The sequence below is a fragment of the Adiantum capillus-veneris genome, chromosome 18, assembly GCF_014529385.1.
Source record: "Adiantum capillus-veneris isolate H3 chromosome 18, ASM1452938v2, whole genome shotgun sequence".
Lineage (NCBI taxonomy): Eukaryota > Viridiplantae > Streptophyta > Polypodiopsida > Polypodiales > Pteridaceae > Adiantum > Adiantum capillus-veneris.
Genome location: NC_140948.1, coordinates 47,082,354 through 47,226,532, shown reverse-complemented (window position 1 = coordinate 47,226,532; position 144,179 = coordinate 47,082,354). Strand labels below are relative to the sequence as shown.

Below are 144,179 nucleotides of genomic sequence, written 5' to 3'. Positions count from 1 at the left end.
GTAACAATAATGTAGCCACTTCTCATGGTTCTTCTACGAGTGGTAAATCACCTATTCCTAATGCTTTTGCTGGTAGCAATTTGTCCGAGAATTCTGGTGAAAAGTGCAGAAAGAAGATCTGTTGGCAATATTGTAAAGCTAATGATCATTTGATCAAGCAATGTCCTAAGTTGAAGGCCAAAGAGGCTAAGAAGAAAGAGGCTGGCTCCACTCCTAATGCTGGTTCCACTACAAATGCATCTATTGTTGAGTCTTCTGTGAAAGGAGATTGTGATGCTAATGTTGATGCAGAATGGGCTTTTAGTGCTTTGTGTACCTATAATCTTGTTGTCCATGATGCATGCATGTCAGTTGTTGCAGATTCACATGTGTGGTATTTTGGCAGTGGTGCTACAAAGCACATTACCTCACATCGTGATTTGTTCACCTCTCTTGAGTATGTCCCTCATTGGAATTAAGTTACTTGTGCCAACAATGCCTCTTATCCGGTTCAAGGAGTTGGAAAGATTGTGCTTACTATTGTAAATGCCAGTTCTTTCACACTTGTTGATGCATTGTATGTACTTGGAATCAAGAAGAATCTTTTGTTTGTATCTGCACTTGCTAAACTTGAACTTGTAGTCAAATTTGTGGATGACAGATGTATTGTACCTGATCTCAGTTTCATTGATGAAATTGTTTGCATCTAGCATTTTATGATGTGGGCTGTATAAGATCACTTTGTATGACAAGTGTGGGTAGAATTTTGCAAATGCAGTTGTCTACTCAAAGGCTATTTCAGATGCAAAACTTTGCTATGCACGTTTGGACATCTGAATTTTCTGATATGGTTGCTTCTTTGCCACTTCTTGAAGCACCTGTCAAACATGTTTGTGAAGGCTTTATTTTGGGTAAGATGCAGCATTCAAAGTTTCCAAAGGATCGTTCAGTTAGGGCCACATGCAAGTTGCAGCTTGTGCATAGTGATGTTTGTGGACCCATGCAAACCCTGTCCTTGGGCAATTACCTTTACTTTGTGACTTTCATTGATAATTATTCCAGGCATGCAGGGGTATATCTGCTTGATGCGAAGTTCAAAGTGTTTATGTGCTCCAAACAATTTTTGGCTATGGCTGAAAATGCCTCAAAATGTACTATGGGCACCCTCTGTTCCGATCAAGGGGGGGAATATATGTCTCATAAATTTAATGCATTTCTGGCTAGTCATGGGATAAAACACCAATGTATAGTGCCTTATACACCTCAGCAAAATGGTGTTGCTCAGAGGAAAAATAGGTCACTTACAAAAATCGCACGATGTATTGTCAAGAGTCAAGCTTTTCCGCATTCGTTTTGGCTTGAGGCCATCATGTGTGCCACCTATGTACTAAACAGGTGTCCTACAAAATCTTTGCAGTCTATGACTCCATATGAAGCATGGTGCTACAAACATAGCACATATTCAATGTCATACACAAACATAGAGAGATAGAGAGAGCAAGAAAGAGTAAGTGAGAACGTGCAGACGCATCTCCTAGAGTGGAGTGCTAAGGCGACACAACGAGAGAGGAGGGAGGAGAGGAGAGAAGAAAGACGTAGACACTGGGTGCAATCTCCCCCCGTGCAAGAGTGACCATTTCCCTCTTGCATGTATTTACTTTATAGATTTCTTGAATGGTCAAAGTGAGTAAAAACTGGTCGGCCGGTCATATATGGCCAAAGCTCATAAAAGAGCACTTGAATAATGAATGCACATAAAAAGTATATCCATTCGCATAGGCCTAGTTCGGTCAATTCTTTTCCACCTGTCAGCTGCAATAAAAATCAAAATATCAATTCCATTACACATGGCATGATAGAAAGCCTTCTATTGTGCACATGCGTGTTTTTGGCTATTTGGCACATTCTTTGGTGCCACAAACACAACACAAAGAATTAAATGATAAGGTTGTCAAATTTATTTTTGTTGGTTATAGTGTTGAAAGCAAAGGTTACAGGTTGTATCATCCACAAATAGAGCGTATCTTGGTCTCACGGGATGTTGTGTTTGTGGAAGATTCTGTCTAGTCCTTGTTGTCATGTACTAGAGATAGTAATGTAAGCTCACATGACATTTATGACACTTTGTTGCCTCTTTTTAGTGGTGGAAGTTCGAATGTGAATTCCAATGAGGCAAATGTACACCCTATGGGGGTTTCTAAAAATGTTATAGATCAGCCTATTACCGATGCAAATGTACATGCTGTACTTCATAAGGAAAGGGCTGAGAATGAGGGCTGAGAATGAGCAGGCTAGAGGTATGTGTAAATGGCTGGTGCATACTTGCATGACAGTAAATTGGATGCATCTTTGTCTAGTCGTACTCATTGAGGTTCTTGCCATGCATCTTATGCATTAGATTGTTATGCTTTGGCTGTGTCTAGCTTACATGATGTTGAGGAATCTTTGTCTTTTGATGAAGCATAGAATTCAAAAAATTGGATGGCTACCATTCACAATATAATGCATTTCTAATGACACATAGACTTTGTGTGATTTGCCTCCTGGAAAAAAGGCCATCAGTACAAAGTGGGTAAGTACATTGTATGTAAAGCGTGAGGGTGATGTACTTCTCATTGTGGTTCTCTATGTAGATGATTTGCGGATCACTGGACCAAATGAAAGACATATTGTTGAATTTAAGGCTGATTTGAATGCTACTTTCAAGATGAAATATTTAGGATTGTTGCATCATTACTTGGGTATACAGGTTGAGCAGTGTGATGGTGGTATTGCCTTGTGTCAGAAAAGTTACATAGAGACACGGTTATGTAAGTTTGGACTTGAGGATTGCAAACCTATTGCCACTTCCATGAAACAGGTTTGAAATTGAGTCTTCATGATGTTGGATGATCGTTCATATGTCACTTTTTACCAAATTGTTGTTGGATGCCTCATTTATGTATGCAACACGAGATCGGATATTCAGTTTGCACTCTCACAGGAGCAGATTTATGCATCGCCCAGGGTCTATGCATTGGTAGGCTGTCAAGAGGATTTTTCGCTACTTGAGTGGTACTTTACATTTGGATTGTTTTATCCCAAGGGGGGATCATTACCGCCAGATTTACATGCTTTTTTGGACTCAAATTGGGTTGGTTGTTTTGACACACAAGTGTCCACAAGTGGTTTTTGTTTCATGCTTGGCAGCTCATGCATATCATGGCTCAGCATGAAGCAACCTACTGTGGACACTTCCAGTTGTGAGGCTAAGTACAGGGCAGTCTTCACAGCTACGGTTGAGTGTGTATGGCTCAAACGCCTTATGGGGCTGATTTGGGTGTTGGACAGGACAAGGCCAACACTATCTACACTGACAGTCAGAGCGCATTGGCAATTGCGAGAAACCCAATTTTTCATGGTCGCACAAAGTGTTATGGAATTGATATTTTACTATTTATTGCAGCTGACAGGTGGATAAAGCTTGACCGAGCTAGGCTACTGCAAAAGGATATCATATTTTATATACATTTTATTATTCAAGTGCTCTTTTATGAGCTTTGGCCATTTATGACCGGTCGGCCAGTTTGTAACCAATTTGACCATTCAAGAAATCTATAAAAATCAAATACGTGCAAGAGGGAAATGGTCACTCTTGCACGGGGGGAGAATGCACCCAGTGTCCATCTCATTCTTCTTCCTCTCTTCTCTCCTCTCTCGCCATGCCAGGCGTAGCACTCCGCTCTAGGAGGTGCGCTCGCGCATGTTCTCTTCCTCTCTCTCGCTCACTATCTCTCTCTGTTCGTGTTGAGATGGATCATGTGCGTCTACGATGATTCATGTATGCCGATTTATCATTTTATGGTATGTATTGTGCTATTATGAGTATTTTGCAGGGCAACCGCGCATTTTGTTGTAGCAGTGGTATCAGAGCTGTGGCTATGCTCTTGGACTTGCAACGATGATGACTATGGAGATTATGGTGAACAAAGATAAGTCATGCTTAATTACACTTAATTTCTCTTGTTTAAAATTAGAGGTACGTGATTATTACAAACCTCCTCACATTGCAAGTATTTCAAATTTTTTAAAGATATTGGATTTTTTTTTGTGATTAACCGAATATCTATATAGATAGGATAAAAAAGGATAGTCTAGAGCATAATATTCATTAATATGATGCATACGTTCGAATTTAAGTACGAAAAGAAAGACATTAGGCTATCATATTGTTTATATATGTTAAGCCTAGGATGGTCGATTTATAAGTACTAGAAGGTTGATTAGTTTCCTGCGGGCTACGAGAAGAAGAAGAATTCACTAGCTTGTTGTAGGAATACACGCGAGAGACCTTGGGAGTGTCCGAGTGAAGAAGAAAATGTTGGCATTAGGGTTGCAGAGAAACACACACAGCTTGGAGAAGACGAAGGAAGCTCAAGGCACACAATAGAGAGTGTGTTACTTAGTGTGCAATGGAAAGATCGATAGCCCTAGAGTGATGGGCGTATATACAATGCACGGGGGAAAAACCTCCTAAAGAGGGAAAAAATGCCCCGGTGGTCCTAGTGTGTTCACACACATCACTACCACATGTATATGGTAACAAATCCCCCCTGGAGTGATGCGGTGAACGAGAGCTGGCACATGAGTAAAGGGAAGTGCCATGCCCTAAGGACATGATCAATCCACAAAGGGGAGTAAGCCCAAAGCTTTGCGGAAAGCTTCAAGCTTCTCACGAGACAATGCCTTTGTGAAAAGATCTGCAAGGTTGTCCTGTGTTGGCACATAAGCCAAGCTGATCTCTCCTGCTAAGAGCCTCTCCCTCACATAGTGGTAATGCACCTCAATGTGCTTTGTGCGAGCATGAAAAACTGGGTTCCTCGCAACTGCCAATGCGCTCTAACTATCAGTGTAGATAGTGTTGGCAGTGTCCTGTCCAACACCCAAATCAACCATAAGGCATCTGAGCCATACACACTCAACCGTAGCTGTGAAGACTGCCCTGTACTCAGCCTCACAACTCGAAGTGGCCACAGTAGGTTTCTTCTTGCTCAACCATGATATACATGAACTGCCAAGCATGAAACAAAAACCACTTGTGGACACTCTCGTGTCAAAACAACCAGCCCAATCTAAGTCCGAAAAAGCATGTAAATCTGGCAGCAATGATCCCCCCTTGGGATAAAACAAGCCAAGATCTAAAGTGCCACTAAGGTAGCGGAAAATCCTCTTGACAGCCTGCCAATGCTTAGACCCTGGGCTATGCATAAATCTGCTGACCTGTGAGATTGCAAACTGAATATCCGGCCTCGTGTTGCATACATAAATGAGGCAACCAACAGCAGTTTGGTAAAGAGTGACATCAGCAGGATCGCCAGCATCATGTAGACTCAACTTCAAACTTGTTTCCATGGGAGTGGCAATAGGTTTGCAATCCTCAAGTCCAAACTTATATAGCAATGTCTCTATGTAACTTTTCTGACACGAGGCAATACCACCATCACACTGCTTAAACTGTATACCCAAGTAATGATGCAACAACCCCAAATCTTTCATCTTGAAAGTAGCATTCAAATCAACCTTAAATTCAGCAATATGACTCTCATTTGGTCCAATGATCAGCAAATCATCAACATAAGGAACCACAATGAGAAGTACATCACCCTCATTCTTTACATACAATGTGCTTTCTGTTGGACTGTTACGAAAGCCTTGTTTGACCAAATGAGTGTCAGCTTTCTCATACCAAGCACGAGGAGATTGCTTCAGCCCATACAAAGCCTTGTTACATTTGCACACTTTGTCCTCTTGTCCTTTTATGAAAAAACCGCGAGGCTGCATTACATAAACTTCCTCAAATATGTCACCATTCAAGAAAGCAGTAACAATGTCTGATTGATGTACATCCCAACCAAAATGAGCTGCCAATGCACATAGAAAACGTTCAGTAGTCATACGACAAGTGGGAGCAAAAGTCTCTACATAATCTATGCCTTTTTGTTATGCATAACCTTTTGCAACAAGTCGAGCCTTATGGCGATCGATCTCACCATCCGGCTTGCGTTTCAACTTGTAAACCCACTTCGTGCCAATGGCCTTTTTGCCAGGAGGCAAATCACATAAAGTCCATGTGTCATTTTCTATAAGTGCATCATAATCTGATTGCATGGCAGCCATCCAATTTTCTGAATTTTGTGCTTCATCAAAAGACAGAGGCTTGGAAACATCATGTAAGCTAGACGCAGCCAAAGCATAACAATCTGATGCATAAGATGCATGGCGAGAGCCTGAACGAGTACGACTAGACAAAGGTGCATCCAATTTACTGTCACACAAAGTGTGCACCAGCCATTTTGGCATACCTCTAGCCTGCTCATTTTCAGCCCTTTCCTCATCAAGTACATCATGTACATCTGCATCAGTAATAGGTTGATCTAAAACATTTTCAGAAACCCCCATAGGCTGTACATTTGCCTCATTGGAACTTAGATTTGTATTTCCACCACTGAAAAGAGGCAACAAAGTGTCATAAATGTCCTGTGAGCTTACATTACTGTCTCTAGTACATGACAGCAAGGGCTGAACAGAATCTTCCACAAACACTACATCCGGAGAAACCAGAATACGTTTTGTTTGCGGATGATACAACTTGTAACCTTTGCTTTCACCACTATAACCAACAAAAATTTATTTGACAACCTTATCATCCAATTTTCTGCATTGCACTTGTGGCACCAAAGCATATGCCAAACAGCCAAAAACACGCATGTGCTCAATAGAAGGCTTTCTATCATGCCATGCTTCATATGGAGTAATAGACTGCAAAGCTTTCGTAGGACACCTGTTAAGAACATAAGTGGCACACATGATGGCCTCAAGCCAAAAAGAATGCGGCAAAGCTTGACTTTTGACCATACATCGTGCCATTTCCATCAGTGACCTGTTTTTCCTCTCAGCAACACCATTTTGTTGAGGTGTATAAGGCACTGTACATTGGTGTATCCCACGACTAGCCAGAAATACATTAAATTCATGAGACATATACTCCCCCCCTCGATCGGAACGGAGAGTGCCCATAGTACATTTCTAGACATTTTCAGCCATAGCCAAAAATTGTTTGAAGCACATAAAAACTTCGAACTTCGCTTTAAGCAGAAATACCCATGCATGCCTGGAGTAATCATCAATGAAGGTCACGAAGTACATGTAATTGCCCAAGGACGGAGTTTGCATGGGCCCACAAACATCACTATGCACAAGCTGCAACCTGCATGTGGCCCGAACTGAACCATCCTTTGGAAACTTAGAACGCTGCATCTTACCCAAAAGATAGCCTTCACAAACATGTTTGACAGGTGCTTCAAGAGGCGGCAAAGAAGCAACCATATCAGATTTCTGCAAACGCAGCAAACTGGCAAAATTCAGATGACCAAAACGTGCATGCCAAAGTTTTGCATCTGAAATAGCCCTTGAATCTGCAACAGCATTTGCAAATTTTTGTCCACACTTGTCATACAAAGTGAGCTTATACAACCCACGGCACAAAAGGCCCGATGCAACAATTTCATCACCAAAACTGAGATCATGAATTATACATCTATCATCCACAAATTTGACTACAAGTCCAAGTCTAGCAAGTGCGGATACAGACAAAAGATTCTTCTTGATCCCAGGTACATAAGTGCATCAACAAGTGTGAAGGAGCTGCCATTAGCAGCAGTGAGCACAATCTTTCCAACTCCCTGAACTCGATAAGAGGCATTGTTGGCACAAGTGACTGAATTCACATGAGGGACAGACTTGAGAGAGGTAAACAATTCACGATGTGAGGTAATGTGCTTTGTAGCACCACTGTCAAAATACCACACATGTGAATTTGCAGCAACAACTGACAAGCATGCATCATGGACAGTAGGATTGTAAGTGCACTCTCCGCTAAAAGCCCATTCTGCATCAACATCAGCATCATAGTCTCCTTTCACAGAAGACTCAACAATGGCTGCATCTGCAGTGGAACGAGCATTTGCAGTGGAACCACCCTCTTTCTTCTTAGCCTCTTTGGCCTTCAACTTAGGACACGACTTGATCAAGTGATCATTGGCTTTACAATAATGGCAACACATCTTCTTATTGCCCTTATCACCAGAATTTCCAGACGAATTGCTGCCAGCAAAAGCATTAGGAACAGAATTTTTGCCACTCGCAACAGAACCATAAGAAGTGGCTGCATTACTGTTACCACCCTTTCTTTGAGAAGCAATAAAATCCTGTTCAACTGCACGCTGCCTAGTCCTGTTTTTTCTAGAAAGTGACTCTTGCAACAGCAATGTGCATAATGCATCAAACTTGACAACTTCAGGATTTCCTTGGGTCATCAGTCTCCAAGTACTAGCAAAAGTCTCGTAGGAATCTGGTAAGGCATCAAGAACAGTCTGCACAAGGGAGCTATCTGAAATGACTTCACCTGTAGAAATAAGTTTCTCATTGATATCCTTGACACTAGCAAGGAAAGTGTCCATATCATCTTCCTCATGCATAATCTTCGACTCCAGCTCTTTACGCAGCAAAGAAATTTTAGCCTCATTGCGGCTTGCATAATGACCTGCTAGAATATCCCAAGCCTGTTTTGCAGATTTTGCTGAACGGATGTGAGGAACAATGGTGCGCTTAACAGACAACGCAATCAATGCATGAGCCTGCGCATCCTTAACATCCCAACGAGGTTGTTCTGCCGTAGGCAAAACAACTCTGACAGCTGCAATCCTTGCAGCAAGACCTGCAACATCCTCAACATTGCCTATATCCTCAGAACCAGGACGTACATCAATGCCCTGCACAATGTTCCAGACACCCTTTGACACAATAATATGTTGCATCATATAAGCCCATATAGGGTAGTTGTCCCCATCCAACCTGTCCTCAGTAGCAAACATCTTGAACACATTTGTGTTGTTGTTGTCAGCCATGGTAAATGTTGCACCTGATGTGAAAACTGCTCGAAAATAGGAGAAACGGAGCAGAAATAACCTATGCTATATAGCACAAACCGTAGAAGACTATAAGGCACGTGTTACGCAAAAAACGGCACTGACAGAAATTCTGCACAAAATGACGAAATAGCCTCTATAGGACTGCCTGTAGTGGAAACGGAGGCCGAAATGAGCCCAAATCAAAATTCTGACCAGACCATGCTCTACGAGCTCTCCCAAAATATTGGTCGACCTGCAAACGCTTGCCAAAGCTCACTGAAATCGAAGAAAGTGAGCAGGCGTGTGTTGGAGCAGTTGGCGACTAAGCCCGAGAAGACGTGACCTGCTCTGATACCAATTGTTGGATTTAGGGTTGCAGAGAAACACACACAGCTTGGAGAAGATGAAGGAAGCTCAAGGCACACAATAGAGAGTGTGTTACTTAGTGTGCAATGGAAAGATCGATAGCCCTAGAGTGATGGGCGTATATACAATGCACGGGGGGAAAAACCTCCTAAAGAGGGAAAAAAATGCCTCGGCAGTCCTAGTGTGTTCACACACATCACTACTACATGTATATGGTAACAGAAAAAGGGAGGAGACCACCATCTCTTAGCTTAGTGGGAACGACCCTCAACTTGTTTTTGTGAGGCTCAGAGGCAAGCAACGTGAGCTCCTTCGTAGCCTAGTCCAGGCAAGCCAATTCGATCATCAAGAGATTAACGGAGTACCCATTTACCACAGATCTCTCTCTCTCTCTCTCTCTCTCTCTCTCTCTCTCCACTTCATCAGTTGGCATGCAGTTGAAGCCGCCAGAGCAATGTCTCACCCCCACTCCCTTGCGGCTGTAGCAGTTTTGCTTTGCCAACCCACCCACACACACCCTTCTCTTTTCTCTTGGTTGATCAAGTTTGGCTCTCTGATATGAGCTATCAACTCTCTCTCTCTACATGTGCTCGCATACAGCCATCCATCTTTCTCCCTCTCATCTTCAACCATCCCCACCCCGTTTCTCACCCCGTGGGCGCATTTGACTGCTGCGTTTGATTCAACTCCACCTCCTGCAAGTCTCAATCCAGTAGCCTCTCGGCTCTCGCACTCTCTCTCCTTGGCCTACTAGCAGCTACACACACACACACACACACACACACACACACACGCACACACACACACACAAACACCATGAAAAAGACGATAAGATCTATTATGCACATAGTTGACACCACTGTACAAAGACCATCAGAAATTTGAAGAAGGAACAACTGCATAATGCATATCCATTAATAAGGGAGCTGGCAGCTTCGAACACAGTTGAAGCAGTCACGCAAGCAGGGATAGACGCAGCAGAGAATCATGAATAGGATGAAGGCCATGATCACAACCACGACAATGATGACGACATGGGGAACTGCAATGGCTAGTAGGGCTTCTTCCATAGGTGCAGAGGCTTGAAGGTCGGGAGGGCTTCCTGTAAGATCTATAGGGCAAAAGAATGAAGGCTACGTCTACGAGTGTGTATGGGGTTCTTGGTTGCATCACTTTCCTACCAGGTTGTCGACGGGGCTATGAGCGTGAAGTCAATCGCTCCACCTTTTGAAATCAGTCGTAGATACTTCGTCCTCAATTCAGTATGTCCCGTCATCCTTGCCCCTTGTGTTGTACCCGCATATTGCCTTCTCCTGCCCCCATGGAAAAGAAGCAGCTTCTTGATGAGGCCAGTGATTGACTTTTGATAGTGCAGGGTACCCTAGAGCACCGGCCTTTGCCCGGTCGGCTATTGCATCGCAATGTTGGCCACTAGCTTAATTTTGCGTGCAATGATTGGAGCAATGATTGGCTACATTGAAATTGACTGCAATGTAACTGACTGGCCGATAGAATAGCAATGATAATTGTTGGCAAGTCGAAGGACGTTGTCTGCAACCAAGTTAAGCATTTATTTTATTTCTATTGTTAAAAAGATTTTTTTTTTAAATACTAATAACAAGATCGATGGTGAAATTATGATCAAATGGTTAGACGTTGCATCGCAGCAATGCGTGCAAAATGCACTCAAATATTAAAAGGTGCCGAGCTGATTTTAATGCCCCTTGCTTGCATGCATGGTTCACACGATTCGGGGAGTTTTTCGTGGGGGTGCCGTGATAACACTCCCCTGCAATCCTTATTGTAATTTTTGGCATTTAAGCCCCCCAAAATTGTGTTATTATAATTCTACTAACAGTTCTGCTCTCTTAAGAGTCCCGAACTTAGCATGATCAATCCTGACCCCTCATGCACTGGGGATTCTCCTTTAAGAACTTATTATTCTTGGTGCACATATGTTGTCATTCTTACCGATCTTTCTTCCTATCAACTATAGTTTGCAATCGAGCAGAGTAAATTTATAACCAACTCTAGGCTAACATGCCGCAAAACCTTCCATGTACATTACTATAGGTAGTTTTTTTAACATATTTTGTCCATTTCTTTTTTTATTACGAAATAACACTGTGGCGTCCTTTGCCCACATTGACTTGATTATGCGAATATGTCAAATCTCTCACATTTGACAAGCACATACCTCTCTTTCAGTTCCTTCTCACGTATGATCTATCAAGGCAAATGTCTCTGGTGCCAACTAGTCCGCAGCACAGTGCGCTTCACCTCTCCAATCTATGGCACTCTTAGCAGTCCATTAGAGACTTTTAAAATTTGAGTCCCACTTTCCATGGGGCAATATTAATGTCTAGTGAGAAAAGTAAACAATTCTCTACTCTCTCCGATAGCCTCTGTAGCATTTCTGGCAGGCTCTTATTGATCTTTTCTATTCTCATTTTCATTACGATTTTATCCCATGCTTTTCATGCTGTTTTTTTCATTGAGCATGCAGTTGTGTGTGACTTCTCGGCATCTACACAAGATACATTTTGTACATTTCAGTAGTAATGTGTAGTTTTACTTGACTTTCGGCAAGAGTAAAGTTTCTAATTACAAACTTCTCATGTACATTGTGTCTTTGCGAACTCATTTCATATCTTCATCCCATGCATAAGGGATTTCAGGAGGATGTGCTTCCATAGACAAAAGTTCCTTTTCGTTTGCTCAAACCCTACTCTAAGTCAAGTATAATTAGAATATGTGCAACTCTACTCACATTAATTAGAATCAATTTCTAAGTAGTTTTTCAACTAACATACTCAGCTTACATTTATGTTGGACCTCTTTGACATAACTACCTTTGAGAGCATACTTTAAATGACCTTGGCATTGTTGTTTCACAGGTATTTGCATTTTATTTCCATGTTCATATTCATCATTGTTGGCATTTTAACTAATCAACAAGGTACATAAGGGTCATGCTCTGTATTAATCGCTAGCAACCTATTGTCATTTAACCTCTAGAATCTACGTACGACTCCATAAATTAATGTTCGTTGATCAATTGTTGTTATTAACTGATATACACACATATACATAGTTGAAAACTGCATAAAGTATAAATTTTTGGGGATTTTTTTATTCAAGTTGCCCTCTTTAATGGGATCATTGTTATATTCTCCGCTTACAGTATGAAATTTTATTGACATGATTATCCAGTAGCTATGCAGCTCCTCATATGAGCTAGGGTGCTTTTGGATATCAAGCCACAGTTTGTAAGTGCCTTGTTAGTGAAACATACTCTAAATTGGTGTCAAATAGGTGGAAAATGTTTTCTTTTTATGTCTTGCTTGGTCCATTGGTCACATGCACATAGATTCACCGATTTAAGCAGTGTGTCAATGCTCATCTAGTGCAGATTCGCTGATTTAGGCAACACAACAACAAACTATAGATTCACGCTTTTTGAACTTATATCAAATGCAGATTCGTCGATGTAGGCAGCACATCGGGTGTAAATTTTCCGATTTAGGCAACACCGATCACAAAATCATGTTGCAGTGACTGGCCACCACTGTAACTGGTATGATTTTGTTACTCGGGTATATACTGAAAGTGATTTGGATTTGGACTTATCTTGTGGAATTGGAATTCGATTTGGAATTGGTATATGATGATCTCCTATCGTGATTTTATTTATGTAAGTGAACTTGAGATTGATGAAAATTGACTTATTGAATGATGAGTGTGACCAATGATATCCTGATTCATCAGGGTATGACATATACTGCTTATTCTAGTGGTATGGGACACTAGAATAGGTAGTATGTGGATGACGGCAAGCATAAGCAATGTTATCTCGTTTCATAAATTTTTCATTTTTCAACGTGCTATTTCTGACATAGAATACTAATCACTATTTTTGACAAGTATGGTTTGCAGTTTTTTTTATCTTCGCAACTAAGGACAGTTGCTTTCCAACAGAGAGGTATGTTATGGAATTGATATTTTACTATTTATTGCAGCTGACAGGTGGAAAAAGCTTGACCTAGCTAGGCTACTGCAAAAGGATATCATATTTTATGTACATGTTATTATTCAAGTGTCCTTTGATGAGTTTTGGCCATTTATGACCGGCCGGCCAGTTTGTAACCAATTGACCATTCAAGAAATCTATAAATCAAATACGTGCAAGAGGGAAATGGTCACTCTTGTACGGGGGGAGATTGCACCCAGTGTCCATCTCATTCTTCTTCCTCTCTTCTCTCCTCTCTCGCCGTGCAAGAGCATTCCGCTCTAGGAGGTGCGCCTGCGCATGTTCTCTTCCTCTCTCTCGCTTGCTATCTCTCTCTGTTCGTGTTGAGATCGATCATGTGCATGTGCGATGATTCAGGCATGCCGATATATCATTTTATGATATGTATTGTGCTATTATGAGTATTTTGCAGGGCAACGAGCACATTGAGATATATTACCACTATGTCAGGGCGAGGCTCTCAACAAGAGAGATCAGCTTGGCTTATGTGCCAACACTGGACAACCTTGCAGATCTTTCCACAAAGGCATTGTCACGTGAGAAGTTCGAAGCTTTCCACAAAGCTTTGGGCTTACTCCCCTTTGTGGACTGATCATGTCCTTACTTCAAAAAACCTGCAGATTATAGAGCTACTAGCAGTAACAGACATGCTCAAACCTGCACATTATAGAGCTTAACAGATCTAACAAAACCTGCACAAAGCTGCACATTGCAGCACTAACAAATCTAATCAAAACTATTAAAAAAAACCAAAAGGACAAACATGAATGGCTTCACGAGGCAGCACAGAGAGCTCCTCGAGCTTGGTGCGGGGCAATCCCCGGTAACAGCGCCAAAAATTTGCGCTTCTATCGCATGTGTCAGCGGCTAGGGACTTGTCAAACACTATGTGCTAGCCATGAATGGCTACAAGTACACAACCAGACTATCCTAGTAAGCTCAAAGTGGGCAATGGTGTGTGTCACTCACCGCTCTATGCTTGCCATCGTGAAGGATTTTGTGCCACGAAGAAGAGGGATCCGCCTCCACCGTGCTCAACCGCCTCACTGCCGCCGCAATGCTCTCTCTCTCTCTCTCTCTCTCTCTCTCTCTCTCTCTCTCTCTCTCTCAAGCATACACACACACACACACACACACACTCATGAGCACACGATGGAGAAGAAGGTAGAGGTAGAGCAAGAGCACTTCTTTAGCATGCACCTCAAGAATGAGAATTTTAGGTCAAAATGTACCTTCTATATGAATCTGACCCATTCACACATGGGCGCCCACAGTGGCCCGTTATAGCAAAAATAATGTAAAAATGAGATAAGTGGTGCGCTTCTCTTCGGTGATCACCTACGCATCTATAGGATCGACAAGCCCGGTCCATGACTCAAATAAAGTGATAAGGCATCTGACAACGGTGATAGGGTGTCTGTAAGTGGTTAACACCTTGTCCGCATCTTCGCAAACCCACCAAATTTAGCAGTTATTTTGAATCAAGTACTTGTCATAACCGGTTGTGACGGTTGAGTAAGCGCAATTTCTTGGACGGAGTGCCAATTATTGTCGATTGAATTTTGATTTGCAAATCCGGTGTTGCCGATTCAAACTTCCTCGTTATAACTTGAAATTAGTCGATGATTACCTTGAACCAGAAGCTTTGATACCACTATTGGGAGTCCGCATGAACGAAAGCTTAAACTATTCAAATTTTCCTTACTAACATAACCATCAACCTCTCACCATCTCTCTCAGCACCCTAGTACACATCAATCTCACTATTAGTTTCAATAAAAAAGATAGTACTATAATTAACCATTACATGCAAGCTATCCCAATTGTAATTTCAACCACACACAATAGGAGGGTGCAGGGTGCCCAAACTTGTAACACAACCACAAAAGAGTATAAAGTGCATGTTTTGCAAGAATTGCAATAACAAAAATCTTGCATAAAAGAACTAAACTACTTGCACGATATTGTGAGTAGGATGAAATTGCTTGTATGGTACTACTAGTATTGGGACATAGTCCAAGATGAGGCTGGATCAATATGAATGCTAACCAAAACTTGCCTCAATATGAGAATGTGAACCAGGAGGGTGCTAGAAACATTGGGGGAGCTACAAAGCCTACTCGGTAGATATCAATTGTTGGAAGTATGGCTCCAAGATTTCACATGAAGATCGAGAAGATGAAGGAGAATCCTAGGAGCACACAACATGGGAAGTCGTATTATTGAGTGTGTTAATAGAAAGGTAAGGCTTTGCTTGTTAGTGATGGGCATTTATACAAGCCAATAGTATTAAAAAAACTCTTAATGAGTGTAAAAAGTGCCCCTGTTGTCCTAAGTATGTTCACATGCATACAACCATAATATGGTAGCATGCACTACTTATATGCCACATGAAAGCACACTATCTTTCCAAACATGATCAGAAACAGAAACCATATTATGCCTTGTAGTCACATGCATGGAAATCAAGTACAAATAACAAACCTTACAATTTTACAACTTAGGTATTGCACTTGTTTTCATTGACTTCATTGCTAATACGCCTCTAGCAACCTTTGAAAATCAAATGCAGACTCATCAAAATTCTTGAAAGCCACGCTAGCCTCAAACTTTTGTTGTCTCCAAGGTTCACTCCTTCTTACATTATTCCACCTTTTCCATGGTTCATAGCACAATGTCATTCTTCGTTCAATGTTTGATTTCTTTATTTTTATTTTACAAAACTCACAATTGTGAGTGATTGTATTATAAAGTCACCAATAGGTTACAAATCAGCCTCAAGCTCAAGCTGAGCCTTGAGGGATAGAGGGTTACATCCGAGCTTCGCTACAAGTACCTACTATTGCAAACATCCCAATCCTTTACAACGCATCACTCGATCGGATGACGAGGGTTTCCCTAAGCCAATTATCCGAGTTATGCCTTTTACTTACTACATATATTTTTGCCTTGCTTTCTTAAACAATCTCTGAGAAGCTAGCCACAAATAGGTTGCTATCAAAGACAACACTTCCTGGCCTTCCAGATATTTTTGAAAAAATAGTATCTAAAAATTTCAGTACAAATTAGAAGTGTAGAGCTTCAAAACTATTTGCCACCAAGGCACTATGTTTGATATTCTTGAGTAAACAATTTTGTGACATTATAAAAGGAGCACAACAAATAAGGGGTATAAAGGCATACAAGACCTACGAGAAGCAAGGTTGAGTTTTGCTCACGTGCTTGTCCATCTTTGAGTTTTATGGACATTGTTAAGGATGTTTTAGTCCAAGGTCCAGTATTGAGATTTATGGACATTGCTGAATATGTTTGAGACCCTCGTATAGGAGAAATGAACTCTGAAACCTCAATTGGACTTTTATGGAGGTAAACAAGCCAACCATATATAAATTTTCCACCATACTTAATAGATGCTTGTTTCATTTTCTTAAATCTTTTTTAAGGTATTCCTAATGGCTTCAAAAAAATTAAAAGGTATTCCTAATTCAAAGATTCTCTCAACAATAACAAAAACAATGCACTAGTCTATAGCATGTAGCAACTGGCAATGACGAAGCATGTAGATTTGCAACAGTATTTGTTGGGAAGGACGAATACAATATTGAGAGAGAGAGAGAGAGAGAGAGAGAGAGAGGACACTTTGAAGAGAAGAAAACACTAAAGGAAGAATAAAAGAGAAGAAAACCTCTTTCTATGGAGAGACAAAGTCTTTTGACTTTCCACCTTCATATGTCTTTTGATTTTTCACCTTCATATGTCTTTTGACTTCCCACTTTCATCTGGCTTTTCATTTCCTAAACTCACCCTTCACTTATGCACTTAATATGTTTTGAAAGAATTTTTATTTTTTGAGATTGGGGAGACCTAATTGCTTGATCTTTTACTCAATGAACCCTTGAGTTTTTGCATTCGTGGAGTTCAACTATAAGAACTTGCTTTGATCATGTTCAACTATCCAATCTATCTTGGGTTGAAAGGGCAACGATTCAACTAGCCTTGTGAGGCCAATTCATCCAAACGTGTGTGAATTTAAATTGCCAATGTTGATGATTAGAGCAAGGATCACTTGCAGTTGGAAGAAACACCAAGGTCACTTGCAGTAGTGGTGCCTTTGTAAGAGATGGTTAAGGATTCACTCTTGATCTTCATGATGGTGGTTGTTGCAACAAGGGGTAACTCATTCTCAATAAAATCATAGGCTACCACCTCCTGATTGACTTCCCCGTGCAGAAGGGAACTTGCACATGTTCATTGAGGTTGTAGTTTTCACACGTGTACTTTGTATCCTTGTAGCAACAAGAGGAGCCCTCTATCTTGTGGTCATGGAAGTCTTTGTTGGTATGATGCCCGCCCGGATGCCCGATGCCATGTATCCATTGCCTTCCTAGGCTACAAGCTATTCACACTGAATTTGCATGCAATTACTGTGTAAAGTCCTCCTCCCTTGAGGACTACATGTGCTAGCAATCACAAAGATGAAATGAGAGCAATGCAAATACAATGAGTTCTCAAACTCTCCGAGTGGTGAGTGCTTTTGAAAAGGTCATAATTTTTGGTGCTATCATGAGCACGGCTTTGTAAGGTGATGATCACTTTACTTCAAGGCCTTTGATTTTACTATGTGGCCCTCTCTCCTTTGAGCATTCCGAAAAACGGTGCTTGTCTAACCAAGTAATAGCCTTAATGTCAAGATAGTATGATTTAAAACTAGTGTACCTTCTATACTATATATAATTGAGCTTAAAATTTTTAAGAAAAAAGAGGACATCCATGTGTTACTCCCTCCTTCATTTCAAGAACCTTAAGAAACATTTGGTTTAAAATGTAAAAGTGAAGGGTAAATAGCAAGTCATTTGGTTTGAAATGTAAAAGTGAATGGTAAGTAGCAAGTACTCTGATTGTAGAAAATGAGAAGACTTAGTTTTGACTTCTCATTTATGTCAAAAAGTCACAATATTTAGTACTATATCTATATTTATATTCTATACTATATATAATTGAGGTTAAAATTTTTAAGAAAGGAGGACATCCATGTGTTACTCTCTCCTTCATTTCAAGAACCTTAAGAAACATTTGGTGTGAAATGTAAAAGTGAAGGATAAATAGCAAGTCATTTGGTTTGAAATGTAAAAGTGAATGGTAAGTAGCAAGTACTCGTACTGTACTCTACTCTATATTTATATTCTATACTATATATAATTGAGCTTAAAATTTTTAAGAAAGGAGAACATCCATGTGTTACTCTCTCCTTCATTTCAAGAACCTTAAGAAACATTTGGTGTGAAATGTAAAAGTGAAGGGTAAATAGCAAGTCATTTGGTTTGAAATGTAAAAGTGAATGGTAAGTAGCAAGTACGAGTACTCTTACTGTACTCTACTCTAATTGTAGAGATTGTAGAAAATGAAAGCCTTAGTTTTGAATTCTCAATTTTGTCAAAAAGTTACAATACTTAGTACTATATCTATATTTATTTAAACTCTTTAGCAAGGCCATGGAGTTTCACTCCATCCTTCAATTTTAAAGGGTGATTACTTTTGTTTTTGTAAAGTGTGGCTCTACTTCTCATTTTGAAAGATGTGGTTAAATGGGATCAAGGTAGAGGTGACAGATCATGACACACATACATCATAGACCATTCGATCGGCACCCAAATTTACAAATCAGCCTGCACGTACAATGTAATACATAGGAGTACTATGATCTTTAGTGAAAACATGTGAGTGTTGTGGTTAGAGCCCATGCCTTGAATAGGGCACATCGTGGCTTTGACGTGCAAGTTGCAAGACAATCTTGACTACCTCAAATTTACTTGCTAGCCTGAATTTACTTTTTCACCCTGAATTTACTCGGCAATCTAAATTTGACGGTCCGAATGACCCCCAATGTCAATCCCATTGGAATGTGCTCGGCTAGATTGTGTGGAGCATAAAGAGATCATGTTTCCTTTCTAGCCTTGAAATTTATACTTGAGCTTCAAAAAATGTAGGACTTTCAAAGATTTCACGCATTGTATAATGTTGAGCTAAAATCTTGCACTTGGCACCTTCATGTATAATTTTTCTTCTAGCCCCAAAATGTGCACATTGCATGCTGTAGCTTTGCACAAAGGGTCAAAGACAAATGATCTCGGAGTCGATTGGCGCTACCTACACCTTATGTGGGACAACATGAGCATACACACACACACACACACACACACACACACACACACAGAGATGGGGGGAGGGAGGGGGGGTTTCTTGAATAGGACCCACCAAAAAAAAAATTATAATCAAAGAAATCTTAAAATAAAAAATTGCACAATAAAACAGTCTTTTGAATTCTAAATTGAATTTGAAAAATTGATAGCAGTATTGACACTAAAACTTGCAAAACTTTGTCAATTCTCTTCATTGGCAAGCTTGAAATCTAGCCAAAAATTTGCAGTTTTAGTGGCAAAAATACATTAAACTTGGCTTATTGCAAACATTGGGAATTTCAAATAACCCCAAAATAGAATATCATGATAGACGTAGAAAAGTTGAATACCCAGTACATCCAGGATCACTCTCTCACCACCCCGAGCACACCTATTGAAAATCTGCTACACCCTTGCATGGGACACTGGTGTTTGTTAGAGAGAGAGAGAGAGAGAGAGGAGCCCTAGAGGCATCCATGTGTCACTTAAAGGGATACTCTACTTTTCCTTTTGAAGGCCATAAAGGAACTCCAACCCTCAAATTTAATACTTTGATATTTATACTACTTCTTTATTGAGCTTCAAGCATTGAAGCCTTACATGCATCAAAAAGTGCTCTCTCTCTCTCTCTCTCTCTCTCTCTCTCTCTCTCTCTCTCTCTCTCTCTCTCTCTCTCTCGCACGAGTGCACGCCACAGGCATCGGCAATCGAGATGGATGTCTCCGCTATTCCCATGCCACTACTGATTAGGGAGCATGAAGTTAGCAAATTGGCTTGCGAGAGAAGTTAGAACTACAACACCACAAGTCTAGGGCTCTTGGTCCTAACTTGGTGGCCACATCTCTCGTGTGTGTATGTGTGTGTGTGTGTGTGTGTGTGTGTGTGTGTGTGTGTGTGTGTGTGTGTGTGTGTGTGTGTGTGTGTGTGTGTGAGACACACATACAAAGAGAGACAGAGAGAGAGAGAGAGAGAGAGAGAGATAGTTCTATTATCATCCTCGGAGGTCAAATTATATGACCTATGGGACCAAATAAACATGTCACATGGTGTGAGTGGAGGTCATAAGTGACTCTCGATGCTCAAAAATGGATGAAATGAGCGTCGTAATAGAGAGTCTACATCGTGATTGGGAGAGGAAGGTATGTAGGGAGAGCTCATGGCTGAATATATGGAGAAAAGAGGACCTAATGTGGTCAAAAGCTGAGCACTCAAGTAGTGTGTGGTACTCACTCTCTCGCACTTGACGAGGGCATAAGGTGCAAAGTCAATGAGACTCCTCGCCAGTGCCCCAACATCCTGTCTCGCAGCGTAGAGAATGTGAGCTAAGACGAATGGAGGCAATGGTGCAAATCGCACTCAACGGGATGGGCTCAAGGATGTAGAGATGGGTTCGGTTACCTTGTTCGGAGAAGAAGAGAGATTCATAGTTTGGGGCAATGTGTGTGGTGTAATGGCTGAAGCGAGAACCTCCGGATTTCTCCCAAGCCGTGATACATTGGCGTTGTAAGAAGGCCTCATTAACTTGGGAGTTGAACAACGCATCCTTGACCAAGTGACATGCATCCCATCTTCCAAACCATTTCTTGATGTCAAGCATCCACCCTGAACTTAGTATATTGCTCTTGCATGTCTTTTGGACCTTTTGACTTGCTTCATAAGAGAGAGAGAGAGAGAGAGAGAGAGAGAGAGAGCACTCACGTCCAGCCCCCATGGCAGCTGTGTTAGTTTCAACGCTTCTCCTCTGCATGCGACGAGATTGGCCTTGAGACTATGCTTTTTGACCTTTCATTTCTCAGCTCCCTACCACAAAAGTGTTGTCATCAGTGGCTACTCTTCTTACGCCTTGCTCAGCTATGCGATGTACGTTAAGAGCGGAGGAGGTCCTTCCTACACACTCACAACTATCTTCCATTGGAATGCGTAAGCTCAAGGTTTTGAAATATAGAAATATTGCGGGAACTATTTACTTTGCAAGGAAAAATGTTACCTTTCAAAGCAAATAGACACCTGCTTAGAAGTGGAAGCAAGATGTGCAGGTGTCTATGTGTTACCATGATAGAAAGATCAGGACCTGTTGGTATAGAAAGCCCTAAAAGAAAAAACTCATGTAATGAAGTGAGTTTAGACTCTATTGGGATCTAAGGTGTCTTTGAAGAACTTGGAATTGTTTACAAAGTAAGTTTAGACTATGAGCTCAATATTCAAGTGAAAAACCAAGTTTGGTGCCTATACGTAGATACCATCTCAAGAAAGGGGAAGTTAAGATAATAGTAAGCTCGTGTATGTATAAAAGGGAACTGAGTAAAAGGGATAGGGGATTAGGTAAGGTACGGAGCTAACCAAAAAGATACCTCATATGGCACTATGTCAATCCGTGAAAGAACAAGAATGATGTCGCTATCGGTTATGACAATATGTAAGGGGTCCATGTGAGGCATGGTGGCATATTCAAGCCAATAGAGAGGCCAATGCATTTTGATGCAGGCATAAGAGGAAAAACGTACGGCAAAGTAGGTTTATGGTAGTTTAATTTATAATCAAAATGGACTAAATTGTAGCAAAGAGTGGATGTGCATGTTCATGTAGCCATAAAGATTGAGTACAATCCATCAAATGGATGATGTCAAAGACAAATTCACAAAGGAGAAACTTGGTGGCAAGCTAATAAATTTTGTGTTTGTTGCTTATCAGAACTATTATATTGAGATCAAGATATACATAGTGGGAGGAAGGTTTAGAATATTCTTGGAATTGCGACAACATTCGTGAATCAGATAAGCTAGTGGGAATCTGGGATCTGGATGTTTCATGAAGGATCATAGGTTGTGACTTATTGCATGCTTAAAAAAAGTAGAATGTTAAACTCTACCATTGAGATATGAATCATATAAAACATGTTATTCATAGATATTGACAATATTAGTAAGAGCATGAACCCTCTCAAAATACATTTTTCTCTTGCACATCTTCTTTCTTTTACTATTAAACATCATAGTTGGTAGGTTTCATAGTGGTTCTTATAAAATACGGAGACATATTTTTCTTTTTTTTGCATTGAACTTATTGCAACCGTGTAAAGTGAGAGCATAGGGAAATATCATGCATTAGCCCCTTGCCATTGACATGATACACACCATTAAAAGCTTACTTCGATACCAAATGGCCCCTTTATCACAAATGTGGTGACCGCCCATGCCAAGCAAGGTGCTCACATTGAAGCAATGACTGCAACACTTTTGGTGTGTGTGTGTGTGTGTGTGTGTGTGTGTGTGTGTGTGTGTGTGTGTGTGTGTGTGTGTGTGTGTGTGTGTGTGAGAGAGAGAGAGAGAGAGAGAGAGAGAGAGAGATTTGTTTTTCTCTCTTTCAAAGAAATTTAAATTAATGCTCATAATTTGTTATTCTATTCTCTCTTTCAAAGAGATTTAACGTTCATAAGTTGTTATTTGCTATTCTTTCTCTCTTAGAGATTTACACTCTCATAATCTGTTATTTGCTACTCTCTCTCTCTCTCTCTCTCTCTCTCTCTCTCTCTCTCACACACACACACACACACACACAGAGAGAATGTGGTCAACATACAAAACACTCCTTGCATGGTCCAACCTCATTGTACACACGACATAAGCAACATTACATAGAGCAAGCCACACCTTTAAGGTGGTGGTCACGCGAGGCACAATTATTTTGCTTTATTTTGAGAACTCCATGGTCGCGCAAAAAGACTGAGCCAAAACTGAACCTGTTTGCTGCCACCTGGCAATTGAGCTCTAACCACGAACCGGTAGTTGGCCTTACATGTGCCTCACGATAAAATCTATGCTCTGCATGCGCAACAGCAACCATGGCCATGTAACCATCTCTCTCTCTCTCTCTCTCTCTCTCTCTCTCTCTCTCTCTCTCTCTCTCTCTCTCTCTCTCTCTCTCTCTCTCTCTCTCTCTCTCTCTCAAAGAGGTATAGAAAATGTCGTCATTATGCGCACGCTTTAAAAAAGCCCAAAAAAAAGGTACAGGCGATAGGCCTTTGCAACTATGCTAATTTTGGCATACTTACAAGAGCCTTGGCATAGTAGAACTAAGCTACTTCACTCAGGAGGCTTAGTTATCCGCTGAACTTACTTATAACTGAGCATCGTGTGACCACACCCTAAAGTCGGCTTTCTATAGTTGTTGTCAATCCACGATGTTAGGGACACGTAGGCCGTGGGGCCTTGCCTTTGCTTTTAGAACCACAAAGCCCTTGGAGAAACCACAGTTTTGTTACTCTTCTTTTAAAATTTTATCACCGCAGCAATGCACGGGTCACATACTAGTTTACTTTATGTGATACTATTCGCAAGATTTTATATCATCTCTCTTTGAAGCTTTTCCCAAAGCTCTATGACCTCGCCACAAGATTGGAAGTTGGAGTTAGCCACTCTGTTGACAATAATTTGCAAAGTATAATCTTTAAAGATACAAACATGCCTTTTGTGCTTAGGGGTGCTTGTGCCCACCATCAAAAAAGAAATGACCATATGTACATATGTATGGCAACGGGTTGGCACCATTCTCCACTTTGTCAATAAGACCATAGGGAACGTGCCTTTCTTCTCCATGTCACTTCGTGCTATTGCTTTTGACTGGAGATAGTAGGTCAAAACCCTTGAGTTGGAAATTGCCTCAACGCTCGCAAGTTTCTCCACAGACAATTGTTGGTCACATGGATAAAAAGCAAGTAATTAATGCCCGGGTAGAGTGCTTGATGTATTTGCTCTGCAGCACCTGCAACCTCTTGGCAAGACGAGGATCTAAGGTCGAGTGGAGATGAGTCGGCAACAATATTGCTCGAAGGAGCGTGCACATAGATAGGGTGCAAGCATGGGAGGAAAACGAGGTAGGGATTTTTGCATCCACCACAAGGATGGGCGAACTCCCCGAAAGAGAATGTTTTTCACCTGATGTTAATAGGGGGAGCTCTTGATGCTACTAAGATGGCTCCCCCATAGACCCTCTAAAGGTGCTATTAAGGGGCCCTTGAAAAATTTTATCCGTGCCTCATAGGCCTCCCAAAAAGTGAAGGGCCCGTCACCTAAAATGTCTCACAAAAAATGCAAGGGGTCCTTCAACCTCCTACACTTGAGAAACTCTTTTATAACTTGGTATAGGAGGTGAACAAGTCAAAAAGAGAGAGTGTACTCCCAATCTCTTAGTGCAGTTCACTCTACTCGAAACTTGTGGCGTATGGGCACACAAAGGGATTTTATCATTTAAGGGATGGGTTGCACTCAGGGGGAGTAGGGGAAGCAATACTCTAGAAAAAGTAGAGTTTTCAGCAGTTCCCACATGAAAATAGAAACCCCACTAGTCCAAGTGAAAATGCAGGGAATAAATTTTTGTACGGTTACTCTTTTCTCTCCTTAACTCATGGAATGAGAGAACCAATAGTCTTCTCACCTTTTCTCCATGTTTTTCTCACAACTCAACCTTTCCTTTTTAATTCAAAGAGTGTGACTTGCAGCCTTACTTTCTTCCCACTCACCCCATTATCCCTGGCGTGACTTAGCTCTAAGAGGGCCTTTTCTTAAAGTTTGATTTCGAGTGCCTATGAAAGCGTGTGCACATGGACCAAAAAACTAGCCGCAGCGGCAAGTGCAACGGATGTGGCATCAATATTTTTTCGCAACATCAGAACACTTGACAGTAGGTTTATCAATGTAGTTAGCCACACCGACTATGATTATCACTCACTTGTACCATATACATGTGGTAGTGATGTGTGTGAACACACTAGGACCGTCGGGGCATTTTTTCCCTCTTTTCCCCCGTGCATTGTATATACGCCCATCACTCTAGGGCTATCTATCTTTACATTGCACACTAAGTAACACACTCTCTATTGTGTGCCTTGAGCTTCCTTCGTCTTCTCCAAGCCGTGTGTGTTTTTCTACAACCCTAATTCCAACAATTGGTATCAGAGCAGGTTGCGTCCTCCCGGGCTTAGTCTCCAGCAGCTCCAGCACACCCCTGCTCACTTTCTCTGATTTCTGTGAGCTTTGGCGAGCGTTCGCTCAAATTTCTGATTTGGGCTCATGTCGGCCTCCTTTTCTACTACAGCCAGGTCTGCGCCCGCCGCGCAGGCAATTTTGTCATTTTGTGCAGATTTCTTGTCAGTGCCAAATACTACATAACAGGCCCCATATAGTCTACTACAGGTTGTGTTATATAGCACATGCTGGTCTCACTCGGTTTCTCCTCATTTTAGACAGTTTTCACATCACGTGTAGGCATTTTCCATGGCTGACAACAACACAGATGTGCTCAAGATGTTTGCTGCTGGAGGACAGATTGGATGGGGACAATTAACCTATGTGGGCTTACATGATGCAACATGTTCTTGTGTCAAAGGGCGTCTGGAATATTGTGCAAGGCATTGATGTACGTCCTGGTTTCGAGGACGTAGGCGATGTTGAGGATGTTGCAGGTCTTTCCGCAAGGATTGTTGCAATTAGAGTTATTTTGCCTACGATAGAACAAGCTCGTTGGGATGTAAAGGATGTGCAGTCTCATGTGTTGATTGAGTTGTCTGTGAAGTGCACCATTACTCCTCACATTCGTTCAACGAAAGCTACCAACAGGCTTGGGATATTCTAGCCGGTCTTTATGCAAGCCGCAATGAGGCTAAACTTGCTTTGCTGCGTAAAGAGCTGCAATCAAAGATTATGCACGAGGAAGATGATATGGACACTTTCCTTGCTGGTGTCAAGGGTATCAATAAGCAACTTATTTCTGCAGGTGAAGTCATTTCAAAGAGTTTCCTTGTGCATACTGTTCTTGATGCCTCACCAGATTCTTACCAGACTTTTGCTAGTACTTGGAGACTTATGACCCAAGGAAATCCTAAAGTTGTCAAGTTTGATGCATTATGCACATTGCTGTTGCAAGAGTCACTTTCCAAAAAAAACAAGACTAGGCAGCGTGCAGTTGAACATGCTTTTATTGCTTCTCAAAGAAAGGGTGGTAGCAGCAATGCAGCCACTTCTTATGGTTTTGCTGCGAGTGGAAAAACTTCTGTTCCTAATGCTTCTGCTGGCAGCAATTCGTCTGGAAATTCTGGTGATAAGAGCAAAAAGAATATGCGTTGCCATTATTGTAAAGCTAATGATCACTTAATCAAGTAGTGTCCTAAGTTGAAGGCCAAAGAGGCGAAGAAGAAAGAGGGTGGTTCCATTGCAAATGATGGTTCCACTACAAATGCTGGTTCCACTACAAATGCAGCCATTGTTGAGTCTTTAGGGAAAGGAGACTATGATGCTGATGTTGATGCAAAATGGGCTTTTACTGCATAGTGCACTTACAATCCTGCTGTCCATGATGCATGCATGTCAATTGCTGCAGATTCACATGTGTGGTATTTCGACATTGGTGCTACAAATCACATTACCTCACATCGTGAATTGTTCACCTCTCTCGAGTCTGTCCCTCATGGAATTCAGTCACTTTTGTCAACATTGCCTCTTATCCGGTTCATGGAGTTGGAAAGATTGTGCTTACTGTGCTACAAATGGCAGTTCCTTCACACTTGTTGATGCACTTTATGTACCTGGGATCAAGATGACTCTTTTCTCTGTATCCGCACTTGCTAGACTTGGACTTGTAGTTAAATTTGTGGATGATAGATGTATAGTTCATGATCTCGGTTTTGGTGATGAAATTGCTGCATCTGGCCTTTTGTGTCGTGGGCTATATAAGCTCACTTTGTATGACAAGTGTGGAAAAAATTTTGCAAATGCAGTTGCAGATCCAAGGACTGTTTCAGATGCAAAACTGTGGCATGCACGTTTTGGACATCTTAATTTTGCCAGTTTGCTGCGTTTGCAAAAATCTGATATGGTTTCTTCTTTGCCTCCTCTTGAAGTACCTATCAAACATGTTTGTGAAGGCTGTATTTTGGGTAAAATGCAGCATTGTAAGTTTCAAAAGGATGGTTCAGTTAGGGCCACATTGCATAGTGATGTTTGTGGGCCTATGCAAACTCTGTCCTTGGGCAATTACATGTACTTCATGACTTCCATTAATGATTACTCCAGGCATGCATGGGTATTTCCGCTTAAAGTGAAGTCCGAAGTTTTTATGTGCTTCAAACAATTTATGGCTATTGGCTGAAAATGTATCGAAATGTACTATGGGCACCCTTCGTTCCGATTGAGGGGGGGAGTATATGTCTCATGAATTTAATGCATTTCTGGCTAGTCGTGGGATAAAACACCAATGTACAATGCCTTATACACCTCAACAAAATGGTGTAGCTGAGAGGAAAAACATGTCACTTACAGAAATGGTACGATGTATGGTCAAAAGTCAAGCTTTGCCGCATTCTTTTTGGATTGAGGCCATCATGTGTGCCACTTATGTACTTAACAGGTGTCCTACGAAAGCTTTGCAGTCTATCACTCCATATGAAGCATGACATGATAGAAAGCCTTCTATTAAGCACATGAGTGTTTTTGGCTGTTTCGCATATGCTTTGGTGCCACAAACACAAGGCAGAAAATTGGATGATAAGGTTGTCAAATGTATTTTTGTTGGTTATAGTGCTGAAAGCAAAGGTTACAGATTGTATCATCCGCAAACAAAGCGTATTTTGGTTTTACGAGATGTAGTGTTTGTGGAAGATTCTGTTCAACCCTTGCTGTTCATCTGCACACAAAGTGTATTTTGGTTTCACGGGATGTAGTGTTTGTGGAAGATTCTATTCAACCCTTGCTATCATGTACTAGAGATAGTAATGTAAGCTCACAGGACATTTATGACACTTTGTTGCCTCTTTTCAGTGGTGGAAGTTCATATGTAAATTCCAATGACGCAAATGTACAACCTATCGGGGTTTCCGAAAATGTTACAGATCAGCCTATTACTGATGCAGATGTACATGATGTACTTGATGAGGAAAGGGCTGAAAATGGGCAAGCTAGAGGTATGCCAAAATAGTTGGTGCATACATTGCGTGACAGTAAATTGGATGCACCTTTGTCTAATCGTACTTGTTTAGGCTCTGGCCATGCATCTTATGCATCATATTGTTATGCTTTGGCTGTGTCTAGCTTACATGATGTTGACGAGCCTCTGTCTTTTGATGAAGCACAAAATTTAGAAAATTGGATGGCTGCCATGCAATCAGAATATGATGCACTTATAGAAAATGACACATGGACTTTATGTGATTTGCCTCTTGGCAATAAGGCCATTGGTAGAAAGTGGGTTTACAAGTTGAAACGCAAGCCGAATGGTGAGGGTTGATCGCCATAAGGCTCGACTTGTTGCAAAAGGCTATGCGTAGCAAAAAGGCATAGATTATGAAGAAACTTTTGCTCCCACTTGTCGTAAGACTATTATGCGTTTTCTATGTGCATTGGCAGCTCATATTGCTTGGGATGTACATCAATCAGACATTGTTACTGATTTCTTGAATGGTGACATATTCGAGGAAGTTTATGTAATGTAGCCTAGCGGTTTTATCATGAAAGGACAAGAGGACAAAGTGTGCATATGTAAGAAGGCTTTGTATGGGTTGAAGCTATCTCCTCGTGCTTGGTATGAGAAAGCTGACACTCATTTGGTCAAACGAGGCTTTCATAACAGTCCAACAAAAAGCACGTTGTATGTAAAGCGTGAGGGTGATGTACTTCTCATTGTGGTTCTTCATGTAGATGATTTGCTGATCATTAAACCAAATAAAGACATATTGCTGAATTTAAGGCTGATTTGAATGCTACTTTCGAGATGAAAGATTTGGGACTGCTGCATCATTACTTGGGTATACAGTTTAAGCAGTGTGATGGTGGTATTGCCTTGTCTCAGAAAAGTTACATAGAGACATTGCTATGTAAGTTTCGACTTAAGGATTGTAAACCTATTGCCACTCCCATGGAAACAGTTTTGAAATTGAGTCTGCATGACGTTGGTGATCCAGCTAATGTCAGCAGATTTATGCATAGCCCAAGGTCTAAGCATTGGCAGACTGTCAAGAGGATTTTTCGCTACCTTAGTGGCACTTTACATCTTGTCTTGTTTTATCCCAAGGTGGGATCATTACCGCCAAACCTACATGCTTTTTCGGACTCAGATTGGGCAGGTTGTTTTGACACACGAGTGTCCACAAGTGGTTTTTGTTTCATGCTTGGCAGTTCATGTATATCATGGTTGAGCAGAATCAACCTACTATGGCCACTTCTAGTTGTGAGGCTGAGTACAAGGCATTCTTCACAGCTATGGTTGAGTGTGTATGGCTCAGATGCCTTATGGCTGATTTGGGTGTTGGGCAGGACACTGCCAACACTATCTACATTGACAGTCAGAGCGCATTGGCAGTTGCTAGGAACCCAGTCTTTCATGCTCGCACAAAGCACCTTGAGGTGCATTACCACTATGTTAGGGAGAGGCTTTCAGCAGGAGAGATCAACTTGGCTTATGTGCCAACACATGACAACCTTGCAGATCTTTTCACAAAGGCATTGTCTCGTGAGAAGCTCAAAGTTTTCCTCAAAGCTTTGGGCTTACTCCCCTTTGTGGACTGATCATGTCCTCAGGGCATGGCACTTCCCTTTACTCATGTGCCAGCTCTTGTTCACCGCATCACTTCAGGGGGGGTTTGTTACCATATACATGTGGTAGTGATGTGTGTGAACACACTAGTACTGCCGGGGCATTTTTTCCTTCTTTAGGAGGTTCCCCCCCCCCCCCCCCCCCCCCCCCCCCCCCCATGCATTGTATATACGCCCATCACTCTAGGGCTATTTATCTTTCCATTGCACACTAAGTAACACACTCTCTATTGTGTGCCTTGAGCTTCCTTCATCTTCTCCAAGCTGTGTGCGTTTCTCTGCAAGCCTAATTCCAACATCACTAAGGCCAAATTACTCTTTAAAAAGTGCTCGCATGTGTGGGAGAACTTATCAACGACATGCACCTTGCTTTTTGGTTGTGGGAACTACAGGGAAGTTCACTCTTCATGTGCATACCCTTTGAGGGAGCCCTCTTGTAGTGCACACATGAGCGCTGTTCGCTCAATTTTCCGCTCAAAAAGGTAATGGACCCACCTGTATTTTGTTCTCATCCCCATCATGAACGATTGCAACGATCGAATCGTTAGAGAAGCTTGGAAAGCATTTAATCCAAACGCCTCCATTTGAAATGGTAGGGATGTGTTTGACTGGTTGAAATCCTTCACGCCCTTGTTGAGCCAGCAGAGGATCACACCCACATTTTTGCTCACACTCATCATTTTGTAATCATTGATTGTAATAAATGTCTTTCCGACATTAATTTTGATTTGAGCCATTCATTAAGTAACGGGACTCAATTGAGTTTCCAGCTTGTAATCCCGAAGTAATTTCACTTGCTGATGTAATTAGTTAGAGATGTTCTCACCTCCAAGGTTGAGATATATAAGCCAAGGTTTTTGTAACCTAAAGGACTCAGATTATTAATCAAAGTGAGTTTTTGAGCGCCGTGACTGTGTCAGAGAGAGAGAGAGAGAGAGAGAGAGAGAGAGAGAGAGTCTTATCTACTTTCTACGCGAGCTACGGAGCCGCCATTGGAGAAGCGACACCGCCATTGTGTTAGCAACAGCGAGAGCTACGCACAGATACCAAGAGTGCGCGCTATCGGCTTCTATGAGTGGTAAGTTCCTACGAGCTTCGGTGTGAGTTTTCTTCCAACTCGTGTGTCGGAATGGAGCATGCAGCATCTCTATAGAACCACAACGAGTAGAGCTACACATTGGTACCATCGGGGTCAAGTTTCGATCACCTGTATTTTTCGGCCTGTCTTCATACGCGTTTACCGCACGGAGTGGTTATAGGTTGATTTTGCAGTTCAAGTCTTTAGGGTGTTGTTCTTACCTAGTGAATAGACTTCCCCTTGAGTTTGAGATTGATTCAATGATTCTAGATCCTGTTTCGTATAGCATTCGTTCGTAGTACGGATTTCAGTCACTTGCATATTTTAGAACTTAGATTTGATTTCCTTAGTAGTGATTGTCATTAGAAGGTCGAGTAGGTGATTTGACACCCACCTAGTTGTTTCCATGCGCCTGCGGGTCAAGCTCCGTCCTCATCTGACAAATTCTGTTGTTGGTTGAGTTCTCGCTATTTAGCTTCCGCTAGCGGCGTAACCGCCTTCACATTTGGCGCCGTTTCCGGGGACGAGAGCCCTAAGTAGGTGACCTTAGACTAATCCTACGAGGTGAGTCGTATAAACTACTTTGTATACTTTAGTTAGAAAAGATCTAGGAGTGGTGGACTCCGAAGATCTAGAGAGATACTAGGAAGTGGGGTATTCCTGGGTCTTCCGTGTTGACAGTATTTTTAGTTTAGCTTAGATTTGTTTGTTGTTTTGTTGGTGTTGAGTAGTTGTTGATAGAAGAAGAATTTGCTAGTCCGTGAGTGACAGTGGATATCTTTAAAATCACAATTACCAAACCCATTTTATGATTAGGAATAGCTTAGGTAGGACTTCATTTGATCCTGATCTAGAGCTAGTAATCATTGGAGTATTTGCTTGATATGGTTGATTGCATGTTAGATCACTAAACCGTCGAGTTAGTAGTGAAACTTGCAATAAACAAAAGTCAGAGAAATTTTCTGTGTATCTGGGAGCTGCTGAGCACTTGAGAAAGCTTTAGGAAGGATTCTGTGCCAAAAAACTGGAAATCTGCAACTTTAGACATCTTACGTGTATGATGTCTAAATGACCAAACAGAGACCAAAACAAAAATTTTGACTTTACCAAAGTGTTCAAAAGGGGGGTTATACCCTAATTTCAACTTAAAACAAGAGCATTAACACTCAAAGAAACCCAAAAAGACAAGTCGGAGTCCAAGAAACGCAAAGAATAGGAAATTTTGGATTCAGATCTTGTTTTAACATTCAAACCTGACAAAAACACTTGAAACTCAATTATAAACATTAGAGAAGGCTTAAAACCAAAAATAGTCAAAATCTGGGACAAAAGACATCATACGCGTATAATGTCTTTTAGCACATCCACTGCTTATTTTTTATATCTGACCTGACAAGATTGTTACAAACACTGTAGAAAGCATAAATATCAAGTCTTGACCCAAATTGATGAATAAGACATCATACGCGTATGATGTCTTTGACCTAATTTTGGACATATTTTGATACTTTGCCAACACAGATCCATTGTAATAGCTGTCTAGAGGTTATATTTCAAGTTTCATCCCATTTGGATCATAATTGACCCAAAACAAGTCAAAAGCGGAAAATTGCCAAGAAAAGCCTAAATTAGCCATAACTTGCTCAAACTGAGTTCAAACTGAATTTTGTGAGTGGACAGAGCATAAGGGGGCTACTGAGAGTGAGCATAACCAAAATAGTCCAAATCTGTGAAAAAAGACATCATACACGTATAATGTCTTTTTCAGCATAACTGCAACAAAATTTTCACTTGATGAAACAGAAGTTGTCCAACTGACAAGATTAAACAATTGACCGAGTATCAATCAGATTGGATCAATTCTGACCACAAAAACTTGGGAAAACAAATTGCCGAGACGGAAAAGTTAAAGTCCTTTAGGGGAATTGATGAATTTGAGATCGGGCAGGAATCTCCAGAATAACCAACCAAAACAAGGGAAACAAGCAAGTGTCATATCAACCGAGGGAAGTGTAAACCAAAGTTGGGTGCAACCATTAGAGCCGATCTTTGAAGGAAGTGTTTCTGATACTTCTTCGGAGATATCTTACGAGATTTTCACCGAACACTTGGAACACTTGAACCTGAACAACAGAGAAAATATGGCAGCAGGATCATCAAACCCTTCCGCCACAATGAAGCTATTGTTCATAAAATATCAGTACGACAATGAGCAAGGTGCCAAGATCTACAAAGATGGAATGGACCGCTATTGTGTAAAGATAGAAGATAGACCTAGTGAGTTCAAGGACTTAGTGCCTGTGAGCTATAACGGAGATAGATATCTAGATGACGAGGGTACCATGTACTTGGTAGTCCTAAACCCTAACATTGTGGACAAGTGGGGATTGATGGGCACCAAAGCCAAAGTAGATGAAGAACTTGAGGAGAAAGCACCAATAATGAACTTCCCTGATGCGAGGTTAAGAAGAGAGAATGAAACTACAAGGATCAACACTGATAACATCTATGTGGGGCTATATAAATATAATAATGGGGAGCAAGATCTCTATTATAGATGTGAAGAACCCTACACCGGAGAGTTGACAGACCAAAAAAGACTTTATGTCTTTACCTACACAGAGGGATCGGAAGTGAAAATTGCCGCTTACGACAAGTATGGGAGGCAATACTCAACAATGGGCAAGAAAGAATTAGAAGGATATACATACTTTGGGGGACCACTACATCAGTATTATGTTACTTCTAGCTCACAAAGACCAGCACCAACAAATGGAGTGCAAAACCCAATGACGACAGGAGGACAAAGAACTCAGGCTGCTGACTCTTTCAGTCAACCTCAGTACTCGAAGCCCGGACCAATGGGATCATTACATTCCAGAGAGTCAATGGATACAAATCAAGGTAGCGCAGTTCGAATCCCCATGTATACCACTCCAGGTCCAAGGTTCGAAGCGGAACCATCACATTTACCTCCTAGTAGAAGATTCAGAGCAGGGGAACCAACAAGGGTAACCCATGAAGTCCATGATGCTAGAGAAAGCTTTAGCCGAGACACAGGAGCAATGAGATTGGTAGTAGACCATAGACATATGAGACCATCTCAGGTAGCCAAGTGTATGCCAAAGAAGTATGGTGGTTCAGGAGATCCGTATGCACATGTGTCACTCTTTAAGCAAGTCTTAAGAGCTGAGCAGATAACCGATTTCCATACACAATACGAGGGATTTGGTCTTACTCTAGAAGGTGCGGCATTGACATGGTTTCAACCACTGAACATAGGGGGATTCCATGACATTGACCATTTGCTAAGAGAGTTTGTTGAGGAATTCTCAAAACGAGGGATTAAGCACAATACGGTCTCACAAATATATGCTTTTAAACAGAGAGAACACGAAAAAGTGAAGGAAGCTTCACTTCGCTTCAAACAATACATTGAGAGATGTCCAGTACGTGAACGACCACAAGATGACAGACTATCTGTTCTCTTTATTGAGGGATTGAGAAACGACACTCTCAAGAAGGACTTGCACTTGAAAGCTTGTACAAGTTTCGAGCAAGTAACGAGAGAAGCATTGTACTTAGTGGATAACTGTACGGTTTATGGAGAGGTGTCAGGGATACAGATTTTGCATCCAGTAGCTCTTCCTCCGTAGCGAGCGAGACTACCACTAAAAAGAATGTTCAAACAACAACCATGCCAAATGTAGAGCAAATGATAGAAGAGGCTCTAAAAAGGATGGCACCATACCAAAAACCATTGCCAAAACCACTGAAATGGTGTGCTATTGAACAAAAATGGACAAACCATCCAACAGAGGAGTGCTATTACAACAAAGGGTATGTAAGGGAGCGTCAGTATGCACCTCCTGCTCAATTAGCACCACCTCAGGTACATCCAGTACCTCGATACCCAACGGGAAATGTACCAGGACCTATGGGGATAGAAAGACCGCAACCGGTATTGGGACAACAACCACCTTTACCAGGAGCAAGACCAGTGGGCATTAGATATGCACCAACCTTAGAGAATCAGGAAGAACAAGCCTTAGTGCCTGTTCAAGCCTATTATGAAGAATCTGGTGCACACATGTCTCCAACTGTGTATTACCCACCAGAAGAACCCAAACAACCAGAACCATGGGGCATGATTGGGAATGTTGGAATACCAACAGTTACAAGTGCTTCTGATGAAGAGAGATACAATTTGGACGCAAGAACATTGATGTTCATAGCTCATGGAGGGTTAACAGGACAAAGACCATCCTATCCACAAAGGACGAATCAAATGGGACCAAGACCAGCACTAGGACCCTGTTACAAGTGTGGAGGTGACCATCTGATGAATGTTTGTCCACATACGGAAATCATTAGAATTAACGCTTATTGCACTGAGTGTGGGGTTACTCACTTCATTGAGGATTGTTCAAAGAATCCAAACAAAGTGCAAAAGACGACATTGAATATGCTAGAAACTATTCCTACCAGCAGTGGGTCTGAAAATGAAACTCTGATACCAACGCAAGTTGTTACTAGAGCTCAAGCTAAGAAAACCACTAGAGAACCTGAGAATGGAAAGTTAGCGACTGAAGTGGTTAGTCAAGGACCGCGGAGTCAGAGAAACACATGGAAAGCTAGAAAAGCACGCATGAAGTTGAGAAAAGAACGTGAAGACGCTATTCTAGCTGAGGAACTAAAGCAAACTAAAGATAGATTAGAAAAACTTGAGAGTCAAAACGGGAAACGAGAGATGAGCCCGGAAAGAACGAAACAAAAGAGTATCAAAGAAACAACGAGCTTAAGCTCAGGGGGATCAGTGCTAGTCGACAAAGTACACGAACCATTGGACGCACTGATGAGAGCTTACGAAGCTAGGTTAAAGAACAACCAAACACAAGAACAGAGGTGGATGACATACCCAAACGCGGAATTGGAAAAGCAGAGACTTGAAATGTGCCAGAGAATGATCGAGACTGCACAAGCCTTATTAGAACCACCAAGAGAAACAATGAATTGTGGAACGGAAAACCCAATTCAGCAAGAGACTATCATTTCACGGGTAGCTGAAAAGACTCCCAGTGCACAAAAGCCTGAAAATACACACAAGGATGACCGCATAGTGTTGAACACAACCGATCAGGAGATAGAGAGTTTTCATCCAGTCATACAGAGGTCTTACGGAAGAGATGAGGATTACAATGAATTTTGGAAACAAGTGAGAGAGGCAAACTTTGCAAACGAGCTAAGTTGCCAAGCTAATCAGACAAATTGGGAAAAGGACATCAGGAATCCTCCCATAGTGGAATTTGAGGCAGGATCTCAAGTGGACTTGGATCTGCAATCTTACTGGGGAGATGGGGGCTCTGTTAGAACAATGGAGAGCAAACCTCATTCACTGAATACCTTACCTTCATACTTAGGAGAGTATGAAGCAAAATCCGAGATTAGAGCACTTCCCTCACGAAGAATCTCATCAGAAAAAGTCATGGACTCGCAAGGATTGATAGAGATCTTGTCAACACCAGTGACATGCACTATCACTCTAGCTGAGCTTTTGAGGCTAAGACCACATATGTGGACCACTGTAGGAAAATGCTTGGAGAAATTTGGGATAAAAGACCCAACATCGAGACTGCAAGAGGGTATACAAGAGCTGAGCAAACCACAAAAGAACGCTAAGCCTGTACCCTTAAACAAGGTCGGAGAGTATTGCGAAGGTGAAGAGGGGAATACAACCTTACCAGTTGAATTCCAAGGAGTGAACACATGGCAATACTAGACAGCGGAGCTGGGGTAGCCATTGCTACAAAAGAAATCTGGAAAAAATGGGGAAACCAGCAATAAGGAAGACTAGGTTGAAACTCCAATTAGCAGATGGACACATGGAGAAACCTATGGGGTTATTAGAGAAAGTCGTAGTGACTTCTTGCGGCATTGAATACGAACATACTTTTGCTATTGTCGATTTTGGCAAGGAGAATAACTATGATATCATACTGGGAAGACCATTCATGAGACAGTTGAAAATGGTCCAGGATTGGGGCTACGATCACATATACCTGAGAAATATGGAAACCACTACACGTGTGAACCTGAAAGACCATAGCTACAAAGATGTGAACCGAACACCGGTAGAGGAGTTTGATTTAGCTACTTTGGCGGGATCCGAATTTCCAGCCTGGTTAGGTAAGCCCAAGGAGTTATGGATGTGTGGGGCCTCGAAATGTGGAAGTCTGAGGCGAGAAGAATATGTTTTAGAAAGGGCTATCGAAGACAAAACTTATATAGGAGAACCCTTTCCAGAGGACACGCTTGAACCATTAGAATGGACACACATTCTAGCAACCCTAGATGTTTGTGCAATCCCGGATGGTCCCACAACGAAATTTTGCGACAAGGACAGGTACGACGTTCCGTACTTCATGCTGAGAACTATACTCGAAAAAGAAACTGAAAAGAACGATACACTGGAAAAGGAAAATAAAGAAGAGGTGTTCCACGACATTCCCGATCATCCAGAGTGGGGAAATGAAGCAGACAACGAGTCAACGGACAATTCAAGCGGAAACGAAGAAACTATAACGGATGTCTGATTTTATGATTTTCCGAACCAAACTATAGAGCAAAGAAAAAAACAAAGGGGGTTAGAACCAATCCGATGCCTAGAATAAGGGGAAAAAATCAATTCCTAATGCTAGTAAAGGCAGAAGATTGTGTTAAGGACAAGATTTCTAGAAGAATGAGAGGCAATGATCAAAAGAGCTTACGAAAAGACAAAAGAGGCTCAAGAAATCAAATTCAAAGGAATGAAACGAAAACTGAAACAGAAAAATCAGAAAAGAACAAGCGCAACAGAGAACACACGGAGTCCAAGTTAGAATGTAGAAACAAGTACAGAGAGCTCAAGAAAACTCTGAAAGAAGTTTGGACGACAGAAATTGAGAGTGGAGAGGACGAAAACGCCAAAATCAAGGAAAACATGGATGTTCCCTCCGACTACAAGAAATTCACAATAGAGGATAGGAAGGTGGTATTAACCCAACCTATTCGAGAGAGAAAGGAGAACGAATCTTATGACGGACCGGAGGATGCAAAAAAAGTTGATTTAGCAGCTCCAGGTGAGACACCTAGACCGGTATACATAGCCACAGATTTGTCTCCAGGCGAGGAAGAGAGACTTTTGAGTCTTCTCAGAGAGTACAGGGATGTGTTTGCATGGTCTTATAAGGACTTAAAGGGAGTTGACCCATCGATATGCCAACACACAATCCCACTAAAACAATACGCAAAGCCTAGCAGACAGAGACCATACACATATAATGATACGTTTGCTAAACGAATCAAAGAAGAGATAGATAAGCTAATGGAAGCTGAATTCATATACGAGATTGAACACACCGATTGGGTATCTCCGGTTGTGGTGGTACCCAAGAAGAACGGAAAACTCCGAGTGTGTGTCAACTTAACGAAAATGAATGCTGCAACAATCAGGGACAATTATCCCCTGCCAATAACTGATCATGTTCTAGAGCGTGTATCAGGGAAAACAGCATACTCCTTTCTTGATGGTTTTTCAGGATATAACCAGCTAGCCATAGCACCAGAAGATCAACATAAAACAGCTTTTGCAACGGAGTGGGGAATTTATGCTTATCGGGTTATGCCTTTTTATCTAACCAATGCTCCCGCAACCTTCCAGAGGCTGATGACGCATGCTTTCAAAGAATACTTAAGGTTGTTTCTAGAAATATATATGGATGACTTATGCGTACATTCTCTTCTGAGAGATAAGCATCTAGAACACCTAAGAAAAGTATTTGAGAAATGTAGGACATATCGCATTTGTCTCAATCCTGAGAAATGTGTGTTTATGGTCCGACAGGGTAGAATTTTGGGACATATTGTCTCACAAAACGGAATATCCACGGATTTAGAGAAGATAAAAGTTATAGTGGATATGCCTAGACCAACCAATGCGAAACAAGTACAGAGCTTTATGGGACATTGCGGATATTATAGACGATTCATTTACATGTACGCTATAATAGGCCAACCACTTTACAGGCTAATAGTGAACTTTGAATGGACAGAGGAGTGTGAGGAATCATTCAAGAAATTGAAAGAGGCACTCATTACTGCTCCAGTCTTGAAATCACCAGATTGGGAGAAGATATTCCATGTGCATATAGATGCTTCGGCATATGCAATAGGATGCATTCTGGCTCAGCCAAAGAAGGAAACATGGATTTTCCTATCTGTTACGCCAGTCGACAGCTCAACAATGCAGAGAAGAATTACACCACAACAGAGCGAGAAGGATTAGGAATGATATATGCTGTGAAGAAATTTCGGCATTATCTTCTAGCCAACAAGTTTGTGTTTTTTACGGATCACCAAGCCTTGCTCTACCTAGTGAATAAACCATGCAATACCGGGAGAATAGTGAGATGGTTCATTATCTTACTGGAATTCGACTTCACGGTAGTAGTAAAGAAAGGAAAAACACATCTTAGAGCTGATCATCTTTCGCGATTGACGAATGGAGAAGACCCTATAGGAGTAGATGACGACATGCCAGACGCGTACTTGTTCAACATAGAAATGATACCGAAGTGGTCTCAAAATGTCGTTAGCTTATTAACCTATGGAGGAGAGTTTGATAGAAGAGAATACAACCAGAAACATATTGCTATTCAGCAATCCAAGAATCTTCAATTGGTTGCAGGAAGGTTGTATCAATTGGGAAATGATCATGTTTTACGACTATGCATCAATCCTGAGGAATATAATATATATCTGCGCGAAGCACATGTTCAGGAATGTGCATTTCATTGTTCAAGAAGGAACACATATAGGAATTTGTTACAATTGGGAGTCTATTGGCCAGGAATGAAAGAAAGCGTACATGAATATGTCACTGTATGTATTGTATGTTCATCAAAACCGCCAGCAGAGTATTCGACATTATATCAGATGATGATCGCTCCGGAATGGAGTCAGTATATTGTTGAATATCTCACAAATAGAACTTTCCCAGAAGGAACGTCAAAAGCTCGTCAGAAATCTGTAGAGACAGAAGCTAGAGATTACGCTTTAATAGGAGATCAACTCTATAAGAGAGGTAAAGACAACCAGCTTAGGATTTGCGCATATGAATACGTCTTTGTACGATATGGATTGCCAATAGAAATTGTGAGTGATCGAAGCACACATTTTATAAATGAAGTGATAGAGATCCTTCTAGATGAATTCATGGTAATCCATAGGAAATCAGCCCCGTATCATCCACAAGCAAACGGACAAGCTGAAGCAACAAACAAAACCATATGCACGGTCCTTACGAAGATTGTACTTCTGAGTGGAGAACTGACTGGGACTAGAAGTTGCATTCAACATTATGGGCATATAGGGTAGCATATAAAACATCAATAGGAACGACCCCATATAACATGGTTTTTGGGCTAAATGCTATCTTACCAATAGAATTCTTGATTTCAACCTTAAGGGTGGCTAAGGATCTAGAGTGGATAGGACACGAGCTTTCTAATAGAATAGATGACCTGGAAAAGCTAGACGAGCTTCGCCTAAAAGCAGTAGCTTCTATCTACGCTCAAAAAAGGCGACAAAAGGAATTTTTTGATAAGCATGTGCGGACTAAAGAGTTTAAGGTTGGGGACTATGTCCTAGTTTACACTCTGAAACAGCATGCTAAGAAGCTTAAAAAGCGAGGGATGGGACCTCTGGTGATCAAAGATCTATCACCAAGTGGAACCGTCAAGCTTGCTACATTAGACAGAGAAGAAATGCCCAATTGGATAAGTGGATGCAGAGTGAAAAAGTATCTTTTGCCGCTAACCCAAGACATGCTTCTCAAAATACATCAAGAAAAGCTGCGTGTCCAGAAAAAGAAAAAGATTGTGGAGGAAGCGCAAGCCGAAGCGAAGGAAAGAATGGAGAAAAGAAGACTATTGCGTCAGAAACACCACAATGAAGGAGCAATACGAATAAACGTAGTCAGTATAACAGAAATGGATAATGACAAAGAAGAACCCATCATTGAATGCAAAGTAGGAACCAACCAAATCAAAGCCAGAGCACTATTGGATTCAGGAGCTCAAACTAACCTACTTTCACTCAGTTTATATAGACAATTGACAAATGACACTAAATTACAAACTGCCAAGCAAGAGTTAAAGAGTTACTCTGAGAATTCAATCAAAACTGTCGGATGCACAGTTTTACATATACAGATTAACCAGTATGTGTATCCTCATATGTTTTACGTGGTTGAAGACCAAGCTACACAACATACATTATTGCTAGGACAACCATGGCAGAAGCAATACAATGCAATGATTGACTGGAGTTCTAAATCAGTGCTTATCAAATACGAAGGTGAAAGCCAATCAGTTAAGTTCACCAAAGAAGCAGAGCCAACTCCAAAGGAAGAATCCAAGAACAAAGGTAAATAACAACCAGAGAAAAAGAAGAAGCAATGGCAACCAAAAGTTTCTATACAACTGGATTGCTCTTCGACGAGGAACTCTCAACAGTGGATAAGGAAGACAAGCAATAATATAACAGCTCAACCTTGGGAAAAAATGGAGTCAAAGTTGGTATGGAGACAAAAAAAGGTTGTGACAGAGGAAACAAAGGTGGAAAACAGAGTCTTCAATACCAGACAACAGAGTGATTCCAGACAATCAAGGACAGTGAAACAAATCTGGATTCCAAAGAATTTCATGACGGCACAAAGCTATAGCAAGCAAATTTGGATCCCAAAGATTTGTAAACAGGAACTCCCTTCAGTACAATCAACGGAAACTCCTAGGTATTTCAAGGCGAGGAAATCAACACAAAGAACAAAACAGGTTTGGGTCGCAAAGAGTTTGTGGCAAGCACAAGCGAAGCGGAAGCAGATTTGGATTGTGAAAAAGAACAACAAGGTAAAGAAGAATCCGTCTACTGATTCTACTACCGAAGTGCCAAAACCAACCCAAAACCCGACCACCAATCCTTCAATCAAACAAAGAGCAGCTTTATTGGAAAGACTGTTGTATCATCGCTCTACAATTGCATTGGGAACTTATGACCAAAACAACTACAATGCTTCGCCCACAGACAATTCATAGTCGTCCGGGAGGACTCAGACTAGGAGGGGGGGAGGTATACAGGTATACAGGAGCTACAAAGCAGCTATAAGCGACAAAAACAAAGAAAAAAAAAATTATTATATTACAAGGGCAGTGTCTTACATGATTTTGCAATTTTTATGTTTGATTGCGGATATTGATAATATTTATGCCCTTATATACCTTGTTTTGTAACAAAAAGAGATCAAATGATGAATTTGGGTCTCTAGACGTGTAAATATCACTAAATAAGAGTGTTTTTGGAGCTAAAAAGTGGAAAAGTGGTAATCCAAGTCCAGAAATCACAAATAAGTGTATATTCATATACACAGGGTTACCAGCTATTTATTGTGTATGTTTGGAATTTTTTGGCTTCAATTTGTTATTTTCCTTTAATTTTTTATGATTTTCTTAATAAAAATAAAAGAAAAATAAAAAAGCAGGTGAAACGAGATCAGAAAAAAGAAAAGAATAGATGGTGATGATCCTAATGACAAGGGCAACCCATAGTAAAAATTGAGTACAATTCGGGAAAAGTTGCGGAAAGCCGGAAATGACAGAATTTTGGCAAAGTGGACAGATTTCTCAGAAACAGGTCAAAACGGAGTCCAAATTGAGAAATTTCAAATCCTAAAGTGCATTTCACGACGAGATAGGAGCACATGTCAAATTTGGTAACAAGTGATCCGGGAAGTCCGAAGTTAAGTATTTTTCACTTCACTTTCAAGCTCATTTCCACTATTACCTTCTTGGAGAGAGCAAAGAGCACACAGGAGCATCCAACCTTCTACAGCCTTCTACGACTGCTATGAGAGATCAGAGGACACCAGACATGAGAGGTAGACTCGTTGCCATAAGCTTTTGATGCTTATCATTAACTTTTGTCGCGAAAACTGACCAAAACCAAGAAACAAGAGCAGACGGGAAATACGGTAGAATGCTAGGTAGTGGCACAACCACCTAACCAAACCTTGCAAGAACTTATAGGTGGGTTACCCTAGTATAGAAGATGGGTTTCTAACACTCAAAGCTCGAGAAAGAACGACTGGAAAAACCCTAGGTCAACAGAGCTTGCAAGAGGCAAACAGGAAAAAGTTGTCGAAACGACACAAAACTCCTCAGAAAGCTTAACAACATCGAGGGCAATGCAACCATGGAGTATCTCCAGGTTTGGACCACCAAAAGTGGGTCAAAACAACCGATTCGACGACAGACACACAAAGCGTCATTTTGGCATAACGGCTGAAATTGACGACCGAATGAAATGAAACTTCACAAGCAGCTTCAAATATACATGGATGACTTATGTTTGCAAGCAAAACCCAAAAGAAAGCTGATTCACTTACCGATGGTGAAAAAGACGCTTTCGGGCAACCAAATGGAGAAAGATGGAGAACGGGGAGCCAAAGTCAAGTTCAACCAAATAGATGGATACACAACATATCCAATGAGCTGGAAATGCAACTCTCGAGAAGAAAAGTTGGAGAAATTCAACTCCAAGGCAAAAAGACGACTTCGGAGACTGAAATGCCTATAAGGGGGCTTTTTAGCTAAACTGATGACTTTTTAAGTTGAAAACTAGTTAGCAGAGCTTAGGGCACTAGCACAAAGCATTCTTTGCACAAAAAGATCAACATTTCAAGAAAAGACATCATACGCGTATGATGTCTTACAGCATGAATTTCACATCCATTTCAACATTTGAGTGCATAGCCTCATTCCACATGTTAATCACATCCTATGAACCAAGTATCATGAGAATTGGAGTTAGAAAACCCAAGGAAAACCAAAAAAATACAAAGTAGGCCATAAAATTGATTTTTGGTCCTAATTTTGTCAAAATAACTCCAAACTCATTGAAACTTTGTAGGATTGTTGTTAAACACATCTACAAGCTATTTGGAACCAAAAAGCACCATTTTGACACAAAAAACATCATACGCGTATAATGTCTATTTGCACTTACAGAGCCAAAACTGCTCATTTGTCATCATACATCCATTATATATATCTAATACATGCTACATATGAAATTTGGAACCATTTGGTCAAGAGGATCACCCCATTAGCCCAATTGAGGAAAAATCCTTCACCTAAAGCCTATTTTTGGCCCAAATCCAACATACTCAAGTCCAAACCAAGAATTGAGTAGAGACAATCCTTCACTAGTATATGGGGAGTCCACAGAACCAATCCCATGCAAAATTGATGAAAAAGACATCATACGTGTATGATGTCTCCAGAGCCATTTTTAGCCCAAAATCTATCCAAACTTCATAAATCCACTGAATAAGCCTATCTAAAGCCAAATCCAAGCTTATAGAGAAATTTGGTCCAAAAATACACTAAAAGCATCATATGCGTATGATGTCTCACTATGTGATTTTGGCACCTCAGGGCTTCAACCACCAAACAGAAGTGATCTACATGCCATTTGAAAGTGAACCACCAAGTTTTATCCAATTTGGATCATAAAATCCAATTCCCTTTCAAAATTTTGCCAAGAGCCAGAACTGGACTAAATTGGCCAAAACTTGACCAAATGGTATCCAAACTCAAATCCAAACATATGATAATCATGTATACACTATCAGCTACAAGCACAACCAATATGAAGTCATTTTGACACAAAAGACATCATACGCGTATGATGTCTCCAGCATGATTTTGAGCCCATTTTGCATATTTTTTCACCTACCTTGCATCCTTAGGCCCTGAATAGCTCATGTTTCAATTTTCAAGTCATTTGAATAGTTAAAAGCTTCATTTCGGCTTTCAGTACTAAAAAGACGCTAACTTCTGAAATTGGAGTTACAGGATCCATGGATTTCGCCAAGTCATCGGCAACGAAGAGAAAAAGACCGACAATCAAAGATGCTCTTGCAGAAGCGAAACCCTTTGACATTCCAGCAGAAACCCTCAAGCCAACCAAAACTTGGGTGGAGGAAGCAGTATTGGAGAAAGAGGGAATAAAGATCTACCAGGGGACTTTCAGAGATCCTCAAGGGCAAGCGGTGGATGTACCGATGATCCCACAGGAATTGGTAGATTATAGCAGGTCAGAAGACATCAGCAGGTACCTAGAAAGGGCAGACTTGCACAGTTTCTTCACCTCGAGACCATCAGGTGTGGATACAAGAAGAGTGTACAAGTTGGCAACATCCATTCAAAAGGATGGAAAAGCCACATTGACAGCCATGGATGGAGAGAAAGTAGAAGTACAGATCACTCCACAGCTCATTGCAGACGCATTGAAGCTGCACAACAAAGGGAGCTTGGTCAGGGAAAGAAGGGAGGCCATAGAGGTCTATGGGCCCAAGAAGCAAAATGCAACCTATGGAGATATGGCGGACCCAAGAGCGGCAACCCTTTGCCGACTGTACAACCAGTTTCTCCATGTTTGCAGTAAGAGACCGCAAAAGTATACGACACCACCCCATGCCATTGCGACCACCATCACATGGGCATTAAAGAGCAATATGCCAAAAGAGGTGAATTACGCTCAACACATCCACGAGCAAGTAATTGCCATGCACAACGAGAAGCCAAAGTACATGGGAGGAGCGGAAATTCTGACAAGAATAGCTTATGAAGCTATTGGAGCTAGAGATCAGTGGCCAAAGGTTCCCTCCCAGAATGAGTGGCTTAGAGAAGCCGACGAGGAGGAAGAACAGCCCGAAGTATCCAAGAGGGCATCCACAAGAGCACGTCGGAAACTGGAAGTAGTTTCAGAACCTGCAGAGGATGTGGACGAGCCGCTTAAGAAGAAAGTAACGAAGAAGGTTGCTCCCAAGCAAACCAAAAGTCAGAAAGCGGCAAGAATGGAAAGACTAGTGGAGCAGTTTAGAGCGAAAAGAGCTCTAAAGGGTGACTTTGAAGAAAAGTGGGTGCCAGACCCCACTAAAGTCGGAACTTGCTCAGCCAGGCCACATATTGATCAATACGATCAATATATTAAAGCTTATGAGGAGTCAGAGGCTATTCTAGAGCAGCAACCTGTCGAGCCATACACTGAAGAGGAGGTACAGCAATTAAAAGCTGAGCTGAAAAAAGACGACAAGGAGAAAAAGAAAGTAGATGAGTCTACTAAGCCTCAAGAGAAAGATGGGCAAGCCGACAAAGGGAAAGCCAAGGAAGCTGAGGACAGATATCCCTCTATGAAGGATGTACCAAGCCCTAAGAAGACGGAAAAAATTATGGAGGAGACCACGGTAGAGGTGGACACGGATGATTTGGATAAGCCAGAGGCCGAGACCAAAGAAAAGAAGATAGATCCAGTTCAGCAAAAGAGAAATGATTATGAGGATTTGGTAGCGATAGGATACACTGAAGAAGAGGCCCTTGAGGCAGTTTATGGGATCACCCTACAAAAACAAGATGAACGGAGAGGGACGGAGAAAAAAACAAAGAGTACAAAAGAAAGTGAAGAGAAACTGGACGAACCGAAAGTACTAGAAGAGCCAAATCCAGTGGAGGTGGTGGCAGAAAGAGCTTTAGAGTTGACAGATGATGATGAAAAAGACATGCACATGGTGCATGAATTGCTCAGCAAAATAAAAGAAAGGTCCAAGGCAAAGGAAGTAGAGATTGAGACAGCCAAACAAAGGGAAGCGGAGTTGCAGAGAAAATTAGAGAATGCTATGACTGAATCTGAAAGTCATAAAGCATCACTCTATGACGCGGAAAACGAGAGAGACAGCTTGATACTCCAGCTAGCCGAGGCTTCAAGAGAAGTAACAAGTGCATAGGAAGCAAGGGAGCGGATAGAGGATGAGTTGGAGGCGGCCAAGGATGAGCTCATTGAGCTAAGGGAGAGAGTCGAGCTCCAAGAAAGAACAATCACTAGACTCAGGACTACCCCTAGAGCTAGCAGAGCAGGAACCGAACAAGAGGGAGTTATCATACCAGCTTTGGAAGACCAGGTCCAAAGCTTACAAAGAGAGCTGAGATTAGAGCAAGTGCAAAGGTTGCACATTGCGGAGGGATCATTGGCCGCAGAGGAGAGGCTCACATTAGAAAATCAAACACTACGGACAGAGAATGAGGCCCTCCGCAAACAGCTCCAAGATCTATAAGAGCAACAAAGAAGAGAGACAGAGACACCACACGAAGAATCAGGTGGAGCAGCCATAGAGCTACCAGAAACTGGAGAGGCAACCATAATTGAAGATCCAGCCCCAGCTCAAGAGGTGGTCTCGACTTCAGGAATCTCTGAAGAAGAAGAACAGAGGCTCCATGACCAAATAGAAAAGTCAGCAGAGGAGAGTGCCAAGGCGGAAATGGAATGGGAGAGGAGACTCCTAATCTCCATTAGACTTCAAGGACTAGACACAAAAGTGCTCCATGAACAGTGGATGCAACCCAGCCTGCCTTTCCCTTTGATGAAATTTGAAGTGCTAAAGACGAAAAAGAGAATAGAGCAGGAGCAGTATGTCACTCTTTACGAAGGCGACATCACAAAGGAGGAACAATCAAAGAAGATAGTAGATTCACAACCTAAATGGAGGAAAGGTTGGTTGAACAAATACCCAGCCTACCTCATCTACTTGGTGGAGGCACCAAAGGAGATTCGGGAGGATGCAACCTTCTGCCCGGTGCCAAGAGTCAGAAACTGGAAAGAGCATGGCAGGATTGCAGAAAAGAAGCCAAATTGGCTTAATTATCCCAGGATGCCAGGACCAAAGATAAGAGAGAGAATAGGTAAAGCCTACATGGTGAAAACCCTAACGGGCACCATCAAGCTCTTTACTGGCTCTCCTGACCTTTCATGTCAGATGCTCAAGAAAATCTGCAGGACTCTCTTAGCTTGCATTGAAGTGTTCGCGCCAAATAAAGCCACGACCTCGAGTCTACTATCGACGGCCGACACGGTGACTGATATGATGTACGATCTTTCATTGCAGCCTTCTCCAAAAGTGTTACACCTACTATACCAAAGGATTATGTTTTTGCTTAGCTTCCACATGCAAACATTCGAAGAAGCTTTCTACACCGGCTTTTTCACCCACGAAAGCAAAATATTCGGCCCAACCTTGACCATCGGCAACCTACGATACGAATCACATTTGCAGATGCTCAAGACGACAGGACTTTATTGACCAAGCATAAAAGTCATGTCAGGGACGACATGAACGCGGAGGGGGGGAGTGTTGAGCCAGCAGAGGATCACACCCACATTTTTGCTCACACTCATCATTTTGTAATCATTGATTGTAATAAATGTCTTTCCGACATTAATTTTGATTTGAGCCATTCATTAAGTAACGGGACTCAATTGAGTTTCCAGCTTGTAATCCCGAAGTAATTTCACTTGCTGATGTAATTAGTTAGAGATGTTCTCACCTCCAAGGCTGAGGTATATAAGCCAAGGTTTTTGTAACCTAAAGGACTCAGATTATTAATCAAAGTGAGTTTTTGAGCGCCGTGACTGTGTCAGAGAGAGAGAGAGAGAGAGAGAGAGAGAGAGAGAGAGAGAGAGTCTTATCTACTTGCTACGCGAGCTACGGAGCCGCCATTGGAGAAGCGACACCGCCATTGTGTTAGCAACGGCGAGAGCTACGCATAGATACCAAGAGTGCGCGCTATCGGCTTCTATGTGTGGTAAGTTCCTACGAGCTTCGGTGTGAGTTTTCTTCCAACTCGTGTGTCGGAATGGAGCATGCAGCATATCTATAGAACCACAACGAGTAGAGCTACACATTGGTACCATCGGGGTCAAGTTTCGATCACCTGTATTTTTCGGCCTGTCTTCATACACGTTTACCGCACGGAGTGGTTATAGGTTGATTTTGCAGTTCAAGTCTTTAGGGTGTTGTTCTTACCTAGTGAATAGACTTCCCCTTGAGTTTGAGATTGATTCAATGATTCTAGATCCTGTTTCGTATAGCATTCGTTCGTAGTATGGATTTCAGTCACTTGCGTATTTTAGAACTTAGATTTGATTTCCTTAGTAGTGATTGTCATTAGAAGGTCGAGTAGGTGATTTGACACCCACCTAGTTGTTTCCATGCGCCTGCGGGTCAAGCTCCGTCCTCGTCTGACAAATTCTGTTGTTGGTTGAGTTCTCGCTATTTAGCTTCCGCTAGCGGCGTAACCGCCTTCACAGCCCTCTACAAATGTTGCCATGTCAGCTTGACAATGTTGGCATCTAAACGACATCACGTGCGTCACTTCGGCATTCGCTCATAGTCGTTCAACATTGGTGTACGATCAGATCGATCGCCTCTCATGTGCAAACTGTGTCTAACACGACTACTGATGACATTGTTTTCTACCGATGCCTCTGTGAACTTCACAGGTGGATGCAGTGTACACTATAAACCGCACGGGGTAGCCACCTTGTTTTGAACCCACCGTAAGCCTGGGTTCAGACGAGACGGAGGCAGAGAAAGCCGCAGGGGTGTGCATCATCCATGCGCTGCAGCGATTGGTTGAAGGTCACGCTCTTCTTTACCGGAGCCACCATTAGTTGTCCTCCCGTTTATAAATGACACGAGTGAGAGACGAGGGATCGACGACGACAGGGGCTATTGATCAACGATGCGTGCATTTTGGAGTATCAGATCGACGCAACGGGGGGGGGGGGGGGGGCAAGCTTTTAGACACGTGCCCTTGCCATGTGTGCAATGATGCGTGATAGGTGGGTACGGAGGGGGGTTCGGGGTTCGAGAGCCTCGAGCCTCGAGCGGAGGGATGGTGGGGAGCTTATTGTTTTTATCCCATGGAGATGAGATCAACCGTGGATTAAACCCCCACCGTAGATCCCTCTACTTTGGAATGTGTCTTTTATACACGCCCAACACCGATAAATTGCAAGCTTCCACCCTCCGTTCGAGCGGGATTTGCGGTCTACACAGTGACAGGGAGCGCTGGCACCTTCCATTCGCTAGCTGCGTGGTCTTCACCCATTACCACTGGCTGTCTTCTGAACTGGAGAAGCTGCGTGGTCTTCACCCATTACCACTGGCTGTCTTGTGAACTAGAGAGGCGCAGGAAGACTGCTTTGCCGCCACCTTCGTCTGAACCCGAGCGGCGATGGCGCCCACATGGAGGGGCGCCATTCGGACGGCCGGTCAGTGGCCAGACGGCGTCAAAAGTGACGGCCACGTCAGCCAGGTGGCTCGTTGAGTCGTTGCTACGAACTGCCGTAGAAGACGATGTCCTAAATCCTTAAACCCTCGTTCCTGATGTGCTACCTCCTTCCTTTGAAGCTCGTCTGCTGCAATCGGAAATGGAGGGCAGCGTCTTGAAGGCGGGGGAAGTCTCTTTTTCTTTTAGAGCAGTAGGAAAGACGAGGAAGGAGGGGAAATGGAGCAGAGGGCGCGAGAGAGCTGGTCACCGGAATTCACCCGGCGAATTTGTGGCTTCGGAAGAAGAAGCAAGCATCTGGGAGGGGCAGGTTTGCTCCAGGCAGGCAGCTCCGTTCTTGAGCAGATTGACTGTATATGTGCCATTATTACCAGCAGGGCCTGGGGATCACAAACAGAGGAAGCGCTCTCTCTTCTTCGTCTTCGCCTCACCCCTTATCACGTTTCTTGTGTCCTCAAGCAGCTGGGCCCTTCCTCTTTGTTCTCCGCCCTCAACTTCTTTACTTGGGCTGGCAAACAACGTGGCTACAGGCACAAAGTCACCACCTACAACCTCATGATTGATCTCCTTGGCCAGAGTTTTGAATTTGTGGCCATTCAGCATCTTATCAAACTCATGCGGAAGTCGGGCATTGCTTTTACAGATGTCACTTTCAACACGGTCATTTCAAGCTATGGTCGTGCAGGTATGTTGCAGGAAGCTCGGACAACCTTCGACCAAATGGCATTCTTGAAGTGCGCACCCAGCACCTTTACATACAATCTAATCCTTCACCTGCTTTTGGAAGCAAAGATGGTTGCGACTGCAAGAGAAACTTTTGCTGTTATGATACAGTCAGGTTGCTGCCCAAACAGTGCGACCCTTTCTATTGTCACACATGGCCTGTGCAAAGCGCGGCGCTACACTGCTGCCTTGACGTACTTCTCTTCCATGACTGCTGAAGGTTGCAGGCCAGATGCCATTGCTTACACTTGTCTGATTAACACCCTCTGCAAAGTTGGCAATCTTGTGGAAGCTTTTCAGCAAAAGGAAGAGATGTTGCGGCAAGGCTTCCAGCCTAACAGATATACATACAATTGTCTTCTTGCTGGATTGTGCAAGATGCAAATGATGAATCAAACAGGCAACCTTCTGCTGGAGATGGTTAATGCAGGAGACAGTCCCGACACATGGACATATAACATTCTGCTCGATGGTTTCTGTAGGCTTCGGAATGTTGATGCTGCTAAGCAGTGCTTGCGAGCTATGGTCAAGAAGGGCTGCCTGCCTGACATTGTTACCTACAATACCATGATGTCAGGTCTTTGTTCTGCAGGGCAGGATAACAGTGCATTCGAACTTAAGGCTATTATGCAGGACAAGGGCATCCCTCCTAATATCATCACTTACAATACCTTGATAAGGTATCTGTGTAAAATGAATTGCATCGACAAAGCATGGACCTTACTAGGTGAGATGTTGGACAAGGGTTGCAAGCCTTCTTCAGCAACATTCAGTTCTCTTACTGACGGCATGTGCAAAGCAGGGAGATTGCGCGAGGCCTTTGGCCTATTTTGTATTCAGCGAAACAAAGGTTTAAGAAGCTATACTTCTGTGTACAATATGCTAATGGGTGAGCTGTTCTACACGGGGGAGAACAGGAAAGCTTTGGAAGTTTGGGAAGAAATGTTAAGGAGGAACTCTCGTCCGAATCAGAACACTTACAACATTATAATAGACGGCCTCTGTATGATGGGAAAGTTTCAGCACGCTTGTACAATTTTCGTACAGTCGATAAATGCTGGTTATGCATGTGATGAGCACTTATTTAATGCTGTTGTCGACGGTCTCAGGAAGGAAGGACTTTTGCACGACCTTATCACTCTGGTCAATTGCATGGTTAGGAAGAGGATGTGCTCATGACATAGGACTTTTATCGACTTTTATACACGGTGATTCCAACAAGGAACCAATAGCAGCATGCAATATCCTGAATGAGGTATCTCCGTTTACATTATAGATATCAAAGGGGTGAAAGAATTAACAGAGTTTAATGAAATGTGAACATTGAGTAATTCCTAAGCCACCTGTTGTATGCAGATTATTCATGTAACGTGGGATGTTAGGAACAAAGTCAGCCTTTGAAAATAGATATGCAGCAGTGGTAGGCTCTCACAAGTGCGCAAGCTCATTGAAATATATATTTAGGTGAATCTTGATTAATCTTCACTAAGTTACAGGTTAATTTAAGGTGCTTTTTTTGGGTCGAAGTCAATTGTGTACTTTAGGGTGGGAAAATAACATCTTATGGAGTTTAGCAGATGAATGCATGCATTGGCTTAGGATTGCTTCTTAGGTTGTGTGAACCCCAGGATGAGTAGTGAGAGAAAGTCTTGGAGTTTGTGATTTTTGTGAAAACTATGGCAGGTTTGCCTCTTCCTGTCTCAAAGGAGCTAGATCTTGTTTACCCAATGCTTAGTAGGCTGTTTTGTACCTTTGAACTACTTTATAGGCTTGCTAGGAGGACATTCTGGTCAACATCATAATTAGCATCTGTAAGTCTGTAAAGCAGTTTGTAGAAGTATTACCAGTGCTATATTCCTTGTCTTTTTGCGCAAAGAATCTGGAAGATATGCTTAGTGCATGTCTTGAATGTTGTGTTTCCTTTTTCGAACTGCAGCAAGTTGAGAATGCTCCCTTAACTTAGCTACAATCTCAGGCTGTTTAATAAATATTAGCTGGCTTATCATATCTTGAGAGTTCATTGAAGATCCCACAATGCACCCCCCCCCCCCCCCCTCGGCCGCTTTCCCGTCCCAACACACACACACACACACACACACACACACACACACACACACACACACGAGTACTTACTTATCCAGCAGTTAAACCATATAAATAAAACTGAATTTTTCACGAGGTTACCTTTTTACCTTGATCAAAACACCTAGGTTTACCTTAAACCATCATATGGGTCGGTTTTTTTTATTAAAAAAAGGGGGGGGTGGGGGGGGGCAACCCTCCTCCTTTTCTTCTCAAGGTACCCACCCCTTAAGTAAAGATCGTGGCATTCATTTCTTTGATATCTACCCTACCCTTCTGAAACGAAGGGAATGGATCTCCCGGCTACACGGACCGCCTACAGACACGCGTCGGACGAACCACCCGATCATAGCCACCATCCGACAGCTCCCCCGTGTTGGGGCCAGCGTTCGAAGACGTAGGCGTGCACCTGTAAGTCCGAGCGTCCCATACCACCCGACCTCACCTCCTCGAGGTGACCTCGCGCACTCCTAGCCGCGCGGGCTAACCATTGGCACTCTGCCAGTGGGGGTCGATAATTGCAAATGAGGCCTTGGCCTCCCTTTTATAATAATGGCCGGCCACACTGGTCGGGATCACACTACGTCCGCCCGGACACTGGATGCCCATCCCGATGGCGTCTGGGCTAGATCTCCTCTCCTATGAGCGGGACATAACATACTTTCCCCCTTAAGAACCATTGATGTCCTCATCAATGAAGTGGGGATACTGAGCTTTCAGAGCTCTAACTGGTTTCCAAGTAGCAAACCTTTCAGATTGACCCTTCCATTTAATTAAGTAGTCGTCATAAGCCTTTTGGCGCGAATGACGGGTACAATGATCTAAAACTGCCTTTGGTTCTCGAGGAATATACTCAGTTTGCATATCTTGCCATACGTTTTCCTCGATAGGCACAACGTCTGCTTCGCCCAATTTTACTCTAAGGCGGTTGACATGAAACACTGGATGTACACTAACATCCGAAGGAAGAGCCAGTTCGTAGGTAACTTGGCCAATTTTCTTTGTGATCAAGAATCCTAAATTTTAGGAGATGCTGCCATTGTATCTTTCTAGGTCATTTGACCCCCTTTGTGCACTGCAGCCACACCCAAAACTGAAATGTAGCCTCTGTAGCAAAGGATTCCACTTTGGCTAGTCAATGACCCCACTTTGGCTAACCATAGTCTTTGTCCAACCTTAGTGCTCTTTTGCCCTCAGGCCTGGACTCCCTCTGGACAGTTCCACACTAGCTATGCAATGCAGGGCAATTAGTTTTCCCTAGGGGTGTTTCCAAAAAGTGAAAGTAAATAAATAACAAGAAAGAAATCAACAAAAAGGATACATAGTAGTCACACGCTGGTGACATACCTCCCTCTTGAAATCTCAAACGTCCTCGTTTGCATCTATGTCGTACATGCTCACAGTCAACACTGATGTATTCAACACCTGTCGACACATGTACTACACATACATGCTCATTGTCAACCCTGGTGTATTCAACACCTCGTCGACACATGTATTGCCTGCGTGTGAACCCTGTCCCAATGACATAGTGGTAGCTTCGCACTCTGCCATTGTTGCTAATTGGACTATTTTTCTTATTTTTAATGATTAATCTCTTTTTTAGGATATTTTATTATGTGCACTAAGAACTGTTAAAAGATTGTAGCTACAGGAATTGCCATCAAGAACGGATAAACTCTGATGTGTCATTTGATGGGTGACGGTAAACATCGCGAAGGAGTTTCCGTAAGTTCGGTGGAAAGGGCCGGGTTACGAGTGTCCCTGATGCGTCACATGATGGGTGCGGGTGCATCAGTAAGGAGGCATCCCGTAGGCTAAGGAGGAAATCCGAACTGAGTAAGAAAATACGCGTAAGAACGCAAGCACAAGAATAAAGATGGGTTCAATGAAGCTTTTTACGAAAAGCAGGAACAATCGCGGGAGGGCAGATGCTTTTCCGCGAGGAGTCTGTGTCTGCATTGCATCTGTGTCGTGTCCTGCACTCGGGGACGCTTGGAATGTGTTCGTGTAGCATTGTTTTCACTAACTGAGTGAGTTTTTAAAGTTTGAACAGGTTCACACTTTATTTTATAAAGTGGCCGGTCACTTTTAAGTGACCAACCCTTTTATTAATAAAATAAAGCAAGCAAGGCTCTTAAAAAGAAGCCAGCGCAGGGGGCTGAAATTGCGATCTCTCTCCTCTCTCTAGGAGCGCTAGGCTCTGCTTTTTGGGCCTCTATTCCTGCCGGGTGCAAGACCCTATAAAAGGGTAAGCCAGTGTTCCAGTTTTCAACATGCCGGAAGCAGCAAGAAGTGCTAGCGCTGAGATTCTGGAGTAGAGGCTGGCGACCGAAATTGCAAGTGCTCGCGTGACGATTGAGTACGGGGGTTGATTCTTTGAGCAAGGAGCGACAGGTATAAGGTGTTGATACGCATTGAGAATTGTTGCTTTGTGTGGTTTGTTTTGTAGGAATCTCCCGTCTTACGGGAAGGCCCTTAACGGGAAGTACGACTTCACGCCTATGTCCCTTACGGGAAAGTACGGCTTCGTGCCTAAGTCCCTTACGGGAAGGAACGGCCTTGTGCCCAAGCCCTTTACAGGAAAGCACGACCTTCGGGTCTAAGATTACAGAACGGAGGGGTTTCCTCGGGTTCTCGTGCTTGTATAAGAATTCTCCCTGAATAAAAGAATACTCTTAACGGGGGGGGTGGACCAGCCCATCTTCTGGTCCGCAATACTGTGTCGATCTTCTCCCTTCTCTCATGTTTGCAAAGTATTATAATTTTCAGATTTTCTAAGTGCTTGTGTACGCTCCCGTTTTGTGACAGTGGTATCAGAGCTCGGACTCCTCTCTTTTTGTGCAAAGAAGGACGATTCCGGGAAGAACGGGAAGAACCATGTCGGGCCAAGGGAGAAGCGTTGAAGAGGAGCTTCAACAAGTGCAAGCTCAGCTTGCGGATGTGCAACAAATCTTACTGTTGCCAGACGTCCAAAAGCTCTTGGGCGGAATGAAGAAAACGTATGGAACTGATGTAGCCAAGCATCGAGACAACACTGCTTGCGTGAGACCACAGGAGGCAAGAGAAGAAGAACGTGCCGAGGTGCACAAAGGATCTTCGGATCGGAATGAATGGCCTATTTCACGGAAAGGCCAGGAAAAAGCGCTCTCGCTGCTAGACGAGAGCAAGGACATCTCTATCTCATCTCCATCCTACTCTCCTGATTATACTTCTACTTCTAGATCATCTCGTCAGAAGAAGGAAGCCGCTACTACTGCCACTACCCTACATCAACCTAAAGATAAGCCTCGATTCAAGAAGCATGGTCGCAAGTCTCAACATCGCATGAGAGTCTTCAAATCGGGCGACAAGGACATCAAGTTCGAAACTTACAATGGACGGAGAGACATCTCCAAAGTACTGTCCTTCATCAGACAGTTTGAAGTCGCCTTTACCAATGGGCACTTCACAGAAAGATCCAAATTACACCATGTGGGGATGCACCTCTAGGAAACGGCAAGTAATTGGTGGTTAGCCAAGATTTTGGAAGGTTCTCAGGCCAGAACTTGGGAGAGCTTCAAATCTGAATTTTATGAACAATTTCTTCCACATGACTTCGAGCAGGACATACGGAAGGAATGGGACTGGCTTGCCCAGAAGGAACATGAAAGAGTAACGACTTATGTAGACAAGTATTGGTCGGTTTTTTTGAAGGTCACTCCCTTCATGAAGATTGCCGACGAGGAAAAGAAAAGAAAGTTCGAAGCGGGTCTCCAACCGCAGCTTCGAAAGAGCATGAAGGTGTATCCGCATGATACTCTTCAAAGGATGATGGAGTCAGCAATCGTTGCTGAGGATTTGCATTCAACTGGGACGCCCAAAAAAATGGAGCAAAGCACTTATCGTGCAAGACAAAGAGGGGTCTACGATGACCATGGGAGCCAAGGAAGAAAACGTCCTCCACCTAGGGACGATGATCACCCTAAGAAGGCAGAGGGCAATGGCAAGTGAACTAAGTATCTTTCTCCTACTCAACTTCAAACTTTCAGAGAGGAAGGAAGATGCTTCTACTGTGGCGAGAAAGGACATATGGAACCGGATTGCCCGCTAAAGCAACAACGGCAAGAGCAAGCCTCTACGAGGCAAGAGAAAGCAAGGAAGGAACCCGCACCACCAAGCTCGAACTCAATTCCAGATGTTCAAGGAAACACAGAAATGGAGAAAGGGAAGTGTCAACTTCTGAAGGGCTGGGGGTCTTTGAACAACGAGCGAGTACTGATTCTTTATGATCCAGGATCCACGGATAACTTCATCTCCCTGGATACTGCAGAACGTTTGTGCCTCACACCGGCTCAGCTTGGCACACCGGTTACATTTGGATCGGCATTCGAGGGGTTGACAACCAATGCAACTCCCTTGCAAGGACAGCTCAATCTTCGGATCGGCGAGTACAAGGACCGCGAATCATTTTTGATGGCACCCATCAAGGGATGTGATATCATCTCGGGTATGCCATGGCACTTCCACACGACACCTATTCCCGATTATGTGGAAAAGACCCTCACTTTTGATCATGGGGGTAAGAAAATAAAGATTCATGCTGATGCAAGAGATTGGCAGTTCCCAATTGTAAGCCATATCTCCATTAAGAAAGAAATGAAGAAGTGTGTTTCTGCTTACTTGATTTTTGCACGTGAAAAGGATAAAACTAGTAGGGACTCTCTTTGTAGTCAAGAAATTAAGCGTCTTCAATTTATTGAAAAGTACAAAGATTGTTTCATGGAAACACTCCCTGATGAACTCCCTCCGGTATGCTCGGAAGATCACCGCATAGATCTCATACCGGGTAGCTCGCCTCCCAATCAACCCCCTTATCGGGTAAGTCTTGCTCAGCAAGAGGAAATTTTGAAGCAAGTCAACGAGCTTCTAGAGAAAGGGTTAGTACGGCCAAGTGCTTCACCCTACTGCTCTCCAGTTCTACTGGTGCAGAAGAAAGATGGCACGTTTCGAATGTGCATAGACTATAGGTCTTTAAACAAGATCACGATCAAGAATCGCTTTCCGATCCCTCGGATTGATGATATACTTGATAAGTTGCAGGGTGCAAGTGTCTTTAGTCGCATAGACTTAAAGAGTGGGTATCATCAGATACGGATCGCCCCTGAGGATGTCCATAAGACTGCTTTCCGCACAACCTTTGGACTATATGAATTTTTGGTAATGCCTTTCGGCTTGACCAATGCTCCTGCGACCTTCAATCGCATGATGGACTGCATTTTCAGCCCGTATCGAGCTTTTACGGGAGTATTCTTTGACGACATACTCATCTTCTCTAAGTCAGAAGAGGAACATCGGAAGCACTTGGACTTAGTGTTTCAAGAATTGCGAAAGCATGAGTTTCATGTGAATGCAAAGAAGAGCGAGTTCTTTCTCTCAGAGATGCACTATCTCGGCCATATAGTCTCTCACAATCAAGTGAGTATGGATCCTGCCAAGATCCGAGTGGTAGAAGATTGGCCTATTCCCACTACGATACATGATGTACGTAGCTTTCTAGGATTATGTTCATATTATCGAAGGTTTGTCCGAGGATTTGCTCATGTAGCAGGACCACTTCATGATTTGACAAAGAAGAAGATTCCTTTCAGATGGGGATCGAGACAACAAGGAGCTTTTGATCGGCTCAAGTACTTGCTAAGCCATGGACCTATTTTGATAGTGCCTGACTTAAGGAAACCATTTGAGGTTCACTGCGATGCTTCAGGCGATTGCATTGGAGCAGTGTTAAACCAAGAAGGCCATGCAGTGGCTTATGAAAGCAGACGGCTTAAGGATGCAGAGTTGCATGCATCAATCTACGAAAAGAAACTCACGGCTGTGATTCACGCCTTATCCAACTGGAAGCACTATCTTCTAGGAGCGGATTTTGTGATCAAGACTGATCACCAGAGTTTGCGGTATTTTCTTACGCAAAGGAAACTATCTGAGAAGCAGATGAGATGGTCAAACTTTTTGTGTATGTTTCACTTCCAGATCCTTCACACGGCTGGGAGCAAGAATGTGGTCGCAGACGCATTGTCTAGGTGGCCAAGGGTGAACACTATCACTTCGGTGTATCACCAAGAATTAGAAGCACTACCGGATTTGTATCCAAATGATCCAGACTTCTCCACCATTTAGGGAAAGCTACATCGTGGAGAGAATGAGTTTCCCTATTCCATTTGGGACGGTTATCTCTACCACCATCAGGCCATATGTGTAGCGGAACCATTAAGAAAGAAGATCATGGATGAAGCACACGCTTCGCCTTATGCGGGTCATCGGGGTATTCTCCCTACGACCTTAGCAATGGAAATATATTTCTTTTGGCCTAGCCTTAAAGCAAACATTGATAAGTATGTCAGGGAATGCTTGGTTTGCCAAAAAGTGAAGTATGATCGGCATAAGACGCTTGGGTTGCTACAACCTTTGCCTGTGCCTAATGAACCTTGGGAAAGTATTGCCATGGACTTTATCATGGACCTCCCTAGAACTCAGACTGGAAATGACGTGATCTGGACCATTGTGGACAGGTTTAGCAAGCAAGCACACTTTATACCAGTCAAGAAAACGATCAAAGCAGTTCATATGGCTAGGGTCTTTCTAGCACAGATCTTTAAGCATCATGGAATGCCTAAGTCTATTGTGAGTGATCGAGATCCTCGCATGACAGGAAATTTTTGGCGTGCCTTGATGGATTATCTTGGTACGAAGCTGAATTTTTCATCTGCCTACCATCCTCAAACGGACGGGCAAAGTGAGATAGCCAATTCCACAGTATTGGATATGTTAAAAGCTTATGTGTCAGACCGGCAATCTGACTGGGAGAAATATTTGCCTCTTGTCGAGTATGCGTATAACAATACCATACACTCATCGACGGGGAAAGCACCTTTTGAGATTCTCTACGGTAAGCCTTTGCTTCCACCCATCCTTTTAACTAAGGATAAGATCTTTGCATCAGATGAATTTGTCCGGGATTTGGACACAGCCTACGGGCAAGTTAGGAGAGCTATTCTACGCTCTCAGGAAAAGCATAAGAAGCTGCAGACAAGCATAGAAGGAATCTAGACTTAACAATCGGACAGTTAGTCTTACTCAAGTTTGAGAAGGCAAGACTTAAGAAACAAGCGTCTCATAAGGGGAAGGTGGTAAAACTTTCTACCCGCTACTATGGGCCGTTTAAGATCACTGAGCGAGTGAATGATGTCACTTTCAGATTAGAGCTACCGCCTAATTGGAAGATCCATAATGCTTTCCATGTCAGTTTACTCCGGCCGTATGTGGGACCGCCTCCAAGCCAGCCTAGTGCTGAGGAACCTCCTGAGGTTGAGGAAACAAAAGAAATACTCCATCTGGAGTAGATAGTAAGTCATCAGGAGCGGTCTCTCAAATCCGGAAAGATAACACGAAAGTATTTGGTTAAGTTTAAGAACTATTCGAATCTAGATGCTCAGTGGATGACGCAGGAGGAATTAGCAGCTTATCCCGAGATACTGGAGGTATATGTCCAAGCACTACAGTTGAGGACAACTGTTTAGAAGCCAGAGGGATGTTGCTAATTGGACTATTTTTCTTATTTTTAATGATTAATCTCTTTTTTAGGATATTTTATTATGTGCACTAAGAACTGTTAAAAGATTGTAGCTATAGGAACTGCCATCAAGAACGGATAAACTCTGATGTGTCATTTGATGGGTGACGGTAAACATCGCAAAGGAGTTTCCGTAAGTTCGGTAGAAAGGGCCGGGTTACGAGTGCCCCTGATGCGTCACATGATGGGTGACGGGTGCATCAGTAAGGGGGCATCCCGTAGGCTAAGGAGGAAATCCGAACTGAGTAAGAAAATACGCGTAAGAACGCAAGCACAAGAATAAAGATGGGTTCAATGAAGCTTTTTACGAAAAGCAGGAACAGTCGCTTTTCCGCGAGGAGTCTGTGTCTACATTGCATCTGTGTCGTGTCCTGCACCCGGGGACGCCTGGAATGTGTTCGTGTAGCATTGTTTTCACTAACTGAGTGTAAAGTTTGAACAGGTTCACACTTTATTTTATAAAGTGGCCAGTCACTTTTAAGTGACCAACCCTTTTATTAATAAAATAAAGCAAGCAAGGCTCTTAAAAAAAAGCCAGCGCTAAAAGCTAACGCAGGGGGCTGAAATTGCGATCTCTCTCTCTCTCTCTCTCTCTCTCTCTCTCTCTCTCTCTCTCTCTCTCTCTCCTTAGGAGCGCCAGGCTCTGCTTTTTGGGCCTCTATTCCCGTCGGGTGCCAGACCCTATAAAAGGGTAAGCCAGCGTTCCAGTTTTCAACATGCCGGAAGCAGCAAGAAGTGCTAGCGCTGAGATTCTGGAGTAGAGGCTGGCGACGGAAATTGCAAGTGCTCGCGTGACGATCGAGTACGGGGGTTGATTCTCCGAGCAAGGAGCGACAGGTATAAGGTACAGCTCTAACATTCATGTAACAGGTATTTCATTTGAGCTCACTTTAAATACCATGTACATCATTTCTTTCAGAAGCCATTGTGACACTGACAATGCATGTAGCTTTGAAACTCAAGGGGTCAAGGTAGGTTGCAAATCGAAGGCTTCAAGGTAAAGTGATAACACAGCTGGTGACTCTTGCAAGTTCACCTTCTTCCATCCACTTAGCATCCATTGGTGGATAGTTTCTGAACTTTACCAAGTAACGCCTAGCAACCTTGCCTTTCACTTTCCTTTCTTTGTGTTCCAAAATCTGTTCCGGGACCAAGATCTCGTCAAGTTCCTCGACTTCCGGCTGTTCTTCAGTTGGCATATCTTCTGGCACATCACCCACATAGGGTTTGAGAAGACTCACATGAAACACTTTGTGAATCTTCCAATTGTCCGGCAATTTCAGCCTATCTGCAACATCACTGATTATGTCGCACACTTGAAAAGGTCCATAGTAACGCATGCTGAGCTTTGGAAATAGTCTTTCCTTGCCCTTCATCTTCTTTAACCTTGCCTTTTCAAAGCGTAGAAGCACCCAATCACCAAGTGAAAATACCACTTCACGACGGTGATGATCAGCTGCTTTCTTTTGCTTTGCCCGAGTCTTTTCCAAGGCCACTTTGACCTTCTTGTACATTTCATCCATGTCCTGAACATACTTATCTGCTTCAAATATCTTGTCCTTTGTATGCAGTATGGGAGGAACTTTCTTGCCACCTTCAACTATCTCGAAAGGTGCCTTGCCAGTTGATGAATGCACTGTATTATTGTATGCATACTCCACCAATGGCAAGTATTGCTCCCACTTTCCTTTATGCTCTGACACATAGCACTGCAGCAGATCTAGGACAGTAGAATTTGCCTCTTCTGACTGCCCATCTGTTTGAGGATGAAATGACGAAGAGAATTTGAGCGTTGTGCCCATATTCTCAAACAAGCCTCTCCAGAATAAACTTGTCATGCGTGGATCGCGGTCGCTAACAATCGACTATGGCATGCCATGATGCTTGAAAATATTGCTCATAAACAAGCGTGCCATCTGATTTGGCTTTATCTTCTTCCTGACAGGAATAAAATGAGCCTGCTTGCTAAATCTGCAAATGATGGTCCAAATACCATCGTTTCCTGTCTGCATTCTCGGAAGATCAAAGATAAAATCCATAGCAATACTTTCCCATGGTTTATTTGGAATAGGTAGTGGTTGCAATAACCTTGGTGCCTTTTGCCTGTCAAACTTGACCTTCTGGCAAATTAGGCATTCTCGCACAAAGGCATCCACATCTCTTCTCAATGTAGGCCAATAGAAGAATGTCTCAACCGCTTTAACTGTAGCATCGATACCACGATGCCCTGCATACGGTGGGACATGACTCTCTTCCATAACTTTGCGTCGCAATGGCTTTGTGACACACAATCTGCCATGCATCATCATGAACTAGTCTTTGAGAAGATAGTGTACATGACGGTGTCCATGCATTAGCTGCTTGAAGACCCTTGCAAAATCTTCATCATTTTCATACTGTTCCCTCATATCATCAAGTGCATGATGATAAGGAATGGACACAGCTGAAATTTGTGGCTTCCTTGACAAGGCATCAGCCACAATGTTCTTCTTGCCTTCCACATGCACAATCTGAAAATGGAACATGGACAAAATATTTGCCCATCGCATATGCTTCTCATATAACTTTGTCTGTGTCAAGAAGTATCGCAAGGTCTGATGGTCCGTTTGGACAACGAAATCTGCACCTAGTAGGTAGTGTTTCCAACTTAAGAGCGCATGAATACAACCAGTAACTCTTTCTCATAGACCTGCATGGTCATCTCTGGCCCTTGCAAAATTCTGCTCTCATAGGCTACTACCCTGCCATCTTGCATTAGCACTGCACCAATGCTATTACCACAGGCGTCACACTGGACCACAAATCATAGTTGCTCGGAACGGGAACGGGGAACGGGAAAGGGAGGGTCCGGAACGGGACGGGAACGTGGAGGAGGAGGGGACGTCGGAACGGGAATGGGGCTGGAACGGTCCACCTAAAGTAAGGATTGAATTACCTCCATTCAACTTAGTCTCAAATAAACTCCTAAACAACCCCAAAACTGCCCCCAAATTTGCTTCCTAACCTGCCCTCAAATTGCACCAAATATGTTCCCGGAACAACCCTAAATCTGCCCACTTTTTTCCCCCCAAATGCCTACTTTTACCCGTTTCTCCCCGCGTTTCGCCGTTCCACCTCATGTTTCGCCCATTCCGGAACACCGTTCCGGTTACACCCCGTTCCGGAACGACATTCCGTTCCCATCTCCGTTTCGGGAACGGGACTTGTCCGGAATGCTGTTTCGGAACGTTTGGGCTGTGTTCCGCCCGTTCCCTGTTATAGTGCCACAAATGACTTCCTAAGATCTGGCAACACAATGACTGGATCTGAAGTCATCTTTTCCTTTAAGAGATTAAAAGATGAAATCTCTTTCTGTGTCCATCTAAAGGTGACTGCCTTCTTTTGAAGAGCATGTAAAGGTGAAGCAATCTCAACGAAATTTTGGATAAACCTTCTATAATAGGAGCATAGTCCCAAGAAACTTCGGACATCGTGCACTGTCTTCAAATCTGGCCATGACTTGATCGCTTCAACTTTTGCAGGATCCATTCTGACACTATCCTTTGAGACAATGTGTCCCAGAAAGTGGATCTCTTCCAGAAAAAATTCACTTTTCTTTGTATTGATGAGCAACCTATGATTGCGTAGCTCTTTGAACACAATGGCCAAGTGATGCCTATGCTCCTCTTCATTCTTTGAGTAGACTATCATGTCATCAAAGAATGTACCAACAAACTGTTGGTGTGGACGGAAAATTTTGTCCATCATCCTATTGAACGTAGTAGGAGCATTTGTGAGACCAAAGGGCATTACTAAAAATTCGTAAAGGCCAAACGTCGTTCTAAAAGCAGTCTTGTGCACATCCTCTGATCTAATGCGGATCTGATGGTACCCACTCTTTAGATCTATCTTGCTAAACATAGCTGCTCCTTCTAATTTGTCCAGAATATCATCAATTCTAGGTATAGGGAACCTATTCTTGACGGTATTCTTGTTCAGTGCACGGTAGTCGATGCACATACGCCATGAGCCATCCTTTTTCTGCACCAACAACACTGGAGAACAGAATGGGGATGAACTGGGCTGAATCAGCCCCTTTTCTAACAGCTCCTGTACTTGGCCCATTATCTCTTTCTGTTGAGCCGCACTAACCTTGTACGGAGGCTTTTTTGGTGGGCTACTACCTGGCACCAAATCTATCACATGGTCCTCGGGTCTCTCTGGCGGTAATTGAGACGGTAATGAATCGGAAAAACAGTCACTATATTGTTGTAAAAACATTGACCTTTCTTTATCTAGCACAGATAAATTTGATTCATCACAATTTGACACTTCACGTGCAAAAACCAAGTACGCAGAAAGATGCTTTTTCATTACAGAAGTAATAGCAGAAGCTGATACAGTGGGAATAGACCCCCCTTTAAGCTTTACATCCAGAATGTGAGTCTTTCCTCTGCTCTGTAGAGTGATCTTTTTGTTGTAGGCATCCATGATTCCCTGTACACGAAATAACCAAGGAATACCTAACAACACATCACATCCGTCTTGTGGCATGATGTAAAATTCTTCAGCATCTACATAGGATTGGATATGTAGGCGCAACTTTCCAATGATGGGTGTCATAGCCTTTGTATGGCCAGGACATGCCAAACCTGCCTCTACTGTATACCCCATCTCTTCAAGTTTGATTCCCAACTTTGAAGCCAATTCTGGGGAAATGAAGTTGGCTTTGGCACTTGGATCAAAGAAGATACGCGCTGTTTGATCTCTGACCTTTCCCCATGCTCTGCAAAGCTTACATGCATCTGAATTTGGCTTGTCGCCCACCATATCTAGCACTAGACCAGCCATGGGATTCTTTCCTTTCCTGTGCTCCTTGTCTTCAGAATCAGCTGGCGTTTTCTTTGTAGGGCAATTGTAAGCAATGTGGCCAGGCTGCTCACAGATGAAGCATTTGTTTTCTGACCTCAGGACCTTCTTTTACTCTTCCGACTTGTGAGGAAAACGTCTTTTCCATTTCTTCGCTGGCCCCTTTTTTGATTCAGTCGTAGCTTTGTCTTTCCCTGCGTTGGCTGGCTCCTGAGTCACTTTAGGAACCTCCTTGGGAATATACTTCTTCGCTGAAATTTTCTTGGCTGATCCTTCCTTGACGCCAGTATTAAATTCACAATCTTCTCCCTTGAGCAAACCATTGCCAGTGTTTGCTACCTCGATGAGCTGCGTCAAAGTAGTGACTTTGGTCTTCGTGCAGTATTTTCTCAATCCTTTGGGTAGGCCACAACAGTATTTTTCAATCTGTTCTGTCAATGGCACAAACCTATAGGAAGTTACTGGAAGTAGAGCTTTCCAAAACTTCCGATTGTAGTTATCCAGATTCTTGCAAGTGGCATCATTAAGCTGGTGCCATTCTGTCATGACATCTGCTTCAAATTCATAAGATAACCATGCTGCTGCAAAAATCTGCTTGAAGTAAGTCCATGTGGACGGAGCTTGCCCTTGCAGCAATAAAGTTGTCCACCATTGTCCCGCGTTCCCTGTCAAGAAAGTGGCTGCCTTGCGGACCTTTGAAGCCTCTGTAAAGTTTCCCCCTGCATAGGCCTTGTCAAACTGCTGGAGGAATGAGAGAGCCTTCTTCCTGTCATCAAACCCTGTAAAGGTTGTGAATGTCACACCTTTGCCACCTTCTTTGTACGGAGTTGGCCTCTCCAGCGGCGTTAAGTTGTCATATGGAAGTGACTGAAACATGGGAACACCGTTAGGGTTCATTTGTGTTCCCTGATCGCAATTAAGTTGACTTGGAAATGCCATATTTGGCTGCTGATTTGTAATTCCAGCCATACCAAAATTTGCCTGTGGCATCCCAAATTGGCCCTGAGTGCTTTGAAACCCTGGTAGCATGCCCGTGATACCATACATGGGGTTAGGCATCATCGTTTGAGCACCCCCGAACACTGTTCTTGGCGTGTAAAACTGATTTCCAGGTGCATGACCAGCCATGCTCTGGAATACCGATCCACCTCCAAAATAGCCAGGGTGTACTGAAGGTGGTGGGAAGACCTGTTGCATAGCCTGTAGGTTGCTTCCCTGCCCATTAGAACTAGCTATAGGTTGCTGAAAAGTGGCTGGCTGAACTGGTACAGCTTGAAAGACTGGCATCTCAGCCACCTGTTCTTGCACCTTAGGCATAGGTTGTGGAGACTGTATGTTCTCCGTCAAGTGTACATGTGTTTCCATTGACTGTGCAGTATGAATCACCTGTGCTCGAGCCTTAACAGGCTTCTGAATACGATCCATTGACCCAACTAGTTGAGACGGAAGAGGAGGTTGCAGAAAGGCTAAAAACCTCGGGTTCTGCATTACTTGTGTGAACATAGCCACAACAGTAGCCAACTGGGTCCTGAATATATCATCATCCGTCTGTGGTGGTCTCGAAGACTCACCCACTTCATGTGTCTGTTGACCCTGTGAAGAGGAAAGCTCTTCAGTCACATCATCTGGTCTCTCAGCCATAATTGCAATTCCCTGTGTCTGGTCTATGATCCCCTGTGTCTTCAAGCCCAAACTGACCAAGGCTCACTTCTATGGGAAAAAGTGATTTAATCCCGTCGATGGAACCATGGAACCGGCCTGTTCAATCCAAAAAGGGCGGTAAACTCTAGACTTAAACCTTATTTGCTTTCACCCATTTAATTTGTCGTCCACTTTACCTGTACTTTCAAGACACAACAAAGGGGAGAGGGATACAGGTTGCTAGATTGCACGTGTATGAGTAGACCGACACCAGATTGGCCCCTAATTTAGGCACCCCTTTCGGTATTTCTTTATTGTTAACAAGAGGGAATAAACGCTGTGGTTCCCTACAAGCTGCCCCGCACAAGCTCGGTTGAATTTCAACTGTTCCAGCCCGATTTCGGCAGCATAACTGTACTAGGATCCTTCACAGTCAGTATTCCCACGCATTGAATGACTTTCCCGACGCATACGGGCACTTTGCAAAACCTGGCAAGAATCTGCAGCACGCTGAATTCTCTGTTTTCAGCCCTGAAAATGCGCTAGATCACCTGTACAGCGGTCCCCTCGCGTCCCCGAACCTCCTGGGGGTATTAGGGACCGTTTAGGGCCAAAACCCTAAACCTGCAAAAATACACAGCAGTCTGTAATTTACTGTTTCTGGCTCCGTTTCGCGTGCCGGTCATATCCGTAGCAAGTCCTCGAGCTCCCGCACCTGTAGGGCTACTTGCCCTTTGAATCGGACGAGATTTCTGGCGTGAAACCTCTCCGAATTCACCTGTACCTGCGGGGGATTAGCCGCTAGCTAATCCAGTACCTGTGCATGAGGCTCTTGCCTCGGCAATCGCGCATGAACCCACACAACTGTACATTGGTCAAATGAAAAGCCCACTAGAGGGGCATAACATACTGCCATAGGGGGGAGAGAGGGCAGTGCGTAGCGTGCAGGGCATCACTCCTGGCGCCGCACTGTACATAGGAGGGAAAGCAAGCACTCCATAGCTCTTAACCTGTGACAAAACTGAAAAATGAGCCTTCTTCCTCCTAAATTCATCGCCACTTCTTGTTGCATGAGGAAAGTGCATCAGAAGGTGCCACTTGGCGCATTTACAAGCATTTTCCCGTTTCAGGGTTGCCGCCTAAAAATCTCCCAACCGGTTGCCCAATTGACTTCACGGCAGAGTAAGAAAATGTTCTCCTTGTCATTCCGGAGGTAATGACGCAAACACATTTTCAGGTCCCAAAATAGCAGTTCCCTAAATTTTAGGAGATGTTGCCATTGTATCTTTCTAGGTCATCTGACCCCCTTTGTACACTGTAGCCACACCCAAAACTGAAATGTAGCCTATGTAGCAAAGGATTTGGCTAGTCAATGACCCCACTTTGGCTAACCATAGTCTTTGTTCAACCTTAGTGCTCTCTTGCCCTCAGGCCTGGACTCCCTCTGGACAGTTCCACACTAGCTATGCAATGTAGGGCAGTTAGATTTCCCGAGGGGTGTTTCCAAAAAGTGAAAGTAAATAAATAACAAGAAAGAAATCAACAAAAAGGATAGATAGTAGTCACACACTGGTGACACTACCAGACCAGCGTTTTCAGTAGTACTTCAGCGAACAAAACACCATCAAGATCAGCGTTTTTCCAAGCAATTACAGTCAGCCAATCAACGTTTTCTGTAAACAGCCATTAGCGTTTTTGGAACTAGCAAGCAGTCAAGCGTTTTCAGCCTTCAAGGCCACAACAGAGATAGAGGTCGTCGTCATCGGCACCACCGTTTTCGAAGCATTCAATCTCCCGCATGTGCCACTTAGCTTCGCATCTACAGTTGTACTAGATTTGTGCAATCAATAGCGTAGACCTCTCTCGCCATCAAGAGAGGGGCCCTTGGAGGATTGTTTTACAAACGCACAGTGTCTATTCACTTTGTTCGAGATCACTTGCACTCTCTCATTAAAGAACGGAAGGCTCTCCCTTCCCTAAGAAAAGGAACCTTGAGCACAGTTCGGAGCACTCATCTTGAGCAAAGTTCAACATTCATTCCGTTGCACCTTACATTGGTATCAGAGCTTTGGCAGTGTTCTGTATCACTCAAGGAAAGAATCACAAGAACCACATAATTTTTTTGCTTGTTGCGGTCGCACGTGACCCAAGTCCTCTTGGGTATGTCGATTCCTAGTCGTGTTTTTAAAAAGTGACAGGAAACCCAAGAAAGAAGGGCTTGTCCAGCCTCCCCTTGTGCCTCTTTTCACTCATTGAGAGCGGACCGTGCACTTAGCGGCCGGCCACTCGACATGAGGTGGGAAAAAGCAACCTTGGTGTGAGCGCAAGGCCCCCAAGGGGTGCACCCGCAGGAATGAGAAGAGCTTGGGTAAAGAGAAGATCCTTCTCTAACACAGATTGCAAGAAAAAGCAGAACCGCAAGAACCTCAAGAACCGCAAGACCCTCAAGAACCCCAAGACCCTCAAGAACCCCAAGAACCAAGACCCCCAAGAACCCAAGTTCCTCATGAACTTAAGAACCCAAGACCTCAAGTGTATGGTCATCACCCGAAGCGGAATGGATACTTCGCATGAGAGTGATGAGCATGAAAGTGGCGAAGAAGTATTTTCCCTACCAGGAGGTTTTTCTGACCCTCTGTAAGGTGCAGTGGAAGTGAATGTTGAACTTTGCTCAAGATGAGTGCTCCGAACTGTGCTCAAGGGTTCCTTTTACTTATGGAAGGGAGAGCCTTCCGTTCCTTTAGTGAGAGAGTGCAATGGACACAAACAAAGTGGATGAACACTGTGAATGAAGGTGCTGAGACTGAGAGATTGAAACGAACTAAGAGAAAGGATCTCCCGGCCGCACGAACCGCCTACAGATACGCATCGGACGAACCATCCGACCATAGCCACCATCCGGCAGCTCCCCCGTGCTGGGGCCAGCGTCTGAGGACGTAGTCGTGCACCTGTAAGACCGAGCGTCCCATACCACCTGGCCTCACCTCCTCGAGGTGACCTAGCGCACTCCTAGCCTCACGGGCTAACCACTGGCACTCTGCCAGTGGGGGTCGATAATTGTAAATGAGGCCTTGGCCTCCCTTTTATAATAATGGCCGACCACACTGGCCGTGTTCACACTACGTCCGCCCGGACATTGGACGCCCATCCCAACGGCATCTGGGCTAGATCCCCTCTCCTATGAGCGGGACATAACATACTTCCCCCCTTAAGAACCATTGATGTCCTCATCAATGAAGTGGGGATACTGAGCTTTCAAAGCTCTAACAGGTTCCCAAGTAGCAAACCTTTCAGATTGACCCTTCCATTTAATTAAGTACTTGTCATAAGCCTTTTGGCAAGAATGATGGGTACGATGATCCAAAACTGCTTCTGGTTCTCGAGGAATATACTCAGTTTGCATATCTTGCCATACATTTTCCTCGATAGGCACGACAACATCAGCTTCGCCCAATTTCATTTTTTAAGGCGGCTGACATGAAACACTGGATGTACAGTAACATCCGAAGGAAGAGCCAGTTTATAGGCAACTTGGCCAATTTTCTTTGTGATCAAGAACGGACCACAATATCTAGCTGAAAGTTTATAACGCTTTCCTGTTGGCATAGTCTTGGAATCCTTGGGTATCTTCAGATAAACCCATTGTCCCACATCTAGAGTCCTTGGAGATCTCTTTTGATTAGCATAAGTAGTAACTCGGTCACGAGCCGTTCTTATACTATCCTTAGCCAATTCGAGCATTTCTTGCATGTCATACAAGAAATCACGAGCTTGGTGTTCCTTGACTTTCTCTAAGCCAATAGCAATCGGGAATTTAGGCTCAAATCCATACATCAGCATGAATGGGCTAAATCCAGTAGCAGAATGCTTGCTACTATTATAGGCAAACTCTAACTGTGGAAGATACCTCTCCCAGTCAGATTGCCTATGAGAGACATAGGCTCTCAACATGTCCTCTAACGTCTGATTCATCCTCTTAGTTTGTCCGTCGGACTCAGGATGGTCAGAAGATGACATACTCAACTTCGTCTGAAGGTGAGCAAAAACATCTCGCCAAAATCGGCCAGTGAACTTAGTATCTCGATCACTGATGATATCTTCTGGGAGACCATACAGCTTATAAAGTTGATCGACAAATAAAACCGCCAACTCATGGCTTTTTACTGTCGACTTCGTTGGTATAAACTTCGCCATTTTTGTGAGTCTATCGACCACAACCCAAATAGCGTCATTGCCTCGACTAGTATTAGGCAAACCAATGATGAAATCCATGGAAATACTCTGCCACTTGGCATTTGGGATTTCCAATGGGTGTAGCAGGCCAGCTTTCCTAAGGCGCTCTGCCTTATTGACCTGACACTGAGCGCATCTCTTCACATAGCTCTCTATGTAAGAGCGCATTCTTGGCCAATAGAAATATTGCTTGACCAAAGCCAAAGTTCTTTGGATGCCTGGGTGCCCAACGCTAGGAATGTCGTGGCATTCGCGCAAAATCCTTTGTCGAATCTCATCGATTTCCGGCACGCAGACTTTACCATTTCTAAACAATAGTCCACCTCTAATGGAATATTGTCGCTGTCTCGTCTCTCCAGCATGACTCACTTGGGTCTCCGGACCACCCAAGCCTGTATGCAAGTCATGCCCCACTTCGGCCTCGCTCCATATCTTGCCAAAATGGCCATCGGAACGACATTGCCCTCGGAGAGAGAGATAGAAATCCGTCGAGATTTCAGCCATAGACAAAGCATTGACCTCAGGAATCCTGCTGAGCGGATCGGCAACTGGATTGTTGGACCCTTTTCTATAACGGATCTCAAAGTCAAACTCTTGCATAAGCTCAACCCATCTAGCCTTCTGGCCTCTGAGATCACCTTGATCACAGATATAGCGCAAGGAATGATGATCTGTCCATGCAACAAACGTAGAGCCATACAAGTAGTGCCGCCATTTCCTCAGGGCGTGGACTACGGCGTAAAGCTCTTTCTCATACGTTGGATAACGCATCTCGGCGTCAGAAAGTTTCTTACTTTCAAACGCAACAGGACGTCCATCTTGATATAATGCCGCACCAATAGCATAATCACTAGCATCCGTCTCAATCACAAATGGTTTGCTAGGATCCACAATGTGCAATATTGGCGCAGTAGTCACCAAGTGCTTTAGTGTCCGAAAGCTCTCGTCGAGACGCTCATTCCAGGCAACAAGGGGATTACCTTTACGATGAGGACCCAAAGTCTTCGGCCCTTTCACCCCTCCTTTTAAAAGTTGCGTAAGCGGAGCAACAACTTTAGAGTAATCCTTGATAAACTTGTGAAAGAATCCAGTAAAGCCTAAAAAAGACTTTACTTGGCGTAGAATGGGCCAATTTCGCACTTTATCCAACTTTTCAGGGTCAACGCGAATTCCATCACGAGTAATGGTGTGACCCAAGTACAGAAGCTCTTTCTTAAAGAATTCACATTTAGAAGCCTTAGCGTAAAGCTTCTCAGTTCTCAGTACTTCGAGAACAGTGCGTATATGCACTAGGTGCTCAGACAAACTTCGGCTGTAGATCAAGATATCATCGAGAAATACAACAACGAAGTTGCCCAAAAATGGTCTCAGCAGATCATTCATCATCTGCTGGAACGTAGGTGGAGCGTTGGTCAAACCAAAAGGCAAGACCAAAAACTCGTAGTGACCATAACGTGTATGGAAGCCTGTCTTAGGAATATCTTCCAGTTTGATCCGTATCTGGTGATAGCCTGATCACAGGTCTATCTTCGTAAAATACAACGCTCCATGGAGCCGATCTATCAGATCGTCCATGCGCGGGAGCGGATATTTGTTCTTGACAGTAAATTTATTCAACCCCTTGTAATCCACGCAGAAGCGCATAGTATTATCCTTCTTTCGAGAAAGTAGCATTGGCGCTCCCCACGGGGATTTGCTAGGCCGAACAAAACCCCTGTCGAGATAATCCTTCAGCTGTCGTTGAATCTTGTCCTCCTCGGTTTTACTAAACCGATAGGGTTGCTTTGAGAAGGGCTGATTACCAGCCACCAACTCAATGCCATGATCTACTCCTCTCAAAGGCGGCAAGCCAGGAGGTAGATCATCAGGAAAAACATCCTTGAAATCAGTCTTTCTCGGATTAAGGTTGGATTCGTCGAAATCCCCAAGTTCAACAGAAGAACATGAAACATTTTTACCAAATTCAGTGACAGAAGTACCAAGCACTAATGAACCAAACCAAGCAGAGGGTACACATTGATAAAAGTCAACATCAGAAGACTTTATTTCTGTATACATTTCCAAAGCAGTAACAACTGGTATTACAAAACCATTATTTACAGACTTCTGATTACAAAGCGACACAGATACATGAGGCATGTTCTGCTTAACAAAAACAAGAGAGTGATGTACATAGTCTATATACAACGAGTCTTGTTTATCATAAAACCATGGAATTCCTAAAATAACATCTGCTCTGTCGAGGCGCATGATGTGGAAATCCAGGTTCTCTTTGTATGCAGCCAGCTCGAGCGACAAGTCTGGAACCATCCGATTCCATACATCCGTATCCACGCCACGAGCCATCTTCACGCGATACTCATGGTCATTGTCCTGCGTCCGCAGGTTCAGTTTCTGCACCAATTTTGCATCCACAAAATTGTGTGAGCTTCCATTATCAAGGAGTACGGTCACGTCGTGACCATTGATCTTCCCGAGCAAATGGAGAAGATCGTGCTTACCAAACACTTTGGTGCTGAAAGTACAATTTGTGCATGAACTGTGCGCTAAATGATGGATTTCAACTTGAACAACATCAGAGTTACCTGAGATCTCGTGAATCTGAACCGAAGGATGGCCTTGCGGTTTTTGCATCTTTTTCTTCTTAGGGCAATCCTTGATTTGGTGACCCGTCTGGCCACATCCGAAGCAAGCCCCCTTCTTCACTGCATCAACAACTGAAGCGTTTCTGGCTTTCTTCTTTTCCTCAGAAGATCTCGGCGGTGATTTGGACTTATGCTGGAATCGGGGTCGCTTCCTTGAAGCACCCTCACCGGATTGATGGTCTGCAGTTCTTTTCTTCTCATAATTCGCTCCATTTATCAAATGGAACGTCTTGGCCTTGGCCACTGCATCCTCGACATTAGTCGGGGCTTTATCCTTAATCAAGGCCCAACGGTAATCTTCATGTAACCCCAACAAGTACATGTGCACGGCGTGTGTGGAATCCACCTTGCAGAAGGTGAGCGCCTCTTTGAAAGCTGTCGTATACTTATCAAAAGACAGAGTTTTCATCGAAAGACTCTCATACTCTTTCAAAGGGTCCATTTTTGCGAAATCCTTCTTGAATTTCACGCAAAAATCAGCCCACGTCGTAGGCTTTTCTGTCATGTCACGCCACCAGGTAAGCGCTTTACTGCGCAGATAAAGAGGAATCGTCTGAATCCTCCGTTCATCATGCTCCCCATGGAGATCAAAGTATGTGGTCCACTGGTGCAGCCAGTTATTTACAGCCAATTCCGTACACTGCTTCTCTTCACCTGAGAAATTTGTAGTCTTATACGGAATTGTGGCAGTCAGACCACCCTGTGAACGCCCAAAAGCAGCGATCTGCGTCCGCAAATGCTGGAGATGGGTTTCGCCCTCGGAAATACGCGCAGTCGTCGAGTGAGCCATATTTTCGAGAGTAGAAAGTGGGGAACTGAGCCCCTGTACGACCCCTTCGAGAGAGGCCAAGCGAAGGTTCGTCTGAACATTCGCGTTTTCCAGAGCGGTAACACGCTGGTCGAAGCTCTGGAAAGTGCTTGTAATCCATGTGTAGAGAGCATGCGTGAATGGAATTTGAATGTTACGTGGCGCGTCGTCACGTTGCGCATCCGAGCTGGAGGAATCCATGACGAAGTGCGTGAAAAGATTGGAAAATTCACGCGAAACTGAGCCTTTTCTGCACTTTTCGGTCGCGAAAAGTTGAGGTTGCGAAGAGCTCCACGCGTCGGCATGAGCGCTTGAAGATGGCGGGAGCGCGAGAGTGCGAGCGGGTGAGAGAGAGCAGGCTGGGGAGAGAAGCAGAGGCTAAAAACTCATTTCTTTGCAAACTTTAAAGTCTCTGTAAGTGAGTTATTTTAATAACTCAGGTTTCAGACCTTAACTTGAAAAAAAATCAAAGTGTCCTGGCCCTTTTTAAAATAAAAGGCCCATTTAATAAAAGTCCTAAGTGGGTTTTTAAAAAAAACCATCGCATGGAGAGAGAGGCAGCGTTAAAAAAAATCAACGCTGGGAAGAGCTGTTGCAGACGCGTGGAGGGAGGAGGAATCGCTAAGGCCTGTGGGCGCTTGTGACTAACACACGAATGGATTGTGCCCGCCCTTGCAATCCACGCGAGAGAGGCCACGTTGGCTCTCTCTCTCTCTTCGCGCAAATTCCCTCTCTCTCTCCTGGAACGTCTCCTGTAGATTGAAGAAAAGCAACACAAAGAGGTATCTCTCTCTCTCTCTCTCTCTCTCTCTCTCTCTGTGCTTTGCACAGTGAGAGTTACAGAGAGAGGAATTGGCAGAGAGAGGCAAAAATACACTATATGCTGAAATTTAATCAAGAACAGCAAATTGATGAGTAACATGCTGATTTTCATCGAAAAACCAGTAAATTCATCGGAAATCTTTCAATTCCAGCACTCCCATCTGTCAATTTGCTTATTTTTATAAAAAATCAGTAGTCGAACTGTATTATTTACCTGCAAACATGCTTCCGAGAAGAAAAGTAAGCAATTTCAGCAATTTAATCACTAAAAAATTATGCAAACACGAGGTTTTCCGACCCAAACCGTTCCGTAGGTGTGCACACGGTCCCTCGTGCAACCAAGCTGGCTCTGATACCATGAAACGAACTAAGAGAAAGGATCTCCCGGCCGCACGGACCGCCTACAGATACATGTTGGACGAACAACCCGACCATAGCCACCATCCGGCAGCTCCCCCGTGCTAAGGCCAGCGTCCGAGGACGTAGTCGTGCACCTGTAAGACCGAGCGTCCCATACCACCCGGCCTCACCTCCTCGAGGTGACCTCGTGCACTCCTAGCCTCACGGGCTAACCACTGGCACTCTGCCAGTGGGGGTCGATAACTGTAAATGAGGCCTTGGCCTCCCTTTTATAATAATGGCCGGCCACACTGGCCGAGTTCACACTACGTCCGCTCGGACACTCGACGCCCATCCCGACGGCATCTGGGCTAGATCCCCTCTCCTATGAGCGGGACATAACAGAGATAGAGAGAGAAGAATACGACACCAGAAAAGCTGTCAAACCCTTCTCCAAAGGCCCCATCTCTATCGCGAGAGTGGTCTACTTATGATTGCACAAATCTCTACAATGCTTGGACTTGCTGACGATGTCGACGAGGAGGAGGAGGAGGACGACGAAATCTGAAAGTGCTAATGGCTGAAATCTGCAAATCTTTATCTGCTGAATTCGGACTCTATGTCGATGACGATGTTGATGACGTCGGTACGACGACGACGCGCTGAAAACGCAGATGCTGAAATCTGCATTTTCCGGGCTGAAACTGCAAACTTTGCGGGATCTGATCGTGCGGCGAGGATCTGCTGCAGGAAGGTGGGATCTGCGAGGTTCGGGAGTCGTTCTGCTGTGCCTAAGTGCTGAAAACTGAAAACGCTGATGCTTCTAACTGTTCCGTCGCGAAGGATCTGCAAAACGCCAGGATGGTATGTTGATCCAAAAACGCTAGGGCTGAAAATGGTTCCTGTTGCAATAACGCTGTGAATCTGCTGTCTTTTGGGGAATCTGCTAACGCTAGGGCTGATATGCTGTCTACTGTCACCGGGAATCTGCAAGTGCAAAAATGCTGGCTGATCTGATGCAAAAACGCTAGGCCTTCTGGTGAGGGAAAACGCTAGAGTTATCGCCGGGGGGAGTCTTGCTGGGAAGTTGCCTGATGAACACCGGGTTCCTGCTGTCTCTTCTGCCAGAAAGTGCTGGCGCTAGTTTTATATATATACAAACTTAGTAAATTTGCCCTACCTAGTTTCAAACAAAAGTCACTTAAAAATAATAAGTGAAAAATGTCAAAAATAGGGAAAATAGGTTCTGTGCACTGGAAAATGCTCTTGATGGATTCTGATGGTAATGCTGATGATCATGCTGTGTGCAACCAGAGGATATGCATCTACTCTAAGCGTCTGGACATGCACGGTATGCGAACAGACTCACAAAAGTGCCAGAACACTTCCTATTCTAGACTGACTTGATTGAATTGAACCCTGGTCATGTTGTAGCTTGTCCACGGACACATAGGGTTGGATGTGTCACATGACACCCTCTCCCTTCAATTGCACTAACTCCTATGGAGGCTTTCGACAAGATAATGATGGACAGGAAGTTAGAACGCAAAGCAAGAGAAGCAGAAAGAAAGGCAGAACACACAGAAAGAATGGCAGCCATAACACGTGATCGCGAAGAGTTGTTGCGACTCTTTTCTAATGTGCAGGCACAAATTGCAAAGGATCAGGAGAAGGAGACTCTCTCAGTCTCTTCTTTTCCAAAGCATGATAATGATGAGCATGATGGTTTGAATGATAATGATGAGCATAATGATTTAGATGATAAGGATAAGCATGAAGAATTATATGACAATGACAAGCATCATGATTTGCATGAAGATGATGTGATTGTTCGCAAGGATGATGTGTTAGTTGATCCTTTCTCTAGTGAAGCTAACCTCATTGCAGATTCGATCGATCACGAAGAATCGATATTGGCTCTCGAGCCTAGGTCCAAAGAACCATCACAGGAAGTACTATGTGTTCGAATGATTAGTCAGCACGCATTGTACGAGTGTTTCATTCGTGATCGTTTCTTGTATTTTAGTCAGCGTCTTTATGGAATCCCTTTTCATAGGCATGACATATTGTACAATGAGCACGATTCACTCATGAATGAGCACGTATGTATGTGGATTACTCATGGAAAGATGAAATGTTTGCAGTTACGGAAGTCACATTCCATGTCTCTTCCTTGGCATGACACAGTATCGGAAAGAGCACAAGAAAGATTGAGCATCAAGCGTGGGCATGTCCATTGTGATTTTCCATAGTTGATTGATTTAGATGAGAAACACAAGATTCGATCTCATTGTTTGCGTGTGTTTGATGAACGGTTTGGCACTCAATCTCTTGTTTCATCTACATTGCATGCACAGTCTTTTAGGAAGATTAGATTTTTTCCATTCACTTTACATTGAATGGGTACGTTCATGTTTTTGTGTTGGACGTGGTTTTAGGAGTTTTCCTCCTTGGAGATTCTTGAAGAAGGTAGACCCTCAAGAACCCAAGTTGCTCGTGAACTGAAGAACCCAAGACTTCAGTGGATGGTCATTACCCGAAGCGGAATGGATACTTCGCATGAAGGTGGTGAGCATGGGAGTGGCGAAGAAGGTTTTCCCCACCAGGATGTTTTTCTGACCCTCCCCCTTCCCCATCTACGCCAAGGATTGCACTAACTCCTTTGGAGGCTTTCGACAAGATAATGATGGACAGAAAGTTAGAACGCGAAGCAAGGAAGTTAAAACGTAAAGCAAGAAAGGCGGCAATTGATCGTAAGTACGAAGAAAGAATGGCAGTCATAGCGTGTGAGTGCGAGTAAGCACGCTTGGAAGCCAAAGAAAGACAAGCTGAATTTGATCGCGAGAACAAAGCAAGACAAGCAGAATTTGATCGCGAGAACAAAGCAAGACAAGCAGAATTTGATCGCGAGAACAAAGCAAGAAAAGAAAAGAGCGACCAACACATGAAAGAGTTCTTACGACTCTTTTCAATTGTGCAGGTGCAGTTTGAACAGAATCAGGAGACGGAGACTCTCTCAGTCTCTTCTTCTCCTAAGCATGACACACATGATTTGAATGACAATGATAAGCATGGTGATTTGCAGGATAAAGATGATGTGATTGTTCACAAGGATGATGTGTTAGTTGATACTTTCTCTAGTGAAGCTAACCTCATTGCAGATTCGATCAATCACGACGAACCGATCTTGGTTCTCGAGCCTAGGTCCCTTAGGAAGATTCGACCACTCACGAAGAATTGATCTCGACTCTCGAGCCTAGGTCCAACGAACCCCCATAGGAAGTATTATGTGTTCGAATGATTAGTCAGCACGCATTGTTCGAGTGTTTCATTTGTGATGCTTTCTTGTATTTTAGTCAGCGTCCTTATGTGATCCCTTTTCATAGGCATGACATTGTATGATGAACACGATTCACTCATGAATGAGCACGGATGTATGCGGATTATTCATGAAAAGCCGAAATGTTTGCATTCAAGGAATTCACATGCCATAGTCGTAGAAAGGAAAGATTGAGCATCAAGCATCGGCATTTCCATTGTGTTTTGCCACAGTTGATTGATTTAGATCAGAAAGTCAAGTTTCGATTCCATTGTTTGCGTGTGTTTGATGAACGGTTTGGCACTCCGTCTCTATGTTCATCTACATTGCATGCACAATTTGTTTGAAGGAATAGTATTTTTCGAGTCACTTTACATGGAATGGGTATGTTCATGGTTCTGTGTTGGAAGTGGTTTCAAGAATTTTCAGCCTCCGAGATTCTTGAAGAAGGTAGACGCATGACTATCGACGAAGTTGGCGCATCGAAGGAGCCACAAAAGACTTTGTGTCGCTTTCGGCGTGGCCCAAAGAAGCAAGCGTTGCAGATCTTTATGAAGTTCAAGTATTGCACGACCCACACATCAGAGTCCTTCCCAGGATTCCAGACGCAGTTAGTGATCTCCCTTGACGAAGAGTCCTTCCTAGGATTCCAGACGCAGTTAGTGATCTCCCTCGACGCCATACAGTTTGGTACCAGTACCTCACTTTGAAAAGGAGGGGATGTCACGTGACACATCTAACCCTATGTGCACGTGGACAAGCTACTTCATGGCAAGGGTTTAGTTTAGTTCAGTCAGTCTAGAATAGGAAGTGATCTGGCACTTCGTAGACCGTGCATGTCCAGACACTTAGAGTAGATGCATATCCTCTGGTTGCACACAACATGATCTTCAGATTTCCATCAAAACCCATCAGTAGCATTTTTACAATGCATAGACCTATTTTCCCTATTTTAGCCATTTTTCACTTATTTATTAAGTGACTTTTGTTGGAAACTAGGTAGGGCATTTTGCTAAGTTAATATATATAGAAACCTAGCGCTAGCACTTTTTGGCGGAAGAGGCAGCAGGAACCCGGTGTTCATCAGGCAACTTCTCAGCAAGACGCCCCAATATAGAAGACCTAGCATTTTTGCAAATGCAGAGCTAGCGTTTTTTAGCAAGACAGAAGCCTGGCATTTTTGCACAGCAGAACAGCAGAACGGCAAGTCCAAAGCATTGTAGAGATTTGTGCAATCATAAGTAGACCGCTCTCGCCATAGAGAGTGAGGCCCTTGGAGGAGGGTTTGACAACTTTCTGGTGTCGTATTCTTCTCTCTCTATCTCTCAGTCTCAGCATCTTCATTCATAGTGTTTATCCACTTTGTTTGTGATCACTTGCACTCTCCCTTCCCTAAGTAAAAGGAACCTTGAGCATAGTTCGGAGTACTCTTCTTGAGCAAAGTTCAACTCTCACTTCCGCTGCACCTTACACTTCGCCTGCACATTAGAAATGAGAGATGAAGAATGAATAACTTGCTCTCCATGAGTGACAAGGGAAGAGTCACCTTTGGTATTGAAAATGAACGTATATTCCGCCTAATCAATGAGAGTGTTATGCTCACGAAACCATCGAATGCCCAAAAGCATATCACATCCTGAAAGAGGAGAGACTACAAATTTTCTGCGGAAGGACACTTATTGAACAATGAACAAAACATCAAGGCACTCTTGCGTGATGAGAGAGTCCATACCGGGGGAGAAGCCAGACACCTCGAAAGGAGATGTCTTTTGCGAACCTCCAAGCAAGCTCTTTCGACAAGAGAGTCACTAATCTAATCATGCATACTGCCTGCGTCAAACAATATGACAAAACGCTGACCCTTCACATGACCATAACACTTAATGAGAGACTCATCAATGGGAGGATCATGAGAGACTTGGGTCACACTCGTGTTCTCATTTATTGCATTGACAGAGGAAGTGGGTTCTGTGGGCTCTTTAGTTTCATTAGATTCAAGCTTAGGACATGTTCTTTTAATGTGACCCTTGATGTGACAATGAAAACAACGACCTGCCTTAGAATAAATGCTTTGTTCTTCCGACGTGATGTATCCTCCTAATCCTTTTTCTGCTTTTTCATATGGAGTGAGCTTAGGTTTAGCAATTGTGTTAGCTTTACCCTTAGGTTCATTTGGAGAGTTCTTTTTGAGAGACTATTGGAAGATTGGTTAGAAGAGTTACCGTTCTTACCATTCTTACCGTTCTTACTGTTCTGAGGGTTCTGAGAAGTCTGAGAGCTGCTTGTGGAAGTGTTGTTTTCCTTAGGCTTTCCTTGTTGTGCTTCATCTCCTGTGCAAGAGCAATCGCTACCGCCTTGTTGAGATCGATTGGGTCGAGGACTTCCACATCAAACTTGATATAGTCGTCCAACACGAGAATGAAAGTCTCCTTGCGCTCATTATCCGATTTGCGTAATTGGATGCCGAGTTGCAAAACACGATTAGAGAAAAACATAACTGGCATACCATTTTGCTTGAGATTGCGCCAATCGTCTTTCAACCGTGCTAGGTACTGTGGGGGCATAAACCGTGCTAGGTATTGTGGGGGCATAAACCGCACCTTGAGCTTGCCTTGGAAGTCGGTCCAATTGAAAGAAAGGGGCGCGCAATCCTCGGCTTCCTCTAGGTGCACGGTCAATTGTGCCTCTTGCCATGCGTGGTACCAATTAATGGCATCATCAGCAAGGTACATAGCTGCCGTCAAAACCTTGCTATTTCCTGTCTTCTTAGTTGTCGCAAAATAAGTATTAAATCGAAGCAACCAAGAATGTATAATCGTAGCATCCATCTTACCATCATACTTACTGAACGTGATCTTCTTTGTGACGGGGTTGTTGGAGTCCGAATCTCGGCTTGCGCCATGTGATGAACTACGAATATCTTTGGCTGGCTCAGACTTCGAGGTGAGAACATGTCGGATCAACTCTTGCATGCATAGTTCTTTCTGTGCCTCACGCTCTGCTTGTCTTTCTTCGGCTACTTCGCGCGCTTGCTCATGCTCGCGCTCAATTGCTGCCTTTCTTTCTTTGTCCGCTTCGCGTGCTTGCTCACGCTCACGCTCACGCTCCAAGTCGGCCTTTCTTTCTTCACGTTCTAACTTCCTTGCTTCGCGTTCTAACTTCCTGTCCATAAACATATGGTCCAAAGCCTCCATAGGAGTTAGTGTAATCCTTGACGTAGATGGGGAAGGGAGAGGGTCAAGAAAACCTCCTTGGTGGGGAAATCCTTCTTCGCTACATTCATGCTCACCACCTCCATGGGAAGTATCCATTCCACTTCGGGTGATGACGATACTCTGAGATCTTGGGTTCTTAAGTTCACGAGGAACTTGGGTTCTTGGTTCTTGGGGGTTCTTGAGGGTCTTGAGGTTCTTCTTTAGCTTGCAATCTGTGTTAGAGAAGGATCTTCTCTTCACCCGAGTTCTTCTCGTTTCTGCGGGCGCACCCCTTGGCGGCCTTGCGCTCACACCAAGGTTGCTTTTTCCCACCTCACGTCGATTGGCCAGCCGCTAAGTGCACCATCTGCTCTCAATGAGTGAAAAGAGAAACAAGGGGAGGCTGTACAAGCCCTTCTTTCTTGGGTTTCCTGTCACTCTTCAAAAACACGATTAGGAATCGACACGCCCAAGAGGTCTTGGGTTACATTCGATCGCAATAAGCAAAAAAAAATTCTGTGGTTCTTGTGGTTCTTTCCTTGAGTAATATAGAACACTATCAAAGTTCTGATACCAATGTAAGGTGCAGCGGAAGTGAATGTTGAACTTTGCTCACGATGAGTGCTCCGAACTGTGCTCAAGGTTCCTTTTACTAACCGAAGGTCTCCCTTCCGTTCTTTTAGTGTTGAACACTGTGAATGAAGGTGCATGAGACTGAGAGATAGAGAGAGAAGAATACGACACCAGAATGTTGTCAAAACCCTCCTCCGAAGGCCCCCTCTCTATGGCGAGAGCGGTCTATGATTGATTGCACAAATCTCTACAATGCTTTGGACCTGCTTGACGATGTCGACGACGAGACGGGCTGAAATCTGAAAATGCTAATGGCTGAAATCTGCAAATCTTTATCTGCTGAATCCTCACTCTATGTCGGTGACGATGTCGATGGCGACGATGCAACGGTGACGTGCTGAAAACGCAGATGCTGAAATCTGCGTTTTCCGGGCTGAATCTGCAAACTGCGCTGGATGTGAGCGTGTGGCGAGGATCTGCTGCGGGAAGGTGAGATCTACGAGGTTCGGGACTTATTCTGGGGTGTTTTGACTGCTGAAAACTGAAAACGCTGATGCCTATGAGGGTTCCGTCACTCTGCAAAATGCTGAAGTGTTATGCCGACGCAAAAACGCTAGGGCTGAAAATTGTCTGCTGCGGTGGGAAACTGCTAACGCTATGGCTGATCAATGGTCTTGATGCCAAAACGCTAGGGAGTCATGCTGTCTTGCTGCTGCTGGGGCTGATCTACAATCCAAATCACCAAGGTTGATCTGGGTGAAAAACGCTAGGCTTTGCAATGCAAAACCGCTAGGTCTTCTGCCTTGGGGGGTCTTGCTGAGAAGTTTCCTGATGAACACAAGGTTCCTGCTGCCTCTTCTGCCAGAAAGTGTTAGCGCTAGGTTTTCTTATATACTGGCTTAATGAATTTGCCCTACCTAGTTTCCAACAAAAGTCACTTAAAAATAATAAGTAAAAAATGTAAAAAATAGAGAAAATAGGTCTATGCACTGTAAAAAATGCTCCTGATGGGTTTTGATGGAAATTTGATGGTCATGTTGTGTGTAACCAAAGGATATGCATCTACTCTAAGTGTCTGGACATGCACGGTCTGCGAACGAACTCACAAAAGTGCTAGATAACTTCCTATTCTAGACTGACTAAACGGAACTGAACCCATATCATGAAGTAGCTTGTCCACGTGCACATAGGGTTAGATGTGTCACGTGAGATAAATTGCCCTACCTGCTGGCAGAAAACCCCACGACCCTAATAACTGGGAAAAATGCTAATAAATATGTCAAACTCATTGAAAATGACCTACTCCACATATTTAGTAGCAGAGAACTGGAGACTTTGATGCCGGGAAACCCTAGGAACGAGGATCTTGCCTCATGCCAGCCTATTGAGTGACCAACACCATGGAGTGCATCGTTGAGAAAGATACGTCTATCTCAGATATGGCCGGGCATAGCCACAAAATAGCCCTCCCTCCCTCCCTAAATTGCTCGTGGGAGATAGTGGAGCCACCACTGAAAAGGAATTTTAATTCTTAACACCCCTATTAGCTCTTGGAGGGGAAACAAGTCCAAGGGAGCTAGCATGAGAGGATAATGTTGCATGTGAAAGAAGTTTGGTGAAGATATCAATAAGGTTTTTTGAAGTCGGGATGTACTGAGTACTCTAGTCGGATAGAGCCATCCTTGGTCTTCTCACAAACAAAATGGTATTGTGTCTCTGTATGCTTCGTCCGGGCATGGAACACCGGATTCCTCGCAATGGCTATATGAATCAGTGTGGTTACGAAGGCTACTTTCGGAGATGGGATTTCCTATCAGACAACAATCATGTACTCTGACAACCAGAGTTGCATGTAGCACTTCAAATAGCCTTGTACTTTGTCTCTGTGGAAAATAAGGCAACCGTCCGGCTGTTTCTTGCTGCTCCATGAAACTGCTCGTGAGCCAAAAGAAAAGGTGTAACCTATAGTCGACCGTCGTCTATCTGGATCTCCATCCCAATCTGAATCACTCCATCGTTGTAGAATGATTTGGGAGTCTGTACCTCTAGCCGCATAGTGAATGCCTAATGACTTGGTCGCCTTTAAATATTGCAAAGTCCGAAGAGGCTGCTCCAAATGTGACTTGGGTTTTTGCATTAAAGTACTTAGAAGTCACACCGGGAACTGGGGTGATGAGAATCCAAATGAGAGAACCGACCAGTTTTCGATACTTTGTAGCACCTGCTACATTTGGGGGGTCATACTGTGACAACTTCTGATTGGGATCCATAGGGGTTGAGATAGGCTTGCTCTCGGTCATACCAAATGCTTCCAATAACTCTTGGATATAGTGCTCCTGAGAGAGAAAGATGCCCCCTTCTGTCTGCCATATCTCCAATCCAAGAAAGTAGTGAAGCGAGCCAAGATCTGTTATTTGAAACTCCTTAGCCAAGGTCTCCATAGTACTGTTGATGCTCAACATGGCTACTTGTAATCACAAGATCGTCCACATAGAGACAAACAAGTGTCACCAATCCTCCCTCACGGTAAATGTATAATTTGGGGCTGTAGAAGAACGTCAAAAGGAGTGTCGTAGGAAAGAGTCTATCTTCTATGTCTGCGAAATCTGGATCCTCGAAACCTAGAGGTTGCTCCACATACACCTTCTCCTCTGAGTTACCATTGAGAAATGCCGAAACAATATCCATCTAAAACACTGGCCACCCAAAGAAGGCAGCACGGGCAAAAACTATCCGAAAGGTCGCCATGCTCGCGGTCGGTGCAAAGGTTTCGTCATTTCCACGCCAGGTTTCTGTGAAAAGCCCTTGGCAACTAGCCTTGCCTTGTGCTTGTCCAAAGAACCATCAGATTTGTACTTGGTCTTGTAGACCCATTTGACACTATTCACCTTCCGCTTGGTAGGACGCGGAACCAACTCCCAAGTATTGTTCTTCTTGATGGAATCAAGTTATCTCTGCATGGCCAACTTCCACTTCGGTTGTGAAAGTGCCTCCTCAATTGTCAATCCTTGATCACTGTTGTTGGAATTAGGGTTGCAAAGAAATGCACACAGCTTGGAGAAGACGAAGGAAGCTCAAGGCACACAATAGAGAGTGTGTTACTTAGTGTGCAATGGAAAGATAGATAGCCCGAAGAGTGATGGGTGTATATACAATGTAGGGGGGAAAAAACCTCCCAGAGAGGGAAAAAATGCCCCGGCGGTCCCAGTGTGTTCGCACACATCACTACCACATGTATGGTAACAAATCCCCCCTGGACGAGAGCTAGCACATGAGTAAAGGGAAGTGCCATGCCTTGAGGACATGATCAGTCCACAAAGAGGAGTAAGCCCAAAGCTTTGCGGAAAGCTTCGAGCTTCTCACGAGACAAAGCCTTTGTGAAAAGATCTGCAAGGTTGTCCTGTATTGGCACATAAGCCAAGCTGATCTCTCCTGCTAAGAGCCTCTCCTTGACATAGTGGTAATGCACCTCAATGTGCTTTGTGCGAGCATGAAAAACTAGGTTCCTCGCAACTGCCAATGCGCTCTGACTATCAGTGCAGATAGTGTTGGCAGTGTCCTGTCCAACACCCAACTCAGTCATAAGGCGTCTGAGCCATACACACTCAACCGTAGCTGTAAGACTGCACTGTACTCAGCCTCACAACTCGAAGTGGCCACAGTAGGTTGCTTCTTGCTCAACCATGATATACATGAATTGCCAAGCATGAAACAAAAACCACTTGTGGACACTCGCGTGTCGAAACAACCCGCCCAATCTGAGGCCGAAAAAGCATGTAAGTATGGTGGCAATGATCCCCCCTTGGGATAGAACAAGCCAAGATGTAAAGTGCCACTAAGGTAGTGAAAAATCCTCTTGACAGCGTGCCAATTCTTAGACCCTGGGCTATGCATAAATCTGCTAACCTGTGAGACTGCAAATTGAATATCCAGCCTCGTGTTGCATACATAAATGAGGCATCCAACAACAGTTTGGTAAAGAGTGACATCAGCAGGATTGCTAGCATCATGTAGACTCAACTTCAAACCTGTTTCCATAGGAGTGACAATAGGTTTGCAATCCTCAAGTCCAAACTTACATAGCAATGTTTCTATGTAACTTTTCTGACACAAGGCAATACCACCATCACACTTGTTAAACTGTCTACCCAAGTAATGATGCAACAGTCCCAAATCTTTCATCTTGAAAGTAGCATTCAAATCAGCCTTGAATTCATCAATATGTCTCTCATTTGGTCTAGTGATCAGCAAATCATCTACATAAAGAACCACAATAAGAAGTACATCACCCTCACGCTTTACATACAATGTGCTTTCTGTTAGACTGTTATGAAAGCCTTGTTTGATCAAATGAGTGTCAGCTTTCTCTTACCAAGCACGAGGAGATTGCTTCAACCCATACAAAGCCTTCTTACATCTGCACACTTTGGCTTCTTGTCCGTCCTTGACAAAACTGTGAGGCTGCGTTACATAAACGTCTTGAAATATGTCACCATTCAAGAAAGCAGTAACAATGTCTGATTGATGTACATCCCAACCAAAATGAGCTGCCAATGCACATAGAAAACGCACAGTAGTCATACGACAAGTGAGAGCAAAAGTCTCTTCTTAATCTATGCCTTTTTGCTGTGCATAACCCTTTGCAACAAGTCGAGCCTTATGGCGATCGATCTCACCATCCGGCTAGCGTTTCAACTTGTAAACCCACTTCGTACCAATGGCCTTTTTGCCAGGAGGCAAATCACATAAAGTCCATGTGTCATTTTCTATAAGTGCATCATATTCTGATTGCATGGCAGCCATCCAATTTTTTGAATTCTGTGCTTCATCAGAAGATAGAGGTTCCTCACCATCATGTAAGCTAGACACAACCAAAGCATAACAATCTTATGCATAAGATGCATGGCGAGAGCCTGAACGAGTACGACTAGACAAAGGTGCATCCAATTTACTGTCTTTAATGTATGCACCAGCCATTTTGGCATACCTCTAGCCTGCTCATTTTCAGCCCTTTCCTCATCAAGTACATCATGTACATCTGCATCACTAATAGACTGATCTGTAACATTTTTAGAAACCCTAATAGGATGTACACTTGCCTCATTGGAATTTACATTCGTATTTCCACCACTGAAAAGTGGCAATAAAGTGTCAGAAATGTCTTGTGAGCTTATATTACTCTCTTTAGTACATGACAGCAAGGGCTGAACAGAATCTTTCACAAACACTACATCCTGTGAAACCAGAATATGCTTTGTTTGCGGATGATACAACCTGTAACCTAACCAACAAAAATACATTTGACAACCTTATCATCCAATTTTCTACGCTGTGTTTGTGACACCAAAGCATATGCGAAACAACCAAAAACATGCATGTGCTTAATAGAAGGCTTTCTATTATGCCATACTTCATATGGAGTAATAGAATGCAAAGCTTTCGTAGGACACCTGTTTAGTACATAAGTGGCACACATGATGGCCTCAAGCCAAAAAGAATGTGGCAAAGCTTGACTTTTGACCATACATCGTGCCATTTCCGTAAGTGACCTGTTTTTCCTCTCAGCAACACCATTTTGTTGAGGTGTATAAGGCACTGTACATTGGTGTTTTATCCCACGACTAGCCAGAAATGCATCAAATTCATCAGATATATACTCCCCCCTCGATCGGAACGGAGGGTGCCAGTAGTACATTTCAAGACATTTTCAGACATAGCCAGAAATTCTTTGAAGTACATAAAAACTTCGGCCTTCGCTTTAAGCGGAAATACGCATGCATGCCTGGAGTAATCATCAATGGAAGTCACGAAGTAAAGGTAATTGCCCAAGGACGGAGTTTGCATGGGCCCACAAACATCACTATGCACAAACTGCAACCTGTATGTTGCCCAACTGAACCATGGTTTGGAAACTTCGAACGCTGCATCTTACCCAAAATACAGCCTTCGCAAACATGTTTAATAGGTGCTTCAAGAGGTGGCAGAGAAGCAACCATATCAAATTTTTGCAAACGCAGCAAACTGGCAAAATTGAGATGACCAAAACGTGCATGCCAAAGTTTTGCATCTGAAATAGCCTTTGAACCTGCAACTACATTTGCAAAATTTTGTCGACACTTGTCATACAAAGTGAGCTTATACAGTCCACGGCACAAAAGCCAGATGCAAGAATTTCATCACCAAAACTGAGATCATGAACTGTACATCTATCATCCACAAATTTGACTACAACGGATAAGAGGCATTGTTGGCACAAGTGACTGAATTCCCATGAGGGACAGACTCGAGAGAGGTGAACAATTCATGATGTGAGGTAATGTGCTTTGTAGCACCACTGTCGAAATACCACACATGTGAATCCGCAGCAACTGACATGCATGCATCATGGACAACAGGATTGTAAGTGCACTCTGCACTAAAAGCCCATTCTGCATCAACATCACAACTTAGGACACTGCTTGATCAAGTGATCATTAGCTTTGCAATAATGGCAACGTATCTTCTTTTTGCCCTTATCACCAGAATTGCCAGACGAAGTGTTGCCAGTAGAAGCATTGGGAACAGAAGTTTTGCCACTTGCAGCAGAACCATAAGAAGTGGCTGCATTGCTGTTACCACCCTTTCTTTGAGAAGCAATAAAAGCCCGTTCAACTGTACGCTGTCTAGTCTTGTTTTTTCTGGAAAGTGACTCTTGCAACAGCAATGTGCATAATGCATCAAACTTGACAACTTCAGGATTTCCTTGGGTCATAAGTCTCCAAGTACTAGCAAAAGTCTGGTAAGACTCTGGTAAGGCATCAAGAACAGTCTGCACAAGGGAACTGTCTGAATGACTTCACTTGCAGAAATAAGTTGCTCATTGATATCCTTGACACCAGCAAGGAAAGTGTCCATATCATCTTCCTCATGCATAATGTTCGACTCCAGCTCTTTACGCAGCAAAGCAATTTTAGCCTCATTGCGACGTGCATAAAGACGAGCCAAAATATCCGAAGCCTGTTTTGTAGATTTTACTGAACAAATGTGAATGGTGCGCTTCACAGACAACGCAATCAATGCATGAGCCTGCGCATCCTTTACATCCCAACGAGATTGTTCTGCCGTAGGCAAAACAACTCTAATAGCACCAATCCTTGCAGTAAGACCTGCCACGTCCTCAACATCTCCTACATCCTCAGAACCAGGACGTACATCAATGCCCTGCACAATATTTCAGACGCCCTTTGATACAAGGACTTGTTGCATCATGTAAGTCCACATAGGGTATGTAACAAACCTGGACACTGCAAGTCAAGAATCTACCACGACAGCACCAAATAACCACTTCAAAACAGTTCACAATTCACAATTGATTCAACACTGGCCCAACGGAGTTCTGTGCCTAGAGATATTGGCCCCAAAGACTGGCGCCCCTTTCGGTATTTCTTTTTATATTAATCTGCAACTCAAAAGTACAAGCGAGCCTTCGGGTCTCACTCTCAGACTCTGCGTCCAGATGCTCACGAGCCCAAAAGGCCAATTTAAAGAATTTGCAAGGGATGCTAAAAGCAGAGCCCCAAAAGCTGAAAATCAAAAGCTTTTAAAATAAAGCAAAAGCCTGTTCTTTTCCCTCTCTCTCAAGCTCTCTCTCTTGAGCCAATTTAAAGCAAAAGAGCTCTCTAAAATAAAGCATCTTATTCCCAAAAGCTGCCCCTTCATTTGCGTAGAAAAATCAGCCTTGCCCTGCGTAGCTCAAAAGCAGAAGTGCCGTACACTGCTGCTACGTCAACAGCCCGCAAATCGCGTCGCAAATTCTGGGTATCCATACAGCTGCCACGTGTCATCCGTACGGCCAACCACGTTAGCATTTCCTGCAGCCACGCCATAATTAGGGTTAGGGTTTTTGCAGCCTTTTAGGGTTAGGGTTTTACTGCCACGTCATCACTTTGTGACATACCCCCCTCTTGAAAGCATTGTAATCACCCTTGATTACGTCTGCAAAACAGACAGGCCATAAACCGTCTAAGCAGACACTGACTGATAGTACCTACGTACTAGGAACACACATCTAGCACATGTACCAAATCGACAGTCACATCACACAACATCACAGGACATCACATGATGTTCAACATTCATTCGGATCTTAGACCATGATCTACCGGCAATGTAGCTAGCAATCGCATCTAGATTCTGTCGGGACCTCATCGATGCCCGATTGACTAACCCCTATTGCAACCATGTCTATTCAAGATCAATTAGACCAAAATGCTGCAGTCATTTCGTCTATCAGTTCGTGCACTTAAAAACAAGTCAAGAACAAGTCAGTTTCATATTTTCCGGAATTCCATTTCATAAAGTCATCCAGCAGAATACTATCAGCTCTCAGTATCTCTGAAGCTCAAAGAGACATTAGTAACTTTAGTATTCAAAAATCGAGGCATCTGTTGACAAAGGAGCGGAGTAACTCCTCTCTTGTACAAATCCACAGCACCAGATCTCCGGCGAAGCTGAATTCTGGGTTCCATTTGGAGTAGACTATGCTAAACCAAAAGCTTCAAGGTAAAGATTCACATTCCGAGGAATATCTGCTAGGTCTTCCTCCTCCATTCGCTTTGCATCCAATGCGAAGTAGGTCTTGAATTTAACCAAGAACCGTTAGTTCGCTTTACCTTCTTACTTTCTTTCTGTGCCAATGTCTGTTCTGGAAAGAGTATCTGCTCGTTTTCGTCCATTTCGGGTTGTTCATCATCAGACACACCGCCTTCAAAAGGTTTCAAGAGACGCACATGAAAAACATTGTGAATCCTAAAAGGAGATATCATTCATCTTTTCGGAAACACTGAAAAGGTCCACACTATGTCATGCTAACCTTACAAAGAAGCCGCTCCTTTCCCTTTTGTTTTCTTTCTCGGTCGTGCCTTCCCATAATGTAAGAGCACCCAATCCTTCTCCTTCAATTTCCAATCACGACAATGGCAATCTGTTGCCTTCTTCTGTCTTTCCTGCAATTTCTGCAAAGCCTTCCGGACGAAGTCCCTCAGTTCACAAAGTCCCTCGTGAACTGGTCGGCTTCAAAGAAAAGTCTTATCTTTCGCGCTAAGGAAGGGTAGAACCTTCGTAGCAAATTCAAAAATCTCAAATGGCATCTTCCCCATCAAAGAGTCAAACGTGTTTCTGTAGGCATATTCCACCAAGTAGTCTTCTGATCCAACCAAGAAGACTTCAAGAAATCGTGAACCACTGAATTAGCAATCACTGATTGCCCGTCAGTGTGCGAGTGGAACGAGAACTGCAATTGCGTGCCTATGTTCTCCCAAATAGCCGTCCGAAACAAACTCGTGAACCTGGGGTCCCTGTCGGAGACAATCGTCTCAGGCATGCCATGTAATTTGAAGACATGGGCAATAAATAATCGTGCCCACGTTGTGTTCTCGGGAGATGAAATCCATTGTAATACTTTCCTAGGGACGGGTGGGTACGGGTAAAAAAGGCTGTAACAATCCCTGTGCTTAATGCTTGTCAAACTTGACCTTCTAGCATACCAAGCAACTGTGCACAAACTTGTCCATATCCTTCTTGAGTCTCGGCCAAAAGACGTATCTCTCTACCCCTTTCAAGGTGGTAGCAATGCCGCGGTGACCCGTAAAAGGCGGATAGTGGCATTCGGTTAGAACCTTTTTCCTCAACGGCTGTGTAACGCACAACATGGTTTTCTTCATCAAGTAGCCATCTCGAATGGAATAACCCGCTACTATCTCCCCTTTCTGTATTCAACTGAATACATCTGCAAAATCTAATCTGAGGTGTATTGACCGACCATATCCTCGAAGTTCCTATGATGTATCGCGGAAATGGCCAGAACCAACGGCTTTCGGGGCAAAGTATTTGCCACCAATTTCTTCTGTCCCGGCACATGGACAATCCGGAAGTAAACCGTGACAAGAAGTTTTGGCCACCGTATCTTTTTTTTTTCAGATAGTTGCTTCCGTGACAAGAAGTAGCGTAAACTTTGATGGTCTGTAAAGACAGTAAAATTTGCTCCGAGTAGGTAGTGCCGCCACTGAGTAAGGGCATGGATAACCGCCAAAAGCTCTTTCTCATAAATCTGTACTATCATTTCCGGCCTTGAGAACAATCGGCTCTCGTAAGCAATGACATGGCCTTATTGCATTAAGACCGCACCCAGACTACGACCACAAGCATCACAATATACTTCAAAAGACTTCTGCAAGTCCGGCAAAGTCAAAACTGGTCCCGTAGTCAATTTCTCTTTCAAAGTCTGAAAGGCAGTCACCTCTGTGGGTCCCCACGAGAAAGGGACTCCTTTCTGTGTCAAGATATGCAAAGGGGAAGCAACCTCTGCAAACTTTCGAATGAACTGCCTGTAGTACGAACACAGTCCCAAGAAGCTTCTAACTTCATAGACATTCTTCAAATCGTGCCAATCACGGATAGTCTCTATCTTGGCCGGATCCATTTGCACTCCTGCTGCTGCTGACACAATGTGTCCCAAAAAGTGTATCTCTGGTAGAAAAAATTCACTTTTCTTTGCATTAATCACTAACTTGTGATCTCGTAATGCCTGAAAGACCTGAAGCAAATGATCTCTGTGTTGTGCCTCATTCTTGGAGAAAACAATGATGTTGTCAAAGAAAGTGCCAACAAATAGCTTGTACTCTCGAAAAATCTTTTCCATCATCCGGTTAAATGTCGCAGGAGCATTGGTTAAGCCAAAAGGCATCACCAAAAACTCAAATAACCCAAAAGTCGTCCGAAATGCTGTCTTGTAGGCGTCTCCCGGCGCGATTCTGATCTGATGATATCCACTCTTCAAATCAATCCTGCTAAAGCACGAGGATCCCTGTAATGTGTCGAGTATATCATCGGTCCGGTAGTCAAACCACGGCGTTGTTCTTGTGGTACCAAGGGATTTCGAGTAGAACGTCTCAACCTTCCAAGGCAATTATGTAAAACTCCGCGTGCCCCAAACACCCCTATCATTGCAAATGAAGTTTGCCAATGCTCGGTGTAATGGCAACATCCCGTCCGGGTGCCACTCGAACTACCTCCGCCTGTGGCCTCAGCCTGTCGGGCGTAATTCCAAATCGAGCCGCCATTTCACAAGGAGTTGGCCTTGGCTCCTTCGAAAGAGCTTCCTGATCTTTGCTTTTGCCCTAAAAACGGCAAATTGCACTTTCATTTACTTAATTTGGTTTAGGCTCCATGCGATGTGGTGCCAGATCTGCTTTTTATCTGCCTTTTCTGTCACGTCTCTCAGTTGCTTTAGAACTTTGTGGCCTTTCTTCATCCCGTTCATTCGGTGCCTTTCTAGGGCACTTCACGGAGATATGTCCAGTTTTCCCGCATTCAAAGCACTTCCCCTCCTTTATGTAGCGAGCCCGCTCCTGAGGAGTAAGCTTGGGTGGTGCATCCTTCTTTTCTGGGTTGCTCTTTCTCTTTCTACTTTCATTTGTCGAAGTCTGTTCAACTCTTTGTGTCATGATCTCATCGGTGGGGTAAGTCAGACTGCCAGAGTGGATGGCAAAATCCCGTTTCGCATGACTCATCAACTCCTGAACAGAAGCTGACTTTTGTTCCAAGCAGCGATCTCGGATCTCTGTAGGTAGACCCAAGGTGAACCGCTCAATCTGTTCTTGAACGAGATCTTCTTAAATGAAGAGGCGGGTAGAAAAGAGCTCCAAAATCTCTCGCAATAAGCGTCCATTGTATCTTTCTTGGTCATCCGAAGATGGTTCCAAGCAGTTCGTATATCACGTTCATACTCTTGAGTCAACCTAGAAGAAATAAAAAGCCTCTTGAATTTCAGCCATTTAACTGGCGCAGTCTTGCTTAATATAAGCGTGGACCACCAAGTTCGAGCATTCCCCTTAAAGTAAGAGGCAGCTCTCCGAATCTTAAGAGTGCTCTGAGTAACGCCCTCCCGCGAAAGCGATGTCAAACTACTGTACAAAAGACAAAGCCTTTGAAGCATCTCTATAACCAGAAAACGTGTCAAATCTAATTGACTGTCCACCTTCCTTAAACTCTCGAACTTTCTTGCTTTTGTCTTCTAGAAAGTCATACTGGTTGGCTTTGTAAAAATTCTTCTTCTTTGCATAAAAGTTGCTATCGTCAGAGTTTGAACTGTCTGTAGACGAGTCCTCTGTAGAACTGTCACTCACGGGACGAGATGTAGACTTCTTTGCCTTTTTTTTTCTTGCCCTTTTCGAAGGGTTGTTTCTTGCTTCGCTTTTTTCCTTTGCGGTCTTCTTCGCTCGAGTCAGATGAGCTAGAAGAGCTGTCAGAAGAAGAAGAAGAACTGGGTACTTCTTGAAATCAAACATGCTTCTTCTGTTTCTTTGCCTTTTCAAATGTCGACTGACGACCCAAATAACCCTCTCGACGCTCCGTCCGAGTAGGCCGAGGTGGGCCATACTCCTTGCCGAAATCTTCGTTGTGATCCCTTCCCGCATCTCCGGATATAGAGGGAGTCGATTGATCCTTGCGTGAAGCCATAGGTGCCGGGGAAAGAAAATTTGGGATCGGATTTCCCGTAAAAGAGAAATCGGCCGTGCTGTGATACCATAAACAAACTTGGACACTCCAAGTCAAGAATCTACCACGACAGCACCAAATAACCACTTCAAGACAGTTCACAGTTCACAATTGATTCAACACTGGCCCGACAGAGTTCCGTGCCTAGAGATATTGGCCCCAAAGACTGGCGCCCCTTTCGGTATTTCTTTTTATATTAATCTGCAACTCAAAGTACAAGCGAGTCTTCGGGTCTCACTCTCAGACTCTGCGTCCAGATGCTCACAAGCCCAAAAGGCCAATTTAAAGAATTTGCAAGGGATGCTAAAAGCAGAGCCCCAAAAGCTGAAAATCAAAAGCTTTTAAAATAAAGCAAAAGCCTGTTCTTTTCCCTCTCTCTCAAGCTCTCTCTCTTGAGCCAATTTAAAGCAAAAGAGCTCTCTAGAATAAAGCATCTTATTCCCAAAAGCTGCCCTTTCATTTGCAAAGAAAAATCAGCCTTGCCATGCGTAGCTCAAAAGCAAAAGTGCCATAGCTGCTGCCACGTCAGCAGCTCGCAAATCGCGCCGCAAATTCCGGATATCCGTACAACTGCCACGTGTCATCCGTACGGCCAGCCCCGTCAGCATTTCCCGCAGCCACGCCAGAATTAGGGTTAGGGTTTTTGCAGCCTTTTAGGGTTAGGATTTCACTGCCACGTCATCACTTTGTGATAGGGTAATTGTCGCCATTCAATCTGTCCTCAACAACAAACATCTTGAACACATCTGTGTTGTTGTTAGCCATGGTAAATGCTGCACCTGACGTGAAAACTGCCCAAAAAGAGAAGAAACGAAGTGGGAACAACACGTGCTATATAGCACAAACCATAGAAGACTGTAAGGCGCCTGTTATGCAGAAAACGGCACCGACAAATTCTGCACAAAATGACGAAATAGCCTGTGCAGTACTGCCGCACTGGAAACGGAGGCCGAAATGAGTTCGAGTCAGAAATCTGAACAGACTCAGCTCTACGATCTCCCCCGAAATTTTTGTCGACCTGCAAACGCTCGTTAAAGCTCACTGAAATCGGAGAAAATGAGCAGGCGTGTGCTAGAGCTGCTGGCGACTAAGCCCGGGAGGACGCAACCTGCTCTGATATCAATTGTTGGAATTAGGGTTGCAGAGAAACGTACACAGCTTGGAGAAGACGAAGGAATCTCAAGGCACACAATAGAGAGTGGAGTGATGGGCGTATATACAATGCACGGGGGATAAAACCTCCTAAAGAGGGAAAAAATGCACCGGCGGTCCTAGTGTGTTCGCACATATCACTACCACATGTATATGGTAACAACTGTCAACATCAAAGCATAGTTCACTTGTAATAAAGTCCCATCTGCCTCAACAATTCAAAGTTACTGAGATTGTCGTATAGTAACGGCTTCAGGGCAATCGGGTGGAAAATTTGAAGTCGCTTCATCTCGCAAGGTCTCCAATAGCCACTTCGGTAACTTGTCCGAATTGCTCCTTGTGGGAAGAGCTACTAGTATATTTGGCTCTCACTCTGCACTATGATGAGAACCACTATCAATCTGCATTATCTAAAATGGGTGCATACTCCTCCAAAGCCTGAGGGACAGGGGTAGGAGGAGAGGGTTCATCAAGAGGCAAGACAGAATCTGGGTCTCCTGTAAAAAACTGCTGATGTGTCAAAGCCCTGAAGAATGGAGCCAACTTACAGATGCCGGCCGAGGGGCCTAAACCCTAAAAAGAACAAGTAACAGAAGAAGAAGTCCTACCAACTTATGGGGACCTGTCTGATGGAGCCCCATTCGACATAAAGGAAATAAAGCAAGACTCACACACACACACACACACACACACACACACACACACACACACACAAAAGAACTTGCGAAGTAGGCTGATGATGTGGCAGATATCCGAAAATCACACTAGTTGATGATGTGGCAGAACTGTACGGATTTCCGCTTTTTACACTGGCGGTGCTGACGTGACAAGACTGTACGGATTTCGGTAAAATGCACTGACAACTTTTTGGCTTTGCTTTTGGACCAGATGCTTTTGAGTTTGAAGGCTTTTCACTGTAATTGCTTTTTAGGCCAAGGGCCTTTAAATATGAGGTTAGGTCTCATTCTCTGGCATGCTTCCTAGAGAAGGTGCAGAGTTTGGAGTACTGGCTTGTACTGCGTTGATGCATTATAAAGAAATACCGAAAGGGGTGCCAAGGTTCGGGGCCAATACTCTCTGGGGTGGAATTTCACCACTCCGTGTCGTCGCGTGTTGTCTCTCTCTCTCTCTCTCTCTCTCTCTCTCTCTCTCTCTTTCAGTTTTAGTTGTTATTGAAGTGCTAAAAGTCTGTTCACTGTGTTCTTTTCTATTGGCACGTGGTGCCTGTCTTGTGACAAAGGTATCAAAGCATCAGGCGTGTGTTTTTCTGAAAGCATACCGGTCCTACAAAAGAGCAAATAGAGCTATTGGAATTTTATTTGAGGTATCTTCGGCCTCCGACCCCGGACTTATTAGCCACTCCCACCCTTACTTCATCGCGCATTGAACGCGCTTCCGCCTTCACCGCTCGTGTCTTACAAGGCATAAGCCATTAAGATCACTTGCAAGAGAAGGATCCAAGATTTGTTTCAGTTGCTGTTCTTCTCAGAGACAATACCATGCAGATGTTAATAGCTACCAAGCAGCATACTCCCAAGTACTTTGCAAGCTTTCAAGAAAAATTTTGCCTGAAGTTATATGGTTTCTGACATCTTCCTTCAGAGTGCAACTTCTGGCAGAGTGGGGTATCCTGAAATGCTTCCCATGGAAATCCTAGCAGATTATAGCTTGAGATTTATCGACATCTCTCAGTAGATGTCTCTTCACGAGCGGATGACCTTGGAGGTCCCGTGCGATTGCTACCTTGGGTCCTGGGACTACCATCACCGTCAAAGAAACACTGTTTGTCCAAGAGCTGATGGACCATGCTATGCTCGGCTACGACCCTATGGAATGAACCTAACCCTAATTTTTTGATCCAGGTTTCATGATGGAAAGTCAGTCGACTTTTTGAGCCCGGCTGATGTTGAGATTGCTTTTTAAGTTTGAGTTTTGTTTGAACTTGTTTGGTGATCCTGTTTGGAATGTGTTTGAAATGGATGGTATATGTTTTGAACCTGTCTTGGTGCCGATTTGAAATGTTTGACTCTGGTTTTAATACTGGTTTCATTGATTGGTGATTTTACTCCCGGGTGGACAAGTGAGAAATACTGTTTTGGTATTGTTTGAACCTCGGAACGACGCAAGCCGATGCCTGGGGAGCGTTTGGTTGTATGCTTGTAAAATAATTGTTGTTGTGACTCCTGTCCCGGACCTGGATGGTTATGTGGGAGGAGTATTAAGAAGTCTGAGCAGTGGTTACTCTCAGCACCTCCAAACGATGCAAGCTGCGGTCTGGAGGGCGTTTGGTTGTAAAAGGTCTCTATATCTCCCAGCCCGGACCTTTTTAGGTTATGCGGGAGGATTGATGAGGGAGTCGTTGAATATCTCTCGGCCCCGGACCTTGTTAGGTTATGCGGGAGGAGTGTTCATTGGCGACTTTATGTTTCTATGTCTTGTAACATGCATATGCGAGCATTTGTGTTGCATTGTGATGTGCCAACTATTGAATATTCCTAATTGGATGAGATTGCTTGGGTATGTAATTTTAGTGCATCAAGACACTCGTGGAAGATCAGTGCGGTTTGGGTGTGATGGCTAATTTTACTACGCCGGAATATCAAGAGTTCCGATGTGGACGAAAGGAGAAGGTAACTCCTTGATCAAAAGAGCCGAAAGGAGAAGCTAACTCCTTAACAAAAAGAGCAAACTAAATGTCCCTCGAAATGACCCTCGAGAATTTTTGAGCTAACTAAAGTTGTTTTACAGTTATGGTGTAAATTGCGGACGATCACTCTCTTTCAAGAAGGGAGGGGCCTAGACCCTAAAAAGAACAAGTAACAGAAGAAGAAGTCCTACCAACTTATGGGGACCCCGTTCGATGGGGCCCCAAGTGACATAAAGGAAATAAAGCAGGACTCACACACACACACACAGAAGAACTTGCGAAGCAGGCGAATGATGTGGCATATTTCCAAAATCATGTTGGCTGATGACGTGGCAGAACTGTACGGATTTCCGCTTTTCACAATGGCGGTGCTGACGTGGCAGGATTGTACGGATTTCCATAAATTGCACTGGCAGCTTTTTGGCTTTGCATTTGGACTAGATGCTTTTGAGTTCGAAGGCTTTTCAGTGTAATTGCTTTTTAGGTCAAGTGCCTTTAAATATGAGGTTAGGGCTCATTCTCTGGCATGCTTCCTGGAGAAGGTGCAGAGTCTGGAGTGCCGGCTTGTACTGTGTTGATGCAATATAAAGAAATACCGAAAGGGGCGCCCAGGTTCGGGGCCAATATTCTCTGGGGTGGAATTTTGCCACTCCGTGTCGCGTGTCGTCTCTCTCTCTCTCTCTTTCAGTTTCAGTTGTTATTGAAGTGCTAAAAGTCTGTTCAAGCTGTTCTTTTTTATTGGCACGTGGTGCCCGTCTTGTGACATCTCCAAGTATCGGCAAATCAGGGGTTGTCGTGGAAGACTCGGGAGCGGAAGCCACCTCTGAAGGTAAAAACTTGTCGAAGACAATATCATGGTTGAGTGACATCCTTCTTCTTTGGATCATAAAGTCGAAATATCCCTCAGAAAGAGTATTGTAGCTGACAAAAAAATATTCTTCTGGACTTGGGGTCAAACTTCCCCCTCTGCTCCTTCTGTACATGGACATATGCATCGCTCTCAAACCAAAGATCCGAAAATGGGAGACGTCCGGCTTCTTACCAAAATCAGCTTCGAACAGGGTCTTCCCTAGAACTGAAGAGGTTGAAGATCGGTTTATGGTATGAACTTCTGTTGCAACTGCCTCCGCCTATAAAGACTTTGGCAAGTCTCGATGCTCAAGCATGGTCCGTGCCATTTCTACCATTGTCCTACTCTTCTGCTCCACAACTCCATTCTTTGAGGGGGATACGGTATTTGCAAGCTCTTGCTTGATGCCATTGTCCACACAAAACTGACTAAATGCTTTGGAGGTAAACTCCCCACCTTTGTCCGATCGAATAGTCTTGAACACTTGCAAATCTTGATGCCGATGCTGGACAACAATGAAGCACTCGATGACGGCGAGGGAATGGCCGAGGTGAGGGCTCAATGGGCTGCCGAAGTACTGGACCGCATCTGTCGTGGACTAACGCTCGCAGATCTCACACCACACCGGCGGCGATGGGCTGAAAACTGAAAACATTGGCCTGATCTGCTGCAATTGTTGGCGCTAGGGCTGGAATCTGTGAATGCTGGCTGATCTGCCCCTAAACGCTTGGGGGAAATGCAAGCTGAAAACGCTGGCTGAGCTCTGCTTTTTAAAAGCACTTCCTCTACTTGACTGAAAACGCTGGGCTGAAGGTCCCTTATATAGGTGAGGGTTAGGCCTTATAAATTTCATTAGACCTGGGTAGGGCGAGTGTCCACCAGGTTTTCGAACAAATAAATCAATAAATTGATTTATCTTGAAAATGAACAGGGGTATCCAAACTGGGTGAAACTGTCGCACATCTCATCATCCGGAAATCCGATCGACACGGGGCATGGCTCGTTGGATTCCTCTAGAGATACTTAAATGGGATACACTTTGGAGTATGTGTAAATGTCCCATAGAGCTAACAACCAAGTGCCAAGACAATGAATTATGAGAGTAGAGAGGGGGCTTGAGCCTCGAACAATGAAGGTTGAGGAGGCCAAGCTTGAGGCCCTCCTTTTGTAAGCTATGGGGGACTCCGAAAGTGGCCCTAGAGGAGCCCAAAAGCTATGGTGAAAATGGCCCATGAAAATGGCCCTAAATGGGTGCTAGGATATTCCCAAAAAATGTGCTGCCCTTTTTTGTCAAAAAAAAAAAGGTTGGCTGTTCCCTGTCCCGTTACAAACAGCTGTCCATTCCAAACGCCATTCGGAACGGCGTCCCCTCTAATCCTACCATTTAAGCCATCCATCCCTTCCATTGCGGACCCGTCCGATTCGGGGAATGGCCGTTCCCCGTTCCCCATTCCCTTGTTTCTATGGGCTTGATAGCTCGAGGGAAAAGGTAGTCACACAAATGGCTACTCTAGTGGTACTTCCCTTTGAAGAATGACCATCGAGTGTCTCACATTACATAGCTTCTCTTTGTTGCTGAAGATAATTAGCAGGTGATATTGTGAAACTTTGTGTATAGGTTTCGTGTAACCATCATGACAAGTGGTTGGCTGCTTTCAAATGAAAAATAACAGACGTAAAATCAGGTGTAGGGGGTATCATCAACTTGATTAGCTAGGCTCCGAGGCTGATAAAAAGGGCATATATAAAGTTTACTTTGGGCATGAAAATTATACAGAGCTTATTCGAGGCCCGGGGTTTTGGGGGGGGGGGGGGGGGGGGGGGGGTGTTGAGCAGGGATGGGGAAGAGCCCATTCTTTGATCCCCAAGCTAGCGTTGATGCTAGTCTTCTCTGTGTCTGGCTCTGATTGAGTGATTTGTGTTCAAGAATCAGTATTTTAATATTTTTGTGGGCCCTTGCTTTGTGACATCAAAAAGGAGGAATATTAGGAACAAAAAGGTCATCTACAAGGCATCCTGCCTTACATAGTTTGTGCAAATATTTTCAGCTTCTCTTTGTTGTTGAAGATGATGAGCAGTTGATATCGTGAAATTTTGCCTACAGGTTAAATGATCAATTTGAGGGGGCTCTTGGTTTGGGGGGAGGTAGCGGTGAAAAGGGCGGGGGAAGTAATGGTGCTCTGCGGTCCTGTATTAAAGCTGCAAGTTTCTTTTGGTGTAGATCCCTTACAAGCTACAACAGAGATGGACATTGTGTCCCAGGAGACATATTATACAGCGCTGCTCCATGGGAACTGCATGAGGAGGCAGAGATTTGGTTTTGGACCTAAGCTTTTCTCAATCAATGTAAGGTTGAATGAGAGGTTGCTGTCAATGGATGGCAGTGCTGCACCATTGGCCAGTTTCTGAGTTGGAAGAAATGAGCACAGATGCCTGTACTAAGAGAACTGCATAGTTGGGCGGGTTTTGCTTGCAATTCTTGAAATTAACCCTAGCCTTTTGTTATCATAATCGACCTAAGTGGTGATCACCCTCCAGAAGATAGCAATGCCATCCTACATGCTACAACCATTTAGGCCATCAGACCGATTTCATAATGATTCAAAAGCAGGTGTCTTTGAGATGTGCGATGTTGACAGGTACGCGGTCTCCTCATATGCTTTTATCTAATCAACTATGGCCATTCGAGCTTTGATTACCAGAAAAACAGTCGGCTCTTTCGTGCTTGGAATTCCTACTCCATCGAAATGCACCACAAGGGGTTCCCTTTGTTGTATTAGTATTCTCTGCTTGGCTAAAATAGCCAAAAAAGGGGTTGGTTTTTTGTACTAATTATTCTTGGTGTATGCTTCATTGCTCCATATCTGGTTCTATCATTGTGACCCCTACACACGGAGATGATCAGGTTATGTAGTGAGATGCATGCTCCATTTTGAACAATGTCTGGAGTGGAAATCATGGTTTGCAGAAAGTTTACGCAATCCTGTCATGTCAGGAACTGGAATATCAAACTATTCTCAATGAGATTGGCGGCGTTTTCAACTGATATAAAGTTTCAATGGCAGTGCACGGTTTAGAATTTACATAGCCTTTAATGTTAATGACCGTGCATTCTTCGGCCCTATATCGCTTATCACATTCCATTGTGAACCATCTACATTTACCAAAGGAAAGCTTAATGCAGTCAAATCATCTTTTATGAATATAGAATTGCTTCCAACAAGTCAGCAGTAAACTGCATGTAAAGCTACTACACAAAATATTTAATGTGGAGGCTTGTTTCTGCGAACGTCTTTTTCATGTTCGAAACATTGGAAAAGCTTCGACTGCTTGTGTGCTTTGGCAATGCCTTTGTTACCACTAATCTTAATGTTCCTCTGTCTTTTGGGTAAAGATTGTTATCTTCTTGTAGTTACTCTTAGAGCCTCCTCAATTCTCTCTTACAATGTGGCAGTATATTCTATTTGAAGTGAAGAAGATCATGTTGATTTGGTCAAAACTGGGTTTCGGTAGAATGGATTTTGGCATTAGTTGAGCCGTGTTTCAGACAGCTTGATTACTTAAAAATCGTTTTTGTCTAGGTTGTTTGTAAAATGACCTTTGAGACAGCTAAAACATTGTCATATGATCCAAATGTCTACTGCAAAAGACTTACGGTTAAAATGCAAGAAACGTAGAGCTTGCTGATAGCATATCTTCCAACATTCGATCTTTTGACTAAGCTCTCTCCTACCATCACATAAACTCGCTCAGGGGGTGCCACGTCTTCGAATGAATCTCCTCTTTGAAGAACCTAGTAGGTAGGGCCTGGGTAAATGATTTTATGGAGCCCGTTTTGAATTGTTTTTACCCCTTAAGAGGAAGGTCAAAGCTGTATTTTGAGAAAAAAATTCTACATGAATCGGAATCTTTCAATTATAAGATTTAAAATTTGGGGTTGATCTCAAATACTTCACAAAAAATTGAAGCAGCCATGTTTTCATTTGAGTAGGTTTTGGAGTAAGTCTTGCTCATAGGAGTTGCTCCATGCCTCTCAATATTCGCTCGGATGTGGTGATGTTAAATCTATCCTTCATGACAAGGGTAGGAAGACTTGCTTATCTCTGAAGATTTTTCTAGCCTTTGAATGAGTCCTTAGTGAAAGTGTGTCGACCTTCATAAATATTGCATGTCAGTAGGAATTAGGGTTGCAGGAAAACACAGCTTGGACAAGACGAAGGAAGCTCAAGGCACACAACAATGAGTATATAACTTAGTGTGCAATGGAAAGATAAGATAGCCCTAGAGTGATGGGCGTGCACGGTGGAAAAAACCTCTTAGTGAGGGAAAAAATGCCCCGGCGGTTCTAAGTGTGTTCACAGACATCACTACCACATGTATATGGTAACAGATCTTTCTTGAGAGATGCGGTGAACGAGAGCTGACACCCAGAGTATAAGGAAGTGTCATGTCTCGAGCAATGTTGAGCAGGTTGTTAGTTTTGTTAGTGTTGCAGTGTGCAATGTTAATTAGTTCTGCTAGGCGTGTTAATTAGTGTTGCAGTGTGCAGTGTAGCTAGCTATGACAGAGCTGCAAGGTGCAGCTGCGCATGTTAGACAGATTGTGCGCGTGAGCTCGACGTCCACTTAGCACAACCTTATCCACAAAAAGATTTTTTGAAAAAGAAGTAGAATTTAAAAAAAAAAAAAAAAAAAAGAAGAAAATCACTCGAAAAGAAAACAAAAAAAAAGAGCTTATATTTAAAGGAAGAGATTGGGATTCAAGTCTAAGCCCAAGCCCAGGCCTCAGTTATCAGTCTTATAATATATTATAGACACTATTATATATATATATATAGACTATCCCCTCAAGAGGAAGGGACGGCATGTGGGATAAGTCCTTTAAGTCCTCAACCCTTCCCTTCATACTTACACCCTTGGATTTATTAATTTTAATCTTCTTCTTGACTAGAAAAAGACTGTTTTTAGGATTTTGAGGGCCTTAAGTAACCGAATCGGGGGCTGTAAAGCACGGCATGTCTAACCAAGACGCTTGTTTTGAGCTATCACATGTCATATTCCGTGGCTTGCTTAAAAAAAAAGAACAAAAATACAAAAAATTGAGAGTAAATTTAGGTTGCAAAACACTTAAGAAACTAGGTGAGCAGCCTTCACAAGCACTCACCAACACTTCTAGGGTGTTGAGGTCACATGCACCTATGCCCTGGTTGTGTGCTAGAGGACGATCATATAGAGAGTGTCTTAGTTTACGAAGACACCCATTATTCCTCCACATTATGCTCTAGGCTCTCAATGGGAACCAAGATAGTACCACTAAGGACCCATATATTGCATTTAATGACTCTTCCTCTGACTACAACTTCATGGAAGGTTATCCGACGCTCAATCCCGATAGTTCAAGCCGCTTGAAAGAGACTTTTAGTAGAGCCACTCACTCCGAACATGGAGCTAACGATGTAAATGAAGGGAGTGGGAAAGTAAATTCACTATTCATGACCAATGTAGACCCCATGCTCATGGAAAGTGTGTATGTGAATACTCCATTCATTGCACTCCCTGATTCTTCAGAGCTATTCCCCTCCGAGGTTATATTACCTGATGATAGAAGCTTTGCCGAAATGCAAGAGGTTGAGCGATATATCCTTGCAGCTAGGGAAAAGAAAATCGAAAGTTTATGCAAGGCAAAGCAACGGAGACAGCTAAAGGCGAAGGCCCCTATGCAACCTCAATGTTAGTCGAACAATCGAGTGCTCCTAAATTAGCAACCACTAAAGGTAAAACCATAGAGATCCACATTGCATCTAGTTCAATGGACACCTCTAGCACCTCAATCCTAGATGGAACGGTTCTAAATAAAAATTGGGAGTATGAACTACAAACGAAGACTTTAAATGACCTTACACATGTCACACCTATCACATAGGTTGGTTAGATGTCCTGCAATCCACATCGGGTGCTACTAGCGTAGAGGATAGGGCTTTTGAGTTGGAGAGGTAGAACAGAGGGATCCACATGCTTTCAACGAGTCTCATGAGATTCTTGGATATAGGGAAGGCTAAGCAACCAACTTTATCACAAATGGAGACTCCCTCGCTAAGCCCGATGGATCCTCCATATGTTGTTTTGCTACGGGCCTGAGTACAATCTAAGCCCACAAATGATAGCTTTAACTTTCCAAGTTTAACTCATCTTTCTCTTGATAACACCACGGCTACCATGCCTACCCCCAAGTGTGTATCAATCATATGCACCCATGGGTCCTCGTGCTCATGTAGATGCACTCTAGTACACATGTATCGACATCCATAATTTTTTCATAACATTATGGCAAAGCGGAGAGTCCTGCCTCATGAGGAGTATGCATCTAATACACGTTAATAACCATACGTTTCCATAACAAGGTGTGGAGTGGAGAGTCCTGCCCTATTCAGGCATTGGAGCTCTAACATGTGTTAGAACGTTTGCCATTCCAATTCAGTTCAACCCATAAGATCCTTGTCATAACAATGGACAATGTCTCAAGTAGTGTGCTAGGATAAATTTCAAATCACTAGAATGAAAATAGTGTTGCTCATGTATGAAGCTTGTTAATACAATGTGCAGATGATAATGAGAGTTGTTAAGGTTAATCAACACACAAGTTAGTCATCTAATATTACATAGAAAGAGCTTTCTAACCAGGGGTAATTGAAATGATTTTGCTATTATAAAAATGTATTAAGAAATTGCATACCGTAAGATTCGCTGATATGATAGCATTGTACTTTGCGTTACCTGCAAAAGCATTTCTCAAAGACAAAGCACTAAAAAACAATGTCTTGTTAAATGTAAGAAGACGTTAATAACTGCACAGCAAATGCATTAACATTTTAAACGCAATGAAGGAGAATACAAGGCGGTTTGCAAGATTGGGATGACCAATGGATAACGGTCGTCAAATACGTGAGGCCACACTCAATGAATAAATGTTAGGATAGGTCAAAAGCAGGTCTCCTGCTTTTGACCTATCCAGATCGCAGCGGATCTAAACAAGGGAAAACACGAAGACCCAAGATGAGTGATTCTCAGGTTTGTTTTCGTTGGCCAACGAAGGCAGATTTGTTAAGAACAAGTCGAAGTTCTTCCAGAACTACACAGATATATGTGAGCACTCAGGCTCAATCAAGCGACAAGCTTCAAGCAGATAACAAGGAACAGAAGCGGATCGGCCAATCTTCTTCTCTACGAGTTACCTACTTCAAGTCTTGCCCTCAAGTTTGCAAGACTCACATCCGAACTTTCAGGTTCAAACGAGTCCTGAAGTATGCCAAAGCTTCAAGGTATCAATGGGATTGTCCCTCCGGCAGTCTCAGGAAAACCTTGGTTTGTATGCCAAGGAAGTTATCAGTTAGGCTTCATCTTTTTGGTCAAGGGACGGACCGGTGCTCAATAAGCCTAAAAGGTACCTTTTGCAACGTACCTTACTTCATCGAGCAGGTAAGCTCACCTTCGTCGCCATCTAGGAAGGAATCAGCACGAAGTCAGACAAATCAGCTTCCAAGAAGCAGTGGGGATCAATGCGACTTGGTTCTCACACAAGAAGACGAGAGCTGCATCGTCACTGCAGCTACAGGTAAAACATCCGGAACAGACAGGTTCCTCGGCATGGATCAGGCAGCTACTTGATCTATGCCCCCAATGTACATACATCTATCATTCAAGCCCCAACAAAAGTGCCAAGCGAACTTGGTACCCACAGCTTTTTCTACATTCAGCAAGCACGGCTGTTTGAGTTAGACACTGCCTCATCGGTAAGACCGCTCATGCAACCCATTTTGGATTTCGTAGATGCACGTAGCTCTACACCCTCCAAAGCATTAACCAGGGAAATTCCAGCCCTAACAATGCTACTCTCGGGACGAGAGTTCTCTAAGGGGGAGATGTTGGAAATCGCGGGCTTAATATTGATGTAGAGGTAAAGATTCTTTAGTAAACATAGTTCTTTGCAAAGTATTATGAGAAACATGTGTAGAGATGTGATACAAAAGCAAATAAATGGAACAATATTGAATAATAGGCAACAATAAGTTGACTGGCATATGATGTAACAATAAAGACAATTTCTAGAGCAAGCAACGTGAAAGTCTTTTTACATTACATCATTGCTAATGGGTATAAACTTACAGTATGGGGATAATGGCTGTTGCAAATAATGATGAGAGAGGGATTTTCTTGTTTATGCTTGATAATTGCTTAATAATCCATGTAACAATCAATTTGGGTGTGGGTAGAGAAAAGTGTTAGAGTTCTCCTAGGGTCATCATTGCTAGAATAGCAAGGCATGATGTATCTTGAGAGTGAAAATGTGACCCTAGCAGGTTATGATTATTCACGATATTTACAATGTAGGGCATGAAAGTATCAAAATAAACTAAGATCCAACAGGACCCATGAGAAGCAAATTATTGTAGAGAATGCCATAATAACAATTTATCACATCAATGTGGGAAGGAATCAGTTGTTATTTTATATATATATATATATATAACTCTTCCTCAAGGATTTTAGACATCTAATTGATTATTAATATTGTAGTAGATTCTAAAGCCTAAAAAGTAACAACTTAATAACAATGATCACTAATTGCAATCAATAGATATCTGTTGATAGACCAAAAAGGAAAGAGATAGAGAGAGAGCCCAAGAATTGGTGTACGTATCCAGCAAAGCCCCACAAGCACGATAGCCCATGGTTATCTCGCTCGTTGTGTATGTGAGTGTATGGTTACATCAACAATGGATACCCTGCTCTAACTCGACATGATCACCATCTTCATCCTCTTTACCAATCAGAGTTGCACCCAATACCTTCAAATACTACATATTTGGGTAACTAAGGCTATTTATATAAGACATATCATAATTTTACGTGTAAAAGACAATGAACAAATGACATAAAATTGACCGGCCTATTACCAATGTACAAGGAAGGTGTGCCTCATCGTAGCCTAAGGTTTGTTATGCCGGGTCTCGTCATGGTAAGCTTGGGATCGCGGGTGAAGTTGGAGATTGTAGAAAAATGATTTTTATGATACTTGGACACGCTTAAACAACGATTGTAAAAGAATACAATTGTTTGTGCTTGGCTTCTGGCAAGATCCTAGCTCCTATCGAAGGGTATGCTTGTTGCAAAATTGCCTTAACATGATGTGCATATTCTGATGGTTTACCATCCGCATTCAGACACTCAGGCCTGTACATAGTAGCGCCATCAAGACTTGATAGCCTGCAGGACAACCCACCTCCTATCCAAATGGCGAGAATGAGGAGGCAAATTCACCTCCTCTTACACAATGGCACTCCCATGAAGTATAGCAGTGCGTAGAAGTGGTGAAGAGATGCACACAGTATGGTCTTCACATTCTTCCTTGGTGGCATTAAAGACCCTTAGGCAATGAAGGCGCGCAATTGAACGATTGTATTCCTTTCACATTGAAGTTCCTCCGTCTAACAGGTTCACCATTAAAGGATAGAATTCATCGTTATTTGCATGCTGTTTGACAAATTGCAAAATTCGGTTGTATGTGCCATGCCAAATATGTAAAGTCTCAAACGATAAGACTCAGCCCGAGTAATCCATGCCTTCAGCGTCCACAATTCCTCTTGCACAAGGAATGCCAAACATGTGCCAGTTAAGCCCTTGTGGATCTATGTCCACTGCATGATTGAAGTCGCTATCGAATCCACTTCCATGTGGACACCTGGTCGATCAATAGTTGTCGATTTTAGTAAAGACAATATATCATCCAGACTGAATTTTGTTGAAAGGAGCACATGATCGTAAGACAAGGGAGAAAGCCTACTTGGAGTAAGCCATGCATCATCCAGGAGCACATGATCGTGAGAGAAGGGAGAAAGCCTACTTGGAGTAGACCCTGCATCATCCTTCAACAATAAATGAGAAGTTGCTGTGTGAAGATCTCTGAGTGTTGGAAGCAGCTTCTCAAGTTTGAAGCCGATTTTGCGCCAGTCCTTGCTCTTTCTTTGAGCGCCCTGGTGGAGGTTCATGCTGTCCCTGCATGCATGACTTGAGAACGAGGACAGAGAGAGTTGAGCTGCGACAGGGGAGGAAGAGGGGCGAGTTGGTAGATAGGAAGAGAGAGAGAGAGAGAGAGAGAGAGAGAGAGGGAGAGAGAGATGCAGTATTGGGTGGGTAGAGACGAAGCATCACCAGTAGGGGGTATAGTGATATGTGGCGGTCAGTTTGTTGGCAGTTGGGCTATGATCATTAGCCACCATCATGAGTGAGTGAGAGAGTGAGGGTCTGCATGCTACTCATTGTAGAGGACTGCAGTGTGTTCGAATAGGGCTACTCGCAGACCTTAATGTCTACATAGCGGCGCATGCCAACTAGAATTAATATGCAGTGTGTTCGAATAGGGCTACTCGCAGACCTTAATGTCTACATAGCGGCGCATGCCAACTAGAATTAATAAGAAGTGCTGCTAAATAGAGGTGCTCATATCTCCTAACTAAAGCCACACATGGTAGGAAAGGTGCCGCCTACATGTAGAGAGGGAGAGAATTTGTGGCACCAGCAACGATAGCGCCTTTACCCTTGCTTTGTGGGTATGCAACGGTCTGTGTGGCTTTGCCACTATGAACGGCGAGTGAGGGAGATGATTGGTCCTCATGCATGCTGGCAGCTAAGTTGGTGTAGTACGTGTTGTTCGTAATTTTCAAGGCAGGGGTTACTTGGTGTAGATGGTTGTGGACGAATAGTGGCGGCAGCCAAATGCATTGACGCACCGACAGGCTCACGGTATGGATGAAGTTTTCTTACTGGAATATCATAAGGCAGCAATGGGGACTATTGTTGAAGGTCACGCAGGCACACCGCCATGTAGTATTCCCACGTATCTCCCCTTGCCTTCTTCGATGTGGGCTGCTTTCATGCTCTTCATATGGCACGTTGTTTTTTAGCTCCCATAGCCCTTGTTGCATGCGCTTCCTCATCACTCCTCTCTTCCTAGTGCTCTCAACGCTCTCTCCTCCTCCTCAGGAAAGTTGCCAAGCTTCTCAAGCCACTGAGATTGCAACAGAGAACACACACACACACACACACACACACACACACACACACACACACACACACACACACACATATATATATTTCAAAGTTTTCAAGTCTTGTTTCCCACCTCTTTCCCATGATGGAGTTCACTCGAGTGTGGTAAATGGGTTATCCATTGGGGCTTGAGTCGAGAATTAGTGTGCAGGTCTACGAGCTCTCTTAGAGGCACCCAAATCTTACTATTCCACTTGTTATCTCAATTCCCTTGATCTTCTTGAATAATAGGTCATGAATTCAAAACTCATGTGGACGCCTCTCTTGATATCTTCATTTGATGTCAAAACTTCTCTACTTCTTCTTCGTCACTTGAGATTGTTCCTTTGATGCTGAATCTTTTCTTATTCTTTGCTCCATGCTAAGTTGTGTTAATTAAACTCCTAATTAAGCTAATCTTATTTTAATTGAATCACATAACCATTCTATGCACCTATGGGAATAAAATAGTCATGCTAAGCATCGTGCTAATAAAATAAGTAAAGTAAGCAAACTTAGATGTGGGATGTAATTCATCACCATGCTCATCGTGAGCATGTTTCTAGCATTGCCAGGAGCGTTTTTGCAAGCTACGATACCATTGCTACAAACGGATGCACGATGGCCCTGTAAAATACTCAAAATAGCACAATACATATCATAAAACGATAAATCGGCATACCTGAATCGTCGTACACGCACGTAATGGATCTCAACACAAACAGAGAGAGACAGAGGGCGAGACAGAGCACGTGCTGGTGCACCTCCTAGAGCGGAGTGCTAGGCTGGCACGACGAGAGGAGAAGAGAGAAGAAATACACAAGCATTGGGTGCAATCTCCCGCGGTGCAGAGTGATCATTTCCCTCTTGCACGTATTTTATTTATAGATTCTTCAATGCTCAAAATGAATACACATTGGCCGGCCGACACAAATGACCATAGCTCGTACTGAGCACTTGAGTAATAAATGTACATATCCGATATCCATAACAAGCTTCTACCCCTCCCATTGTTTCAACAACTTATGCTCCACGACCACAACATCCAAGCCCTTATTTCAATGAGACCATACCAGCTAGCATTAGCATGTCACATCCCACGTCTGCTACGCCCAGGGCCACTCATATGAACTTTGGGCCACCACATGGCACAACATCATACCCAACTTGGGACCCGAGGATCACCCGTATGCCTAACCCGATGCCAACCCCCATTCCACATGCAATCTTGAGAGCACCTGTCCCCAGTATACCTTCTCACTTGGGTGTCTTGGAAACATATTCTCAAGCTATCGGTTGGTTTATTGCTGAAAATATGCGTAACAAGCCTGATAGAGTGCCTAGAAGTAAGGCAGTACAAATAGCCAAGCTCACACAAAAATTTAGTGGAGAGAGGGATGTGAGAAAGCATATCAAAGTATTTGAACAAATATGCAATTCTATAGGAGCACACAATGAGCTACATAAGAGGAATGCTTTAAGCCTAATGTGGCATAGATCATTTGATTGCCCAATATCCTAATAATCCAAATGCGCCAAAGATCACACCATTGAACTTAATTGAGTGGTACCAATAAATGTACTCACACGATCAATGCTCCAAAACCAAACTTATATTCTTGAAGAAAGAGACATAGCATCAATTGCCCAATCCCAGAAGAAGAAGAAAACACAAAGGAAGAGATTGCAAAAAGCAGCGAAGTCCAGTTCAAAGACCAACATAGGGACTGGTGATGACCTTGTGTATATGAATGACGCTAAAGAGGATTCTGATTCAAAAGAAACTTTGGAGATTAAAAGAGTCACCAGGAAAGAAACAAATAAGGAAGATCATCATGAGCCACACAATGGCCAGGACCCAAGGAACCCAAGAAGAAGATAGGAACTTACCCAAACCCTATAGAGGAGATCGAGCAAGTCAAGCAATTAATGAGTTTGGTAGAAGAGACCCAACGGGATCTAGAGCCAGTACCTAGGCAAATCCAAATTATAGACATAGTGTTCCCTATGCGAAATCAACCTCACGAAGACCATAGACCACTAGCCATACCTAGCCTCATCCAAGAACAAAGTGACTTTAAGTTATTGGGAAGTGGACGTACTCCCTTCTTGTTGGAGAGAATGTTTATAGAGGGATTACCTGACCCTATCAAAGAATGGAGATCCCATCTTTCCCTTATCAAGGGAGTGAAGTCCAAAAAGTGCCGTTAAATATTGCCAAATTGATGGATTTTATGGCTTCAGAAGTTAGAACCACCATCATGTTTAAACTATATGGAGACCTTGAGCTATTCTTAGCTCTTCGAGCTTTCCTTAATGGAGAACTAAAAGTCAGGCTACCACAATTTGCATAGATGGATGGAGCTAGGGAGGTGCAAATAGAGGAGGAACACTTAGATCCACAACCCAACCTAGATGAGAACTCTGTTATTGAAATACATGTTAACAAGTTGGGACAATACTTTGAAGGCCATGAATCCAATGCAACCATACCAATCACGACCAGTAGCGTTTGAAACTAGTAGCATCTGAAATCAATAGCGTCTCAAAAGAGTATAGCTCACATGATTTAGATTCTAGATTATCAATTGAAACCAACTCTAAGGACGAATAATTTGAATCGAGTATTGACGCAAATATGGAAATGAACCATACAGAGCCCAACATTGCCCTAATTAACAATCTATCCAAGAGAGGAGAAGACACGAGTAGCAATTCATCTAGTGACTTTTCATTGGAGGAAGGCCATAATCGAAAATTAGACAAGAGGAGTAAGTAATATAAGAGGCGACGATATTGAGCCAATGTACGTGTTAGGATAAATGAAAAGAAATCTGGCAGAATGGTTCAGTTATATGGGGGCATGTGATGCTCCTCGAAAGTTGGTAGATAATTGAGGTGAATACTTCAAAGCGTCATGTGGTGCAGCCCACAACCCATTGACATTTCACAGTTAGAGGTCATAGAGAGTCCAAAGTTGAGTTGTATTGTAAGGAGACGCCAAAATCGAGAGTTAGCTCAACAACTAAGGGAAGTGGAAGCAAAATCAGAGTCCACAACACAACAAGATTACATAGAGTTACATCCTGCACCTGAGCATTTCAAATTCTACACCACGGAGGAGCATAAGGTTGTGTATACAAAGGCCCAAAGAACACCTATCGATGGAAGTAATGGAGTCTATGATTGTCCAATGATAGTTAAGGATATAGAGTTAGCAGACCCAGGTGAGGACTCCAAACCTGTTTTCATTGCCCAAGATCTGATAGAGACTGAGGAATATGTACTTAAGGAAATTCTCAAGGAATTAAAGGATATATTTTCTTGGACATATCATGATATGAAAGGTGTTCTACCTTCCATGGTGCAACACACAATTCCCATGAATAGCATGGCTAAACTAGTCCAGCAACGTATGCAAAGATTGTTCAAGAAGAGATTGAAAAGCTTGTCAAATGCGGATTCATATACCCTATTGAGCACTCAGAATGGGTGTCTCCAATAGTTATTATGCCAAAAAAGAATGGGAAACTCAGAGTGTGCGTGGATCCCAAGAAGGTCAATGCCGCCAGTAGGAGAGACCACTACCCCTTGCCATATTCAGAACATGTTCTTGAAAGAGTTGCAGGAAAGGAAGCTTATAGCTTTTTAGATGGGTACGCTGGCTACAATCAGACCACAATTGCAGTAGAGGACCAAGCTAAAACTGCTTTTCTAACCGAACTTGAAGTGTTTGCATTTTGTGTTATGGCTTTTGGCTTAACTAATGCCCCTGCTACCTTCCAAAGATTAATAAACACTCCGTTTAGGGAATATTTGAGGGAGTTTTACGAAGCTTTCTTAGATGACCTTTGTGTTTATTCTTCTTGAAAAAAAAATCTATCATGTTTACAAAAAGTATTTGAAAAGTGCAGATTGTATTGCATCTCATTAAACCCTTTCAAATGCCAATTTTGGGTTGAACATGGAGTCATTTTAGGGTATATAGTGTCCAAAAATGGGGTTTCCACAGATGCGAGAAAAATTAAAGCCATTTCCAATTTACCACCACCTACAAACTATAAAGGAGATCAAAGGTTCATGGGCCATGTTGGTTATTACCGGCGGTTTATTTTAAACTTTGCCGAGATAGGTCGCCCATTGTACAAGCTTCTTATTGAGTTCCACTGGACCGTAGAGTGTGACCATGCTTATGAGTTATTAGAAAAGGCCTTAACAAGTGCTCCCATCCTACGAGCGCCCGATTGAAATGTAATTTTTCCATGTGCATATTGATACATTAAACTCTGCTATTGGATGTGTTCTAGCTCAACAAGGAGAACATAAATTGGACTACCCCATTAACTTTGCAAGTCGTCAATTAAATGATGCTGAGAGGAACTACACCACTATAGAGCATAAAGTTTTAGCCATGATTTACCCAGTAAAGAAATTTTTCTACTACCTTCTTGTCAACAAGTTTGTTTTCTATGTGGATTATCAAGCGTTGTTGCATCTAGTGAATACCTTGCTCCACGGGAATAATTACATGATGGTTATTGATTCTTCTTGAGTTTGATTTTACTATTGTGGTGAGACCCAATAAAAGACATGTTTGCATGGCGGATGATTTGTCTTGCATACCCAATGGTGAAGCCCCTACTGGAATCGATGATGAATTGCTCAATACTTTCCTGTTCCTAGTCAAGACCATGCCTGGATGGAGTGAGAAGGTTGTGAACTTTTTAGTTAATGGTTTTCCACCCCAAGAGTTTCGTAAGGATATAGCTTGAAAACTATTAAAGGAATGTGAACCTTATTCTCTAATTGCAGGAACTCTCTACAAGCTAGGAAATGACGATATTCTTAGACTTTGTGCTCGTGAGGATGAGTATTTATACATATTTCAAGAAGCCCACATGAGTATAGCCAAAGGACATTTTCAAAGGAACTAACTTCTAGAAAGGTGTTGCAATGAGGCTATTGGTAGCCTACCTTATTCAAGGATGCATCACTTTTTGCAAAAGGGTGTGATGAATGTTATTAATTACTTACGAACACCCTATCACCTTTGACCGATGCCTTCTCACTTTATTTGAGTCAAGGACCGGGCTTATCAGTCCTATAGGTGCGTAGGTGATTTACGATGAGAGGTGCACCACTGTGGGCATCCATGTGTGAATGGATCAAATTCATATAAAAGGTCCATTTTGACCTAAAATCCTCATTCTTGAGGTGCATGCTAAAGAAGTGCTCTTGCTCCACCTCTACCTTCTTCTCCATCGTGTGCTCACGAGTGTGTGTGTGTGTGTGTGTGTGTGTGTGTGTGTGTGTGTGTGTGTGTGTGTGTGTGTGTGTGTGCTTGAGAGAGAGAGAGAGAGAGAGAGAGAGAGAGAGAGAGAGAGAGAGAGAGAGGGATCGAGCATTGCGGTGAAGATGGTGGTTCCCTCTTCTTCATGGCACAGAATCCTTCACGATGGCAAGCATTGAGCAGTGAATGACACACCATTTTCCCCTTTGAGCTTACTAGGATAGTTTGGTTGTGTGCTTGCGTCCATTTGTGGCTCATGCACACTGTTTGGAAAGTCCCCAGTCTCAGACACATGAGATAGAAGCACACATTTTTGGCGCCGTCGCCGAGGATTTCCCTGCACCAAACTTGAGGAGCACTCGATGCTACCTCGTGAAGCCATTCATTTTTGTCCTTTTCAGTTTTTTCTGAGTTTTGATTAGATCTGTTAGTGTTGCAATGTACACCTTTGTGCAAGTTTTGTTAGATATGTTTAAGCTCTGTAATATGTTGGTTTGAGCATGTTTGTTAGTGCTAGTAGCTATGTAATGTGCAGGTTTCTTGAAGTGGGCAGTGTTGAGTAGGTTGTTAGTTTTGTTAATGTTGTAGTGTGCAGTGTTAATTAGTGTTGCAGTGTAGCTAGTTCTGAGAGAGCTGCAAGGTGCAGGTGCACGCGTTAGGAAGGCCCTGTGTGTGCGTGAGCTCGGCGTCCACGCAACACAACCTTATCCGCAAAAGGTTTTTGGAAAAAATAAAAAAAATAAAAAATAACAACACCCAAAAAAATTGAAATAAAAAAGAAAAGGAAAAAAGAAAAAGATTTTAGAAATAAAAGTGAAAAGAAAGCTTATATTAAAAGGAACGGATCAAGATCATTCCCCAAGCCCAAGCGTAGGCCTAGGCCTTAGGCCTCAATCTTATGATATAGTATAGACACTACTATATATATATAGACTACCTCCTCAAGAGAAAGGGAGGGCATGTGGGACAAGTCCTTTAAGTCCTCCACCCTTCCCTTCACACTTACGCCCTTGGATTTACTAATTTTAGCCTTCTTTTTGACTAGAAAAAGAATGTTTTTAGGATTCCAAGGGCCTTAAGTAATCAAATCGGGGGCTGTAAGGCACGGCACGTCCCTCTAACAATAAGCTTGTTTTGAGATATCACACGCTATATTTTGTGGCTTGGTAGAAAAAAAAGACAATAAAAATAAAAATTGAGAGTAAATTTGGGTTGCAAAACACCCAAAAAACTAGGTGAGCGGCCTTCATGGGCACTCACCAACTCTTAGGATGTTGAGGTTACATGCACCTACGCTTTGGTCATGTGCTAGAGGACAATCCTATAGTGAATGTCTTTGTTTACATGGGCACCCATTATTCCTCCACATTAGGCTCTAGGCCCTCAGTGGGAACCCAAGGTAGTACCACTCAGGATCCACATATTGCATCTAGTGACTCTTCCTCTGGCTACGACATCATGGAAGGTTACTCGACACCCAATCCCAATAGCTCAAGCCAAAACATGCATGCCATGGGCCCACAGTCCGGGCCGAGCGTGCCTAGCCACTTGAAAGAGATTTTTAGTAGAGCCACTCGCTCCGAACATGGAGCTAGCGATATGTAAATGAAGGGGATGGGGAAGTAAATTCGCCATTCATGACCAATGTAGACCCATGCTCTAGGAGAGTTTGCATGTGAATACTCCATTCACTGCACTCCCTGACTCTTAAGATCTATTCCCCTCCGAGGTTATATTACCTAATGGTAGAAGCCTTGCCGAAGTGCAAGAGGTTGAGTGATATATCCTTGCAGTCAGCTAGGGAAAAGGAAATCGAAAGCTTACACAAGGCAGGGCAATGGAGAGAGCTAAAGGTGAAGGCTCCTATGTCAACATCCATGATAGTCGAGCAATCAAGTGGTCCTGAATTGGAAACAGCTAAGGGTCAACCCATAGAGAGCCACATTGCATCTAGTTCATTGGACACCCCTAGCACCTCAATCCTAGATGGAGTGTTTCTAAATGAAAATTGGAAGTATGAACTACAAATGGAGACTTTAACCGACCTATACACAGGTCATACCTATCACGTGGGTTGGTTAGATGTCCTATAATCCACATCGGGTGCTACTAGCATAGAGTAGGAGCAACAAAGAGTTTGTGATGATGTCATCCATAGGGTTATTGAGCTAGAGAGGTAGAACAGAGGGATCCACATGCCTTCAACGGGTCTCATGAGATTCTTGGATACAGAGAAGGCTAAGCAACCAACTTTATCACAATGGAGACTCCCTTGGTAAGCCCGATGGATCCTTCATATGTTGTTTTGCGAGAGGTCTTAGTACAATCTGAGCCCACAAATGATAGCTTTACCTTTCCAAGCTTAGCTCATCTTTCTCTTGTTGACACCATGGCTACCATGCCTACCCTAGTGATGGATTTCACAAAAAAACCGCCATGGACCTCATTTATTAGTAAAGCACAGCTACATGGTGGCCCAATGCCTACAAAAGTACTTACAAGTGTGTATCAATCATATGCACCTATGGGCCCTCGTGCTCATGTATCTCCTACCCCTCCTATTGTTTCAAAAACTTATGCTCCACGACCACAACATCCAAGCCCTTATTTCAATGAGACCATACCACTTAGCATTAGCATGTCACATCCCACGTTTTCTATGCCTAGGGCCACACATATGAACTTTGGGTCACCACATGACACAACATTGTATCCAGCTTGGGACTTGAGGATCACCCGTATGCCTAACTCGATGCCAACCCCCATTCCACCTGCTGTCCCGAGAGCACCTGTCCCCACTATACCTGCTCACTTGGGTGACTTGGCAACATTTGCTTAAGCTATCAATCGATCTATTGCTGAAAATATGTGTAACATGCATGATAGAGAGCCTAGAAGTAAGGCAGTACAAATAGCCAAGCTCACACAAAAATTTAGTGGAGACAGGTATGTGAGAAAGCATATCGAAGTATTTGAATAAATTTACGATTCCCTAGGAGAACACAATGAGCTACATAAGAGTAATGCTCTAAGCCTGACCTTGAGTAGGAAGGCTGGGGATTGGTATAGGACCTTAAGGGTGGAAGAGAAAACGATTTACCGTACTCTTACGAGACTGTTCTTGAAAGAGTACATACGAGAGGGAGTGCTTTGGGGTGTAGCCTCTCAGCTCCAAAAAGCCCAACGAGAGGAAGGGGAGTCCGTGAGAGACTTTATTAGTCGCTTGAAGCATTTGAATTCTTGTTGTAATCCAACTGAGCGCTTCAATAATAACCAATTGCTCGATAGATTCATTAGGGGACTACGGCATGAGGATATCTACAATAGACTAGCCATTAGAGGTATCACCACTTGGCAAGAAGTCACCACCAACTTGAATTAAAACTTGACCTACCTCCACAATTTCCTCGTCATTGCTCCGTGAGATGGCCGGTACTTGGTCGACCATGGGAGCTTTTCCCTTTCCATTAGTGTTGCTTGTCCCCGCCTCGCGGTTGTGGGAACCACCGAAACGAGTTCTCTTTACCGGGGCCATTTTACACTCACTACTTAATTGAAAACTTGGAAAAAGAGAGCTAACATTCGAGAGTAACATACAACCATGATGACGGATTAGTTTCAATAAGTAAATTCCCTTGTACGAGAGGTTAGACTTACTTCAAGACATAGAGAATCCCGATAGCACCATACTTGTTCTATGGGAATAGGCCCTAAGGTTAATTACTTGGCCTAGATAATTATGAAATTCAGATTTTTACTTAATCAATTCTACTAGAGATGAAATAGACGTGCTTAATTACTTCTTAATGCAAGTAGAGAATTGCAGAATTACTGTATGCATAGATGAGAGGATTTCTCCCTTCCTAATGATTAATGATGGATTAATTTCCCCTAATTAAATCCTAATCCATGAGCAATTGATTCTAATTTACTTATTTACACATTATGGAGTAACAGGATGCAATGGACCATTCCCACCTCAAAGTTGACTTGATTTCAACGGTGACTAGTGGATGATTCCTTAAACATGCATTAAACTATGATTAAGAGTGACTAATTGCTTGCATGATTACTAATTAGATTAATATTTATGCAATAGATCATGGATACGGAGAATTAGAGAGTATCTAATGAGTATTTTGACTATGATTATGCATACTAGATGCGGAATTAAGAGGATATTAGAGAGGGAATTACAACAAGCATGAATTAAATCGAAAATTACCGAGATTACTGTTGAATTCCTCTCAAAATTCTGATGCAAGGGCCTCCTTGAGACAAGAAACGGGCAGCACCTTCCCTCCTAGCTCCTCTTTCAAAGACTATCTCTGTCGGCAGCACCTCCATAAGGTGTGTGTATGTGTGTGTGTGTAGGAGTGTGTGTGTGTGTGTGTGTGTGTGTGTGTGTGTGTGTGTGTGTGTGTGTGAGCATATATGTGTACCCATGTGTGTGTGAGCGTGCTCTTATATAGGCTCACAAGGTGAAAAATTCAAATTTGCCTGCTATATACATTTAGAGGAGTACTCACTTCATGCATGGAAACTCTAGTTGCATACTTACCAAGTGTCCCAACCTGCTCAAGAGCTCACTTAGTCTCTCTCTCTCTCTCTCTCTTGCATGGAAAGTAGCCCACGAGCCCTGTGAGTGTCTGAGGGCGCCCTCTTACTGCCAAACTCAGTCTCCAGTGGCCTGGAGCCAGTTCCCACACAGCCCCCGAGTCCCGGTGCCTCCCCACACAACTTTAGGAAAATTTAATTTTAACCTAAGACTGGCAATCCGAATCAGAATTTAATGCCGGAAGTTGCTATACTAAGCTCTAACTAAGGTGTATTAACCTGGGTACCTGCCATATTTAGCAACCCCCGGTGTCCAAAAATGCATTTTTTTCAAATTTGGGGTACGGGTGCAGTTTTTTGAGACGGTGAAAACTGACGGGTCGGGTGACCAAAAACTTACTATTTTTGGAAAATTTCCACAAAAATTACTTTGATTCACTTTTGGAAGCTTTATGACATTCTAAACATCATGGCATCGACAGATTTTGAAAAACTGCTAAAAATAGTAACTTTTTTCATTATGATTGTTTCATGGTACAATGGTGTTCTTTTAGCTCGGGGTCGGAGACCTTACATCCTCCCCAACGTGAAAAATTTGAGATGTCCTCATACATCTGGATAAACTCTATGCTAACTACTTAGGTACATATATCCTTTGTCTAAAGTAAAGACATCCTTTGATAATAGAATAGTCTTTAGCTTTATGCATCTTATTCTGCTGAACTTTGATGAGATCCTGGTGCTTGAATTATCGCTCACTAGGATTAGCAGTTGTAGCATACAGAGCTGCTCTTTCATCAGCTTTGTCACCCACAGTTGGTTGTCTCACTGCGGCATTAGCGAACCTTCAAACATCATCAACCAACTCTTCATATCAACCAATAACAACTTATCAAACAATAACAATTTAACAAACAGTGACAATTTATCAAACAATTCTTTCACTAATCTATAAAAACATATGCTTCTTTCTTGTGATAGAACCACGTTTCTTGGACGGTTTAAGGGAATCCCTACGCTTGGCTTTCCAGGTCAACATGAATAGCAATGCAAAAGTATAAATTTATCTTACCGGATTAGCAGCATGCTTGATTACCTTTTGTATTTGAGATTGGGCAGCTTCAACTTTTTCTGGAGTCAATATTTTTGATTGAGTTATGATTGGAGTAGATGATACCTTCTTTTGCATCTTTCTTGGAGATGGAACGATAGGAATGGGCCTTGGAGCTTTGAGTCACTCGCTTTGGGGCCATTGTATCACAAAAGAGAAGAGGAAATTTTTTTCCATGAAAAGTAGAGTTATTACTTCCTTGCTTGCCGAGAAGATGGCAAGAGAGAGAGAAAGAAAATTCAACAAGCCGAGGGACAACAAGATGGTGGTGGAGATGGAGATGGGTCAAGGGTAAGGGGTTGAGGGAGAGAGGTTAAGGGAGAGAAGGTAACTCCGATATTATGGCAAGAGAGCTTTCGCTTCTAAGAACTTTTGTGTGTGTCTCTTGAAAATGAGGAAAAAGGGGCCTTTATATAGGCTCCCAACAGCCAAAAGCACAAGCTAAGAATAACAAAAAGTAGAGAGATAAGTTCGCGTGCATTCACAACTTTTTTTTTTGTGAACGTGAATCTCGATGCACAATTTAAAGTCTCTAATTTTAGGAGAAGCATGGTTTTCAAGAAAAGAAGCTCCAATCTTGACTCACTTACCGTTCTTCTCTAAAAATATTGCCTCTGTCCTAAAAGTACTCATTCTCTTCTAAAAATACTCCTCCTTTTCTAAAAACACTATTTCTACTCCTCTTCTAAAAATAATCTTACTTTCCTAAAATTACTCCTTCTTTCTTGAGGATCAACTCTTATCTTTAGATATAGTTTTGAGGCTGAAGTTTTCTATATCAATCTATTGTTTCGAAGTGAATAAAGGCCGTAATTAAAAGTTCTAGAGTCCAATTTTTGATCCGATCGTTCCATTGGAACTCTTTATGACTTAACAAAATTTGAACCTTAAACACTTTTGCAGAGTAAATGAGATAGTTTTATTGAAAAAAGCTAGGTACATTTCAGAGCGGCATGCAAATTCATAAAATTGATAGCTTATGAATCATTTCACACTCTATGTGTGTTGATTCACACTCTATGTGTGGTATCTCTATGAGATTAATTGTGGGTCTACAAATCAGCATCCAAGGGCTTGGCTCGGTGTGGGTGCTTGTAGATAAGCAGCTTAAACTTTGTAAAGTTTACTCAAGTTAGCCAAGTTGGTTATTCTTAACATTGTTGATTATTCATCAATGTTGTAAGGAATTGTGACCCATGTGTTCCAGTCATTTTTTGTGTAAATAGTTGGGAAATAAAACTTTGTACTCTCAGTCATCCAGAGGTAGATAGGCAATTCACAAGTGTTAATGTGTTAAAAGATATTTTAAGAGCGTACATTAGCACAAATAAATCCAATTGGAAAGATTATCTCTCTAATTGGAGTTCACTAAAAGACCAAGATTTGTGCCTCACAGAGTTTGTCAAGATATTGTGAAAGAGAGGCATCCCTTCCATGATACTCTCTGGTTTGAGGACGGAGAAAGTCATATTTTTAAGGAATCTAGGACTTTAGCCAGAAAGAAGTGTCAGAGAGAGACATAGAGGGGGGGGGGTCTTATCATGAAACTCTCATCTTGCATCCAAAGTTTGTTCTTCCATAGGTCCACCGACCCGCTTGACCCCCGTGCTAGGTGCTTATACCAATCCTCTACTTCTTGATTTTTGGTCGATGTTGATGGCCGATTTTTGAAAATCAAAGAAAAAAACATATTTTTCCTCTGTTGGAGCCTTGGCGACACTGTTGGAAGGCTCGGCGATGCCTGGTCAACTTCACGACACCTCTACGGGCATGGCACACCCCCCCCTTTGATTGGCCGGCCTTATCACCCTCAGCCCCCTGCTTGTCCATGCCCCAGCCCCCAGCCTAGCCGGCCGTCCTTGGTTTCACTCTCCCTTCTCTCTTTCCCAGTAGGTATTTCCTCGGAGGGCATCGAATGAAATATCCCCCCCCCCTCTCTCTCTCTCTCTCTCATTTTCCCTACATACCTCTCTCTCTCTCTCTCTCTCTCTCTCTCTCTCTCTCACACCCACACATCCCCTTACTGGCCACCCTCGGCCAGGAGTGGCCTCGAGCACTCACCCCGACCCCTCTCTCGCTTTCCCTCTCGCGCTCCCTCTGTGTCGAGCTGCAAGTAAACTCCCGCTCTCCCGTATTCTTATCCACACACCTGCCCCCTCTCACACTCTTTTCACTCGCCCTCTATGCAAGCCATTCGCCCGCTAATATTCTCCCCCTCTCTTCCCTACCCACTCGCCTCACCCTCCGCTCGGCCTCATCCTCCCCCCCTTGGCCCGCTATCCCCACCCTCTTTCCCCCCACACCATTGACTCTTCCCCCCCCCCCCCCCCCCCCCCCCCCCCCCCCCCCCCCCCCCCCCCCCCCCCCCCCCCCTCTCGTCCTTGAGCCACCAAACAGGAATGAGTGATATTCCCCCCCCCCCTCTCTCTCTCACACTCACACCCCCCCACTTACCCCACTTCATGCCAAATTCCCCCCCCCCCCCCCCCCCCCCCCCCCCTCCTTTCCTTGCTCTCTTGTCGGGCGGCCCACGAGGCGCGGACCCCCGCCATTCACCACATCTCTCTCTCTCTCTCTCTCTCTCTCTCTCTCTCTCTCTCTCTCTCTCTCTCTCTCTCTCTCTCTCTCTCTCTCTCTTCCATTTCAGCCCGAAGGTGCAGCACAAAGAACGGGGGCTCTCCCTTATCCACACACACACCCTCATCCTCTCCCTCCCTCACGCTCATTCTCTCCCCTCTCTCTCTCCCTCTCTCTCTTGCGCTCTGCACAGAGCCGCCCGTAGTCTCTATCTCTCTCTCGCTCTCGGCCTGTACAGGCGTAGCGCAGAATTCTCTCACACTCTCTCTCCATACATACACCACACACACACACACACACACACACACACACACACACACACACACACACACACACACACACACACACACACCACACACACACACCATCCCCCCCCCCGCCACCCCTCATCCTCGCGTAGCTTAGACCCACATATACATATATACACACACATCCATCCACATGCACCCATACGTACACACACGCATATATGCAGACAAATACAAAAAAAAAACCCGAAGGAGATCTACGACGACAACAAAAAAGAAGGAGGACTTAAATCACGCGCCGACAACAAAAAGGAGAAATGTGTCGAAGGCATGCCCCAGCCGACCCTGAAAGGAAGTACGCGCTATACCGACGCACCGGCAACACACCATTCGCCGACAACACGCAACCACGATGCCAATTTCAGTAATTTATAGGTTATTTTCATCATTTCTTTAGTTTTCACCCAAGCCATTGTAAAATTCCCATTTTGTAAATTTCCTCTCTCTAGGTGATGGTCACAAAGGCCCACCTAGAGATTCTCATCTTTTAATAACCTCCCAAAACAAAGCAAGGGTCAACCACACCAGGCCCACCACTTGCTTTGTCTCCCCGATTAAGCTTACCTTAATCACACCGGGATTACCATAATCCAAGCAGCCAACACCTATAAATTGGCACTGAGAGGTCACCATCATAAGGGGGGGGGGGGCAGTTCATGAGAAGTCAGCACTTGGTAGAGTGTAGTGGGAAGAGTTAACACTATCACCATCATGGGGAGGGGGCTTGTGTGTTGGGCTTGCCTTGGGAATTGCACCATGCGAAGGGAGCCACGTCCATCTCTCGACTCCAATGGTCCATGCATACGTGTATACACGCTCTTGATAGAAAGCTTCACAATAATTGAGTCGTCTTAGAGAACGCACCAAGTAGTTTGCACCACCTCCTCTCCCTACCTCTCTACCACCACTGCGTGTCATTTGTAAATACTGCAGAAATAATTCTCCCTCACACCCCCGAGGGTTTTCATCATTTTGCAAATCTCTCTCTCTCTCTCTCTCTCTCTCTCTCTCTCTCTCTCCGTGTGTAATTTTGCGATGTTCATATCATCGTGGTTTGCGTCCTAGCCCCTCAAAGCTAGGTGGTGCCTGAAGTCGCGGAGCGGAGCGTGGGTCGACTCTCTCTCTCACACACACACACAGTGAGCTTACACAGTACACAGTACGCAGAGATCTGTTAGAAGGGTTATCTCCCAAATCCTTAGTATTCACAAAGAATATGTTAGTATATACAAAGAGTTAGAGGTAAGTGAGTTAGGCGGGCGGCCGGCCATATCCGCATAAGAGGCCACTTGGGCTTTAATCCCAACAACCTCCCACTTAAAGTCCAATGTGGCACTTTAAGTAACTGTAAATCTATGAACATAAATGTACAAAGATTTACATGGCTGCCATCTATCCAATGCCCAATAACTCACGACAATGCACAAAGCCCTCTCCTGGAAGTCCCTTTGTGAGTAGATCAACAGGATTGTCCTTGGTGTGGATCTTCAGCAGTTGTATTTGCTTGTCTTCAAGTACTTCCCTAATGAAGTGATACTTCACATCAATATGCTTAGTCTTCGAATGGAACACTGGATTCTTTGCCAATTGTATAGCACTTTGACTATCACAATATAACTCTGGCATATCTGCATTGATTCCCAAGTCTGCAACCAATCTACCAAGCCAAATAGCTTCTTTGCATGCCTCATTTGCTGCAACATACTCAGCTTCTGTAGTAGACTGCGTAACACAATCTTGTAATCGAGATCGCCATGATATGGCACCTCCAGCCAATGTAAAGACATAGCCTGATGTAGATCTCCTCTTATCCAAGTCTCCTGCATAATCTGAGTCAGTGTATCCTCTGACACTCAAATCCTGACTACCATAGCATATGCGCATACTCTTTGTATGTTTTAAGTATCTCATGATACCTTTCACTGCCTCCCAATGTTTCTTGCCGGGATTTGACATATATCTGCTAACCACTCCCACTGCAAATGCAATATCCGGACGTGTAGCAATCATTGCATACATCAAACTACCCACTGCAGACGCATATGGAATCTTATCCATTTCAGCCTTTTCTTCCTCAGACACAGGACAATCTTGTTTGCTAAGTTTCACATATGGTGGCAATGGAACACTCAATGCCTTTCCCTTCTCCATATTGAAACGTTGCAAAACCTTGTCAATATACTCTGTTTGAGATAACCAAATCAACTTCTTTGATCTGTCTCTCTCAATGCGCATACCAAGTATATGACTTGCCTCACCCATGTCTTTCATGTCAAACGATTTTGCCATCTTTGACTTCAAAGCTGAAATTTCTTCCAAGTGTTTGCCAGCAATCAACATGTCATCCACATACAAAATAAGGATCAGCCAACTGCCATCCTTAGCCTTCTTTGTATATAGACAGTGATCGAACTCACTACGTTTGTAGCCTTGAGAAAGCATAAACTGGTGGAACTTATGGTACCATGCCCTCGGTGATTGTTTTAAGCCATAAAGACTCTTTAACAACTGGCATACCAAATGTTCCATGCCTTTCTCAACAAACCCTTCTGGCTGCTGCATGTAAATTTCCACATCTAAATCACCATGCAAGAACGCTGTCTTGACATCCATTTGGTGCAACACCAAATCCAATATAGCAACCAATGCAAGAAAGCATCTCAATGTAGTCATCTTGACCACTGGAGAGAAGACTTCATCAAAGTCAATGCCTTGTTCTTGCTTAAAGCCCTTGGCAACAAGCCTTGCTTTGTACTTTGGCTGACTATCATGAGAGGTGATCTTATACCTGTAAACCCATTTACAAGGTAGAGCCTTTTTGCCCTGTGGTAATTTAACCAACTTTCATGTCTGGTTTTTATGCAGAGCTGTCATCTCTGACTGCATGGCCAACTGCCATTTTTTCGAGTCAACCACTTGTAATGCTTCCTTGTAACAAGATGGTTCTCCGCAATCTGTGAGCATGACATAATTTAGAGATGGCACATAACGATCAGGTGGTTTGGAGACACGCTCAGAACGTCTCACCACAACTGATTCTGCCTCTCTAGCCACTATAGGCTGTTCCTGAGCCTGACCATGCTGTCTTGATGTGCTAGCACTAGGTCCATCTTCCCTGAAGACAACTCTTCTGATCTCCTCTGTCTTCTCTGGCTTAGCGTGAAACTTGGCTTCATTGAAATGCACATCATTGCTACGAATAAGCTTTCTGGACTCAGGATCCCAAAGCCGGTAACCCATCTCGCCCGATTCTCCGTAGCCAAGAAATATACACTTCTTGCTCTTTGGTTCTAACTTATTTTTGAACTCCTTAGGAATATGGCTATAAGCTTCACAACCAAAGACTCTGAGATGCTTATACGAAGGTGCCTTGCCTGTCCATAGCATCTCGGCCACTGCACTCTTATCCAGAACCCTACTAGGAGACCTGTTGATCAAATGGACTGCTGTAGCCACTGCTTCCGCCCAAAATCCATCAGGCAACTCAGCATTTGACAACATGCTTCTGACTTTCTCTTGTATGGTCCTATTCATACGTTCTACAACCCCATTCTGTGAAGGATTATATGGTGCAGTAAGTTCCCGCTTAATCCCTTTTGCTTCACAAAAGTCTTGAAAAGCTTTGGAAACGTACTCTCCACCATTGTCAGTTCTCAAGCACTTCAGCTTCTGACCACTCTGATTCTCCACCAGTTGCAAGAATGTCTTAAAGACCTTGAGCACCTCATCCTTGTGCTTCAAGAAGTAAACCCATACTTTGCGAGAATAGTCATCTATGAATGTACAAAAGTACGCTGCTCCCCCTAGTGACAAACTAGGCATTGGTCCGCATAGGTCACTGTGTACAAGAGCTAACCGTTCGTCCCTACGATTCCTCTTTGATCTGTGCGGTTCCTGTGTTTGCTTACCATAAACACAATGCTCACAAAACTCGAAATCTTGAAATGAAAATCCAGGCAAATAACCATAATGAGAAAGTATTTCCATTCCTCTTTTTGACATATGTCCCAACCTACGATGCCACAGTGACACACTTGGCTGCTCAATCACATTAATTACATGGTTTTTAACCTCTGAAACATGTAAAGTGTACAGAGTTCCTGACTTGCTGCCATGTGCTACAGTCATCGAACCTTTGGAGATCTTCCAAGCGCTGTTCCCAAAAACTGTCACATAACCCGCATCATCCAACTTCCCTGTACTAATCAAGCTCTTTCGGATTGCTGGAACATGTCTGACATTCTTGAGCCATAAAGAAGAGCCATTCTGAAACTTCAACTGCACATCTCCCACTCCAAGTATGTCACAAACCTGCTCATTGCCAAGTCTGACATAGTCTTTAGTAGCCACATATGATGTAAACCACTCTTTGTGCGGAGAAACATGTAAAGATGCCCCTGAGTCGATAATCCAATCACTCATAGCATGTCCATCCTCTGCAGTCAAGAAAACAGAATCAAGATTGCTTGTAAGGAAGATGTCACCAGCTGCTATACCAGAATCACTGTCTGAACCAGATCCTGTGACATTCACCTCTTCAATCTTCACTGAACTCTTCTTTTCATCTTGCTCATAACTCTTTGTTTTGCCTTTTTCTTGTTTCCACTTCGTACAGTCTCGCTTCATGTGACCCTTCTTGCCACAATGGTAGCATTCTATGTCATCCTTTGACTTCGAATCACGAGACTTACTTCGGTTTTGTGCCTTCTTACCCTTCTTCTCTTTAAACTGTTGTCTCCCTCGAACGACCAAAGCGCTATTGCCTTTGCCTTTGTCAATGTTCTTCCTGTTCACTTCCTCTGTGAGCAAGCTGCCTTCTACATTGGCACTTGTAAGACCTTCTAGCGCGACAGAATTACTTAACGCTGTACGAAAAGTATCCCAACTGTCTGGCAAAGTGATTAAGAGAAACATAGCCTTCACTGAATCTGGAAAGACTATCTCCTGTGCTGTTAACTGGCTGAAAATTGAGTGAAATTCATTCAGATGATTTGACATGGCTGTCCCTTCCTTCATCTTCAAATCCACCAATTTCTTGAGCCAGTAAATCTGAGAAGCAGCACTTTGTTTCTCGTACATATCACATAGCTTTTGCCATACGCCATACGCTGTAGTCTCTTCTGCTACGTTGAAGTAAACATTTTCTGCCAATGTCAGCATGATTGTGGAACAAGCTAACTCGTCAAGCTCTTCCCACTCATCTTGAGCCATAAATTCTGGTCTCTCCCCTTTGAGCTTCAGTGGCTTCACTTGTTTTTTCTGCACCAAAACCTGCCAAATCTGCTTCTTCCAGAATGGAAAGTTTGTGCCATCCAGCTTCTTTATGTTGTAAAGAGTCTCACTGTGAGAAGATGCCATATCTGCCAAACTGTTTACTCCTGAGAAAAATCCGGCAGAGTTTCCCCTGTAAACTGGCCTCTGTACACAGTAAACAAGCTATAATCAACAAGCTGAACACCTCTCCTCAGGAACTGTCAGTATTTTTGAAAATTTTTGACAGAGTCTCCCCTGTAAACTGAGCTCTGGGAACCAAAAGATAGCTCAAAAAACAATCATAAATAGCTGACCAGTGACAAATCCTGTAAGCATACACTGTCTCCTCTCTGGGCGATGACAGAACTTGTATCTGTCTCAAGACTGAACTCTGAACAATGCCTCAACGGCCTGACGCATAAGATGCAATCCAGTGTCTACACAAAGTCATACATCCTAAGGGATAAAAGTCGCCGAAGAGGATGCGTGTAGAGGGGAACTCCAGCAACCTAATCCACCTCACACTGGGTAACCCAGCCCCCAGTGCTTGGCTTCAAAAAACCTCACACACGACCCTCTCAGATGGCTCAGCAAACTGCCCAGAACTAGCATACATCCTATAATAGACCAATCACTGTCCTATGACCGCTGCGGCGGTCTGTCTGCTAGCGTGACTCACAACTAGCAGACCCACAATCACAGTACATCAATCTGCAATACATGCCAGTGGTGTCAAGCCGTCGTATGGCCACACCTCCCCTGGAACCTGGCAAGCACAAGAAGTAGCAATGCAGACTGCAATATATATATCTGATTATATATATGTGTACCTGGTCTATAGATGATGCTCTGAAGACGAATAAGTGATGTATGTCGATGTCGATATTGATGTCGACCACCTCCTGCTTGCCAATCTACACAAGACGGATTTCTTTGCGGCTGAAATCTATCTTCTGCTGTAGTGCTCAGAACGAAATTCTGAGGGCATAAACGGCTTCGAAAGGGGGGTAAAACCCCAGGTCGCTTGTTGGAAACGCTCCCGGAACGCCGAGTGTGAATTTTCGAACTCCGGATCCAGAATCTGCCGAAAAAGTGCGCGCGCGCGATTGCGCAAATCCGCACTGAACCAAGGCTCTGATACCAATTGAAGTCGCGGAGCGGAGCGTGGGTCGACTCTCTCTCTCACACACACACACAGTGAGCTTACACAGTACACAGTACGCAGAGATCTGTTAGAAGGGTTATCTCCCAAATCCTTAGTATTCACAAAGAATATGTTAGTATATACAAAGAGTTAGAGGTAAGTGAGTTAGGCGGGCGGCCGGCCATATCCGCATAAGAGGCCACTTGGGCTTTAATCCCAACAGTGCCCCCTGTTCGCTTTACCGTGAGACAGGCTCGAGGCGCGCCATTCGACCCCTAGCATTTTAGAGGCCGTCGGGGTTCGCTTTGCTCCCGTCAATGTCTGGGTTTGCTTTGCTCCCGTCAATGTCTTCATGCTATTTTTGATTGCTTGAAAAGTGGCCTCATCAAGGAGTGTCTTCTTATATTTTCTTTATTTTGAAAACAAATTTTGAGGCACTCGAGTGGGCTACTAGAAATTTTAATTGCCTTGTCATCGCTGTTGTCTTTATAAACAAAGCTACTCCTCTCCTTGTGGAATTTTGAGATGGTTCCCAATGCAATGTGCTCCCTCAAATAGAAAATACTCTGAATATAATGGATAAAAATATATTTCTTGTTGCTATTTCTAAATTTTGGCACACCAACAAGCATCAACATTAGGAAAAATTTTGGACTCTAAAATGGGCTCTATAAGGACTTTAAATTTCTCCCTCTTTGTCCAAAACCCGGGGGATTCACTCTATATACAAAACGGGATGCCACCTGCGAGCGGACAACTTTGATAAAACCCCTATATACGATTCATATTAGGGAATATGAGCCCCCTTTCTACGGTTATACGAAAGTCAATGCAAAAAACTATCACCCCTATCTTACATATAAAATTTAGGTCTCACATGATCCAACTGAGTAAAACTAGTCAAAGAGCGTGGAGCATAGTGATTGACAATGTATTAAGGAACCACTTTTGTTCATTACTAGATGTACCCTCAATTTGTTTTAGTTTGACTTTCAAACTATGTGCCCGTTCAGCCTGCACTCTAGCTACTCGTCCATTTTGACCCATCTAAATTACTCAAAAAACATGGTTATAAAGTTGCGTTAGGTTCTTCATGTAAATTTTCATCTATACAAACTCTTTATAGCTTTCATCCCTCAACAAATGAACTATAATAACAAAACAAGCAATCGATACAAAGTAGTGTTGGTTCTTGCATGTGTCTTGGTAGCTATTGACTCACAAGTTTGAGGGAAGACTCTTTTGGGAAGCCATGATTTTCAAACACAAAAAATTACTTTCATTTTTCCCTTTTCTCACTTTCCCCCTGTCCCCCTAAATATGATACCCCCTCCCTTAGTTTTAAGCTTAGGAGATAAATTATTGGGGGCCTACCCCTAACTTATACGCTTATGTAACTTGTAAAAAAACCCCCCTCCCCTGACTTACGTGGTGCGGTAAGTTTTCCATGGTGAATCCCCCGGGGTCCAAAACGGGTGCACGGTAGAAGATTCCATTTTTTGATATGACAACTCCGTCTTATAAATGGAATCTCTCCCCACATTTTAGCTTTATTGGGGAGGCCATAAATTCTACAAATCAACTCCAAATTTGCCGGAGTTTGGGGGTTTAGAGCCTAATTTCCAAGATCTTTCCAATGTTATGTTGGTTGATAGGGTTTTGATGACAAAGTGTTTATGTACTTCACCAGGTTGCCCACTTTGGACAAGAGAGGCAAAGTCAAACCTCCTTATAGGGCCCCTTTGAGAGTGCAAATTTTCCCTAATGCTTGGCTTGTTTCTCATGGAATCTAGACACCTCTAGCAGTACATTGACTTTTTATGTTTTCACACATAGCATTTTGCATTATTCAACCTCCTTTGCTTCTTCCTTATGGTTAATAACCTCCTCTATCTCATCCACTTCATTCTAGCTCTTCTCCTTGTCCTCTTTTTCATTTGTTGGTAGATCTTCTTCCTCCACCATTTCTTTGCAGCTCTTCATAAGACTAGCAAATTCAAATATACAAGGAAGCCAAACAACTCTTGGACTAGCTTGCACTCCTTTTCATGCGTAGGGCACCAGAAGGCTCTATATGATAGTGAAAAATGATGGTATTTTTTGTACAAACGTCCTTTGGTATCACAATCTTTTAAGTGGACCACCACCATGTCGTCAAGGATGACCCTGCCCTTTTGCACCTCCATTTCAAACCTCTCTCTTTTAGGCTTTAAGAAATCATTGTGCTAAGCTAGAAGAAGATCAAGACTAATGGTGGCACTAAAGATTCCACATACCTTATGAAATTTATTAGCACCTCTCGAAGATACTACAAAGTTGAAAAGCCTTTCATTAAAATTGCACGATCTTCTACCGTAAAACTATCTCTTTTTTCCTCTACTCTTTGGTGTTGCTCTTTGGAGGTGGTCCATAGACAATAGCTGAAAACTCCACCTTTGTCTTTTTTGAGTTGAGCACATTAACCTTGGGGGGATAGTGTCCTTCTGACTTGCAAAAGGTTCTGACTTTGCCTCTTCAACATCCACACCTAAGCTCATGGCAAGCTCCTCTCTTGCGATACCAGGGATCTCCAAAGGCTCATTGAAGTCAACATTTCTCTTCATTGAGACTTTTAAAAATTGCAAGGAAGAGGAAACTACGTGCTGGCGCCCAAAAAAATACTCTAGATCTATTTTGTGTCTCTTGCTTCTATGAGCTCTTATACTTGGCAATCAAAACAAAGACCATTTTTAGAAATTTATAGCAGCTACATATTTCCATTCTTGTGTGAATGAAAATAATGAAAACACAATTATGGTATATACATGTAACATTTATAGATATAAATTATTATATATGTACTCCTATCTAATACACACATAGACACACACTTATATTGACAACTCATGAAGTATATCTACCTAACATACATCATGATGTGCACATCTAAGGATTCCTCTTATATTGAGTACCATCAAGTATATGTACCTAACATACATTCTCATTTTCACATCTAACACTTCCCTTTATATTGAGTACCATAAAGCATATCTACATTCTCTCTAACTATGGCATGCCTAGAAGCATCCCTGAAAAGATCATGCATCCATGTGCACGTTTGACCAATCTATGCAGGTCTTTCAAGCATCAATTTGACCCTTACAATGTAATAATACAATACTCAAACCTATAAATTGATTGATGCTAGCATGAAGTTTAATGTTTGACATCCCAACATTCTCCCACGGCATACATAGATGCATTCATAGAAAAACAAGTACATTTATGCATGCCATAAGGAAAAGACATATATAGCATCCAAATTCCTTCTTGTTTCTTTCTCCTATAGCACATGTAGAAGCCTTGATCTTAAGAAAACACAATATCTTTGTACGCCATTAGGAGGAAAACTAACAAAAATTTCAAACACAAAATAGAAAAATTATTTTCATGGACTTCCCATTGCCATACTTCACATTCTAAAATTTGGTTGACTATTGAGCTCGTTGAGAGATTTGGGGGACTGCCTAGACAATCACAAGAATAAGGTATCCTCTCTCTCTCTCTCTCTCTCTCTCTCTCTCTCTCTCTCTCTCTCTCTCTCTCTCTCTCTCTGTGTGTGTGTGTGTGTGTGTGTGTGTGTGTGTGTGTGTGTTAGCAGCAAGCTAACGTGGAAACCATTTTTCGGAGTTCTCCTTGTAAAACAATTATTATTTTGACAAATAGGGAATATTGTAACTCTTGTTTTCTTGATAAACCTTGTAATTAATGAGCCGGGGCTACAAGATTCCAGATTGTATCAACCATTCAATTCCCAACTTTGGTAGAACTCCAGATTATTACTTTTGACCACCCAAAAACCTTGGTTGAGGTAGAAAAGTCAATTTTTGTAAGTTTTTTACAAGTTTTTGGATAAGAAATACACAGCGTGAGCTAACGGTGCTCACTTCTCTCCTTCTCGTGCTTCCTACTCCCTCTCTAGTTATCACATCGGGAATGCGTTTGTTGCATTGCAACCGCAAGTAAGAGCTCTACGCATTCACGTAATCCATTCACAGTATTTCGTAGCTTTTGGCATCGCGGACCCGCGGCCTAATTTCATCATAACTAGGAATTTACACTTTTAAAACGAAAACTAAGCATAGACGGGGTATTGGGGCATCATTGCTAAGCATTTAGATGCATTCAGGATCGAAAACGACTAGCTCAAAAATCCACTGCTGTTAATGATCACAATTTTGGAACTTGACCTAAAGTGGGTTTGAGGCCATAGGCATGTGTTCTTAGGTCTTATAAACTTGTCCTAGAAGTTTCGTTACGTTTGGATGTCATTTGATGCTGTAACGGATGTGATTTGCTTGCCGATGAGCGATTGGCTTTTAGTGATTTCTATCACTTGAGTGTAGCCTGAGTTATATGCGAGTTGTTAGTTGTTTTCCAAGAGATTGACAACCTCTTGTAGCCTCTATGCACTAGTCGAGTCAGCTTCGTCCCATGGTTTGACAAATTAATCGCGGTTCTCGCTAATACTGCAATAAGATAGGATGGTGAGGTTAGACATGCGTCCCACATTTGGCGTCATTGCCGAGGATCGAAGAGATCTAAACTAGGGAAAAACATGAGCGTCTTGTGTAATTGTCCTTTAACTTCCTCTAGGTTCGCCTAGAGTTCAAAACTCTCTTTTAGAAACCGCATAGCTTAAGATTATCGTCTTTTGTTGTGTAGAGGTAGCTTGGAAGTAATTGTATTTACTCAGTACCTTTAGGACTATAGGATTGTAGATTACGATTTGGAGAATGATTGGTAGACGAGACAAGTCTTAAGATCAAAACTCTGAAAAACATAAAAAACACAAGAAAACGAGTGTTGTAGACACTTTCCACAATCCCATTGCATGAGGAACTAGGAGTAGGGTAAGTAGGATCCGAGGCGATTTCATAGCATTGCTCTCTCTAAAAGAATCAAATGTGAGTTATTATGTAAACTTGCAGAATTTCAGGTCTACGGCTAGAAATTAGCACGAAAAGACTCGAATTCACTCAATCCAACTGGGGAGTAAGCCTAAGAGTTGTTCAAACCAGTGGGTAAGCTCAAGGACACTTCGAGGTAAAAATTTCAAGAAGTTGACCAAAACTCAGATTATTTACTTTTTCTTGACATTTTAGGCCAAATTAAGTTTTGACTTGATTTATGGGCTTAAAAAACATCATAAAGGACTGTCTTTGAGAAAATTGCAAAAAAGTGCTCATTGCAAGCCTCAAGTTAATAATCGTGATTATTAAACTTTTGCTCTAAATTAGACAAGACTCATATCATTGACTCATTGCATGTGTACAAACAACTTTTGTAAAGGCCCAAGAGATTTGGATCACTAAACTGACAAAAAATTGGGTGAAAACTAAAGTTTGTACTGACTTTTTGAATCTTGAGTGTGAATTGAGAAAAAATTTATCCAAACTTGTTGAAAATTGATTCATAGGCTTATATTGATGTGATAAACATGTGTATATGCTCAATTGACCAAAAACTTACAAAATTTTGACAAAAGTAAATAATCGCAATTATTTACTTCTGCCTTGTTTTTGAATTTTTTTGACCAAGTTGGCATACCACTAGCTTTACCATGTTGTAATAAGCCCACAAACCAAATTCGGTAAGATTTGGATCACTGGAGTGAAAACTGTGACAAAAATTGCAAAGTTAGTCTGCGGACAGATAATTGATGACCATTTGACAAAAAATTATCCAAACTTGATGAAAATTGGCTAGTGACCTTAACATAAGGTGCTTAACAGATCTGTGTCAAACTTGGGATAAAAATATACAAAAAATTGTCAAGAGTAAATAATCGCGATTATTTATATTTGCTTCAAAACTTGGTGATTTTACAAATTTGAGTATACCACAAGGTCAAGCACATCAATTGGACCCCATAAATCAGTTTTGGTGAAATTGAAACTTGCCCAAGGGCTATAACAAGTTGTATACTTGCCAAACCAATCCAAAAAGTGGAAAAAAGTGACAAAAGTAAATAATCGCTACTATTTACTTCTGCTTTCCAGAGACTTCAAATCAGACTTTTGGGCTTATACAGTGTTAGACCAGCATAATATAAGGCCATGGGAAAATTTTGGGTTCAATTGGATCAAAATTAGTACAGATACACTCATTTTACAGATTGAGGATTAGACCTTTGATTTTGCTAAGCTGAATTTGAAAGTCAAAATTTTGACTTCCATAGCACGAATTGAAGTGAAATATAGAGACCACTCACTGGAGTTCTCAAGAGCTCTACTGTCCTTATAGAAAAATAGCTAATTTGATAAATTTTTCACAGGAATCAGGTTGTAGACCAGGAATCAGTGGCTTGATAGAAAGTTGCAATTGAATCAAGTGGACATTAACGACAAGTCAATCCCTGGTGAGTACTCTATCCAGGGCTTCATACGTCTATATGAACCTTAGATCCAGTCGTGCAATAGGAAATCAAGGCCTATTCGGGGAAAACACTAGTAGAGTATCCACTGAAGAAAGTGTGAATCAAGGCAATTCGTTGCACACAACTCCTGAAGAAGTCTTAGACACTTTTTTAGATTCAACATCCGAAATGTCTTCTTACTCAACTCACTTGGGAACTGGAACGACAATGCGCTATAAGCATATACTCTCTTTTTACAAGACTAATCGTCATGGAGCCCAAGTTTACTTGGATCCTAACGAAGAGTATGCTATTCGCATTGATGATCATGGTATTGAGTTCGAAGAAGAGGTTAGGGCAAACAAACAAGGAAAAATGTACATAGATCGAAACGGAATTCAATATGTACAGGTTGAAAGTCCGGATGTGATAGATGAATGGGGCTTAGAAGTAAACACTATAATCCCAGATATGTCAGCAAAAGAAGGACCACCAACTTTGGAATTCGAGGGATATGATCAAGTAGACTTTTCAGCCTTTGAAACGACTTAGTACGGATAATCCTAGGTTCGGAGTCTATTGTTGGGAATATAGAAACATAAAAGATCTTTTGTGGACTTCTCATGCTAGACCAGGGCAATTAACGGCCATGGAGATCATCTATATCTTCAAAATCAAAGATAAGGGATCTGTAGATCTACCAACTTACTTATTTAGGGATTGTTATAACAACAATTTTAATATGATGACTCTTGAGAAAGTAGAACAAACCAAATACCATGGTATTCCATATGGGATTGGATATTGGGTCAAGGACCAGAAACCACTCCAAGAGACGAACATCGTGAGAGATCATCTGAGAGTAATGTGAAGAAACCAGAAACCACCTCATCACGTAGAAAAACGGGTGACACTAAGGCTAGTCCAGGGCCACATGAGTCACTATTTCCGACAGACTGGTTTGAAGGACTCGGAATAGGATCAACTCCCAGAAGACCTGGAGTTGAACCGAATAGACGTGTCAGACCAGCTGATTTCCAAAAATGGGTCAGAAAATACAGTGGATCAGGGGATCCATATGACCACTTAGCAAGCTTCAAGCAAGTGCTAAGAGTAGAGCGTATATTCGATTTCCATACTCAATTCGAGGAGTTTGGAATGACATTAGAAGGAAAAGCTTTGACATGGTTCCAAAACATTCCACCAAGGTCAATCATGGATTTGAATACATTAGCTCAAGGATTTGTAGCTGCTTGTTCTAAAACGGAGATTAAACATAATACAGTAGCTCAAATCTACAGCTTCAAACAGAAACATGGTGAGTCTGTTAGGGATTGTGCAACTCGAATGAAACAATACATTGCCAGATGCCCAGAGATGGAGATACCTGCAGAAGAGCGACTTGTCTCATTGTTTCTGGAGGGATTGCTAAACAAAGAACTTCATGCTATACTCTATAGTAAAAAGCATACAACCCTAGAGGCGTGTGTGTCTGATGCTATCGACCTAGGAGACAATTGTGAAATCTTTAATGAAGAGGATGTCCCTAAGGATAACCAAAGCGAGAAGACTGCATCCACAAACAACACAAGTGGGAACGGCTGCTGCAGCAACACTCTCAGCCATAGAAGATATGCTAAAAAGGATGAATGACATGATGAACAATATGCAAAAAGCACCTATGAGAGGACCAGGACAAGGGATATTCCCACAAGGACAACCAATTAGGCGACAAAAGTGGTGTGTAATAGAGGTTAAATGGATCAAACACGAGACCCACGAGTTCTAGTTCAGACCAAAGTATGATGGGAATGTTCAGTACGTGCCCATGAGGCCACAAGGACAACCCATGTACATATATCAACTTAATATGGCTCAAGTTCAAAGACCACCAATGGGTATGGAGAGACCTCAACCTATGTTGGGACAACAAACTCCTTATCCAGGACATAATGTGGTGCCTATAAAGTACATCACTCAGAAGGAGTCATAGATGAACAAGCATTAGTGCCTCTGTTACACCCTATGCAGAGCCTAGTCCATCTACAGTAATGATAGAGGGAGATTGGTATAGTCCCCATCCACCACCAATGGAGGAAACCATGACTTATACTCCATCAGAGCTTGCACCAATGTATTATGTAGCTAATCAAGGTGTCAAACCTCCCATGGGAAGACCCATGATGAAGCCCAGAACATGAAACTGTTATAACTGTGGTGCTGATGACCATTGGAAGAACGAATGTCCAGAGCCTGACAAAAACCTCAAACCAATTGAAGCCTATTGCATACAATGTTGCAAAAAGGGAGGATACTTTCCGGAAGATTGTCCTAAGAATCCTTTGAACAAGGAAAAAACTGTAGTCAACGTAGTCCAAGTGATGCCTAGTAGCTCATCAGAGAGCGAACCAATTGTTCCAATCAAGGTAATCACTAGATCCCAGGCAAAGAAAAAGAGACACAATTCCTCTGATGATTTGGAGAACACAAAATTTTCTTCTCAAAGGATCAAAAGGAGCAGAAGCAAAAGCTATGAGATGAGAAAACAAAAACAACGGGTTGAAAACGAGGAGAAAGTAAAAGTTCTAGCCCAAGACAAGTCGGAAGAAATTGGCAGTGAATTCAAGGAAACAACCGTGAAATCTGGAGGATCCATTCTGGTTGATAAAATTTTTGAGCCTATCAATGCTGCCTTGGAAGCCTACCAAGCCGGACTAAAAGCAGGCCAAAACATGGAAAACAAATGGAAAAACTATCCATCCCCAGACATGGAAGCAGCTAAGCTAGAAGCTTATCAAAATTCGATGAGAATCACGCAGAAAATGCTAGATAAACAGAAACCCAAGCTTGAAAGTATTGCAAAATCAGAAGAGCTTGCGATAGAAGAAACGAAAGCAAAATCCGAGGTGGTGGCAGAACCCCACCTTGAAACATGAACCAGAGCTTATAGTACCAGGCACTGAAGATGCCTTAGACGGAATGCAATTCGTGGAGGAAGACTAGCCAGGACACTTATGGGAAAAGGTAAGGGAGATCAATGATGGGAGCCTAACTTTAAAGTCAACTCCTATAGAGGATGTCTGGTTGGATAACCTACCATCTGATATGAACATGGATTTACAGTCCTTATATGGGGATTGCGGATCAGAGGCTTCAGGAATATCTAAACCTTTGATATTAAAAACATTACCTTCTTACTTGGGAGATAACAAAGATGAATCCATCATTTGCAAGACCACTCAAGTAAAAAGAGCCAAACAGACCCTAGAGTGGACAACATTCACTCAATCATGTCGACACCTATCCAATGCACTCTTACTTTGGGAGAACTGTTGAAACTCAGGCCATACTTATGGAATGATTTATAGAAAACCCTAGAAAAGGTGGGGATAACGGGGTTCATCTCTAAGAATCTTGGAAACTTGAAAAATGAAACGAGAAACAAAGAGATACGATCAGTTCCTATGAACAAGGTCGGAGAATATTATGAAGGGCAAGAAGGAAACACTACCCTCCCAGTGAAATATAATGACATTGAAACCATGGCAATACTGGATAGTGGAGCGGGCATAGCCATAACTACTAAAGCAGTATGGGAATCCTAGGGACAACTAGCCATTAGACAAATGCGAATGAAATTGCAGTTGGCTGACGGACACATTGAAAGACCACTAGGGCTGCTAGACAAAGTGATAGTCAACTCCTGTGGAATTGAATATCAACACACTTTTTCCATAGTAGACTTTGGGAAAAAACTCAACTATGAAATCATATTGGAAGACCTTTCATGCGACAGGTACAGCTTATCCAAGATTGGGAAAACGACTATCTGTACTTAAAGCAGGTGGGATCTATAACAAGGGTCAATCTAAAGGACCACACCTATAGAGACGTCTTGAAAACACCCATCCAAGAGTTTGATTTAGTCTCTTCGGTTGAAACTAAACTTCCATCTTGGCTAAACAAAGACACTCCTATTTTGATGTGCAGAGCTTCAGAAAATGGAAGCTTAAGACGAGAGGAATGTATCCTAGAAAGGGATTGTACATATGAAGCCTACATACCAGAACCCTTTCCAAAACATTTATTTGAACCATTCAAGTGGACTCAAATCTTAGCGACAATGGATGTTTGTGTGAATACGTCTATGCCTACTCAATTTTGCAATGAGGATGGCTATGACATAATTCCCATCCAAATGATGTCAGTTCTTAACATTGAAAATAAGGATGAGGAAACAAAGGACTTGATGAAAGCTCAACAAGTCTTTTCTGACCTCTATTACGATGCAACTGATAAGTTGGATGAACACTCAGCTACCTTTGAAGATTCGGGATCTGAAAAAGAACATATGAGAGCTCAACTACTCTTAAGGGGAAGGGAGGAAAAGTTTTTTGACTTTCCAAACCAGAAATCAAGACGACAAAAATGGTATAGAAGAAAGAGGGACACTAAAATTGTGGAAGCACGACCTATGCCATCAGTCTCCAGTAAACACAAATCCTGATGCAGATAGATGCTAATGATTGTGTCAAGGACAAAATAACTGACAGATATCCCTCAAACGGAGACTCAAAAATGTCTTCCTTTGATTTTTTCAAATCAAAAGGTCAAAAATTAATAATAAATAGGAGGGAGGCTCAGATGGAAAAATGGGAGACACACTAGTGATCAGAAAGACAAGGCAGACAAGCACAAAAATTTTCAACGAAATCAGAAGTTGAAAGCGGGAAGCCCAAATTAGGCGGCCAAGCCTACTTTTACAAAATTCTTGCAGAATGAGCTACAGGAATCCGATTTTGGAAATTTTTGAGCCTAACATAGATTTCATGGCCTATTAGGACTAACGGGGGAATCTGCGGAAAATTGGTTCGGGAAGTCTAGGTATAGATATCCAGCTTAGGCTAAAACCACCTCATTTCCACTTGGAGCTTTGCAGAGAGAGCATTTCGGCATCTTTCGTGCGTCATTTCCGGAGCCCACAGTTGACCTTTTTTCAGTGCCATCTCACATGAGACATGAGGGGTAAGTTCCTTACTAATCAATGATCCATTTTGTATGGCCGGTAGCTAGTCTAAAGCCCTAGAAAAAACCCTAGAAGTCGAGCAGTGCACGAAGACCTACGACCTAAAAGTGACCATAGCGGCCTGCCAGCTTGACCAAATCGGATGGGATTTGAACCATAGCATGCCCTAACATAATAGAACCACTCCATACCATCAGATGATCATTCGGCTGGGGTCAAGGGGGTCCTCAGTAGAGAATTAGGGTTTTTTGGGAAAGGCCAGAATTCCGACCTGACTCCACAGATGGCCTGTTAATGAGGTTCATATACAATGTATATGATTGGTTTGGAGAAATCCATCAAGTAAAGCCCTAGAAAAGCGGAAAATGGCTCGAAGGTTACAAAGCGTCAAATTCGACATACGAGGCCAAACTGACTCGAAATGAGCCAAAATTGAACACGTAGCTTCATGATGATGTTACGGACAAGTCCAAAGCCTCAAAGTTGACCGACCAGCCCAACAGACAGAGTAGTCACAAAAAACGGTGATTTCAAAGTCGAACGGTGATTTCAAAGTCGACAGAGCACAAAGTGATGTCGGCATGACCAAACTTGACCAAATTCAATTTAGGACTTGTATTAGGTGTATGAAACATGTTTAGGTCAAAATTTATGTGAAATGAAAAGTTTTTGTCACTGTTGTAAATAATCACGATTATTTACTTTTGTAACATTTTTGCATGGAAATTGTCATTTTGGCTCATACTTGATTTTTGGCATGTAATAAGTGTATACACATTCTTGTCCTCCACCTGCTGCGCAGGTATTATGCCCCCCCCCCCCCCCCCCCCCCAACCCCTCTCTCTCTCTCTCTCTACATCGTGTGTGTGTGTGTGTGTAGGAAAGAGAGAGAGAGAGAGAGAGAGAGAGAGAGAGAGAGAGAGAGAGAGAGAGAGAGAGAGGTGTGTGTGTAGGAAAGAGAGAGAGAGAGAGAGAGAGAGAGAGAGAGAGAGAGAGAGAGAGAGGTGTGTGTAGGAAAGAGAGA

General features: G+C 43.1%; 2 protein-coding genes across 8 annotated transcripts; one reads left to right on the top strand and one right to left on the bottom strand.

Annotated features, from left to right (window-relative positions):
* The first annotated feature begins 50,126 nt into the window (after positions 1-50,126).
* LOC147435606 (uncharacterized) lies at positions 50,127-103,269 on the top strand. Of its 7 annotated transcripts, XM_086488626.1 has the most exons (6): positions 50,127-51,830; positions 51,906-51,992; positions 52,076-52,106; positions 52,213-52,358; positions 52,460-52,567; positions 102,513-103,269. In XM_086488626.1, exons 1-4 carry the CDS (start codon positions 50,600-50,602, stop codon positions 52,280-52,282), a joined length of 1,419 nt encoding a protein of 472 aa, XP_086344752.1. In that variant the 5' UTR covers positions 50,127-50,599; the 3' UTR covers positions 52,283-52,358; positions 52,460-52,567; positions 102,513-103,269. The 7 variants fall into 7 exon arrangements, with proteins under 7 accessions (XP_086344752.1, XP_086344750.1, XP_086344751.1 ...); XM_086488624.1 differs by having other exon boundaries at positions 51,906-52,358; XM_086488625.1 differs by having other exon boundaries at positions 50,127-52,106.
* Positions 103,270-109,797: 6,528 nt separating this feature from the next.
* LOC147435605 (uncharacterized) lies at positions 109,798-110,502 on the bottom strand. The gene is made up of 2 exons (XM_086488006.1): positions 110,249-110,502; positions 109,798-110,146 (listed from the first exon to the last, which is right to left on the bottom strand). The coding sequence occupies exons 1-2, from the start codon at positions 110,451-110,453 to the stop codon at positions 110,094-110,096; spliced, it is 258 nt and encodes an 85-aa protein (XP_086344132.1). The 5' UTR covers positions 110,454-110,502; the 3' UTR covers positions 109,798-110,093.
* Between the last annotated feature and the right edge of the window lie 33,677 nt (positions 110,503-144,179).

Excerpts from the sequence above, each read along its gene's own strand:
- LOC147435606 (XM_086488623.1), top strand. The coding sequence starts at position 50,600 with ATGGAGCAGAGGGCGCGAGAGAGCTGGTCACCGGAATTCACCCGGCGA.
- LOC147435605 (XM_086488006.1), bottom strand. The coding sequence starts at position 110,453 with ATGAACCTCCACCAGGGCGCTCAAAGAAAGAGCAAGGACTGGCGCAAA. Across the intron at positions 110,147-110,248 it reads TGATGCATGGCTTACTCCAA|GTGTCCACATGGAAGTGGAT; the intron begins GTAGGCTTTCTC and ends TTGATCGACCAG.